This window comes from Pseudophryne corroboree, chromosome 7, assembly GCF_028390025.1.
Source record: "Pseudophryne corroboree isolate aPseCor3 chromosome 7, aPseCor3.hap2, whole genome shotgun sequence".
NCBI classification, from domain to species: Eukaryota; Metazoa; Chordata; class Amphibia; order Anura; family Myobatrachidae; genus Pseudophryne; species Pseudophryne corroboree.
In genome coordinates, this window is record NC_086450.1 from 306,640,938 (window position 1) to 306,767,425 (window position 126,488).

Consider the following 126,488-nt stretch of genomic DNA (forward strand, 5'->3'; position numbering starts at 1 on the left):
AAGCATCCGCCAACTCCTGGACAGTCTGTGGTGCAATGTGGCGTTGGTGGATGGAGCGAGACATGATGTTCCAGATGTGCTCAATTGGATTCAGGTCTGGGGAACGTGCGGGCCAGTCCATAGCATCAATGCCTTCGTCTTGCAGGAACTGCCGACACACTCCAGCCACATGAGGTCTAGCATTGTCTTGCATTAGGAGGAACCCAGGGCCAACCGCACCAGCATATGGTCTCACAAGTGGTCTGAGGATCTCATCTCGGTACCTAATGGTAGTCAGGCTACCTCTGGCGAGCTCATGGAGGGCTGTGCGCCCCCCCCAAAGAAATGCCACCCTACACCATTACTGACCCACTGCCAAACCGGTCATGCTGGAGGATGTTGCAGGCAGCAGAACATTCGCCTTGGCGTCTCCAGACTCTGTCACGTCTGTCACATGTGCTCAGTGAGAACCTGCTTTCATCTGTGAAGAGCACAGGGCGCCAGTGGCGAATTTGCCAATCTAGTGTTCTCTGGCAAATGCCAAACGTCCTGCACGGTGTTGAGCTGTAAGCAAAACCTTACCTGTGAACGTCGGGCCCTCATACCACCCTCATGGAGTCTGTTTCTGATCGTTTGAGTAGACACATGTACATTTGTGGCTTGCTGGAGGTCATTTTGCAGGGCTCTGGCAGTGCTCCTCCTTGCACAAAGGCGGAGGTAGCGGTCCTGCTGCTGGGTTGTTGCCCTCCTATGGCCTTCTCCACGTCTCCTGATGTACTGGCCTGTCTCCTGGTAGCACCTCCATGCTCTGGACACTACGCTGACAGACACAGCAAACCTTCTTGCCACAGCTCGCATTGATGTGCCATCCTGGATGAGCTGCACTACCTGAGCCACTTGTGTGGGTTGTAGACTCCGTCTCATGCTACCACTAGAGTGAAAGCACCGCCAGCTTTCAAAAGTGACCAAAACATCAGCCAGAAAGCATAGGAGCTGAGAAGTGGTCTGTGGTCACCACCTGCAGAACAACTCCTTTATTGGGGGTGTCTTGCAAATTGCCTATAATTTCCACCTGTTGTCTATTCCATTTGCACAACAGCATGTGAAATTGATTGTCAATCAGTGTTGCTTCCTAAGTGGACAGTTTGATTTCACAGATGTGTGATTGACTTGGAGTTACATTGTGTTGTTTAAGTGTTCCCTTTATTTTTTTGAGCAGTGTATATATATACCCATACGCAGTCACATATATGGACACACACACACATTGGAACATAGGCTTAAAAGCCTGATAGTGTCCTTCAAATAACTTATGCCCCCTTACACAGGCTTAATAGCTTGAACTGCTTGCTGCATTAAAATGCAGCTTAGTTATGGGGCCTCCCGCTATGTTCTATGCGGGCATTCCTCCCCCCTTCTCCCTGCGATCTCCCCTGTAGTGTCGGACCGCGGCAGCAGTGAGAGCTGTCCGCGGTCATCTGCCCCCTCTCCCCCTTACCAATACAGACGCTAGTGATTAGGAGGGCTGTGGAGCCGGAGATCGGGGAGCGGATTAAAGGGGCCCTACACACTGGCCGAGCTGCCCGACGGCGGATACGGCCGACGAGCGACCCGGCGGCGGGGGGGCAGTGACGGGGGGAGTGAAGTTTCTTCACTCCCCCCGTCACGCGGCTCCATAGAACTGCAGGCAAATATGGACGAGATCGTCCATATTGGCCTGCATGCACAGCCGACGGGGGACCAGCGATGAACGAGCGCGGGACCGCGCATCGTTCATCGCTGGAGCCTCCACACTGAAAGATATGAACGAGTTCTCGTTCATTTATGAACGAGATCGTTCATATCTTTCAAAAAATCGGCCAGTGTGTAGGGCCATAAAGAGTGGGCCGCGGCAGCAGCGAGAGCTGTCCACGGTCAGCTTGCCCGCTCTCCCCCTTCAGAGTCGCTGGGAGGGAGGCGGATGTGGGGAGAGTCCTTCTGAGAGTCGGGGAGCGGCTCTGCGGCAGTGCCGGGGACTGATCACTGGCTCCATGCGACAAGCGCCCAGCGGCGCCGGAAGGAACATGGTTCTGCACACAGGAGCGGGCGGCTGGAGAGCGGTGTGCTGTACAGTATGCGGCTGGGACAGGGCAACAGGGGGTTACTCCTGGGACGACTTAGTTACAGACATAAATATACAGTCTCCACATAACAGGCGGCAGCGTGAGCTGACCGCCCAACACCCCCCGCAATATAAAGCAAGGGTGCGGCGGCAGTGTGCCTAACCGCTCATTACCTGTTCCAGGGGAGGCTATGACGGGGCTTCTCAGCTAAGCTCTGTCCAGCTCCTTTGTGCAGCCTGAGGCTGCAATCAGCTCTGCTGATTGTGTTCTATGGGGGGGCCCCTCTCATGAGCCCCGACAAGCCATCTGCTGCACTTCTGCAGCACCAACGATCCCGGACCTAAGCTTCTCTTATAAGCTGGGAAGGGATCGAGTAGAAAAAATTAATAATAATCTTGAAATTAAAGAATCTAAGGACCTTCCGTCCACTGTATCTTCCCGACTAAGGAACAGAAAAATACTGGAGTCTCTATGGGAGTATGGCAGGGGTGGAGAGTTACTAATTTAAATATGTGCCTATCCCGGCTAACGCCCCTAGTGGATGAAAAAGAAATGGCACCAGTGAGTGTCCTCCTACATGTAAGGGAGAAACCAAGTTACCTCCTTAATTAAAGGAACACTGAGACTGCTTCCAGTTAAAGGGTTTCTATTTGTGAAAAACAAACGTGTGCTACTATCAAAGGACACCTGTCATTGCACTGCTTGTGGCAGCAAAGCAAGACTTGCATTACATAAACTACAAATTAACTTAAAACAGAAACCTATAGATCTGGGTTGGGTACGTTATGTCAGCACTCACTATGTCAACATGATAATGCCTGCGCATCTTAACAGCCCAATCCTTACAACTTTAAACATGCTAGTAAATACGATTTTAATACCTACCGGTAAATCCTTTTTTCTTAGTCCGTAGAGGATGCTGGGGATGCTTCAAGAACCATGGGGTATAGACCGGATCCGCAGGAGACATGGGCACTTTAAGACTTTAAAAGGGGTGTGAACTGGCTCCTCCCTCTATGCCCCTCCTCCAGACTCCAGTTATAGGAACTGTGCCCAGGGAGATGGACATTTTGAGGAAAGAATTTATTGTTAAACCATGGTGAGCATTTTACCAGCTCACACCTCCAGTATGCCGCAGAACGTGGCATTCAATAGAACACCAGCCGACGGCATGAAGAATATGCAGCAATACGCTGACATAAAACGTAACAAAACCTATGTGTGTAAACACAACCAGTAACAGCATAACGCATGCTCTGGGCTGAATATCGTCAGCAACAGGCTCACTTAAACACAACACACCATGTGTGTAAACACACCCAATGACTGCAGATACAGTACGCACTGAGACTGGCGCCCAGCATCCTCTACGGACTAAGAGAAAAGGATTTACCGATAGGTATTAAAATCCTATTTTCTCATACATCCTAGAGGATGCTGGGGATGCTTCAAGAACCATGGGGTTTATACCAAAGCTCTAGAACGGGCGGGAGAGTGCGGATGACTCTGCAGCACCGATTGACCCAACAAGAGGTCCTCCTCAGCCAGGGTATCAAACTTGTAAACTTCGCAAAGGTGTTTGATCCTGACCAAATAGCAGCTCGGCAAAGCTGTAATTTTGAGACCCCTCGGCAGCCGCCCAGGATAAGCACACTTGTCTGGTAGAATGGGCCTTCCCCGATTTCGGTAATGGCAATCCCGCCGTAGAATGAGCCTGCTGAATCATATTACAGATCCAGCATGCAATAGTCTGCTTGGAAGCAGGAGCCCCAATCTTGTTGGGAGCCCACAGGACAAACAGAGCCTCTGTTTTCCTAACCTGAGCCGTTCTGGCGTTCAAAGCTCTGACCACATCGAGAGATTTCGATTCCGCCAAGGCGTCAGTAGCCACTGACACCACAATAGGCTGGTTTACATGAAACCACTTTTGGCAGAAAATTGCTGACGAGTTCTCAACTCCGCTCTATCTGCATGGAAGATTAAATAGGGCTTTTGTGAGACAAAACCGCCAATGCAAACACCCGCCTTGCGGATGCCAAGGTCAACAGCATGACCACCTTCCAAGTAAGGAATTTCACCTCAAAGGTTCAAACCAATGAGATTGCAGGAACTGCAACACCACATTAAGATCCCCTGGAGCCACTCGGGGCACAAAGGTAGGTTGAATGTGCAGCACGCCCTTCACGAAGGCCTGAACTTCTAGAAGGGAGGCCAATTCTTTCTGAAAGAAAAATAGATAAGGCCGAAATTTGTACATTATTGGAGCCTAACTTTAGGCGCGCATCCACACCTGCTTGCAAAAAATGGAGCAAACGCCCCAGCTGAAATTTTTTCGTAGGAGCCTTCTTGGATTCACACCAAGACACATATTTTCTCCAAATACGGTGGTAAAGCTTCGCCGTTACGTCTTTTCTAGCCTGAAGCAGTGTGGGAATGACTTCACTGGGAATACCCTTTCTGGCTAGGATATGGCGTTCAACCGCCATTTCGTCAAACGCAGCCGCGGTAAGTCTTGATACACGCACTGTCCTTTGTGTAACAGGTCCTCTCGTAGAGGAAGAGGCCAGGGATCTTCTATGAGAAATTCTTGAAGATCTGGATACCAAGCCCTCCTTGGCCCGTTCAGAACAAAGAGGATCGCCTGAACCTTTGTTCTTCTTATGATCTTTATCCCTTCGGAAAGAGTCGAAATGTAGGGAACACAAAGACCGACTGAAACACCCACGGTGTCACAAGGGCGTCCACCGCTATTGCTTGAGGGTCCCTCGACCTGGAACAATATCTCTGAAGTTTCTTGTTGAGGCGAGACGCCATCATGTCTATCTGAGGAATTTCCCAAAGACTTGTCACTTTTGTGAAAACCTCTTGATGAAGACGCCACTCTCCTGGATGGAGATCGTGTCTGCTGAGGAAGTCTGTTTCCCAGTTTTCTACACCCGGAATGAAGACCGCTAATAGAGCGTTTACATGCCTTTCCGCCCAGCGGAAAACTCTTGTGGATTCTGCCATTGCCGATTTGCTCTTCGCTTCGCCCTAGCGGTTTACTTACGCCACTGCTGTTAAGTTGTCCGACTGAATTAAGACGGTCAGATCACGAAGATGATGTTCCACTTGCAGAAGGCCGTTGTAAATAGCCCTTAATTCCAGAATGCTTATTGCAGACAAGCTTCCCGGCTTGACCTTTTTTCCTGGAAACTTCCCCTTGAAAGACTGCTCCCCAGCCTCGGAGACTTGTATCCATGGACACCAGGATCCAATCCTGGATCCCGAACCTTCGTCCCTCTAGGAGGTGAGAACTGTGTAGCCACCACAGGAGAGAAATTCTGGTCCTGGAAAATAGGATTATTTTCCGGTGCATGTGCAGGTGAGACCCGGACCACATGTCCAACTGGTCCCCTGGCATTTAACCTGCTCACCGAATGGCCTCGTAGGCCGCAACCATCTTCTTCATCAATGGAATGTATGGATGGATTTACACTGTTGCAAATCTGATTCGACTCTGGATCCTCAGATCTCATTCCACTGGAAAAAACAAACTCTCAACAGTTCTGTATCTAACCTTATTCCCAACTCCGACATCCGCGTCGTTGGGATCAACAGTGATTCTGGCAAGTTCAGGCGCCAACCACTGTGTTGAAGTACTGTCAGAGAGAAAACAACGATTTGCACCACTTGTTTCTTGACCTCTCCGTAGTCAGGAGAGCGTCCCAGTACAGAATAATAATGGCTTTCACTATTGAAGGAAAACCAACATACTGCCATCACTCCGGTGAATTGGCAATGACAATCCTGAATAGCAAACCCAGGTAAGCCTAATGCGGAAGAAACCGTACTTAGACCCTCTTTCTCCTTTTACAGATTGGAGATCCCTGCCCTGAGAGATTCCATCTTGTAGTTCAACTTCTCAAGTAGAAATTTTTAGGATTGTTCTGACCGAGCCGTCCGGGCTCAGAAGCTCGAAAAAGCATGAACAGCTTTTATTTGTGTGACCGGGACAGCAGGACAATGTCTTGAACCTGACCCAACTCTTGTATGGCGTTGCATACTACCTCCCCATCCAGAGGAGAATCGGTAAGATCTATTTGAAAAATCAGTGAGGGGAATCGTCTGGAAACTCCAGTATGTCCCCCTTGGGACTCTATTCTTAACTCACTGGTCCATGCCATTCCAGGACTGACTGAAGAGTATTAGACGCGGTCCCACCGGTGTGGGCTCCCGCAAGATAGACCCAGCGACATGCGGTGGACGTGGTAGAAACAAAGGATGATTTCTGCTTCTGCGAACTTAAAAAGGCTGCTGACCTCTTACCTTTTCACCTTCCTCTACCTGCAAAGAAGGGGAAAAAAACGTATCCATCCGGTCAAAATGACTGCATCCTACAAAAATGCGTCACCAACCGTTGTGAGGGAACATAGCTCAAGAAGGTAGACTTACCAGTGGTATCTGCCGAGATCAACTTTACAAAGCCATCCCCAAACCAAGTTTCAACTTCATAGGGAAGATACTCCAGTACTTCTCGGAGTCAGCCTTAGTATTCCATTGGTGAATCCACAACGTCTTCCTAGTCGAGACCGCCATGGAAGTGGCCCGCGAACCCAAGAGTTCTACATCCCTTGTAGTCGCACGGCAGTATGCTGCAATGATATAGACATGACTCAACTTCAGGAGTACCCCGCATACAACTACTCCCCCATGTGCATGTAATGCTAGTATAATCAACGTACATGCGGACACATAATTAGAGTATCACATATCTTCCTGTATACGATCCTTTGTGACAGAGCCCCGTGCAGAACAGGGGTGACTCTCACTTTCTTCTATCCATGAGAAGGAATAACTTTACCTCAGCATTCATTATATATATATATATATATATATATATAATTAGTGATGTGCACCGGAAATTTTTCGGGTTTTGTGGTTTGGTTTTGTATTCGGTTCCGCGGCCGTGTTTTGGATTCGGACGCGTTTTGGCAAAACCTCCCTGAAAATTTTTTGTCGGATTCGGGTGTGTTTTGGATTCGGGTGTTTTTTTATAAAAAACCCTCAAAAACAGCTTAAATCATAGAATTTGGTGGTCATTTTGATCCCATAGTATTATTAACCTCAATAACCATAATTTCCACTCATTTCCAGTCTATTCTGAACACCTCACAATATTATTTTTAGTCCTAAAATTTGCAACGAGGTCGCTGGATGACTAAGCTAAGCAACCCAAGTGGCCGACACAAAGACCTGGCCCATCTAGGAGTGGCACTGCAGTGTCAGACAGGATGGCACTTCCAAAAAATAGTCCCCAAACAGCACATGATGCAAAGAAAAAAAGAGGCGCAATGAGGTCGCTGGATGACTAAGCTAAGTGACCCAAGTGGCCGACACAAACACCTGGCCCATCTAGGAGTGGCACTGCAGTGTCAGACAGGATGGCAGATTTAAAAAATAGTCCCCAAACAGCACATGATGCAAAGAAAAAAAAAGAGGTGCACCAAGGTCGCTGGATGGCTAAGCTAAGCGACACAAGTGGCCGACACAAACACCTGGCCCATCTAGGAGTGGCACTGCAGTGTCAGGCAGGATGGCAGATTTAAAAAATAGTCCCCAAACAGCACATGATGCAAAGAAAAAAAGAGGTGCACCAATGTCGCTGGATGGCTAAGCTAAGCGACACAAGTGGCCGACACAAACACCTGGCCCATCTAGGAGTGGCACTGCAGTGTCAGGCAGGATGGCACTTCAAAAAAATAGTCCCCAAACAGCAAATGATGCAAAGAAAAATGAAAGAAAAAAGAGGTGCAAGATGGAATTGTCCTTGGGCCCTCCCACCCACCCTTATGTTGTATAAACAGGACATGCACACTTTAACAAACCCATCATTTCAGCGACAGGGTCTGCCACACGACTGTGACTGAAATGACTGGTTGGTTTGGGCCCCCACCAAAAAAGAAGCAATCAATCTCTCCTTGCACAAACTGGCTCTACAGAGGCAAGATGTCCACCTACTCCTCATCGTCCGATTCCTCACCCCTTTCACTGTGTACATCCCCCTCCTCACAGATTATTAATTCGTCCCCACTGGAATCCACCATCTCAGGTCCCTGTGTACTTTCTGGAGGCAATTGCTGGTGAATGTCTCCACGGAGGAATTGATTATAATTCATTTTGATGAACATCATCTTCTCCACATTTTCTGGAAGTAAACTTGTACGCCGATTGCTGACAAGGTGAGCGGCTGCACTAAACACTCTTTCGGAGTACACACAGGAGGGGGGGGGGGGGCAACTTAGGTAAAATAAAGCCAGTTTCGGCAAGGGCCTCCAAATTGCCTCTTTTTCCTTCCAGTATACGTACGGACTATCTGACGTGCCTACTTGGATGCGGTCACTCATATAATCCTCCACCATTCTTTCAATGGTGACAGAATCATATGCAGTGACAGTAGACGACATGTCAGTAATCGTTGGCAGGTCTTTCAGTCCGGACCAGATGTCAGCACTCGCTCCAGACTGCCCTGCATCACTGCAAGCGGGTGGGCTCGGAATTCTTAGCCTTTTCCTCGCAGCCCCAGTTGCGGGAGAATGTGAAGGAGGAGCTGTTGACGGGTCACGTTCCGCTTGACTTGACAATTTTCTCACCAGCAGGTCTTTGAACCTCTGCAGACTTGTGTCTGCCGGAAAGAGAGATACAACGTAGGTTTTAAATCTAGGATCGAGCACGGTGGCCAAAATGTAGTGCTCTGATTTCAACAGATTGACCACCCGTGAATCCTGGTTAAGCAAATTAAGGGCTCCATCCACAAGTCCCAAATGGCTAGCGGAATCGCTCTGTTTTAGCTCCTCCTTCAATGTCTCCAGCTTTTTCTGCAAAAGCCTGATGAGGGGAATGACCTGACTCAGGCTGGCAGTGTCTGAACTGACTTCATGTGTGGCAAGTTCAAAGGGTTGCAGAACCTTGCACAACGTTGAAATCATTCTCCACTGCGCTTGAGTCAGGTGCATTCCCCCTCCTTTGCCTATATCGTAGGCAGATGTATAGGCTTGAATGGCCTTTTGCTGCTCCTCCATCCTCTGAAGCATATAGAGGGTTGAATTCCACCTCGTTACCACCTCTTACTTCAGATGATGGCAGGGCAGGTTCAGGACTGTTTGCTGGTGCTCCAGTCTTCGGCAAGCGGGGGCTGAATGCCGAAAGTGGCCCGCAATTCTTCGGGCCACCGACAGCATCTCTTGCACGCCCCTGTCATTTTTTAAATAATTCTGCACCACCAAATTCAATGTATGTGCAAAACATGGGACGTGCTGGAATTTGCCCAGATGTAATGCACGCACAATATTGGTGGCGTTGTCCGATGTCACAAATCCCCAGGAGAGTCCAATTGGGATAAGCCATTCTGCGATGATGTTCCTCAGTTGCCGTAAGAGGTTGTCAGTTGTGTGCCTCTTATGGAAAGCAGTGATACAAAGCGTAGCCTGCCTAGGACCGAGTTGGCGTTTGCGAGATGCTGCTACTGGTGCCGCCGCTGCTGTTCTTGCTGCGGGAGGCAATACATCTACCCAGTGGGCTGTCACAGTCATATAGTCCTGAGTCTGCCCTGCTCCACTTGTCCACATGTCCGTGGTTAAGTGGACATTGGGTACAACTGCATTTTTTAGGACACTGGTGACTCTCTGACGTCTGTGTACATTTTCGGTATCGCCTGCCTAGAGAAATGGAACCTAGATGGTATTTGGTACCGGGGACATAGTACCTCAATCAAGTCTCTAGTTGCCTGTGAATTAACAGTGGATACCGGAAACACATTTCTCACCACCCAGGCTGCCAAGGCCTGAGTTATCCGCTTTGCAGCAGGATCACTGCTGTGATATTTCATCTTCCTCGCAAAGGACTGTTGGACAGTCAATTGCTTACTGGAAGTAGTACAAGTGGTCTTCCGACTTCCCCTCTGGGATGACGATCGACTCCCAGCAGCAACAACAGCAGCGCCAGCAGCAGTAGGCGTTACACTCAAGGATGCATCGGAGGAATCCCAGGCAGGAGAGTACTCGTCAGACTTGACAGTGACATGGCCTGCAGGACTATTGGCTTTCCTGTCTAAGGAGGAAATTGACACTGAGGGAGTTGGTGGTGTGGTTTGCAGGAGCTTGGTTACAAGAGGAAGGGATTTAGTGGTCAGTGGACTGCTTCCGCTGTCATCCAAAGTTTTTGAACTTGTCACTGACTTCTGATGAATGCGGTCCAGGTGACGTATAAGGGAGGATGTTCCTAGGTGGTTAACGTCCTTACCCCTACTTATTACAGCTAGACAAAGGCAACACACGGCTTGACACCAGTTGTCCGCATTTCTGTTGAAATAATTCCACACTGAAGAGGTGATTTTTTTTGTATTTTGACCAGGCATGTCAATGGCCATATTCGTCCCACGGACAACAGGTGTCTCCCCGGGTGCCTGACTTAAACAAACCACCTCACCATCAGAATCCTCCTTGTCAATTTCCTCCCCAGCAACACCCATATCCTCATCCTGGTGTACTTCAACAGTGACATCTTCAATTTGACTATCAGGAACTGGACTGCGGGGTGCTCCTTCCAGCACTTGCAGGGGGCGTGCAAATGGTGGAAGGCGCAACCTCTTCCCGTCCAGTGTTGGGAAGGTCAGGCATCGCAACCGACACTATTGGACTCTCCTTGGGGATTTGTGATTTAGAAGAACGCACAGTTCTTTGCTGTGCTTTTGCCATCTTAACTCTTTTAAGTTTTCTAGCAGGAGGATGAGTGCTTCCATCCTCAGGTGAAGCTGAACCACTAGCCTTGAACATAGGCCAGGGCCTCAGCCGTTCCTTGCCACTCCGTGTCGTAAATGGCACATTGGCAAGTTTACGCTTCTCCTCAGACGATTTTGATTTAGATTTTTGGGTCATTTTACTGAGCTTTATTTTTTTGGATTTTACATGCTCTCTACTATGACATTGGGCATCGGCCTTGGCAGACGACGTTGATGGCATTTCATCGTCTCGGCCATGACTAGTGGCAGCAGCTTCAGCACGAGGTGGAAGTGGATCTTGATCTTTCCCTATTTTACCCTCCACATTTTTGTTCTCCATTTTTTAATGTGTGGAATTATATGCCAGTAATATATCAATAGCAATGGCCTACTACTATATATACTGCGCACAACTGAAATGCACCACAGGTATGGATGGATAGTATACTTGACGACACAGAGGTAGGTAGAGCAGTGGCCTACTGTACCGTACTGCTATATAGTATATACTGGTGGTCAGCAAACTGTGCAAAACTGAAATGCACCACAGGTATGGATGGATAGTATACTTGACGACACAGAGGTAGGTAGAGCAGTGGCCTACTGTACCGTACTGCTATATATTATATACTGGTGGACAGCAAACTGTGCAAAACTGAAATGCACCACAGGTATGGATGGATACTAGTATACTTGACGACAAAGAGGTAGGTAGAGCAGTGGCCTACTGTACCGTACTGCTATATAGTATATACTGGTGGTCAGCAAACTGTGCAAAACTGAAATGCACCACAGGTATGGATGGATAGTATACTTGACGACACAGAGGTAGGTAGAGCAGTGGACTACTGTACCGTACTGCTATATATATAGTTATACTGGTGGTCAGCAAAATTCTGCACTGTCCTCTTACTATATACTACAATGCAGCACAGATATGGAGCATTTTTCAGGCAGAGAACATATAATACTGGTGGTCACTGGTCAGCAAAACTCTGCACTGTCCTCCTACTATATAATACTGCTGGTCCCCAGTCCCCACAATAAAGCAATTAGCACAGATATTTGCAGCACACTGAGCACAGTCAGATATGGAGCGTTTTTCAGGCAGAGAACGTAGATATTTGCACTTGCAGCACACTGAGCACAGATATTTGCAGCACAATTTGCAGCCCACTGAACATAGAAACTGAGAGGACGCCAGCCACGTCCTCTCATGATCATCTCCAATGCACGAGTGAAAAATGGCGGTGACGCGCGGCTCCTTATATAGAATACGAATCTCGCGAGAATCCAACCGCTACAATGGCTTGGCAAACGACCATGGTGCTACAAATGTCTGTAGTGCACCACTTGCTGATCCATGGTTACCGGACAGTTTTTCAACCATCCACTGTATGGGACCAAGATTAAGCGGAGACATCATTTGGTCTGCACAATGGATCATGTTATATACTACCTGACGTGCCCTTGTGGCAAGATGTATGTTGGCAAGACGATACGTACCTTTCGCGAAAGGATGAACCAGCATCGGTCTTCGATCCACTTGGCCTACTCAACCGGGAAGACTGACAAACCGGTGGCAGCACATTTCCTGCAATCTAAACACCAACTCTCCACCATGCGGTTCATGATAATTGACTGGGTACCTCCTCTTACTAGGGGTGGGGACAGGAGCAAGTTGCTATTAAAACGCGAGGCCTATTGGATTCACTACTTGGGGACAATGTCACCGAAAGGACTCAACGAACAGAACCCGCTGCACATGTTTTTGTGATAAGTCACTGTTTGATGTGGACGTTAGTTTGATTTTATATTTTATTTTTTGACAGTGCAGGGGTGTTCAGCTTATTGAGTGATCCATCAGTCATGTCCTCTGATCCTTTTTTCTTTTCTTGTTTTGGTGCTTATGTTTTTTCCACTAGGAGTATTTGCACCTTTTTGATACAATATTACCTTGTGGTTTTTTATTGGGTATCGGGATATATGTTTAGCATTATGCTTTTTATTGATTTATGTTTGCAACGTTTTGATCATTATCCTAATGGGTGCCTGTCTGCCATTGGTGCAGCCTGCTTGACCACTGTATTGGCGACTTATGCTGGTTTATCTAGGTAGCACAATTACAATGTTTATTAGTGTTTAGCACTCCTTTGATCTGTGGCTAACTCTGTTTGAATTTTTTAAGCAACTCGATATTTAGCCAGTTACTATAGAGTCATATGTAGCTATGTAACGGTTACGCTTATTGTAGTATCTTGTCCACTGTCTTGATATATTTAATGTGGTACCTTTTTTCTATTGTATATTATAATGTATTTTTAAGGAGTGCACATTGCCTCCATAGGATTGTTCTATTTAGCTTCGTTGCCTGGTAACGAGTGACCGGAAGTGATGCGCTATTTGAAATCTGTGCGGTGGTTTGTCTGTTTAATAACGTATGTCAGTTTAGTACCTGGTGTTGATGAGCAGCGGTTGTGGATACCTCAGTTGGTTCCACATTCCTGTTCATCTCTAAGGGATGTGTTTACATAGATTTCCCCCGTTCTATTCACAGCGCCGTTGCATGGCAACGCTTCACCGGAAGTGACGCGAGGCTTACAGGAAGTGCCGTGCGGTTCACTGTACTGGCGTGCGTTCCACACACAGAGATAGATCTTTTGTGTGTTGGTATTGTGCTGTTTTTATACTAATGTGTTTGCATGTTTATTCAGCGCTGCTAGGGTGTATTAGACTTTATCTTGAAGGTATAGTTTAGTGATGGGGGACTTTGTTTTGTTGCTAATTAGGTGGTCGGGGGGTGTGGCTGCACCGGTGGTATATATGGCTCCATTGGTAAGAACAGTGCTAGGGAGATGGCAACCTGGTAATTTGGTCTTGAGAAAGGCTCTGCTGTGAGCCGAAACGTTGACCTTCTTTTTGTGAGTGTATTATCTGGATTAAAGTCTATCGTTTCTACTTTGGAGAAGTCTGGTGAGTGCATCTTTATTTATGCACATATATTGTGGAACTTTGTTCTGATTGGACCTGTTCCTGGATTTTGCACCCCAGCGGCTGTGACTTTAAACGACATGTGAGTGTGGCTTGTTCTGGATATATATATATATATATATATATATATATATACATACATACACACACACACACACACACACACACACACACAAATATACCTTCAAATGCACCTATACACACCTATATCTATATATATATATCTAATACGTATACATATGTCCTTTTGTCAGGAACAGCAGGGTCCCTAGTGACGTTAGTACATTCCAATGTGTATGAACAGGTACTGAATGCCGATTTTGTGGATCTGATCAGGAAACATTATGGTCGACATAAGAAACATTATTCGAGTCGATCTCAGGGAGTAGTAACTGGGCAAAATACAATTTTTGCTATCCCGAGGGGTCTGAGAGAAATCTATTCTATGAATATGACTCCCTCCATAAATATTATCGCGTCTGTGATCGTGCCACAGACCAATTTAACCTTACTATACATACATATCCATATAGGTATAGCACTTTCTGATATCACATTATCATGTCAATATCCACCCAATCAGATATTGTTTGTGCCAACAGGGTCACCCCCCACGTCTGTGTCTCCCATATAGTTTTCTCTCGGGAAAAATATATCTCTACTGACATGTTGACATTGATTTACAAGTACCACGTACTATTAGGAGTCGACAGCGCCGACATAGTCATTCCCTTTGTGGCAGAGCACTCAGCCTCAGATATGCCGACACACGTGTACCAAACACCCACCGACATTACACTGGCTATAAGGGATAGACCCCAGTACATTCTGTCATGGAAACACATAAGGAGTTTACCAGCTCATTTACACAGCGCTCATGATATAGTGTGCTTTTATTTTTAACTTATATTGCACCAAACAACTGTGCCCCCCCTCGTTTTTCACTCTGATCTATACAGCAGTGTTTTGGAAGGACCAGCGTCTTTGCGAGGAGAAAATGGCGCTGGTTAGAGCTGTGAGGGCTAAGCCACGCCCCCCTTCATGGCGCGCTTCAGCCCCGCTATTTTCTATATTTTTATACTGGCGAGGGTCTTTATTTAGTGCCCAGGCACTTGATATCTCTCTTGCCAGTCTCTATCTGAGGTATACATGCTGCCCAGGGCGCCCCCCCCTGCGCCCTGCACCCTTGTAGTGCCGCTTGTGTGTGGGAGCAATGGCGCGCAGCGCAGCCGCTGCGCGGTACCTCAGACACTAAACTCTTCTGCCGTCACTGAAGTCTTCTGTTCTTCTTTTACTCACCCGGCTTCTTTCTTCTGGCTTTGCAAGGGGCGTGACGGCGCGGCTCCGGGAACGAGCAGCTAGGCGTACCAAGTGATCAGACCCTCTGGAGCCAATGGTGTCCTGTAGCCTAGGAAGCAGAGCCTTTGAACTCACAGAAGTAGGTCTGCTTCTCTCCCCTCAGTCCCACGATGCAGGGAGCCTGTTGCCAGCAGTGCTCCCTGAAAATAATAAACCTAACGTAAAGTCTTTTCCGAGAAACTCAGTAGAGCTCCTCAGTGTGTGACCAGTCTCTCTGGGCACAGAATCTAACTGGAGTCTGGAGGAGGGGCATAGAGGGAGGAGCCAGTTCACACCCTTTTTAAAGTCTTAAAGTGCCCATGTCTCCTGCGGATCCCATCTATACCCCATGGGTCTTGAAGCATCCCCAGCATCCTCTAGGACGTATGAGAAAGCAGCATTGTCATGGCGACATACTGGAGTGTCAACATCCGGACTGCATCCCTATGGATCTTACACAGAAAGGTTAGGTCGATCTTCAGTAAAACAGCATCTCTAAAAGTCGACAGAACTTTCTCATATGACAAAAGTTTTAAATTTTATGTCTTATATAAAAACAACAACTACCGGCACAGCATACAGATAGAGCAAATGTTAACTATTTTGCTTAAACAAATCTTTTGCCTAGCCTTTCTGTCACTGGTTGAGTTGTGTGATAACTTACTTGGAGCACCAGTCTTCCCGGTTTCTCAAGCCAGCAGAGCTTAGTCCACTTTCGATGCTGGATAGCAGAATATAGTTTTGTTCTACCCACTGCTGTTCCCATGCTTGACCAAGAACATACTGCACCATGCTCTGACCCTCTATTACTGATGAGGACCTGGGACATTATACATTTATCATAACAGTCTAGGAATGAATTTCATTCTGATCTCAAAGGCATCAGACGGCTCATTAAACTTAGCATCCTCCTTGGTCTTCTACTGGTTACCAAAATGAACTGGAGACCTCAGTGTACCTCATTTCCCACTAATCAACCAATAACCACAGGAGTCAAGACTCAGCACTTAAGCTATTTATGCTTTAAACTCTTTTGCTATAAGCAACAAAATACAGAATGTGGTAATATGTGGCAGAATAAGGTGCAAAACTGGGAAGCAATGCAAGGGGTAGCATCCCAATCTGGTCTCTTATAACATTTCTGATTGGCCTCAAAAATTCTCTTTTGCAAACCCTTCTAACGGCAATTATCATAGTCATATGATAATAGTTCCTTACTTGCAAACCAGCACAGGGCTAGTTTGCCCCGCATGTCAGGCCGCCCCTCCCCCCCTGCACAAGAGTACTTGAAGAGTAACTCCCGGCCAGCGCAGCTCCTGCGGCTGGCCGGGAGTTACTCATCGCTGCTCTGGGTCGCAGCGGCTGCGTGTGACGTCATGCAGCCGCGAGGGCCCTCCCCCGTACGGTCCGGCCACACCTGCATTGGCCGCACCGTGCCCACAGAACGGGCGGTCAAATGCCGTCGTGCTGCCCCCTCCTGTCCAGTGACCACCTCTGCCTGTCAATCGGGCAGAGGCGATTGCTAGGCGCATGCGCAGTTCTGACCTGATCGCTGCAATAAACTGCAGCGAGCGATCAGGTCAGAATAACCCCCTATATTAGTTTAATATAGATAAAACTACTGACATGGAGCAAATGGTAAAGAAATTAACATGAACCTAAAACTGAATTTGTGTTGACAGCAATATTTTAAAAAAACCCAAGATTTATTTATTTATAGAACATATATTGTTGTTTGTATAAAAGATGCCAGTTTATCTAGCTCATGCCACAGTCTAAAAATAAACTACAAGTTTCAAACAAAGGTGTTAAGAAAACTTTAGCAGCCACTTATTTTAGTTCTCCGAATACTACAGTGAATTTTTCTCTATCCAAAATCTGACCGAGGCGAACTGTGAAGTAGAGTATATCTGAGCTGCTGTATCTCCCAAATTTAAGGAGAACTTCTCGCCTTCCGTCTCCAGTTTCTGATAGCTTTTTAACATCTTCAAGTGGAACAAAAATATTTTTTCTGCGTCCCCAAAATGTTAAATGGGAAACCTTCAAGGTTGAAAGGTCATCGTCCACATAAATCATCCCAATAACTCTCCGAAGGTAGTAACTAAGGCTGTACAGCATGAAGCCAGCAAAAACAGCAGTTCCAGTGACGTAAATAACAGAAAACTGTGAGAGTTGTCCTTGCAAATAGTAATAATAAATAGGTGGAAGAAGCAATACAGTCAAGGTTGTCTGCAGAAGCTTGAGTCTGGAAACTGCCCTACAGTACCGTATTCCAGGAAACTTGTAGATCAAAGTAAAGTTCCTATTGTCTCCAGGCATTGTGTTAGACGGGGCAGATGAACAGAACCTGTGCTTGCTTTGAATCTGTGGGTTCTTGTTTGCAAACAACAGATTCGCAACATCACACGCATTATAGGTGGGTCTGTACACCTCTTGTGACTTCCACATGCATACTGATAACCATGGATATATAGGTCGGAACAACACAGACTTAATAAAAAGTTGTGTCATGATCATAAAGCCTGCAAAAGACAAAAACATGCAAGTCATTCAGTCTGGCCTTCCAAAAAGTGATATTAGTGGTATAATGAATTTTCAAAAAACATTCAAATGTTTGGGAGTTTTTTTTGTAAAAGAAATTGTGATCCAACGTTTTTCATGAAAAAAATAAATCCTTTTATTTGATCTTTTCTGTGAATAATACTGGAAAACTGATCAACTGCATTTTTACTGTGAAACTATAGTAATTAATGTGGCACACTAATGGCATGGATGTGGTAATGAGGAGTCATCAGGTGTAACTAGTGTTCATTCTAGCACCCTGCACCTTTCAAATCCTGTGCAGTTCCTCTTTCCTGCCTTGGGTGTTGCTCTCTGCTCTGGTTCTTTTCAGCACACACAGGTCTGTATCACAGCACTGAGTAACAGATCAGAGTGTGCTGAGAAGCATCACAGCAGAGAGCGACATCCCAGGCAGGAAAGGGGAACTGCACAGATTTTGAAAGGTGCAGGGTGCTAGCAGAGCCGGCCCTAACCAATATGATGCCCTAGGCAAAATTTTGGCTGGTGCCGCTTAGCACCACCGCTAGTTCCACCTCTGACCCTGCACACCTTTCCCAGCACCATCACCCTCCACCCACAGCAGTCCTTTTTTTTGTTTTCCTACCCCCTGTGTGTACATTCGGCGCACAGCCCAAAAAGGTATGTGTTTTTGCTGACATTACACCACACCATATTGCTCTTTATTCTCATTACACCACACCATATTTCTCTTTATTCACATTAGACCACACAATAGTGCCCTTTCTATACGTTACGCCACACAGTAGAGCACCTTATACACATAATGCCACACATTAGTAATGTATTTATACACATAATACCACACAGTAATGCCCCTTACACATGACACACATTATTAATGTCCTTATAAACATAATGCGCCTTACACATTATGCCAACCCTTATTAATGCCCTTAAACACATAATTTCCCTTACACATATGCCCTTATACACATAATGACACACATAATGTCCCTTACACATATGCTGCACATTAGTGCCCTTATACACATAATGACACACATAGTGCCCCTTACACATATGTTACACATTATTAATGGCCTTATACACATAATGACACATATAGTTCCTGGCGTGAGTCAACTGGCAGCTCTGCTAACGTCGGGTGCCTATTTTTTATGAAAATGCATCTTATTTGCATTGCTATGTGGCTAGGATGCACAAGCAGCTTCTGCTGATTAAAATTATATGCAGCATGCCTATATACTGTGTGCGACTGTGGCTGTATCTGCATACGAAATGCTACACAGAATATAGGCATGCCGCATATCATTTTAATCAGCAGAAGCTGCTTGTGCCCCTAGGTATACCAAATGCCCTAGGCAATTGCCTAGTTTGTCTATGCCTAGGGCCGGCTCTGGGTGCTAGAATGAACACTATGTAACTAGCAAGTCTCAGCAGTGACCTCCACCACAAGTTCTGCCACCAATGTCCAATTTAGGAGGGAATTCAGTTAGCCATACATTTTTCAGTTGCAAAAAAAATAAAAAAAAATAAAAAGTGCTTTCTGGCAAGTTTTGCCCACTGTTTTTTTCCGGGTACTGCAGTCAGAGCCGGCACTAGGCATAGGCAAACTAGGTAATTGCCCAGGGCATTTGGTATGCCCAGGGGCATAAGCAGCTTCTGCTGATTAAAATGATATGCAGCATGCCTATATTCTGTGTGCGACTGCGTCTGTATCTGCCTACGAAATGCTAAGTAACAGTGTATTACTGGAAATCACTGTAATGTAGCATTTCGTATGCAGATACAGCCGCACACAGAATATAGGAATGCTGCATATCATTTTAATCAGCAGAAGCTACTTGTGCATCCTAGCCAATAGTAATGCAAATAAGATCAATTGCGTCAAAAAACGCGAACAACGTTAGCAGAGCTGTCAGCTGATTCACGTCAGGCATCTTCTGCTGCATTAAGGCAAGATGTATGAGGACATATCTGTATCCTAGCAGAGGAAGAGGTCACAGTGTTAGCGGCCATGTGAGTGCTGTATGCAGGTGGGTTGGTTGTGCAGTAGTGTTCAGCATATGTGTAAAGGGCATTATGTGTGTCATGTGCATAATGCATTAATAATGTGTGGCATATGTGTAAGGGGCATTATGTGTGTCATTATGTGTATAGGGGCACTAATAATGTGTGGCATATGTGTAAGGGACATTATGTGTATAAGGGCATTAATAAAAGTTGACATAATGTGTAAAGCGCATTATGTTTATAAGGAAATTAATAATGTGTGTCATATGTGTAAGGGGCATTACTGTGTGGTATTATGTGTATAAATGCATTACTAATGTGTGGCATTATGTAGAAAAGGCACTACTGTGTGGTCTAATGTGAATAAAGAGCAATATAGGGCCTAATTCAGACCTGATCCCTAGCAAGCGATTTTTGCACTGCTGTGATCAGATAGTCGCCGCCTACAGGGGGAGTGTATTTTAGCTATGCAAGTGTGTGAATGCATGTGTAGCAGAGCTTACAAACAGACTTACTCAGCTGCTACAATGACACCAGCCTGTTCGGGACCGGAATTGACGTGAGGAACTCTCCCTGCAAACGAATGGACACGCCTGCGTTTTTCCAACTACTCCCTGAATACGGTCAGTTGACACCCACAAACGCCCTCTTCCTGTCAATCTCCTTGCGAACGCCCGTGCGAATGGATTCTTCGCACAAACTCATCGCTGAGTGGCGATCCACTTTGTACCCGTGTGACACGCCTGCGCATTGTGGTGCATACACATGCGCACCTGATCGCCTGCTGTGCTAAAACGCAGCCTAGCGATCAGGTCTCATAGTGTGGTGTAATGTGAATAAGGAGCAATTCAGTGTTATGTAATGTGAGTAAGGGGCACTACTGTGAGGAGTAACATATATAAGGAAAAGTGGTACTACTGTGTGATGTAACATGATTAAGGGACACCGTCGCATGATAAATGTGAATCAAGTTGCACTACTGTGTGTGTCGTAATTTGAATTGGGGGTACTATTGTGTGGCCATGCTCCTTCCCAGGAAGAACACGCCCCGTTTTGGGCTGCGCACTGAATGTATGCACTGTTCCTATTTAAAATATAGGGGGTAGGAGCACTAAAATGAGGACTGCTATAGGTGAGGGGTGATGGTGCTGGGAAAGGGATGCAGGATCAGAGGCGGAGCTAGTGGTGGTGCCAGGGGGCACCAGCCAAAATCTTGCCTAGGGCTGGCTCTGACTGCAGTTAATGCCTGTTTTTTTGTCGGAAAACAAACACACAGGCACTAGGATGATTTCCCAAATCTATGTGCTTTCGCGATCGTGAAAAAACAGCACTTATCAGGAATTTTGTTTCTCCTGCTCCGGGTAGGTGAAACAATACCTATGATAATGCCAGTTTTCGGCGTCAATTAAAATACCCCCCCCCCCCAATGGATCAATTAGCCACGGTAATTTATCGTGGCTAGTTGAATCTGAACTCATCACTAGGGGCTCTTTAGGTATGGCCCAGGATTTCCAGTTGGTGTGTTTTGTTTGTGTTTTTAAGAAACGGACACTTTCCTTTAAGCTTAAATTAGGGCTTTAGTGCTTAATGTAATTGTGTGGACGAAATACACAAGTATATTACAGGCAACAAAATTGGGTTTTTACCAGTCTATTACCCTATATTAGTTTATTAAATTCATTAAATACAACTTTTGATGTCACTTTTCTATGGGTGTCATTTGACATTTTTATGGACAAAGATAAAGAAAACTTTTCAAGAGGCTCCATATCGCTATCACTTTAATCCCTTTTCTAACACTGCACATGAATGGTCTAATTGCTTTTGCACACTTGGGACATAGGGTCAGATGGCTGTCTCCTTTGAGCATAATGAGCACTGCTCATTAAGGTTACTATACTCCCCAATATCCATCAGCATTCTGAACATCAGGAAGACGTTGGGGTCAATTCTATTCTCCGCCATTCAATACAGAGACGAGTGACCCTCAATTGTCGGGAATTCTTCTCTCATCCCCGGGGGATGAGAGAAGAAACCCGACAAAAGTGCTGCCGCGCGGCCGCCGCGAGGCTGATTCTGTCAGAATCAGCCTCGCGCTGGGGAGTTAAGTCGGAGAATGCCCATTCTCCCGACAATTCAACCTGTTTAGTCGGCGAGAACGGGCCATCGCCGACTTAACTGGAGCTGAATTGAATAGCGTCGGGAGCAAACTCCCGGCGCTATTCAACTGTCGGAGAATAGAATTGACCCCATTGTCTGCATTCTGACCACTGGGATTCAGGAACAATCCTGCGAGGATTAGCTTGATAAATAGGCTCCCTTAACACAATTTAACTGTATGATATTCTCTATAAATCTGGTCTAGTGTTATTACATTTTCAAGAATGCTCTTCTTTAAGGATTATCAAACTTGCTGCTCAGTTCACAACAACATACAGGTCTTCATCCTCAACTTCACCTGATATTTTTTCTACCATATGTAATTCTAATATCAAAGAAACGGTTCCGTCATGAACTTCAGGTTCTTAATCTAAACCATTTTACGGAACATTTACCACTATGCATTAATCACTGATTTCTCCTAATATGTGGGTTTATGATTTCAAGCAGAATAGGAATTACCATCAGAAGAGTCTACACTGAATAGCTGCTGTATTCTCAGCACTGTTACATACTCAACAATGGCATATAACCATCAATGGTACACTTCTGCGCAAAGGATAGATGTAGTTTGCATATGTGCATACATTGAGACTCTACATAGGGTGAAACAAACAAAGTGGCACTAATTCAGACCTGATCGCAGCAGCAACTTTGTTAGCTAATGGGCAAACCCATGTGCACTGCAGGGGGGAGGCAGATATAACGTGCAGAGAGATTTAGATTTCAGTCGGGTGTGTTCAAACTGAAATTTAAAAATTGCAGTGTAAAAATAAGATTTTACTCACCGGTAAATCTATTTCTCGTAGTCCGTAGTGGATGCTGGGACTCCGTAAGGACCATGGGGATTAGCGGCTCCGCAGGAGACTGGGCACAACTAAAGAAAGCTTTAGGACTACCTGGTGTGCACTGGCTCCTCCCACTAAGACCCTCCTCCAGACCTCAGTTAGGATACTGTGCCCGGAAGAGCTGACACAATAAGGAAGGATTTTGAATCCCGGGTAAGACTCATACCAGCCACACCAATCACACCGTATAACTCGTGATACTATACCCAGTTAACAGTATGAAATATAACTGAGCCTCTCAACAGATGGCTCAACAATAACCCTTTAGTTAGGCAATAACTATAAACAAGTATTGCAGACAATCCGCACTTGGGATGGGCGCCCAGCATCCACTACGGACTACGAGAAATAGATTTACCGGTGAGTAAAATCTTATTTTCTCTGACGTCCTAAGTGGATGCTGGGACTCCGTAAGGACCATGGGGATTATACCAAAGCTCCCAAAGGGGCGGGAGAGTGCGGATGACTCTGCAGCACCGAATGAGCAAACTCTAGGTCCTCCTCAGCCAGGGTATCAAACTTGTAGACTCTTACAAAAATGTTTTAACCCGACCAAGTTACAGCTCGGCAAAGTTGTAAAGCCGAGACCCCTCGGGCAGCCGCCCAAGAAGAGCCCACTTTCCTCGTGGAATGGGCTTTTACAGATTTAGGGTGCGACAGTCCAGCCGCAGAATGTGCAAGTTGAATCGTGCCACAGATCCAGCGAGCAATCGTCTGTTTAGAAGCAGGAGCACCCAGCTTGTTGGGTGCATACAGGAGAAATAGCGAGTCAGTTTTCCTGACTCCAGCTGTCCTGGAAATATATACTTTTCAGGGCCCCGACTACGTCCAGTAACTTGGAATCCTCCAAGTCCCAAGTAGCCGCAGGCACCACAATAGGTTGGTTCACATCAAAAACTGATACCACCTTAGGAAGGAATTGGGAACGAGTCCTCAATTCCGCCTTATCCATATAAAATACAGATAAGGCTTTTGTAAGACAAAGCCGCCAATTCTGATACACGCCTGGCCGACGCCAAGGCCCACAGAATGACCACTTTCCACGTGAGGAATTATAGCTCCACGGATTTAAATGGCTCAATCCAATGCGACTTCAGGAAATCCAACACCACGTTGAGATCCCACGGTGCCACTGGAGGCACAAACGGGGGCTGACTATGCAGCACTCCCTTAACAAAAGTCTGAACTTCAGGCAGTGAAGCCAGTTCATTTTTGGAAGAAAATCGATAGAGCCGAAATCTGGACCTTAATGGAACCCAATTTTAGGCCCATAGTCACCTCTGACTGTAGTAAGTGCAGAAATCGACCTAGCTGAAATTTCTCCTTTGGGGCCTTCCTGGCCTCACAGTACGCAACATATTTCCGCCATATGCGGTGATAATGGTTTGCGTTCACTTCTTTCCTAGCTTTAAATAGCGTAGGGATAACTTCCTCCGGAATTCCCTTTTCCTTCAGGATCCGGCGTTCAACCGCCATGCCCCATGCCGTCAACGCAGCCGCGGTACGTCTTGGAACAGACAGGCCCCCTGCTGCAGCAGGTCCTGTCTGAGCGGCAGAGGCCATGGGTCCTCTGAGATCATTTCTTGGAGTTCTGGTTACCAAGCTCTTCTTGGCCAACCCGGAACAATGAGTATAGTTCTTACTCCTCTCCTTCTTATTATTCTCATTACCCTGGGTAAGAGAGGCAGAGAAGGGAACACATACACCGACTGGTACACCCATGGTGTTACCAGAGCGTCCACAGCTATCGCCTGAGGGTCCTTGACCTGGCGCAATATCTTTGTAACTTTTAGTTGAGGCGGGACGCCATCATGTCCACCAGTGGCCTTTCCCAACGGTGTACAATCATTTGAAAGACTTCTGGATGAAGTCCCCACTCTCCCGGGTGGAGGTCGTGTCTTCTGAGAAAGTCTGCTTCTCAGTTGTCCACTCCGGGAATGAACACTGCTGACAGTGCTAACCCATGATTTTCCGTCCATCGGAGAATCCTTGTGGCTTCTGCCATCGCCATCCTGCTTCTTGTGCCGCCCTGTCGGTTTACATGAGCGACCGCCGTGATGTTGTCTGACTGGATCAGCACCGGCCGGTGTTGAAGCAGGGGTCTAGCCTGACTTAGGGCATTGTAAATGGCCCTCAGTTCCAGAATATTTATGTGTAGGGAAGTCTCCTGACTTTTCCATAGCCTTGGAAGTTCCTTCCCTGTGTGACTGCCCCCCAGCCTCGAAGGCTGGCATCCGTGGTCACCAGGACCCAGTCCTGTATGCCGAATCTGCGGCCTCCTAGAAGATGAGCACTCTGCAGTCACCACAACAGCGACACCCTGACCCTTGGAGACAGGGTTATCCGCCGATGCATCTGAAGATGCGACCCGGACCACTTGTCCAACAGATCCCACTGGAAAATCCTTGCATGGGACCTGGCGAATGGAATTTCTTCGTACGAAGCTACCATCTTTCCCAGGGCTCGCGTGCATTGATGCACCGACACCTGTATACGTATTAGGAGGCCTCTGTCTAGAGACAACAACTCCTTGGACTTCTCCTCCGGGAGAAACACTTTTTATCCTGTTCTGTGTCCAGAACCATACCCAGGAACAGTAGACGCGTCGTAGGAACCAGCTGCGACTTTGGAATATTCAGAACCCAGCCGTGCTGTTTTAGCACTTCCCGAGATAGTGCTACTCCGACTAACAACTGCTCCCTGGACCTCGCCTTTATAAGGAGATCGTCCAAGTACGGGATAATTATTTCGGCCATTACCTTGGTAAATACCTCGGTGCCGGGGACAGACCAACGGCAACGTCTGGAATTGGTAATGACAATCCTGTACCACAATATTGAGGTACTCCTGGTGAAGAGGGTAAATAGGGACATGCAGGTAATCATCCTTGATGTCCAGTGATACCATGAAATTCTCCAGGCTTGCAATAATCGCCCTGAGCGATTCCATTTTGAACTTGAACCTTCGTATATAAAAGTGTTCAAGGCTTTCAATTTTAGAATGGGTCTCACCGAACCGTCTGGTTTCGGTACCACAACATTTTGGAATAGTAACCCCGGCCTTGTTGAAGGAGGGGTACCTTGATTTCACCTGCTGGAAGTACAGCTTATGAATTGCCGCCAGTACTACCTTTCTCCGAGGGCAGCCGGCAAGGCTGATGTGAGGTAACGGCGAGGGGGAGTCGCCTCGAACTCCAGCCTGTATCCCTGTGATACTATTTGCAGAACCTAGAGATCCACCTGTGGGCAAGCCCACTGGTCCCTGAAGTTCCCGAGACGCGCCCCTACCGCACCTGTCTCCACCTGTGGAGCCCCAGCGTCATGCGGTGGACTCAGAGGAAGCGGGGGAAGATTTTTGATCCTGGGAACTGGCTGCTGGTGCAGCTTTTTTTCCTTCTTCCCTTGTCTCTGTGCAGAAAGGAAGCGCCTTTGACCCGTTTGCTTTTCTGAAGCCGAAAGGACTGCACCTGAAAATACGGTGCTTTCTTAGGCTGTGAGGAAACCTGAGGTAAAAAATTTTCTTCCCAGCTGTTGCTGTGGATACGAGGTCCCAGAGACCATTCCCAAACAATTCCTCACCCTTATAAGGCAGAATCTCCATGTGCCTTTTACAGGCAGCATCACCTGTCCACTGTCGGGTTTCTAATACCCTCCTGGCAGAATGGACATTGCATTAATTCTGGATGCCAGCCGGCAAATATCCCTCTGTGCATCCTTTATATATAAGACAACGTCTTAAATATGCTCAATGTTAGCAAAAATAAGATTTTACTTACCGATAAATCTATTTCTCGGAGTCCGTAGTGGATGCTGGGGTTCCTGAAAGGACCATGGGGAATAGCGGCTCCGCAGGAGACAGGGCACAAAAAGTAAAGCTTTTCCAGATCAGGTGGTGTGCACTGGCTCCTCCCCCTATGACCCTCCTCCAGACTCCAGTTAGGTACTGTGCCCGGACGAGCGTACACAATAAGGGAGGATTTTGAATCCCGGGTAAGACTCATACCAGCCACACCAATCACACCGTACAACTTGTGATCTAAACCCAGTTAACAGTATGATAACAGCGGAGCCTCTGAAAGATGGCTTCCTTCAACAATAACCCGAATTTGTTAACAATAACTATGTACAATTATTGCAGATAATCCGCACTTGGGATGGGCGCCCAGCATCCACTACGGACTCCGAGAAATAGATTTATCGGTAAGTAAAATCTTATTTTCTCTATCGTCCTAGTGGATGCTGGGGTTCCTGAAAGGACCATGGGGATAATACCAAAGCTCCCAAACGGGCGGGAGAGTGCGGATGACTCTGCAGCACCGAATGAGAGAACTCCAGGTCCTCCTTAGCCAGAGTATCAAATTTGTAAAATTTTACAAACGTGTTCTCCCCTGACCACGTAGCTGCTCGGCAAAGTTGTAATGCCGAGACCCCTCGGGCAGCCGCCCAAGATGAGCCCACCTTCCTTGTGGAGTGGGCCTTTACAGATTTAGGCTGTGGCAGGCCTGCCACAGAATGTGCAAGTTGGATTGTGCTACAGATCCAACGAGCAATCGTCTGCTTAGACGCAGGAGCACCCATCTTGTTGGGTGCATACAATATAAACAACGAGTCAGATTTTCTGACTCCAGCTGTCCTTGCAATATATATTTTTAATGCTCTGACAACGTCCAGTAACTTGGAGTCCTCCAAGTCACTTGTAGCCGCAGGCACTACAATAGGCTGGTTCAGATGAAATGCTGACACCACCTTAGGGAGAAAATGCGGACGAGTCCGCAGTTCTGCCCTGTCCGAATGGAAAATCAGATATGGGCTTTTGTAAGATAAAGCTGCCAGTTCTGACACTCTCCTGGCCGAAGCCAGGGCTAGAAGCATGGTCACTTTCCATGTGAGATATTTCAAATCCACCTTTTTTAGTGGTTCAAACCAATGAGATTTTAGAAAGTCCAAAACCACATTGAGATCCCACGGTGCCACTGGAGGCACCACAGGAGGCTGTATATGCAGCACTCCCTTAACAAAGGTCTGGACTTCAGGGACTGAAGCCAATTCTTTTTGAAAGAAAATCGACAGGGCCGAAATTTGAACCTTAATAGATCCCAATTTGAGACCCATAGACAATCCTGATTGCAGGAAATGTAGGAATCGACCCAGTTGAAATTCCTCCGTCGGAGCACTCCGATCTTCGCACCACGCAACATATTTTCGCCAAATTCGGTGATAATGTTGCACGGTTACTTCCTTCCTTGCTTTAATCAAAGTAGGAATGACTTCTTCCGGCATGCCTTTTTCCTTTAGGATCCGGCGTTCAACCGCCATGCCGTCAAACGCAGCCGCGGTAAGTCTTGAAACAGACAGGGACCCTGCTGAAGCAAGTCCCTCCTTAGAGGTAGAGGCCACGGATCTTCCGTGATCATCTCTTGAAGTTCCGGGTACCAAGTCCTTCTTGGCCAATCCGGAACCACTAGTATCGTTCTTACGCCTCTTTGCCGTATAATTCTCAATACTTTTGGTATGAGAGGCAGAGGAGGAAACACATACACCGACTGGTACACCCAAGGCGTTACCAGCGCGTCCACAGCTATTGCCTGCGGATCTCTTGACCTGGCGCAATACCTGTCCAGTTTTTTGTTGAGGCGAGACGCCATCATGTCCACCATTGGTCTTTCCCAACGGGTTACCAGCATGTGGAAGACTTCTGGATGAAGTCCCCACTCTCCCGGGTGAAGATCGTGTCTGCTGAGGAAGTCTGCTTCCCAGTTGTCCACTCCCGGGATGAACACTGCTGACAGTGCTATCACATGATTCTCTGCCCAGCGAAGAATCCTTGCAGCTTCTGCCATTGCACTCCTGCTTCTTGTGCCGCCCTGTCTGTTCACATGGGCGACTGCCGTGATGTTGTCCGACTGGATCAACACCGGTTTTCCCTGAAGCAGAGGTTCTGCCTGGCTTAGAGCATTGTAGATTGCTCTTAGTTCCAGAATGTTTATGTGAAGAGACGTTTCCAGGCTCGTCCATACTCCCTGGAAGTTTCTTCCTTGTGTGACTGCTCCCCAGCCTCTCAGGCTGGCGTCCGTGGTCACCAGGATCCAATCCTGTATGCCGAATCTGCGGCCCTCCAATAGATGAGCACTCTGCAACCACCACAGAAGAGACACCCTTGTCCTTGGAGACAGGGTTATCCGCAGGTGCATCTGAAGATGCGACCCTGACCATTTGTCCAACAGATCCCTTTGGAAAATTCTTGCGTGGAATCTGCCGAATGGAATTGCTTCGTAAGAAGCCACCATTTTTCCCAGGACTCTTGTGCATTGATGTACAGACACCTTTCCTGGTTTTAGGAGGTTCCTGACAAGCTCGGATAACTCCTTGGCTTTTTCCTCCGGGAGAAAAACCTTTTTCTGAACCGTGTCCAGAATCATCCCTAGGAACAGCAGACGAGTTGTCGGCATTAACTGGGATTTTGGAATATTCAGAATCCACCCGTGCTGTTTTAGCACTTCTTGAGACAGTGCTAATCCCATCTCTAGCTGTTCTCTGGACCTTGCTCTTATTAGGAGATCGTCCAAGTATGGGATAATTAATATGCCTTTTCTTCGAAGAAGAATCATCATCTCGGCCATTACCTTTGTAAAGACCCGAGGTGCCGTGGACAATCCGAACGGCAGCGTCTGAAACTGATAGTGACAGTTTTGTACAACGAACCTGAGGTACCCCTGGTGTGAGGGGTAAATTGGAACGTGGAGATACGCATCCTTGATGTCCAAGGATACCATAAAATCCCCCTCTTCCAGGTTCGCTATCACTGCTCTGAGTGACTCCATTTTGAACTTGAACTTCTTTATGTACAGGTTCAAGGACTTCAGATTTAGAATAGGCCTTACCGAGCCATCCGGCTTCGGTACCACAAAAAGAGTGGAATAATACCCCTTCCCTTGTTGTAGAAGAGGTACCTTGACTATCACCTGCTGAGAGTACAGCTTGTGAATGGCTTCCAAAACCGTCTCCCTTTCGGAGGGGGACGTTGGTAAAGCAGACTTCAGGAAACGGCGAGGTGGATCTGTCTCTAATTCCAACCTGTACCCCTGAGATATTATCTGCAGGATCCAGGGATCTACTTGCGAGTGAGCCCACTGCGCGCTGTAATTTTTGAGACGACCGCCCACCGTCCCCGAGTCCGCTTGAGAAGCCCCAGCGTCATGCTGAGGCTTTTGTAGAAGCCGGGGAGGGCTTCTGTTCCTGGGAAGGAGCTGCCTGTTGCTGTCTCTTCCCTCGACCTCTGCCTCGTGGCAGATATGAATAGCCCTTTGCTCTCTTATTTTTAAAGGAACGAAAGGGCTGCGGTTGAAAAGTCGGTGCCTTTTTCTGTTGGGGAGTGACTTGAGGTAGAAAGGTGGATTTCCCGGCTGTAGCCGTGGCCACCAAATCTGATAGACCGACTCCAAATAACTCCTCCCCTTTATACGGCAAAACTTCCATATGCCGTTTTGAATCCGCATCGCCTGTCCACTGTCGCGTCCATAAAGCTCTTCTGGCCGAAATGGACATAGCACTTACCCGTGATGCCAGTGTGCAGATATCCCTCTGTGCATCACGCATATAAAGAAATGCATCCTTTATTTGTTCTAACGACAGTAAAATATTGTCCCTGTCCAGGGTATCAATATTTTCAATCAGGGACTCTGACCAAACTACCCCAGCACTGCACATCCAGGCAGTCGCTATAGCTGGTCGTAGTATAACACCTGCATGTGTGTATATACTTTTTTGGATATTTTCCATCCTCCTATCTGATGGATCTTTAAGTGCGGCCGTCTCAGGAGAGGGTAACGCCACTTGTTTAGATAAGCGTGTTAGCGCCTTGTCCACCCTAGGAGATGTTTCCCAGCGCTCCCTAACCTCTGGCGGGAAAGGGTATAATGCCAATAATTTCTTTGAAATTATCAGCTTTTTATCAGGAGCAACCCACGCTTCATTACACACGTCATTTAATTCTTCTGATTCAGGAAAAACTATAGGTAGTTTTTTCACACCCCACATAATACCCTGTTTAGTGGTACCTGTAGTATCAGCTAAATGTAACGCCTCCTTCATTGCCAAAATCATATAACGTGTGGCCCTACTGGAAAATACGGTTGATTCGTCACCGTCACCACTGGAGTCAGTGCCTGTGTCTGGGTCTGTGTCGACCGACTGAGGCAAAGGGCGTTTTACAGCCCCTGACGGTGTTTGAGTCGCCTGGACAGGCACTAATTGATTGTCCGGCCGTCTCATGTCGTCAAACGACTGCTTTAGCGTGTTGACACTATCCCGTAGTTCCATAAATAAAGGCATCCATTCTGGTGTCGACTCCCTAGGGGGTGACATCCTCATATTTGGCAATTGCTCCGCCTCCACACCAATATCGTCCTCATACATGTCGACACACACGTACCGACACACAGCAGACACACAGGGAATGCTCCTAACGAAGACAGGACCCACTAGCCCTTTGGGGAGACAGAGGGAGAGTTTGCCAGCACACACCAAAAGCGCTATATATAACAGGGATAGCCTTATAATAAGTGCTCCCTTATAGCTGCTTTATATATATAAAAATATATCGCCATAATTTTGCCCCCCCTCTCTGTTTTACCCTGTTTCTGTAGTGCAGTGCAGGGGAGAGACCTGGGAGCCGTCCTGACCAGCGGAGCTGTGAGAGGAAATGGCGCCGTGTGCTGAGGAGATAGGCCCCGCCCCTTTTTTGGCGGGCTCGTCTCCCGCTATTTAGTGAATCCAGGCAGGGGTTAAATATCTCCATATAGCCTCTGGGGGCTATATGTGAGGTATTTTTAGCCTTTATATAGGTTACATTTGCCTCCCAGGGCGCCCCCCCCCAGCGCCCTGCACCCTCAGTGACTGCGTGTGAAGTGTGCTGAGAGGAAAATGGCGCACAGCTGCAGTGCTGTGCGCTACCTTTTGAAGACTGCAGGAGTCTTCAGCCGCCGATTTTGGACCTCTTCTGACTTCAGCATCTGCAAGGGGGCCGGCGGCGCGGCTCCGGTGACCATCCAGGCTGTACCTGTGATCGTCCCTCTGGAGCTGATGTCCAGTAGCCAAGAAGCCAATCCATCCTGCACGCAGGTGAGTTCACTTCTTCTCCCCTCAGTCCCTCGTTGCAGTGATCCTGTTGCCAGCAGGACTCACTGTAAAATAAAAAACCTAAGCTAAACTTTTTCTAAGCAGCTCTTTAGGAGAGCCACCTAGATTGCACCCTTCTCGGCCGGGCACAAAAATCTAACTGGAGTCTGGAGGAGGGTCATAGGGGGAGGAGCCAGTGCACACCACCTGATCTGGAAAAGCTTTACTTTTTGTGCCCTGTCTCCTGCGGAGCCGCTATTCCCCATGGTCCTTTCAGGAACCCCAGCATCCACTAGGACGATAGAGAAATATTATCCCTGTCTTAGCGTATTAATATTATCTGACAGGGTATCAGACCACGCTGCAGCAGCACTATTTATGCTGAGGCAATTGCAGGTCTCAGTATATAACCTGAGTGTGTAAATACAGACTTCAGGATCGCCTCCTGCTTTTTATCAGAAGGTTCCTTGGCCGTATCCTAAGACGGCAGTGCCACCTTTTGACAAACGTGTGAGCGCCTTATCCACCCTAAGGGATATCTCCCAACGTGACCCATCCTCTGGCGGGAAAGGGTACGCCATCAGTAACTTTGTAGAAATTACCAGTTTCTTATCGGGGGAAACCACGCTTCTTTACACACTTCATTCATTCATCTGATGGGGGAACAAAACACTGGCTGCTTTTTCTCCCCAAAAATAAAACCCCTTTTATGTGGTACTTGGGTTCATGTCAGAAAATGCGTAACACATTTTTCATTGCCGAGATCATGTAACGGATGTTCCTAGTGGATTGTGTATATGTCTCAACCTCGTCGACACTGGAGTCAGACTCCGTGTCGACATCTGTGTCTACCATCTGAGGTAACGGGCGTTTTTTTGAGCCCCTGATGGCCTTTGAGACGCCTGGGCAGGCGCGGGCTGAGAAGCCGGCTGTCCCACAGCTGTTACGTCATCCAGCCTTTTATGTAAGGAGTTGACACTGTCGGTTAATACCTTCCACCTATCCATCCACTCTGGTGTCGGCCCCACAGGGGGCGACATCCCATTTGTCGGCCTCTGCTCTGCCTCCACGTAACCTTCCTCATCCAACATGTTGACACAGCCGTACCGACACACCGCACACACACAGGGAATGCTCTGACTGAGGACAGGACCCCACAAAGTCCTTTGGGGAGACAGAGAGAGAGTATGCCAGCACACACCAGAGCGCTATATAATGCAGGGATTAACACTATAACTGAGTGATTTTTCCCCAAATAGCCGCTTGTATACATATATTGCGCCTAAATTTAGTGCCCCCCCTCTCTTTTTAACCCTTTGAGCCTGAAAACTACAGGGGAGAGCCTGGGGAGCTGTCTTCCAGCTGCACTGTGAAGAGAAAATGGCGCCAGTGTGCTGAGGGAGAAGCCCCGCCCCTTTTTCCGCGGACTTTCTCCCACTTTTTCTGGAATACTGGCAGGGGTAATTTTACATCTATATAGCCTCTAGGACTATATATGATGTAGATTTGCCAGCCAAGGTGTCATATATTGCCCTCAGGGCGCCCCCCCCAGCGCCCTGTACCCATCAGTGACCGGAGTGTGAGGTGTACATGAGGAGCAATGGCGCACAGCTGCAGTGCTGTGCGCTACCTTGGTGTCGAAGTCAGAAAAATGTCTCTATGCACGTTGCCATATTTGCACCGCACACTGGTCCGTGCTGCGCATGCGTGCGCTCTCCCGTGGAGGCGCATACCCGCAATAGCGTGCACTCGCAGGCGCGGTATGCGTATTTACGGTAGAGTTTACGTAGTCGTAGCGTGCGACCCATTCGTTACAACTGTTCACAATTAATGTAGTTTATAGATCATGGTCCCTTTGATAGATTCTGAAAGTTTGGTTAAAATAGAATGTCCCTGAGCTGAGGAATCCCTCTTTGCATCGTACGAAGGGTCTAACAGGAATCATACAGCAGTGTTTGGTACCCATCGGAAGAGTATTTAATTAGCAATATTCCGGTGTTGGTTTGGAGCGTATTAATCGCTCGTGCGAATAGTTATGGACATAAGAAGTTATGTCCATTTATTTATTATTATTTGTTCTTACTTAGTCATGCATCTGAACAGTTGGAGACAGGCATCAGTGGGTCTCAAATGTCTCTTTGACCTCAGAGATCCCCCAAACAATAGTTTGCATGTTAAGAGGGCCTCATATCTACACATGCATAAGGTAAACACAGGAATAGTAATTGAAGATCAATTGTACTCCAAATCAGTATCTTTCCCGCAGACGGAGTACAATAGCCTTTAATTACACTGAGTTTTTGAGACTCAATAAGGAGGGCCAACACCTGTGTTTACAAATGGGGCTGGATTTGTATACAGGAGAATGAGGGCTGAGATGCCATTGTCTCAACTGAAAGTGGACATCATGAATATAGAACAGAACCCAGACAGGATTCTGTTTTGTATTCGCCAAACAATCGCTCTCCAGAAGACAGGAATGTGTTAGTCATCACCCATTGTTTTGCATAACCAGGGCCACTGATATGAATCAACTTATGACCTTTTGTTATGATGCAGGGCCGAATTCCTTCGGCCAATGAACAATGGGATTGTAGGGACTATGAGATTGCATTGTGTGTGGGGCATAAATAGGCAGGCCGACCACATCCAGCTCACTCTCTCATCAACGGTTATCTGCTGATAGCCGGGAGCTGGATATCGAGGCGCAGGCGATCAAACCCTTTGTGCGTAAGTTTCTCTCCGTAATCATTGTCTGTGAGCCAATTTCTCTCTCTCTCTCTATCTCTCTCTCTCCTCTTTTCTCTTATATCTCTCATAGTATTATAGTATTGTACTGTATTGCATTTAGGTCAGTGTAGTATTGTCTTTTTGTATTTATTGTTTAGTTCTGTGGTTAGGAAGTCCTTGTTATATTGTAGTGTATCATTTGTACTGTTATCCCCTTTTACAAGTATATTAGATATAATACAGTTAATAGGCTTTGGAACCTAAACCAGTATCTGTGTATTTTCTATAGTGTTAAGTGTTCACTTGAGCGTCGGTGACGCTCAAGCAGCTTTGTAGTTAGTCAGGTTACACAAGGTTGCACTTACACCCTGTACTCACATTAAGGTATTCAGTGTATTTCATTGGTATAAGGTTTTAACATAAAGGTATAGTGTTGTGAGCGTCTGCATCGCTGGTGACCTCCTCGTGGTCTCGAGCGTAAGCTACGCCATAGCGAATCATTACCCTAGACATAACCAATAACGTGTCCTGTGATCGCTGGGCCGCGAGCGAACGTGACGCTTGAGCGTCTCGCCTACGGCCGAGCGATCGTTACGCCAACAGCGTACCATTACGGTACTTCTTAAGTAAACAGCGTACAGTGTTCTTAGCTTCATAAAGGGTTGTTTATACGACAAAGGAATTTAGCATTGTCATTGGTGAAGACCGAAGTCTTCTGCCGCCGATTTTCCGGACTCTTCATGCTTCTGGCTCTGTAAGGGGGACGATGGCGCGGCTCCGGGAACGAACACCAAGGTCGGGTCCTGCGGTCGATCCCTCTGGAGCTAATGGTGTCCAGTAGCCTAAGAAGCCCAAACTACCACCTGTTAGGTAGGTTCGCTTCTTCTCCCCTTAGTCCCTCGCTGCAGTGAGTCTGTTGCCAGCAGATCTCACTGTAAAATAAAAAACCTAAATATACTTTCTTTCTAGGAGCTCAGGAGAGCCCCTAGTGTGCATCCAGCTCAGCCGGGCACAAGAATCTAACTGAGGTCTGGAGGAGGGTCTTAGTGGGAGGAGCCAGTGCACACCAGATAGTCCTAAAGCTTTCTTTAGTTGTGCCCAGTCTCCTGCGGAGCCGCTAATCCCCATGGTCCTTACGGAGTCCCAGCATCCACTTAGGACGTCAGAGAAAATAAAGCAGCCAGTATTTACCCTGTACAGAAACAATATAACCTAGCTACATCTAACGCTCTCTGCGCACCGGATAGTCACTACAGCGCATTGGATAGGGTCACTATGGCGCTGCGCACCGGATAGGGTAACTACGGCGCTGCGCACCAGATAGGGCAACTACGGCGTTGTGCACCGGATAGTCACTACAGCGCATTGGATAGGGTCACTACAGCGCTGCACACCGAATAGGGTAACTATGGCGCTGCGCACCAGATAGGGTCACTACGGTGCTGCGCACCAGATAGGGTCACTACGGTGCTGCGCACCGGCTAGGGTAACTACGGCGCGCATTGGATAGGGTAACTACGGTGCATTGGATAGGGTAACTATGGCGCTGCGTACCGGATAACTACAGTGCTGCGCACCAGATAGGGTAACTACGGTGCTGCGCCCCGGCTAAGGTAACTACAGCGCTGCGCACCGGATAGGGTAACTACGGCGCTGCACACCGAATAGGGTAACTACGGTGCATTGGATAGGGTAACTACGGCGCATTGGATAGGGTAACTACAGCGCTGCGCACCGGATAGGGTAACTACGCGCTGTGCTTTGGATAGGGTAGGTGAATCATGGGTTTTTGCAGAGAGAAGCCTGGTTAGCGGGCTTCTGCTGCATGTCACATACAGAGATTACCCCTCTATGCTCTGCAGTCACTGGTAACTTCCCAGTCACAACTCATTCCACAACTTACCCGCCTGCCAGGAAGCTGCTCACCTCCTCCTCCTCCCTACTACAGTGTCAGTAACTACAGTAACAGAACTGGATGTCCCAGCATACAGCGCGAGTACTAACCTCCCGTACGTTACCCTCCCGTAATGCCCTGACGCACCCTATCTAACGCCGCATCTCCTGTGTGAGCAGCCGGGTAAAAATGCGACGTCTACAGACGTACGGGTCATGTGATCAGGAAGTAGTGATGTGGCCGGCAGCACGGGGCAGGAGCTGGGATAGAGCGCATCAGCCAGGCAGCACCTGTCAGAGGAGGAAGCAGTGACTGCCGAGATGGCTGCTCCAGTAGAGACTCTTTGCTTGTTTGATGTGGACGGCACGCTGACGGCTGCCAGGCAGGTACCTGTACACCCAGCCCATTCACATATAAAGTGGGCAAACTGGTTCTCTCATCTCTTATTTGTACTCAAAACCTGGTAAAATGCTATCAGGGTTTGCTGGTATTTGTAGTTCCACAGCTTCAGAGCCGCTAGCTGAGTGGTGTTTCCTCTCATTCTCCTGCTTCATTCTGTGGGTAGTGTTGATAGGGGTTTAGTATGAAATGCCTACAATCAAAATCCTGACAACAATTGACTTGACGGGCAAAACTCTGACATTTTAAATGTCGACAGGTCAAAAATTCAACACGACTTTCATTGTTTTGTTGTGTATGTCAACATAGGTCAACACAGACACCGTATAAGTGTACCGCACTGCGCTCGGCACACTATTATATTCCCCCTCCAGGACCACTGGAATGGTAAAGTATGAACAAGTCGGTTTCAATGAAAAACTCCTGTTGGCTTTTTGACCTGTTGGTATTTTTAATGTTGGGATTTTGACCGTCGGTAAATTGACCGCATCCCGTTAAAATACCAAGTTTCCTGATGGTATCATATTTGTTTAATATTTTAGTGCACGACCCCTCATCATGTAGTTAAAATATAATTATTACTGAAGTAATAGTGGGATTGACAGTTATGGATGTTTTCTTATTCCTCTACCCATATCATTGTCTTTTATTGTGACATACAGCTGCAAGTATACACAGGATTTCAGTGAGGTTCTTAAAATGGCCATGTACTGCACGCTAGTGCAGAGGAAAAGGAAGAGGGCATTAAGGACGGGATGTACTCTGTCTACCGGCTAATATGTTACCGACAACATAAAGCCCACAACTAAGATACAGACATGGACAAATGACCAACAATTCCCATATCAACTTGAACAATATACCAACAGAACGGCATACTGACAACAAAATAGATACTCTCAAAATACAGACATACGAAGTGAAACCCGAAAAACAAAATACCAACAGTTGATAATACCGATAATTTATATCACCGATACACTTTAAATCGAGACAGATCAGAATACTGTAACACAAAAATACAAACAATCACAATACCAACACCTATACATACCGACAGATCACCTAACATACATCACATAATGCTGACATCTTAGTACCTGACAGTCCCAATCCCAACAGCACACCAAGAGCTGCAATACTGACACCTCACAAAACCGAAATCCGGGATCCCGACAGTCCCTGCCCTATAAGCACAGCGCCTCCATACAGTACACTATGCCTGGTCAACCTGTGGCTCTCCAGTTGCTGTGAAACTACAGGTCCCAGCATGCCCGCCACAGTTTTACTATTAGGGAATGCAAAAATGTTGCAAGGCATGCTGGGATGTATAGTTCCACAACAGCTGGTGAGCCACAGGTTGGCCAGGCCTCCACTACACCATAATTTCTCTGACGTGCTGGGAACTCCGTAAGGACCATGGGGAATAGCGGCTCCGCAGGAGACTGGGCACAAAAGTAAAAGCTTTAGGACTACCTGGTGTGCACTGGCTCCTCCCCCTATGACCCTCCTCCAAGCCTCAGTTAGATTTTTGTGCCCGGCCGAGAAGGGTGCACACTAGGGGCTCTCCTGAGCTTCTTAGTAAAAGTTTAGTTTTAGGTTTTTTATTTTCAGTGAGACCTGCTGGCAACAGGCTCACTGCATCGAGGGACTAAGGGGAGAAGAAGCGAACTCACCTGCGTGCAGAGTGGATTGGGCTTCTTAGGCTACTGGACACCATTAGCTCCAGAGGGACCGAACACAGGCCCAGCCTCGGAGCTCGGTCCCAGAGCCGCGCCGCCGGCCCCCTTACAGAGCCAGAAGCAAGAAAAGGTCCGGAACAATCGGCGGCAGAAGACATCAGTCTTCAACAAGGTAGCGCACAGCACTGCAGCTGTGCGCCATTGTTACTCAGGCACACTTCACACTCCGGTCACTGAGGGTGCAGGGCGCTAGGGGGGGGCGCCCTGAGCAGCAATGTAAAACACCTTGGCTGGCATAAACTCACCAAAAAAGCGGGCGCCATTTTCCATCACAGCTCCGCTGGAAGGACGTCTCCCTGACTCTCCCCTGCAGTCCTGCACTACAGAAAAGGGTAAAAAAGAGAGGGGGGCACTAATTTGGCGCAGTAGTTTATACTAACAGCAGCTATAAAGGGAAAAGCACATTTTATAGTGGTATTCCTGTATATATATAGCGCTCTGGTGTGTGCTGGCATACTCTCCCTCTGTCTCCCCAAAGGGCTAGTGGGGTCCTGTCCTCTATCAGAGCATTCCCTGTGTGTGTGCGGTGTGTCGGTACGATTGTGTCGACATGTTTGAGGAGGAAAATGAGATGGAGGCGGAGCAATTGCCTATTATACAGTTGTCACCCCCTAGGGAGTCGACACCTGAGTGGATGAGCTTATGGAAGGAATTACGTGACAGTGTCAGCTCTTTACGACAGACAGTTGACGACATGAGACAGCCGGCTACTCAGCTTGTGCCTGTCCAGGGGTCTCAAACGCCATCAGGGGCTTTAAAACGCCCGTTACCTCAAATGGCAGACACAGACACGGATACTGACTCCAGTGTCGATGATGAGGAGACAAACGTGACTTCCACTAGGGCCACACGTTACATGATTGAAGCAATGAAAAATGTATTGCATATCTCTGATAATACAAGTACCACTAAAAAGGGTATTATGTTTGGTGAGAAAAAACTGCCGGTAGTTTTTCCTGTGTCCGAGGAATTAAATGAAGTGTGTGATGAGGCGTGGGTTTCCCCCGATAAAAAACTGATAATTCCTAAAAGGTTATTGGCATCGTACCCTTTCCTGCCAGAGGATAGGGCACGTTGGGAAACACCCCCTAGGGTGGATAAAGCGCTCACACGCTTGTCTAAACAGGTAGCACTACCCTCTCCTGATACGGCCGCCCTAAAGGAACCTGCCGATAGAAAGCTGGAGAATATTCTAAAATGTATATACTCTCACACGGGTGTTATACTGCGACCAGCAATCGCCTCAGCCTGGATGTGCAGTGCGGGCCTGGCGTGGTCGGATTCCCTGACTGAAAATATTGATACCCTAGATAGGGACAGTATATTACTGACTATAGAGCATTTGAAGGATGCATTTCTATATATGCGTGATGCACAGAGGGATATTTGCCGACTGGCATCAAGAGTTAGCGCGCTGTCCATTTCTGCAAGAAGAGGTTTATGGACGCGGCAGTGGTCAGGTGATGCGGATTCTAAAAGGCACATGGAAGTATTGCCTTATAAGGGGGAGGAGTTATTTGGGGTAGGTCTATCAGACCTGGTAGCCACGGCAACTGCTGGAAAATCCACATTTTTACCCCAGGTAGCTTCTCAACCTAAGAAGACGCCGTATTATCAGGCGCAGTCCTTTCGGCCCCATAAGGGCAAGCGGGCAAAAGGCACCTCATTTCTGCCCCGTGGCAGAGGGAGAGGAAAAAGGCTGCAACAAACAGCCAGTTCCCAGGAACAAAAGCCCTCTCCCGCCTCCGCAAAGTCCTCAGCATGACGCTGGGGCTTTACAAGCGGACTCAGGCACGGTGGGGGCCCGTCTCAAGAAGTTCAGTGCGCAGTGGGCCCACTTGCAAGTGGACCCCTGGATCCTTCAGGTGGTATCTCAGGGGTACAAATTGGAATTCGAGACGTCTCCCCCTCGCCGTTTTCTAAAGTCTGCTTTACCGACGTCTCCCTCAGACAGGGAGGCAGTATTGGAAGCCATTCACAAGCTGTATTCCCAGCAGGTGATAATCAAGGTACCCCTCCTACAACAGGGAAAAGGGTACTATTCCACACTATTTGTGGTACCGAAGCCGGACGGCTCGGTGAGACCAATTTTAAACCTAAAATCCTTGAACACTTACATACAAAGGTTCAAATTCAAGATGGAGTCACTCAGAGCAGTGATTGCAAACCTGGAAGAAGGGGACTATATGGTGTCTCTGGACATCAAAGATGCTTACCTACATGTCCCAATTTACCCTTCTCACCAAGGGTACCTCAGGTTTTTGTGGTACAGATCTGTCACTATCAGTTTCAGACGCTGCCGTTTGGATTGTCCACGGCACCCCGGGTCTTTACCAAGGTAATGGCCGAAATGATGATACTCCTTTGAAGAAAGGGTGTTTTAGTTATCCCTTACTTGGACGATCTCCTGATAAGGGCAAGATCCAGGGAACAGTTGGAAGTCGGAGTAGCACTATCTCAGATAGTGCTGCGCCAGCACGGTTGGATTCTCAATATTCCAAAATCGCAGCTAATGCCGACGACACGACTTCTATTCCTAGGGATGATCCTGGACACAGTCCAGAAAAAGGTGTTTCTCCCGGAGGAGAAAGCCAGGGAGTTATCCGAACTTGTCAGAAATCTCCTAAAACCAGACCAAGTCTCAGTGCATCAATGCACAAGGGTCCTGGGAAAGATGGTGGCTTCTTACGAAGTAATCCCATTCGGCAGATTCCACGCAAGAACCTTCCAGTGGGATCTGCTAGACAAATGGTCCGGGTCGCATCTTCAGATGCATCAGCGGATAATCTTGTCACCAAGGACAAGGGTGTCTCTCCTGTGGTGGTTGCAGAGTGCTCATCTTCTAGAGGGCCGCAGATTCTGCATTCAGGACTGGGTCCTGGTGACCACGGATGCCAGCCTGAGAGGCTGGGGAGCAGTCACACAGGGAAGAAATTTCCAGGGCTTGTGGTCAAGCCTGGAGACATCACTTCACATAAATATCCTGGAGCTAAGGGCCATCTACAATGCTCTAAGCCTAGCAAGACCTCTGCTTCAAGGTCAGCCGGTGCTGATCCAGTCGGACAACATCACGGCAGTCGCCCACGTAAACAGACAGGGCGGCACAAGAAGCAGGAGGGCAATGACAGAAGTTGCAAGGATTCTTCGCTGGGCGGAAAATCATGTGATAGCACTGTCAGCAGTGTTCATTCCGGGAGTGGACAACTGGGAAGCAGACTTCCTCAGCAGACACGACCTCCACCCGGGGGAGTGGGGACTTCACCCAGAAGTCTTCCACATGATTGTGAACCGTTGGGAAAAACCAAAGGTGGACATGATGGCGTCCCGCCTCAACAAAAAACTAGACAGGTATTGCGCCAGGTCAAGGGACCCTCAGGCAATAGCTGTGGACGCTCTGGTAACACCGTGGGTGTACCAGTCAGTGTATGTGTTCCCTCCTCTGCCTCTCATACCCAAGGTACTGAGAATCATAAGAAGGAGAGGAGTAAGGACTATACTCGTGGCTCCAGATTGGCCAAGAAGGACTTGGTACCCGGAACTTCAAGAGATGCTCACAGAGGACCTGTGGCCTCTACCTCTAAGAAAGGACCTGCTCCAGCAGGGACCCTGTCTGTTCCAAGACTTACCGCGGCTGCGTTTGACGGCATGGCGGTTGAACGCCGGATCCTGAAGGAAAAAGGCATTCCGGATGAAGTCATCCCTACCCTGATCAAAGCCAGGAAGGATGTAACCGTACAACATTATTACCGTATTTGGCGTAAATATGTTGCGTGGTGCGAGGCCAGGAAGGCCCCTACAGAGGAATTTCAACTGGGTCGTTTCCTGCAAACAGGACTGTCTATGGGCCTAAAATTAGGGTCCATTAAGGTTCAAATTTCGTCCCTGTCGATTTTCTTCCAGAAAGAACTGGCTTCAGTTCCTGAAGTTCAGATGTTTGTCAAGGGGGTACTGCATATACAGCCTCCTTTTGTGCCTCCAGTGGCACCTTGGGATCTCAATGTAGTTTTGGGGTTCCTAAAATCACATTGGTTTGAACCACTCTCCACTGTGGACTTAAAATATCTCACATGGAAAGTGGTAATGCTGTTAGCCCTGGCTTCAGCCAGGCGTGTCTCAGAATTGGCGGCTTTATCCTATAAAAGCCCTTACCTAATTTTTCATGCGGACAGGGCAGAATTGAGGACTCGTCCTCAATTTCTCCCTAAGGTGGTTTCAGCGTTTCACTTGAACCAGCCTATTGTGGTACCTGCGGGTACTAGGGACTTGAAGGACTCCAAGTTGCTGGACGTAGTCAGGGCCCTGAAAATATGTTTCCAGGACGGCTGGAGTCAGAAAATCTGACTCGCTGTTTATCCTGTATGCACCCAACAAGCTGGGTGCTCCTGCTTCTAAGCAGACTATTGCTCGTTGGATTTGTAGTACAATTCAGCTTGCACATTCTGTGGCAGGCCTGCCACAGCCAAAATCTGTAAAAGCCCATTCCACAAGGAAGGTGGGCTCATCTTGGGCGGCTGCCCGAGGGGTCTCGGCTTTACAACTTTGCCGAGCAGCTACTTGGTCAGGGGCAAACACGTTTGCTAAATTCTACAAATTTGATACCCTGGCCGAGGAGGACCTGGAGTTCTCTCATTCGGTGCTGCAGAGTCATCCGCACTCTCCCGCCCGTTTGGGAGCTTTGGTATAATCCCCATGGTCCTTACGGAGTTCCCAGCATCCACTAGGACGTCAGAGAAAATAAGAATTTACTTACCGATAATTCTATTTCTCGTAGTCCGTAGTGGATGCTGGGCGCCCATCCCAAGTGCGGATTGTCTGCAATACTTGTACATAGTTATTGTTACAAAAATCGGGTTATTATTGTTGTGAGCCATCTTTTCAGAGGCTCCTCTGTTATCATGCTGTTAACTGGGTTCAGATCACAGGTTGTACGGTGTGATTGGTGTGGCTGGTATGAGTCTTACCCGGGATTCAAAATCCTTCCTTATTGTGTACGCTCGTCCGGGCACAGTATCCTAACTGAGGCTTGGAGGAGGGTCATAGGGGGAGGAGCCAGTGCACACCAGGTAGTCCTAAAGCTTTTACTTTTGTGCCCAGTCTCCTGCGGAGCCGCTATTCCCCATGGTCCTTACGGAGTTCCCAGCATCCACTACGGACTACGAGAAATAGAATTATCGGTAAGTAAATTCTTATTTTCTCAAATTCTTTTCTCAGGACCCCAAATTTCATGTTTTCCAGGTTTCCTAACAGAATTGCTAGTGAAGTAATCAGCTCACCTGTGGATCTTTTAAAATGTGTCTCTGAGTAATGAGTGCACCTGCTGGGTAACCTGGAAAACATGATCTGTCAGAATTTGAGAACCTATGTTCTACACTAGTGGTTCTCAACCTCGGTCCTCAAGTACCCCCAATAGTTCATGTTTAGTCTATCTACATACATTATATTCAGGAGTCATAGGAATAATCTGTAAAAATTGGTTTCTTAAAAGATTTAAAATAAATAAAAAAATGAGCCTAATGCTTACACATTGCCTGCCCCTGGAACCACCACTGACTGGAATGTAATAAGAATGCTTAAAAGCTGGTTTATGCATATTATTACTCAGGCAGGGCTCTAGATAAACGACTCATTTATAAATGGCATAACTATTGACGAGAACACTGGCACCCATACACAGATTGTATAGGGGGCACACTGAACACACACACACAACACGGAGCAGGATCACACAGTGGCCAGGAGCAGGAGTACACACTGACGGACAAACAGATTGTATTTGGGCACACTGGCGTGCACACACACAGATTGTACAGGGACCAGGGGCACGCTGACACACACACACATTATGCCGTATTTAAATGCGTTTTTAAGGAATTTTTGCCCCAAAACAGATTTGTTCATACTTTACCATCTCAGTGGACCTGGAAGGAGAATATAAGAGTGTGACGAGCGCAGCGAGCTACCATGCCTGAAGCATGGCGAGCGGATGCGGTACACTTAAACGGTGTCCATGTCGACATTGACACATAACCCCAGAAAAACTCATGTCGGCATTGTGAACATGTCAGCATAATGAATGTCGGTATTTTGACCGTGTCAGTATTTTGACTGTAGGTCAATGGCTGTCTGTATTATGACCGTCTGTATTGTGTCCACTGGTAAATCATACTAAACCCCACTGTACAGGGACCAGGGGCATTATTACTGACAGACACATACATTGTACAGGGACCAGGGTCACACTGACACACACACACACACACACACACACTCGCATATTTTACAGAGACCAGGGGTGCACCCCCCTCCCCCCAAGATGAAGAGTACCTCTACACTACCCTGCGGGTGTCCCCAGATGAATAGAACCTCTTCCCTGTGGGTGTTCCTGGAGTGCACCTTCATGTGGGAAGGGGGGGAGGGGCAACTGGTTCATGGTCCACAAACGCAGTATTTTAAAGGCTGATTTTGGAAGGAAAATAAATATTGCAAATGTAACCGGCTGAGGGTTCTGAAACCCTCCTCAGCAATGGCCATTGTGCATGTGTGGTCAGTAGACCATGCATGCGCAGGAGTCTCAGCACTGCAGTGTACACATTGTAGGTTTGCTGTCCCTGTGTGTGCTACTTCATAATGTACATAATGCTCCACTGAAGACTTATTATTTTGGATAAAAATGCAGCCTAAATAATTCAGCAGCCCATGAAAATTGGCAAACTTACTATGTTCAAACATCCAGCTATCAATATATATGCAGATGCTGCTGCCATCATCTATTAAAGACCCCCCCGCCATGCACCGCAGCAAATTAACACTGGCAGCTCCTCATACATTGACGATGTTCCCCAGCCCACACACACACACACACACACACACACACACACACACACACACACACACACACACACACACACACACACACACACACACCCCCACCATCCAAGTGCTTACCTACGGCTATCTTACGGAGGATGAGAGTGCATCACACGAACAGCTCTCAAAGCCCTGTGGGAACTGCCTGGGATGAGCTGGAGCCAGCAGTCTCCGTGGATATAAGGAGCGCGGCAGTTCACTGACACAGCTGCCGTTCAGAGCTCATCCATTCCCCCCCGCCAAGCAGCAGCGATGAATCTTCAGGCAAGGGGACGTTTCTAGGTACCCAGAACCCCCCCCCCCCCTTGGTGTGTCCCTATGAGTGAAGCCCGGGAGGCAGCGCTGCGTGTGATTCGCCCAGCGGCGGGAGATGGTGCTCTTGCACGCTTCACGCCGTACATGAATGTATACTTTACCTAATGGGCCAGCCAGCCCTGAATGTTAGAAAACATTAAAACATGGTTGATCGGGATCAGTATGAGATCCCGGCGGCTGGTTGATCAAGGTTTCTAATGCAAACTCTGACAGGTCTACAGACTTATATTGCTTCTCATTTACATTTGCATGCAAATATTTGTGAGAAGCATTAAGATGACCTACCCCTGATAATACAAGAGAATGTAGGTTGTGACAAAACTATAACACTTTTAAGGTATCAAAGTAAAACTTTCTTTCTTCCCTTCAGAAAGTCACCAGTGGCATGGCAGAATTCCTTCAGAATTTGCGAAAGAAGGTAAAAGTTGGAGTTGTCGGAGGGTCAGATTTTGACAAAATCAAAGAACAGCTGGGAGAAGATGGTAGGAATTTACTGCCTGTCTCAGTAGTACATTAACAGAAAACATTCTACATTTCTACACTGCATATATGTTGGCTGTATTAATGCTGCTGACAGATTGTATGCCTGGTTTAAGTAATGCAAACAGCTTTATTGTATCTAGATAATTTGTTTCTGTAATTATTCACAAAACGTTTTATTTCAGTGGTTGAAAAGTTTGACTATGTCTTTGCTGAGAATGGGCTGGTAGCATACAAAGATGGACAGTTTCTGTGCAAACAGGTCAGTGTTGTGCTTTCAGATTCCATTGTACTTTTCTATGCTGTAGAGTTTATGAACCTAAGAATAAGAACATACAGGCAGATTTAACAAGCAATATTCTTGTTATCACTCGTTACGAATATTAAGTGGCGCTCTTGCCAATCAGCTTCTGTCATTTTTCAAACACGTCAGGTAGGAGCTGATTGGCTGAAGCACCATTTAACATTTGTAACGAGTTATAACAAGAATATCACTCATTGTTAAATATGCCCCATAGTGTGTAGAACAAAATACATCCACTGTATTAATGGTTGTATTAAAAAAAATAATTTACAAAGTACACCCAAATATTGTTAAATGCACATTTGTGGCTTTTGTACAATTTCTCCATAACAAAAACAAACAAATTGTACCTTATTTTAAATTTGGTGTGTGTGTGCCCCTGCGGAATATACACCCCGCTCTTTGTTGGGAGTACATTACTTGGATCTCCATGGCTACCTATACAACATGTATAACAATGGAAAGGAGTACTAGATGACTCAAATTGTCTCATGCAAAGTTGGACATACACAAGTACCCCCCCCCCCCCCCAACAAAATCCATCTTTTTCCAACTGCTCATTCCTATGCATCTGCACTCAGTGTGTCTGCGCTGCCTATTGGGCTTGCGATTCCTTGTACTAAGGGAGGAAGAGATGGGTTGAAGTAGGTAAGTGTGGCCAATATGCAAGAAAACACCCTTACTGTAAAGTGCATCCTATGCTGACCATAACAAAGCAGCAGCTCCACACTGATAATGTCAGGTGGCTGCTGCTTTTGATTGACTGTGTCCGAATCCTTCCAACTTATTATCACTGACCTGGTTTGGAAGTGTTGTGGACTCGGGGTTTCTTCCGGTGACCGGGAAGAGGAACCGCTACTGGGTCGCAGTAGAGATGGCCGGATGTAGGTCCTCCTCATACAGGATTAGGACGGTAGGCAGAAGGCACGGGTGGATGCTTGAAGGTTTCCTAAAAAAAAACAAGACTTGTAAAGGTGCTGGTGAATTGGTGGAGAGTACCAAAAGCTTACTGTGAACGATGTTGAGGTGCTGGAGGCACTGAGGTGCTAGAGGCACTGAAATGCTAGAGGTACTGAGGTGTTTAAAGGCGCTGAGGCGCTTAAGGACGTTGAGGTGCTTGGAGGCACGATGGTGCTGGAGGCACGGAGGTGCAGAGTGCTGAGGCACGGAGGTGCTGAGGCAAGGAGGTGCTGAGTGCTGAGGCACGGAGACACGGGACGCTGGAAGCACGGGACGCTGGAAGCACGGAATGCTGGAAGCACAGGAGCTCTGGAGATCACTGGTACGGTAGTAGCGATGATACTCAGGTGCCGGAGCTCTGCCCGGCGTCTGGATTTGTACTTCCCGCCAGCCCCTGATTGGAGAGGCGCTGATGACGTTACCCGTCCCCGGAGACGTCGGACGCGCCCGCGACGTCCACCCTATGGACGCCGGACGGAGCGCCGGGCGACAGAAACCGCCAGCGGGGACGGCCTCCCGGGCAGCCAGCAGCCTCGGAGGGACAAGCCCGGCGGCCGCGGCGGGGATCTGACAGTATCCCCTCCTCTAGGAGTGGCCCCTGGACACTTCCCCGGTTTGGTAGGATGTCTAGAATGGAAAATCCGGACTAGTCGAGGAGCCGAGACCTCAGAAGCCTTTATCCAACTTCTCTCCTCCGGACCGTACCCTTTCCATTCCACCAGATATTGCAGATTCTTGTGAAGGTAACGAGAGTCCAGAATTGTTTTGATCTCGAAGTCTGTTCCTGTTTCAGCTTCCACCGAGGTGGAACTAGAGGATTTTGAATTAAAACGATTAAGGACAAGAGGGCGAAGAAGAGAAACATGGAAGGCATTTGGAATACGCAGGTGAGAAGGTAAACCCAACTTACAGACCACAGGATTAAGGACTTGTAGCACAGGGTAAGGACCGATGAATCTTGGAGCAAACTTCATAGTGGGCACCTTTAAGCGGAGATTACGTGTGGACAGCCATACCCTATCACCAACCTTGTATTGAGGAGCGGCTCGTCGTTTCTTATCGGCGTAGAACTTGTATCGGACAGAGACTTTTTTAAGACTAGCATGTATCCCACGCCAAATTCGTCCGAAGTGTAGTAGAGTGGACGTTACAGCTGGAACCTCTTCTATCGGAAGACTTGGTCATTCCGGAACACGTGGATGGAACCCATAGTTGACGAAGAATGGAGATTCACCAGTGGAAGAATGAAATGAATGGTTATGGGCAAACTCCGCCCAAGGTAACAACTCCACCCAGCTGTCCTGTGAAGGGGAGAGATAAAGACGAAAGAAAGTCTCTAGATCTTGATTGACTCGTTCCGTTTGTCCATTCGTTTGGGGATGATAAGCGGATGAAAACTTAAGTTTAATCTGTAAGGCCGAGCAGAGGGCTTTCCAAAACCTCGCGGTAAACTGTACCCTACGATCAGAGACTATTTCCTGAGGCAACCCGTGCAACCGAAAATGTTCTCGGATGAATAGTAGAGCTAGTTTCGGAGCTGTCGGTAGACCAGTCAATGGAACGAAGTGTGCCATCTTCGAAAAACGGTCGACGATCACCCAGACGGTGTTGCAACCTTTGGAACAGGGCAAGTCAGTGATGAAATCCATGGAAATGTGAGTCCAGGGTCTCACAGGGATAGGTAGAGGACGAAGCAACCCAGCAGGAGGCAGGCGAGGAGATTTATGTTGTGTACACTGTGGACAAGAATTAACGTAATCCTGTACATCTTTCCTCATGGTGTCCCACCAGTAAGACCTTTGCAGAAACTTGTACATCTTCTGGGCACCGGGATGACCGGAAAACTTGGAGTTATGGGCCCACTGTAGAATTCTTGGCTGAAATCTAGCTGGTACGGACATTCTTCCAGGAGGAGGAGCTGGAGTAGTTAAAGCAGCGGAGACAGAAATTGGATTTAGAATTAAACTCCGCTCGAAAGATTCATCCTCGTCTGTGGAAATCTGTGAACGGGACAGCGCATCCGCTTTAGTATTGAGAGTCCCGGCCCGGTACTTGATAACAAAAGAAAATCGAGTAAAGAAAAGTGCCCATCTCGCTTGGCGAGGATTCAAGCATTGTGTGGATTTGATATACAACAAATTTTTGTGATCCGTGTAAATGGTAACCACATGTTTAGCCCCCTCCAAGAGATATCTCCACTCTTCCAAGGCGTATTTAATTGCCAAAAGTTCCTGGTCTCCAATAGTGTAATTTCGTTTGGCCGGAGAGAATTTCCGAGAGTGGAAGCCACACGGATGTAATTTCTTTTTTTTTTTTTTTTAAATATATTTATTGAAAGTTTTTCAGTTATACAGAAATGAACAAAAAGGTCATCAGACCAGAAAAGAAAATGCTGAACCAAAGACGTATGTAAAATCAAATACAGAGTGGAAAAAAACAGCCTATTACAAAGACTCCTTGATGTACAGAAAGACAATGATATATAGCAAGTATTAACATATTCGCAAAAATAAATCCTCATTGTACGATCTTTGCATTACATTGCAATGTGTGAATGGGTTGTAACAGACAAAAAAAAAAATTATAAAAGAAAAAAAAAAAAAAAAAACCTTTCAAGTTTTCATTTTCGAAAAGTGTGACCGACCCACACCCATACCATTATCTTTGTATATTCCGTAGTTCACACTGTATTAGATAATGTAAGACAAATATCTATTAGACATAAGGAGGACAGCAAGATAAAGTAGTATCGGAAATCGAAGAGGGGGAAGTACAAGAGGGGAGGGGGGGTGGGGAGGATGGATGCATGCTAAAGACGAGTAATAGGGACCAGCCCTAGTATTCATTAAATACGATTTTATGTGATCTCATTGCCAGAGAAAACCACCTATGAACTGTATCAATTAAATACTTAATCATATGCATACAGTTCATATGAGGCCAAAGAGCAATCAAGAGTTTTTAATATATATTGTTTGGTTGTAAGAGGTAAAGTGTCTAAGACAGGACTCCATTTGCGGCAAAACTTTCGAGTGCTAAAAGAGGGTGACAATAACACTGTCTTTCTATCATAGTACATCAATTGCAATAGTTTTTGCTGAATTTCCATAATGGATGGTGCTGAACGGTTGACCCATTTAATCAATATGCATTTCCTGCCAATCGTAAGAATTACACTAATGATAGGAAAAAACTTCGGAGCAATCTGCCAGCTTGTAAAATTTAAAGCAAGACATGCCAACTGGTCCGGTAGTATATGTGAGGAGAGTAACCTATTAATATAAGCAATAAGTTTACACCAAAAACGCCTAATTTTCCTGCATTCCCACACACAGTGTATAAATGTTGCCGATGGCCTTCCACATTTGTGGCATTCACCGGTCTCTGTGGGAATCATGTGGGCTCTTTGGGAAGGAGGGATGTAGGCTCTGTGTAAAAATCTCAGGTGAACTTCCTGGAAATATGCTGAGGACAACAATTTTAAGGATCTTTCACAAGAATGTGTGAGATCAGTAATGCTTGTCAGAGCAGGTATGTCAGCTTTCCATTTCGAAAATAAAATATCCCATTGTACGGTGGGCAAGCATGTTAACAAAATAGAGTACATATATTTCACTTTGTATGGCCGTATCTTAAAGGAACGTAATAGTGCATCTATAGCATGTGAGGCTAAATTCAAGCCACTGGGGTCTTCCCCCTGGGGTTGCTCACCATAAGATAGTACAAAGTGACGCACCTGGAAATACATATATATGTGTCTTGGAGAAAGTTCATATTTTTGGCATAGATCCGAGTAGGAGTATAAAGAACCTCCAGGATCAAAAACTTTATAGAAAGCATCAAGACCTTTCTCCTTCCATTGTAAGTATGTGGCATTAAGCAGCGAGGGTGGGAACATTGGATTTCCCCACAATGGGATGTATTGTGAGAAGCGAGGATTTCGATGACATAATTTGTTAATAGTTAACCATGCGGAAAAGGAGTCTCTAAATAATATATGACTTTTTATCGGCGCCGGAATCCGAGTCGGGTGTAGGTGCAAAAGTGCGCTAGGAGCATATGGGGCAAATATCTTTGCTTCCAGGTCGTAATCAATATATTGAGATGAACAATGGAGCCAGTCAGCAATGTATCTAAACTGAACTGCTAAAGAGTATGCCTGTATATCTGGAGCTGCAAAACCACCTTTTGATTTAGGGGATTTCAATTTCTGTCTGGCTATTCTTGGTCTTTTACCTTGCCAAAGGAACTTCGAAAATATTGTCTCAATCTTGAGGATATCAGCACGGGTTAAAGATATAGGGAGCATTTGTATAAAGTAAAATAATTTGGGAAAAATAATGCATTTAATCACTTCCATTCTGCCTAATAAAGACAGAGGTAGGTCCTTCCATGTTTCTAATTTAAGGGCTAGATTTTCTATGACGGGGAAGTAATTAATTCTGTAGAGATTGGATAGATCTGCACAGACATTAATACCTAAATATTTAAAGTGGGAATGTGACAGTTTAAAAGAAGTTACATCTGGATGGGATAATAAGGTTGGTGATGATTTACCTAGTATCATGAGTTCTGACTTATTAACGTTTATTCTATATCCGGCTACTTTCCCAAAGGCGTGTATCACTTTTAATAAGGCGGGAAGTGATTGCTCAGGGTTCGTTAAAAATAAAAGAGTATCATCTGCAAATAATGCAATTTTCAGAGTCTGCGAGCCAATTGAAATTCCATATATATGAGGTGAACTACGTATAGCTTGTGCTAGGGGCTCAATTGAGAGATCGAAAAGAAGAGGGGATAGGGGGCAGCCTTGCCTCGTTCCCCTCTGTAATACAAATGGGGAAGTAAGAAGGCTGTTACAGGAAATGGATGATAAAGGTGATGAGTATAAGGTGCGTATGATTGAAATAAAAGTCTCTGGGAAACCAAAATTATGTAAGGTTCTAAAAAGAAAGGGCCACAATAAAAGGTCAAAAGCCTTTTCTGCATCGATAGATAATATGAGAGCAGGGGAGGAGGTGTCAGAAGAATTTAAGTTAGTATGTTGGATGACTGAGAGGACACGCCTAAGATTCACAACCGAGTGTCGACCAGTTATAAAACCAGTCTGATCTTTGTGAACAAGAAGTGGCATGATTGGTTTAAGCCTCTGGGCTAAAATAGAGGTAAAAATTTTGAAGTCCACATTTAATAATGATATAGGTCTATATGAGCCCGGTAAAGAAAGATTTCGTCCTGTTTTAGGCAATACTTTAATCACTGCGTCTGTAAATCTATCTGGCATAATCCCCTCGGTCAAAATTTTGTTATAGACAGCTTGCAAAGTCGAACCTATTTTAGGGGACATTTGTTTGTAAAATTCATTCGTGTATCCGTCTGGCCCTGGTGCTTTGTCCTGTTTAAGACGTTTTATAGTTGCTAAGACTTCCGAAAGTGTAATCGGAACTGTTAATGAAGAGATCAAGTCAGCAGGTACTTGGGGCAAGTTTAGGGTATCCCAGAATTGGGGCGGATATTCGTCTTGAGACCTAAGGGTATCAGTTGGATCTGGGGAAGCATATAAGGATACATAATATTCACGCAGAATGGCCGCAGTTTGTATGTTGGAATTAGAGAGGGATCCATCCGATTTTTGTAACGGGTGGACCATCATTGGTTTTCTAGTTCCCTGTAACAGAGAGGTAAGAAGCTTACCTGTCTTATTTCCAAAACGATGGAACTTGTAGCTTACATTAAACATATATTTGTCCCCTATCAATTGCAAAAGATTATTAAAAGTAGACTTGGCTAGAAGGTAGGTATTTTTATTGTCAGCAGTGGGATGAATTTTAAAAACTTGGTAAGTTGTGGATAAAGCAGCTTGTGATTCTAAGTATGCCTGATTAAGCGATTTCTTGAGATGCGAATAATAGGAGATCACTTCACCCCTTAATACTGTCTTAGCAGTTTGCCAGAAAAGAGAAGGATTAGCTGACTCATGTGGAGAATTATCCTTTCGGAAATTTTCCCATGTCTCATCACATTTCTGTTGGAAACCATCCGATTTCGCTAGATGGGAGGGAAATTTCCACATTGGAGAAGAAGGTTTTTCCTTTGAGTAAATCATTTCGATCCAGACCATACCATGATCCGATATAGAGATCGGCTCAATGGTGGCCTGGGAAATGTTAGGGAAGAGCAGGGAGGAAATTAAAATATAGTCTATGCGGGACCAAGTGTTGTGAGCCATGGATAAACATGAGTACTCCTTTTCAGTAGGGTTTAATGCTCGCCATGTATCAACTAAGTTAAATCGTTTAGCTAACCATGGAACACCTAGTTTAGGGAGAGGCCTAGCACTTTTGGAAAATTGGGATTTATCTAAGTATAAGGAGGAGACCAGATTAAAGTCACCACATAAAATTAAGGATGTGCTGTCAAAGCCATATAATTTAACCATAAGTGAAGAAAAGAATGATTTCTTATAAATGTTTGGTGCGTAAATATTACCTATATGGTACAATTTATTACCCAATTTAACTTGAATAATGACATACCTGCCATCTGGATCTGTGTCTACTTTCAAAACTTCAATGGGAAGAGAACGTCTCGCCAAAATTGCCACTCCACAGAATTTGGAGTTGAGCGATGCTGCTCCCAGTAAAGACCAGTTCAGCATTTGCAATTTTTTAGTTTCCTGTAAAACCAGGTGCGTCTCCTGTAAACATGCAATGTCAATATTATGTTTGTTCATATAAGATAATATTTTCCGCCTTTTAGCTGGTGTGTTAATACCTCCTACATTAAAAGTACCTATCTTAACAGTTGCCATCCCATAGGAAGTAAGAAAGGTTCATCTGGCAAAGAAAAGACAAGGTAAAACATTGCATCCATAAAGGGACAGTGTACGATTGGACGGGGGGGGAGGAAAGGACAAAACATGAGGTAAGTAAAACATACTGGGGATACATACCTAAGAAAAGTAGAAGAAAGAAAAAGAGACAGCAAATATAATAGTAATGATACATACATTACATGAATTAACTAGTGAAACCAAATGGACTTCGGGTAGAACACCACTAATTGGTGGTAATAACTATATGCTATCAACAGATGGGCAGGTCTGCTCCATTACCGCCAACTACTATGGGAAAACATATTTGGAAGAAAATATAGACCACAGCTCAAACTCTTATAATAAAATTTGTAGCAAAAGGCATATTGGCAATACAGGATAGCTTTGCACAGCCAAACAATCGCAATATACGCGAGCACAAAAAACAACGTGGTGACATCTTGTGAGGTATTATAATAAACCAGAGGGGAGTATGGGGGAAAATATATCACTCTGGGGCATCTGAAATGTCATTATTAAGAGAGTCCTCTTCCTCCTTAAGAAAGGCTTCTGCATCTCCCGGTGTAGTAAAATCAGTGAATGACGTTCCCCTAAAAATTCTAAGCCGAGCCGGATACATCATAGCAAATTTACGTTTGTTTTGTACCAGAAGGGAGCAAACGGGATTGAAGGCCTTACGCAGACGAGAAAGTTCCGCAGAATAATCCTGGAAAATCCGCAAAGTGTTACCTTCCCATCGGAGCTCTGTCTTGCGAGACGCCTTCCATATAGCATTCTTATGGAGAAAGTTCAGGATTTTGAAGATAACCACTCGTGGTCTCTTAGAGCTTGCACTTGCCTGGTCTCCCATCCTGTGTATCCGTTCAATTACCATGTCAGCACATACCTCTTCAATATGGAGCAATTTAGGCAGAGTGTTTCGCACAAAATCATCTAGGCCTGGGCCCTTAATAGATTCGGGTAAGCCTATTAAGCGAAGGTTGCACCTGCGCGTACGGTTTTCAATATTGTCCATTTTATCAAGAAGATGTTTATTGTCTTTTTCCAGCCGCCCTACTGTGGATTTTAATATTTCAATTTCATCCATAGTAACCCCTAGATTGATTTCAGTATTAGATACCCTGGTAGAGAGTTGCTGCAATTGAAGAGTAATGTCCCCCACTGCTTTCTGTAATAGTGGAGCCATTGTATCATGAATGGCCGCCACTATATCTCTATATGTCAGGGAAGTGGTGGATGAGTCAGAATCTTTACGCACCTGTAATTGTGCGTCATCAGAGGCTACTTTAACTGGCTTCTTGGCTACCGGTTTCACTGGGCTGGAATCTGCACTTGTTATAGAGGACTGATCAGCGCGTCTTTTTTCCTGCCTGGGAGGCATTGCTGACGGAATTTTAGACATGTTTGAGGGACCCAGAAATTTTTCCATTCTGTGCAGAGCAGATGTAATTTTGTGTTAGCAGTATTATTGACAAACTCACTGCCGTTTTGGATTATCTATATATTGCTAGTCCTAATGAGCTGACAGTCTAAATCAAATATAATATATAATGGGATCCAGGTTTTGCAACTGACATATGAAAGGCTTTATGTGCCCAATAATACAGCTCCTACCTCTGAGCAATTAGTTATATTATTAGTCACTGATTTGTGCCTGTATATCAGGATTGTCTCAGGCGTCACGGGTGAATTAAGAGAGAACAGCCAGCATCACTGTCTATCCCTATACAGATACAGAGCCCCCACAGTACGGGCAGTTCACTCGGCGTGGCCAGCAAGAGCGACGACAGCACAGACTTCTATGCTGTGTTGAATCCCCAAGCCGCCTCCGTGCAGCGCCTCAGCGCGTGCTGCGTGGGCGGCCGACAGAGCAGGAGAGAATGCCGCGTCTCAGGCCTCTGACGGAGCGCGGCACTCCGGCGTCCGTCTCCCCGCACAGTAGCCGTCACACTTACAGCTGACGATCGCCCGGGCAATGGGGAGTCCGTGGGGCACAGGAACCAAATCACCTCTGTAGATTATGTCCTTTATGAGCTGGGCATCTGGCGGTAACGGAGGAGCACACAGAAGCTGCTGCTTACTCCTCCATGCCGGAACCGGAAGTCTGACACGGATGTAATTTCTTATCAGAGGAGTACTGAGAGAGAACAGCTCCAACCGAAGATGCGTCAACCTCTAGGAAGAATGGTTCATCGAAATTTGGTTGTTGGAGAACTGGAGCGGACATGAAAGCTAACTTCAAGTGGGAAAAGGCCTCAATGGCTTCGGGAGGCCACAAACTCGGATTAGAGCCCTTTCTCGTCAAGGCAGAAATGGGTGCAACAATGGTGGAGAAACCTCTAACGAATTTCCTGTAGTAATTCGCAAATGTCAAGGAAATTACCCAACTGCGCCTGCATGCATATAAAATGAAATAAGTGGGTGATTTGAATAAAGGGGAAATCACAGTACTGTATTGGTAAAATTATTATTGACATTTATTCTTGTGAAAAAGGAAAATATATATATTGAAACGAAGGAAGATGCAAAAACAAAAAAAACAACTTTTATTACAGGTAAAATATATGTCAGAATCTTTATGTGATAACAGGTCAGAGAAATCTTCCTGCACCTGTACACTGTTGGAAAAAACTTTGGAAAAAACGGAGTAAAAAGATTTGAAAAAATATATATAGTAAAGTTCCAAATGTCTGGTGTGAATAGAGTGTGGCGTCCCACCTCTTTTCCACCTTGTTGTGGCTGGTTATGTGGTATACTACAGATAAGGTAGATTATCCGGAAAATAAGGGAATGTTCAATTTCCAAGTATAGCCCAGTGGTGATATTAATTGTGAATCCCAGTGGAGGCAAGTTCTTAATTTATAACTGCTGTGATGCTGCGGGGTACCCCAACGTCGGTATAAGTGGGATAAGGTATTCAGGGATAAAGGTATAAAGAAACCCCGGACTCCCCGCTAGTTCTCCCCGTTATAGCCAGCCGGAGGCGCCTGCACTCACAGGTGTCTGCCGACCGCTATTGACGGGGGGACGCGGTCATGCCACTGGGGGGAAGGTAACACTGACTTCGGGACCCACAAGGGGACTGTCCGTCGTGAACCTTCCCTCCTGCGGGGTCAGATACCTTTTTCTCCTGCGCTTGATCCCGTTCTGTTCTTTCTTCCTCCGGTCTGTTCTCTCGGTGTTCTGCTTGTAGGTCTGTTCCCTCTCAGCCGCGCGGCTCCGTTCTACCTTCACGGGATCACTGATCTGTGCGGTTATGTTCCGTCCGGATATTCTTCTCGGTCTTGTAGTTTTTTGCAGGAGAATAGTCTATTATTAGGGTGATGATGTGATGATATGCTTTTTTCTCCAACGCGTATCGACCCGTCTGGGTCTTCCTCAGGACGGACTCCCTGAGGAAGACCCAGACGGGTCGATACGCGTTGGAGAAAAAAGCATATCATCACATCATCACCCTAATAATAGACTATTCTCCTGCAAAAAACTACAAGACCGAGAAGAATATCCGGACGGAACATAACCGCACAGATCAGTGATCCCGTGAAGGTAGAACGGAGCCGCGCGGCTGAGAGGGAACAGACCTACAAGCAGAACACCGAGAGAACAGACCGGAGGAAGAAAGAACAGAACGGGATCAAGCGCAGGAGAAAAAGGTATCTGACCCCGCAGGAGGGAAGGTTCACGACGGACAGTCCCCTTGTGGGTCCCGAAGTCAGTGTTACCTTCCCCCCAGTGGCATGACCGCGTCCCCCCGTCAATAGCGGTCGGCAGACACCTGTGAGTGCAGGCGCCTCCGGCTGGCTATAACGGGGAGAACTAGCGGGGAGTCCGGGGTTTCTTTATACCTTTATCCCTGAATACCTTATCCCACTTATACCGACGTTGGGGTACCCCGCAGCATCACAGCAGTTATAAATTAAGAACTTGCCTCCACTGGGATTCACAATTAATATCACCACTGGGCTATACTTGGAAATTGAACATTCCCTTATTTTCCGGATAATCTACCTTATCTGTAGTATACCACATAACCAGCCACAACAAGGTGGAAAAGAGGTGGGACGCCACACTCTATTCACACCAGACATTTGGAACTTTACTATATATATTTTTTCAAATCTTTTTACTCCGTTTTTTCCAAAGTTTTTTCCAACAGTGTACAGGTGCAGGAAGATTTCTCTGACCTGTTATCACATAAAGATTCTGACATATATTTTACCTGTAATAAAAGTTGTTTTTTTTGTTTTTGCATCTTCCTTCGTTTCAATATATATATTTTCCTTTTTCACAAGAATAAATGTCAATTAATTTTACCAATACAGTACTGTGATTTCCCCTTTATTCAAATCACCCACTTATTTCATTTTATATGCATGCAGGCGCAGTTGGGTAATTTCCTTGACATATGCTAATCTTTGGAGGCATTTGGGTTTAGCCTCTCACTCGTACTGCTGCCACCCCCGTACTATCCATATAAGTGGAGCGTTGATCACATTTGCGAGAAACAGTAATTCGCAAAGCCCAGGAATCTTTGTATTGCTTTTAAAGAGAGAGGCTGAGTCCAGTCACGAATGGCAGAGAGCTTTTCCGGATCCATGCGAAGCTCCGTCCCCGAGATGATATAACCGAGGAACGGAATTGATGTTACTTCGAAGGTACATTTGGAGAGCTTAGCATAGAGATGATTCTTTCGTAAACGGTGGAGCACTTCTTTGACTTGAGTCCTGTGTTCAAGATTTTTGGAAAAAATCAGTATGTCGTCCAAATATACCACAACACTTTGATATAACATGTCTCGGAAGATTTCGTTGACGAATCCCTGGAAAACAGCAGGAGCATTACTAAGGCCGAACGGCATCACCAGGTATTCGTAATGCCCATCCCGGGTATTGAAGGCGGTCTTCCATTCATCCCCTTCTCAGATGCGTATAAGATTATAAGCTCCCCTCAAGTCGAGTTTGGAGAAAACGCGGGCGCCACAAACCCTATCAAATAACTCTGTGATTAGTGGCAAGGGGTATTTATTCTTGATGGTGATATCGTTTAAGCCGCGGTAGTCGACACATGGTCTCAACCCCCCGTCCTCCTTCACGAAAAAGAAGCCCACTCCATCAGAGGAGCGAATGAATCCCTTGAGCAGATTGGATTTAATATAGTCCGACATAGCTTGAGTCTCGGGAAGTGACAGGGGATATGTGCGACCACGAGGTGGCATCTTCCCTGGGACAAGGTCAATAGGGCAGTCCCAAGGCCTATGAGGTGGTAACAGATCAGCTGCCTGTTCCGAAAACAGGCAGCTGAACCCTTGATACGCCTCCGGAATATGCTCTTCATCCGTCTTAGAAGAGACACGGAGCGGACAAACGGGAGTGAGACGGTTAGTGTGACAAAAGGAACTCCAAGACAGAATTTGAGAAGACTTCCAGTCAATGTGGGGATTATGAATTTTAAGCCAAGGCATTCCAAGGACCAGATCGTGATGCATTTCTGGAATCGCCAAGAGTTCCAGACTTTCTTGATGTAGAGCCCCGACCTGCAGCTTAACTGGCTCCGTGCGCCACATTGAGACCCTTGGAAATCCTAGTACCGTTGATAGCCGTCAACGAAATAGGCCGCTCGATAGGCCGTAACTTTAAATCCATGCTTTGGACACAGGAGGAAGAAACGAAGTTCCCCGCAGCTCCGGAATCCAACAGGGCTTCACAAGACTTGGAGACTGAATTGGTGATTAAAGTTACAGGAAGCAAACAGTCCAAAATTGGAGAAGATTTAGTCGTGACCCCCAGCTTGACTCCTCCGGAACAAGCTAGGCCTGCCCATTTCCCGGACGGGATTTACAAAACTTGAGGAAATGATCTGCGGCTCCACAGTAAAGGCAAAGTTTACCCTCACAACGACGCTGACGTTCTTCCAGGGACAGTCGGGATCGGTTAATTTGCATGGGTTCGTCCAAACTAGGCACAGCCACCGGTCTAGGAGTAGGATTCCGGAACCTGGAACGATCTGAACGGCTACGTTCTCTTCCACGCTCCTGCATCCGAAGATCCACCTTAACGCAAAGGGAAATCAACTCTTCTAATGGATCCGGCAGATCCCTTGTGACCAACTCATCTTTCAGCCAGTCGGAAAGACCGTTCCAGAAGGCAGCCCTCAGAGCGTCATTATTCCAGCGCAATTCAGAGGCAATGGTCTGGAAATGAACCACGTACTGACCCACGGAACGGGAGCCCTGACTAACACGGAGCAAGAAGCAGTGGTCATCCTGCCGGGCTCGTCGAAGATTCTTCGAAAGGACGTGATGAAGTTGGTGTAGTTGGAAACCACGGGATCAGATCGTTCCCATAACGGAGACACCCAATCCAACGCTGACCCTTCAAGCAGGGAAATTATATACACTACCTTAGAGCGATCCGTAGGGAAGTTATGAGAGAGCAGCTCGAAGTGCACCTCGCACTGATTTAGAAAACCACGGCAATTCTTTGGGTTCCCATTATAACGGGAAGGAGTAGGAAGCTGAAGACGTGACCTGGTACCACCCGGAGGATGGACATTACTGGAAACAGCAGCTGGAGCAGTTACGGGAACTGGAGCCGGAATTGCGGAGGCTAAGGATGCTTGAATTTGATCCAATCGGCCGGACAATTCCTGGAGATATTGCATCACCTGACCCTGTGTCGCCTCTTGAGACTGAACTCGGGAAGCCAAACTTTGGATGGCACTTGACTCTGTGTTCCGATCCCCCGGGTCCATGTGGCCTGAGTATACTATCACTGAAATGGTTTGGAAGTGTTGTGGACTCTGGGTTTCTTCCGGTGACCGGGAAGAGGAACCGCTACTGGGTCGCAGTAGAGATGGCCGGATGTAGGTCTTCCTCATACAGGATTAGGACGGTAGGCAGGAGGCACAGGTGGATGCTTGAAGGTTTCCTGAAAAACAAGACTTGTAAAGGTGCTGGTGAATTGGTGGAGAGTACCAAAAGCTTACTGTGAACGATGTTGAGGTGCTGGAGGCACTGAGGTGCTAGAGGCACTGAAATGCTAGAAGTACTGAAGTGTTTGAAGGCGCTGAGGCGCTTAGAGACGTTGAGGTGCTTGGAGGCACGGAGGTGCTGGAGGCACGGAGGTGCTGAGGCATGGAGACACGGGACGCTGGAAGCACGGAATGCTGGAAGCACAGGAGCTCTGGAGATCACTGGTACGGTAGTAGCGATGATACTCAGGCGCAGGAGCTCTGCCCGGCGTCTGGATTTGTACTTCCCGCCAGCCCCTGATTGGAGAGGCGCTGATGACATCACCCGTCACCGGAGACGTCGGACGCGCCCGCGATGTCCACCCTATGGACGCCGGACAGAGCGCCGGGCGACAGAAACCGCCAGCGGGGACGGCCGCCCGGGCAGCCAGCAGCCTCGGAGGGACAAGCCCGGCGGCCGCGGCGGGGATCTGACACTTATGCTATAACTTTACCACAGATGGGGTAGACAGTGAGCAAGGAACAGAGGGTCAGGATAAGAGATGGTTGGGTTTCATGTAGAAGTGGGTCTTGAGAGCCCGTTTGAACTTATGTAGAGATGTGGAGAGTCTGGTAGGGGTAGGGAGAGAATTCCAGAGAGCAGCACGGGCAAAATCTTGGAGATGAGGTCAGAGATGTAAATGGGACAGGAATGTGTGAGGGCTTTGTAAGTCAGTTTGAGAAGCTTGAATTGGGTTCTGAAGGGGAAGAGTGTAGGGCTTGTAGGAGAAGGGAGACAGCCGTAGTATGCTTGGAGAGGAAGATGTGCTGGGCAGCAGCATAGAGGACAGATTGACAAATTAAATGCCTCCAATGTAAATTCCCTTAACAGGCAATAGGAAGAAATGAATATGTTTGCATTGTAAATGTCTTGACCATAGAAATAATGCTGATGATTTCAGTACAAATCCTTTTTGTGATACGATTGCGATGATTGATTGATTTATTTATTTTTATCCAGTATTTTTTCAGATTCAGTCTGTAAGGCAGAGCACAGCGTAGAGCTGGCAAAATGCAACATTACAGAAACAATTAGAATTCAAAAGAGCAACAGGAAACCTTTTTCTATAATTAATCACACATCTGTCACTCCTGCAGAGCATCCATGCGTATTTGGGAGAGGATATATTACAAGACATCATCAACTACTGCCTAGCGTACATTGCCAAACTTAAACTACCAAAGAAAAGGTTTGTAAATATTACAGAAAGTATATAAACACTTTCTCCGTCACTGTAGAATGTCGTTTGTAAAAATATGGCTGTACAAACTTGCTTAGTCAGTTATACTGCATCCGGAAAGTATTCACAGCACTTCACTTTTTCCACATTTTGTTATGTTACAGCCTTATTCCAAAATGGAATAAATTAATTTTCCCCTCAAAATTCTACACACAATACCACATAATGACAACTTGAAAAAAGTTTTTTTGAGATTTTTGCAAATTTATTAAAAATAAAAAACTAAGAAATGTACATAAGTATTCACTGCCTTTGCAATGAAGCTCAAAATTGAGCTTGGGTGCATCCTGTTTCCACTGATCATCCTTGAGATGTTCCTACAGCTTAATTGGAGCCCACCTGTGGTAAATTCAGTTGATTGGACATGATTGGACTACGCTCAAATCCATATACACTGCTTCAGGCGTGGCGCTAAGGCCCACTATTGCTTGTGCATGGATTTCTAAAGCCATAGTGAAGTGGTCAGGCACGTTACTAGAGGAATTGGATACTATGGATAGAAGTGACATTGAAATGTTTTTACGTCACATACAGGAATCTGCAGGTTTCATGATGGAGGCCATGAAGGACCTTGGTCATCTGAATGCACGGACATCTTCCATGGCTGTCTCGGCGCGCAGGGGACTCTGGCTGCGCCAATGGTCTGCAGATGCGGAATCCAAGAAGAGTGTGGAGAACCTACCCTTCACAGGTCAGGCGCTGTTTGGGGAAGCGTTGGATGCGTGGATATCCACGGCATCCACGGGTAAGGCAACCTTTCTTCCCTCAGCCACTCCGCCAATGAGGAAATCTTATCCTACGTCTACTATGCAATCCTTTTAGACCGCAAAGGTTAAGTCCAAGCCCCCTTCCACTTTCTTCAGAGGTGGTCGGGGAAAATCCAGAAAACCTGTGCCATCAGGTTTGCAGGAACAGAAGCCTGGTTCTGTTTTCTCAAAATCCTCAGCACGACAGTGGACCTCCCAGGCTGGAGATCAGGCAGGTGGGAGTACGTCTAAGAAATTTCCGTCAGGTCTGGGCGTTATCAGGCCTGGACCCCTGGGTACAAGATATTGTGTCCTAGGGATACAGACTGGAGTTTCAAGAACTCCCACCTCACAGATTTTTCTAATCAGGCTTACCAGCTTTGCTGACAGAAAGGGCTATCCTACAGGAAGCCATTCAAAAATTGGATGAGGCAAATGTCATTGTCCCAGTTCCACCTCATCTGGAAAACAAGGGTTACTACTCAAACCTCTTTGTAGTACCAAAACCGGACAGTTCGGTCAGACTGCTATTGAATTTGAAGTCTTTAAACCCCCTACTTGAGGGAGTTGAAGTTCAAGATGGAGTCTCTGAGAGCAGTGATCTCGGGTCTGGAGGAGGGGGAATTGTTGGTATCCCTGGATATCAAGGATGCATACCTCCACATTCCGATTTGGCCGCCTCACCAGGCTTATCTCAGATTTGCGCTGTTGGACTGTCACTATCCGTTCCAGGCACTGCCATTTGGCCTATATCACGGCACCGAGGGTGTTCACCAAGGTAATGGCAGAGATGATGCTACTCCTACGCAAGCAGGGAATGAACATAATTCCGTATCGGGACGATCTGCTGATAAAAGCATCTTCCAGGGAGAAGTTGTTGCAGAACATTGCTCTCACAACTCAACTACTCCGGGATCACGGGTGGATCCCGAATCTTCCAAAATCACATTTGGAGCCGACAAGGAGATTGTCTTTCCTAGGGATGAGCCTCGACACGGAAGTGCAGAGGGTGTTTCTACCGGTGGAAAAAGCGTTGGTGATACAATCAATGGTCCGGGATGTGTTGAAGCCTGCCCGGGTATCTGTTCAACAGTGCATTCGCTTTCTGGGGAAGATGGTTGCCTCCTACGAGGCTCTACAGTATGGAAGATTTCATTCACGGTCCTTCCAACTGGATCTCCTAGACAAGTGGTCGGGATCTCACCTACACATGCACCGGCGGATACGTCTGTCGCCGAAAGTCAGGAAAACTTCCAAGGAAAGTGGTCAAGTCTGGAATCCATCCTTCCGATAAACATTCTGGAACTAAGAGCCGTGTACAGTGGACTTCGACAGGCAGCACATCTTCTACAAGATCAGGCCATTCTGGTGCAGTCGGACAATGTGACGACGGTGGCCTACATAAACCGACAAGGCGGACCGAAGAGCAGAGCTGCAATGTCAGAGGTGCAAAGATCCTCCTCTGGGCAGAAAGGCACGCGCTGGCGGCAATCTTCATTTCAGGTGTGGATAACTGGGAAGCGGACTTCCTCAGCAGACACGATCCAGGAGAGTGGGGCCTCCACCCCAAGGTGTTTGCAGAGGTGACTAGTCTTTGGGGTGTACCTCAAATCGACATGATGGCCTCCCGCCTCAACAAAAAGCTTTGCAGGTACTGTTCCAGGTTGAGAGACCCACAGGCAGTGGTGGTGGACGCACTGGTGACTCTGTGGTTCTTCCAGTCGGTGTATGTGTTCCCTCCACTTCCACACATCCCAAGGATTCTCAAACTTATAAAAAGAACAAGAGTTCAGGCGATCCTCATTGCTCCGGACTCGCCAAGAAGGGCTTGGTACGCGGATCTTCTGGAATTACTGCTAGATGATTCGAGACCTCTTCCTCTTTGAGTGGACCTTCTGCAACAGGGGCCGTTTGCTTATCAAGACTTAACACGGTTACGTTTGACGGCATGGAGGTTGAACGCCATATCTTAGCTCGGAAAGGCATTCCGAACAAGGTTATTCCTAGCCTGATCCAGGCTAGGAAGGGAGTAACGTCTAAACATTACCATCGCATTTGGAAAAAGTATGTGTCTTGGTGTAAATTCAAGAAGTTTCCTACGGTGGAGTTTCAACTTGGGCAGTTTCTCCTCTTCCTGCAAGCAGGTGTGGATGTGGGCCTACGTTTGGGCTCCATAAAGGTCCAGATTTCGGCCTTGTCCATTTTCTTCCAGAAACAATTGACTTCCCTCCCTGAGGTTCAGACTTTTTTTGAAAGGGGTCCTGCACATCCAGCCTCCCTTTGTGCCTCCTACGGCACCTTGCGATCTTAACGTGGTGTTGCAGTTCCTGCAATCGGATTGGTTTGAGCCATTATAGGAGGTTGAGGTCAAGTTTCTCACTTGGAAGGCGGTCACACTGTTGGCATTAGCATCTGCTAGACGTGTGTCTCAATTGGAGGCTTTGTCCTGCAAAAGCCCCTACTTGATTTTCCATGAAGATAGAGCTGAGCTCAGGATGCGTCAGCAGTTTCTTCCAAAGGTTGTGTCGGCTTTTCATATCAACCAACCTATAGTGGTACCAGTGGCTACTGACTCCTCAAAGTCCTTGGATGTTGTGAGGGCTTTGAAGATTTATGTGAAGAGAACTTCTCATCACAGAAAGTCGGACTCTCTTTGTCCTGTATGATCCCAACAAGATTGGGTGTCCTGCTTCTAAGCAGACTATTTCTCGCTGGATCAGGTTCACTATCCAGCATGCTTATTGTACGGCAGGATTGCCGTGTCCAAAATCTGTTAAGGCCCACTCTACTGGTAAGATGGGTCCTTCCTGGGCGGCTGCCCGGGGTGTCCCGGCTTTACAATTTTGCCAAGCGGCTACTTGGTCAGGGTCGAACACATTTGCTAAGTTTTACAAGTTTGATACTTTGGCCTCTGAGGACCTAAAGTTTGGTCTATCGGTTCTGCAGGAGTGTCCCCTCTCTCCCTCCAGTACTGGGAGCTTTGGTACATCCCTATGGTACTAATGTGGACCCCAGCATCCTCTAGGACGTAAGAGAAAATAGGATTTTAATTGCCTACCGGTAAATCCTTTTCTCGTAGTCCGTAGAGGATGCTGGGCGCCCGCCCAGCGCTTTGTTCTCCTGCAGTTGTTACTTGGTTCGGTACTACCTTGTTACTTGGTTCGGTACTGCATTGTTACTTGGTTAAGTACTGTTGTTCAGCTGTTGCTGAATTGTTCAAGCTAGTTAGCTTGGTTTGCCTTGTTATGTGTGAGCTGGTGTGAATCTCGCCACTATATCTCTGTATTTCCTTCTCTCGAAGTATGTCTGTCTCCTCTGGCACAGTTTCTAGACGGATTCTGATAGGAGGGTGTAGAGGGAGGAGCCAGCCCACACTATTGAACTCTTAAAGTGCCCATGGCTCCCAAGGGACCCATCTATACCCCATGATACTAATGTGGACTCCAGCATGCTCTACGGACTACGAGAAAAGGATTTACCGGTAGGTAATTAAAATCCTATTATAATCGATTTTTGAATAAGGCTGTAACATAAAATGTGAAAAAAGTGAAGTGCTGTGAATACTATCCGGATGCACCTTGTGTGTGTGTGTGTGTGTGTGTATGTATATATATATATATATATATATATATATATATATATATATATATATATATATATATATATATATATATATATATATATATATATATATATATATATATATAGATAGATATGATTTATTTCTCTAACGTCCTAGTGGATGCTGGGGACTCCGTAAGGACCATGGGGAATAGACGGGCTCCGCAGGAGACATGGGCACTTTAAGAAAGAATTTAGATTCTGGTGTGCTCTGGCTTCTCCCTCTATGTCCCTCCTCCAGACCTCAGTTTGAATCTGTGCCCGGACGAGCTGGGTGCTGTTCAGTGAGCTCTCCTGAGCTTGCTATAAGAAAGTGTTTTGTTAGGTTTTTTATTTTCAGGGAGCTCTGCTGGCAACAGACTCCCTGCATCGTGGGACAGAGGGGAGAGAAGCAGCCCTACTCTCTCTGAAGATAGGTCCTGCTTCTTAGGCTACTGGACACCATTAGCTCCAGAGGGAACACTGCAGCTGTGCGCCATTGCTCCATACACACCTCACATACTCCGGTCACTGTAAGGGTGCAGGGCGCGGGGAGGGGGGGGGGGGGGGGTGCGCGCCCTGGGCAGCATATGGACCTCTGTTGGCAAAAGTAAACATATATACAGTTGGGCACTGTAAATATGTATGGGCCCCCGCCAAAAAGATATGTATTTTAGTGGGACAGAAGCCCACCGTCGAGGGGGCGGAGCTTCTTCCTCAGCACTCACCAGCGCCATTTTTTCTCCACAGCTCCGCTGAGAAGAAGCTCCCCAGGCTCTCCCCTGCAGATCACGGTAGAAAAAGGGTAAAAAGAGAGGGGGGGGGGGGGGGCACATAATTAGGCGCTAAAAACACATATACAGCAGCTACTGGGTTAACATTAAGTTACTGTGTTATTCCTGGGTTATATAGCGCTGGGGTGTGTGCTGGCATACTCTCTCTCTGTCTCACCAAAGGGCCTTGCGGGGGAACTGTCTTCAAAAAGGGCATTCACTGTGTGTGTGTGTGTGTGTGTGTGTGTGTGTGTGTGTGGTGTGTCGGTACGCTTGTGTCGACATGTCTGATGAGGGCTATGTGGAAGCAGAGCGGGAGCAAATGAATGTGGTGTCTCTGCCGACGGCACCGACACTTGATTGGATGGATATGTGGATAGGTTTTAAATGATAATGTTAATTCCTTACATAAAAGGTTGGAAAAAGCTGAAGCCTCAGGACAGTCAGGATCCCAACCCATGCCTGATCCTATGTCGCAGAGACCGACAGGGTCTCAGAAGCGCCCACTATCCCAAATTATTGACACGGATACCGACATGGATTCTAACTCCAGTGTCGATTACGATGATGCAAGGTTACAGCCAAAATTGGCTAAATCCATCCGTTATATGATTATAGCAATTAAGGATGTGTTGCACATCACAGAGGAAACCCCAGTCCCTGACAAGAGGGTTCATATGTATGGGGAAAAGAAGCCGGAGGTAACCTTTCCCCCGCTCACACGAGCTAAATGAGTTATGTGAAAAGGCTTGGGAATCTCCAGATAAAAAACGGCAGATTTCCAAAAGGATTCTTATGGCGTATCCTTTCCCGCCAACGGACAGGTTACGCTGGGAATCCTCCCCTAGGGTGGACAAAGCTCTGACGCGCTTATCCAAGAAGGTAGACCTGCCGTCACAGGATACGGCTACCCTCAAAGATGCTGCTGATAGAAAACAGGAGGGTACCCTGAAGTCCATTTATACACATTCAGGTACCTTACTGAGGCCGGCAGTCGCGTCGGCTTGGGTGTGTAGTGCTGTAGCAGCATGGACGGATACCTTATCTGAGGAACTTGATACCTTAGACAAGGATACTATATTAATGACCCTGGGGCATATTAAAGACGCTGTCCTTTATATGAGAGATGCTCAGAGAGACATTAGCCTACTAGGTTCTAGAATAAATGCTATGTCGATTTCTGCCAGAAGGGTCCTGTGGACTCGGCAATGGACAGGTGATGCCGACTCAAAAAGGCACATGGAGGTTTTACCTTACAAGGGTGAGGAATTGTTTGGGGAGGGTCTCTCGGACCTGGTCTCCACAGCTACGGCTGGAAAGTCACATTTTTTTGCCATATGTTTCCTCACAGCCTAAGAAAGCACCGTATTACCAAATGCAGTCCTTTCGATCACAGAAAAACAAGAAAGTCCGAGGTGTGTCCTTTCTTGCCAGGGGCAGGGGCAGAGGAAAGAAGCTGCACAACACAGCTAGTTCCCAGGAACAGAAGTCCTCCCCGGCTTCCACTAAATCCACCGCATGACGCTGGGGCTCCACAGGCGGAGCTAGGCCCGGTGGGGGCGCGTCTCCGACATTTCAGCCACAAGTGGGTTCACTCCCAGTTGGATCCCTGGGCAATAGATATTGTGTCTCAGGGATACAAGCTGGAATTCGAAGAGATGCCCCCTCACCGATACCTCAAACTGGCCCTGCCAGCTTCCCCCTTAGAGAGGGAAATAGTGTTAACTGCAATTCACAAATTGTATCTTCAACAGGTGGTGGTCAAGGTTCCCCTCCTTCAACAAGGAAAGGGTTATTATTCGACCATGTTTGTAGTACCGAAACCGGACGGTTCGGTCAGACCCATATTGAATTTAAAATCCCTGAACATGTACCTGAAAAGGTTCCGGTTCAAGATGGAATCGCTGAGAGCGGTCATTGCAAGCCTGGAAGGGGGGGATTTTGTGGCGTCTTTGGACATAAAGGATGCATACCTTCATGTCCCCATTAATCCACCTCATCAGGCGTACCTCAGATTTGTGGTACAGGATTGTCATTACCAATTTCAGACGTTGCCGTTTGGTCTCTCCACGGCTCCGAGAATATTTACCAAGGTAATGGCGGAAATGATGGTGCTCCTGCGGAAGCAGGGAGTCACAATTATCCCATACTTGGACGATCTCCTCATAAAAGCGAGGTCAAGAGAGCAGTTGCTGATCAGCGTAGCACGTTCTCTGGAAGTGTTACGGCAACACGGCTGGATTCTAAATATTCCAAAGTCGCAGTTGGTTCCTACGACTCGTCTGCCTTTCCTGGGCATGATTCTGGACACAGACCAGAAAAGGGTTTATCTCCCGATAGAGAGAGCTCAGGAACTCATGACACTGGTCAGGGGCCTATTAAAACCAAAACAGGTGTCGGTGCATCACTGCACTCGAGTCCTGGGAAAGATGGTGGCATCATACGAGGCCATTCCCTTCGGCAGGTTCCATGCGAGGACCTTTCAATGGGACTTACTGGACAAATGGTCCGGATCACATCTTCAGATGCATCGGTTAATCACCCTATCCCCCAGGGCCAGGGTGTCTCTCCTGTGGTGGCTGCGGAGTGCTCACCTTCTCGAGGGACGCAGATTCGGCATTCAGGACTGGGTCCTGGTGACCACGGATGCAAGCCTCCGAGGGTGGGGAGCAGTCACACACGGAAGAAATTTCCAAGGTCTGTGGTCAAGTCAGGAGACTTGCCTTCACATCAACATCCTGGAACTAAGGGCCATATACAACGCCCTACGTCAAGCATAGACCCTGCTTCGCGGTCAACCGGTTCTGATTCAGTCAGACAACATCACCGCTGTGGCTCATGTAAACCGACAAGGCGGCACAAGGAGCAGAGTGGCGATGCTGGAAGCCACCAGAATTCTTCGCTGGGCGGAGAATCACGTCAGTGCACTGTCAGCAGTGTTCAACCCGGGAGTGGACAACTGGGAAGCAGACTTCCTCAGCAGGCACGACCTCCACCCGGGGAAGTGGGGACTTCATCAAGAAGTCTTCGCACAGATTGTAAGTCGGTGGGAACTGCCACAGGTGGACATGATGGCATCCCACCTCAACAAAAAACTACAGAGGTATTGCGCCAGGTCAAGGGACCCTCAGGCGATAGCTGTAGACGCCCTGGTAACACCATGGGTGTTCCAGTCGGTCTATGTATTCCCTCCTCTTCCTCATACCAAAGGTGTTGAGAATTATAAGAAAAAGAGGAGTGAGAACAATACTCATTGTTCCGGATTAGCCAAGAAGGACTTGGTATCCAGATCTGCAAGAAATGCTCACGGAGGACCCGTGGCCTCTTCCTCTAAGACAGGACTTGTTGCAACAAGGGCCTTGTCTGTTCCAAGACTTACCGCGTGGCGTTTGAACGCCGGATCCTAGCGGAAAAAGGCATTCCGGATGAGGTCATTCCTACGCTGATAAAGGCTAGGAAGGACGTGACGGCTCAACATTATCACCGTACTTGGCGAAAATATGTTGCTTGGTGTGAGGCCAGGAATGCCCCTATGGAGGAATTCCAGCCTGGCCGTTTCCTTCACTTCCTACAGTCAGGAGTGACTTTGGGCTTAAAATTGGGTTCCATTAAGGTCCAGGTTTCGGCCCTATCCATTTTCTGGCTTCTCTACCTGAAGTTCAGACGTTTGTGAAGGGAGTGCTGCATATTTAGCCCCCTTTTGTGCCCCCAGTGGCACCTTGGGATCTTAACGTGGTGTTGAGTTTCCTGAAATCCCACTGGTTTGAACCACTCAAAACGGTGGAATTGAAATATCTCACGTGGAAGGTGGTCATGCTACTGGCCTTGGCTTCGGCTAGGTGTGTGTCAGAATTGGCGGCTTTGTCACATAAAAGCCCTTATCTGGTTTTCCATGGGGATAGAGCAGAGTTGCGGACCCGTCCACAATTCCTGCCAAAAGTGGTTTAATCTTTTCATATAAACCAACCTATTGTGGTGCCTGTGGCTACTACTGACTTGGAGGATTCCGAGTTGCTTGATGTGGTCAGGGCTTTGAAGGTTTATGTAGCCAGAACGGCTAGGGTCAGGAAAACAGAATCTTTGTTTATCCTGTATGCTTCCAACAAGCTTGGTGCTCCTGCTTCAAAGCAGACTATGGCTCGCTGGATCTGTAACACGATTCAGCAGGCTCATTCTGCGGCTGGATTGCCGCTGCCAAAATTAGTTAAGGCCCATTCCACTAGGAAGGTGGGCTCTTCTTGGGCGGCTGCCCGAGGGGTCTCTGCATTACAGCTGTGCCGAGCGGCTACTTGGTCAGGTTCAAACACTTTTGAAAAGTTCTACAAGTTTGATACCCTGGCTGAGGAGGACCTTGTGTTTGCTCATTCGGTGCTGCAGAGTCATCTGCACTCTCCCGCCCGTTTGGGAGCTTTGGTATAATCCCCATGGTCCTTACGGAGTCCCCAGCATCCACTAGGACGTTAGAGAAAATAAGATTTTACTTACCGGTAAATCTATTTCTCGTAGTCTGTAGTGGATGCTGGGCGCCCGTCCCAAGTGCGGACTTCTTCTACAATACTTGTATATAGTTATTGTTGCATCAGGGTTGCACTGATGCTCTGTTGTTGTTCATACTTTTGACTGGGTAAGTTTATCACAAGTTATACGGTGTGGCTGGTATGAGTCTTGCCCTGGATTTCCAAAATCCTTTCCTTGTACTGTCAGCTCTTCCGGGCACAGTTTCTCTAACTGAGGTCTGGAGGAGGGACATAGAGGGAGGAGCCAGAGCACACCAGAATCTAAATTCCTTCTTAAAGTGCCCATGTCTCCTGCGGAGCCCGTCTATTCCCCATGGTCCTTACGGAGTCCCCAGCATCCACTACGGACTACGAGAAATAGATTTACCGGTAAGTAAAATCTTATTTTTTGTACACACTTGCTAATATTATATCAAATTAACAAAGAATTGGTTGGTGAAAGGAGTGAGTATTTTTATTTGCAAACAATTTTATGAAAAGTTTGCAAATGGGCAGTACGGATGGTGTGATGGATAGCATTACTGTCTCGCAGCACTGAGGTCATGGGTTCGATTCCCACCATGGCCCTAACTGTGTGGAGTTTGTATATTCTCCCTGTACTTGCGTGGGTTTCCTCCTGGTACTCCGGTTTCCGCCCAGAATACAAAATTATACTGGTAGGTTAATTGGCCTCCAACAAAAATGAACCCTAGTGTGAATGTGTCTGTGTGTACATGTGATAGGGAATATAGGGGGTCATTCCGAGTTGATCGCTCCCTACAGATTTTCACAGCGCAGCGATCATGGCAGAATGGGGCTAATCTGTGTGTATGCAACGCAATGCGCAGGCGAGTCGTACGAGTACACAGTGGTTTGTTACCCAGCGATGGCTTCTACGACGATTCCGTTCGCACAGCCAGTCACAAGGAGATTGACAGAAAGAAGGCGTTTGTGAGTGTCAACTGCCCGTTTTCTGGGAACTAAACCACTGAAGTGATCGCAAGGACTGAGTAAGTCCAGTCCTACTCTGAAACTGCACAAAATGTTTTTGCAGAGCTACTCTGCAAAGACGTTCGCACACTTGCAAAGTGAAAATACACTCCCCCGTGGGCGGCGACTATGCGTTTGCATGGCTGCTAAAAGTAGCTAGCGAGCGATCAACTCTGAATGAGGGCCTATAGATTGTAAGCTCCACTGGGGCAGGGACTGATGTGAATGGCCAAATATTCTCTGTAAAGCGATGCGGAATATGTGTGCGCTATATAAATAACTGGTAAATAAACAAATGTTAACAATTTGTCTTTGTTTTTAACTGCTTGAGCAACACTTCTAAAAAGTATCAAGGCCAATAAACCTCAAAATTATTTTTTTAAAGATTTTTTTTTTTTTTTAAACCTAAATCGTTTACGTTCATAATTAAATCGGTGTATTTCAAAAACAGAATGTACGATAAGGGGCGAACATGATAGGCTACAGGTTTGTGAATGGGACAATTATTATTTTATTACATTTTTGTAGGTAATACAAATTAAAAAAAGTAAAAAGCAAAATATTAAAATGTGACCAGTAATATATTTGTGTTTTTGAAAGTGATGAATAGGTAATGTATACTCACTAGTATCTTTGCTTTGACCTGTTTCTCCCTCAGAATAGTCCAGTTCTGTAAGACCTGTAATCTGAGTAAATTCTACAATGGAAACATTTTGCATATTATTCATCTAGAGAAAAGTATGTAGATCAGGAATTCCTAACATCGGTCCACAAGGCATGCTAACAGTATAGGTTTTAGTGATATCCAGGCTTCAGCACAGATGGTTAAATCAAAATACCTGAGGTACTAATTAAGACGCCTGCATGGATATTACTAAAACCTAGACTGTTATAGTACCGTGAGGACTGAGTTTGGGAAAGCCTAAAGGCCCATACACACTAGAAGATTTTGAGCTCAAAGCAGCTCACTTTTGGCGTTTTGAGCTGCTTTGAGCTCAAAATCTACTGGTGTGTATGGGCGGGCAATGAGCGTTGATGCGCACTCCCCCATCATCGCCAGCGAGGTGAGCAGTCGTGTGTTTTGCATACAATGTTTTGCCCACCTCGCTGCTTGTTTATCCATCATCGCACAGTGTGTATGGCGCGGAGCGATGATGAATGAACTGCCCTGCACTCCGGCGCCGCCCTGCACCAATGATTACAGAATGTATGCCAGTAATATATACATTGCTGGCAGAGTCAAGCAATGTATATGTTCTGGCACCACTTCCCACCAATTTCTCTGACGTCCTAGTGGATGCTGGGTACTCCGTAAGGACCATGGGGTATAGACGGGCTCCGCAGGAGACTGAGCACTCTTAAAAGAAAGATTAGGTACTATATCTGGTGTGCACTGGCTCCTCCCTCTATGCCCCTCCTCCAGACCTCAGTTAGTATCTGTGCCCAGCCAGAGCTGGATGCACCCTAGGGGCTCTCCTGAGCTTCCTAGAAAAGAAAGTATTTGTTAGGTTTTTTATTTTCAGTGAGATCTGCTGGCAACAGACTCACTGCTACGTGGGACTGAGGGGAGAGAAGCGAACCTACCTGCTTGCAGCTAGCTTGGGCTTCTAAGGCTACTGGACACCATTAGCTCCAGAGGGATCGAACACAGGCCCAGTCCTTGGTCGTCCGGTCCCGGAGCCGCGCCGCCATCCCCCTTGCAGAGCCAGAAGAACGAAGAGAAGTTGAAAATCAGCGGCTGAAGACTCCGGTCTTCATTAAGGTATTTATTTATTTATTTATTATTTATTTATTACCAGTTATTTATATAGCGCACACATATTCCGCAGCGCTGTACAGAGAATATTTGCCCATTCACATCAGTCCCTGCCCCAGTGGAGCTTACATTCTATATTCCCTATCACATGTACACGCAGTCACATTCATACTAGTGTTAATTTTGTTGGGAGCCAATTAACCTACCAGTATATTTTTGGATTGTGGGAGGAAACCGGAGTACCGGAGGTAGCGCACAGCACTGCAGCTGTGCGCCATTGCTCCCTTAGCACACCACACACTCCGGTCACTGATGGGTGCAGGGCGCTGGGGGCGCCCTGGGCAGCAATTAGATTACCTTACTTGGCGAAAAGCACATAATACAGTCTGATAAACTGTATATGTGCATTAACCCCCGCCATTAAAGTACATAAAAGGACAGAAGCCCGCCGCTGAGGGGGCCGGGCCTTCTTCCTCAGCACACCGGCGCCATTTTCTCTTCACAGCTCAGCTGGAAGGAAGCTCCCCAGGCTCTCCCCTGCAGTATCCTGGTACACAAAGGGTAAAAAAGAGAGAGGGGGCACATAAATTTAGGCGCAAAACTGTGTATATAAGCTGCTATAGGGGAAAAATCACTCAGTATAGTGTACATCCCTGTATTATATAGAGCTGTGGTGTGTGCTGGCATACTCTCTCTCTGTCTCTCCAAAGGGCCTGGTGGGGGAACTGTCTTCAAATAGAGCATCCCCTGTGTGTGTGGTGTGTCGGTACGCGTGTGTCGACATGTCTGAGTTAAAAGGCTCCTCTAAGGAGGTGATAGAGTTGATTTGTGTGTGGGAGGGTGTCTCCGTCGACAACGCCGACACCTGTTTGGATATGTGTAAGTGCTGAGGTAAAATTATTGCACAAAAGGTTAGGGAACAGAAAGGAAATCTACCCTGGTCTGTCCCTATGTCACAGAGTCCTTCAGAGTCTCTCTATGTTCACTATCCAAAATAACAAAGTATCGACACGGAGTTTAACTCCACTGTCGACTACGATAATGCAAAGTTACAGCCAAGAGGGCTAAAAGATATTCAATATATGATTATTGGAATAAAAGATGATTTTCATATCACTGATGACTCATCTGTCCCTGACACGAGAGTGCACATTTTAAGGGGAAGAATGCTGAGGTAAATTTCCCTCCTCTCATGAGGAAAAAGAGCGGGAATCTCCAGACAAGAGACGGCAGCTTCCCACAAGAGAATTCTTAGGCTGTATCCTTTCCCCACTAGGGCCAGGATGTGTTGAGAATCTTCCCCTTGGGTGTCCTGTTTGCACTAGCTATTCTCAGGGATCCTGCAGATAGTGTGCACATTCTAGTATACTACCCAGACCGGCGATTGTGTCGGCATGGGTTTATAGCGCTGTGGCAGCGTGGACAGGTACCTTATCAGCAGAGATTGAGACCCTAGTATGCATATAAATATTTTAAGATGCTGTCTTAAGTGATAGATATATAATTATAAAGCATGCCCAAAGGGACATGAGTATACTGGGTCCTAGAGACAAAAGCTATGTCGATTTCTGCTTGACGTGTCCTGTAGAATATACATTGGACAGATGATGCCGACTTAAGAGGCATATGGAAGGCTGAGGATTGTGTGGAGACAGGTTCTCGGGCCTGGTCTCCACAGCTATAGCTGGTAATTCTGACATTTTGCCTTATATTCCTACACAGCCTAGGAAAGCACGACATTATTAAATGCAGCTTTTCGAATAAAGAAACAAGGAAGTCTGAGGTGCGTCCTTTCTTGTCAGAGCCGGGGGCAGAGGAAAGAAGCTGTACAACACAGCTAGTCCCCAGGAACAGAAGTCCTCCCCGGCCTCTACAAAAATCCACCGCATGTCGCTGGGGCTCCACAGGCGGAGCTAGGCCCGGTGGGGACACGCCTTCGTAAGTTCAGCCACAAATGGGTTCACTCCCTGTTAGATCCCTGGGCAATAGAAATTGTATCGCAGGGATACAGGCTGGACTGTGAGAAGATGCCCCCTCACCGAGGACCCGGCGGGCTTCCCCCCAAGAGAGGGAGCCAGTGTTAACTGCAATTCGTAAATTGTATCTTCAACAGGTGGTGGTCAAGGGTCCCCTCCTTCAACAAGAGGGTGTTATTATTCGACCATGTTATAATCCCGAAACCAGACGGTTCGGTTAGACCCATATTGTATTAAAATCCCTGAACATATACCTGAAAAGGTTCAGGTTCAAGATGGAATCGCTAAGAGCGGTCATTGCAAGCCTGAAATGAATCGGGACATAAGGGATGCATACCTTCGTGTCCCCATTTATCCACCTCATCAGGCGTACCTCAGAATTGCGGTACGGGATTGTCATTACCAATTTCACCAAGGTAATGGCGGATATGATGGTGCTCCTGCGGAAGCAAGGTGTCACTATTATCACATACTTGGATGATCTCCTCATAAAAGCGAGATCAAGAGAGCAGTTGCTGGACAGCGTATCACCTTCTCTGGAAGTGAAACGGCAACACGACTGGATTCTATATATTCCGAAGTCGCAGTTGGTTCCTACAGCTCATCTGCCTCGCCTAGGCATAATCCTAGACACAGACCAGAAGAGGGTTTATCTCCCGATAGAGAGAGCTCAGGAGCTCATGACACTGGTCAGGAATCCATTGAAAACCAAAACAGGTGTCAGTGCATCACTGCACTCGAGTCCTGGGAAGGATGATGGCATCATACGAGGCCATCCCCTTCGGCTGGTTCCATGCAAGGACAATGGAACTTACTGGACAAGTGGTCCGGATCACATCTTCAGATGCATCGGTTAATCACCCTATCCCCCAGGGCCAGGGTGTCTCTCCTGTGGTGGCTGCGGAGTGCTCACCTTCTCGAGGGCCGCAGATTCGGCATTCAGGACTGGGTCCTGGTGACCACGGATGCAAGCCTCCGAGGGTGGGGGGCAGTTACACAGGGAAGAAAATTCCAAGGTTTGTGGTCAAGCCAACAGACTTGCCTTCACATCAATATCCTGGAACTAAGGGCCATATACAACGCCCTAAGTCAAGCGGAGTTCCTGCTTCGCGACCAACCGGTTCTGATCCAGTCAGACCACAGGGGCTCATGTAAACCGCCAGGGCGGCACAAGGAGCAGGGTGGCGAGGGTAGAAGCCACCAGAATTCTTCGCTGGGCGGAGAATCAAGTAAGCGCACTGTCAGCAGTGTTCATTCCGGGAGTGGACACGACCTCCACCCGGGAAAGTGGTGACTTCATCAGGAAGTCTTCACGCATTTTGCAAATTGATGGAAACTGCCTCAGGTGGACTACATGGCGTACCACCTCAATAAAAAGATAAAAAAAGGTTTTACGCTGGGTCAAGGGACTCTCAGGCGATAGCTGTGGTCGCACTAGTAACACCGTGGGTGTTCCAGTCGGTCTATATATTCCCTCCTCTTCCTCTCAGACCCAAGGGCTGAGAATTGTAATAAACGGAGGAGTGTGAACAATATTCTTTGCTCCGGATTGGCCAAGAAGGACTCGGTACCCGGAACTGCAAGAAATGCTCTGAGGACCCATGGCCTCTGCCTCTCAGTCAGGACATGGTGCAACAGGGACCCTGTCTGATCCAAGACTTACCGCGGCTGCGTTGGACGGCATGGCGGTTGAACGCCGGATCCTAGCGGAAAAGGGCATTCCGGATGCAGTTATTCCTACGCTGATAAAGGCTAGGAAAGACGTGACAGCAAGACTTTTTCACTGTATATGGCGAAAATAGGTTGCTTGGTGTGTGGCCGGGAAGGCCCTACAGAGGAATTCCAGGGGGGTCGATTCCTGCACTTCCTACAGTCAGGAGTGACTATGGGCCTAAAATTAGGATCCATAAAGGCCAAGATTTCGGCCCTATCCCTTTTTCTCTCAAAAAGAACTGACTTCACTGCCTGAAGTTCGGACGTTGTTACAGGGGTGCTGCATATTCAGCCTCTTTTGTGCCTCCAGTGGCACCTTGGGATCTTAACGTGTGTTGGATTCCTAAAATCCCACTGGTTTGAGCCACTTAAGACCGTGGAGCTAAAATATCTCACGTGGAAAGTGGTCATGCTTTTGGCCTTAGCTTGGACTAGGCGTGTGTCAGAATTGGCGGCTTTGTCATGTAAAAGCCCATATCTGATCTTCCATATGGAAAGGGCAGAATGGAGGACTCGTCCCCAATTTCTCCCTAAGGTGGTATCATCGTTTCATTTGAACCAACCTATTGTGGTGCCTGCGGCTACTAGGGACTTGGAGGATTCCAAGTTGCTGGACGTAGTCCGGGCCCTGAAACTTTGTTTCCAGGACGGCTAGAGTCAGAAAAACTGACTCGCTAGTTATCCTGCATGCACCCAACAAGCTGGGTGCTCCTGCTTCAAAGCAGACTATTGCTCGCTGGATCTGTAGCACGATTCAGCTTGCACATTCTGCGGCTGGACTGCCGCATCCTAAATTAGTAAAAGCCCATTTCACGAGGAAGGTGGGCTCTTCTTGGGCGGCTGCCCGAGGGGTCTCGGCTTTACAACTTTGCCGAGCTGCTACTTGGTCGGGTTCAAACACTTTTGCAAAATTCTACAAGTTTGATACCCTGGCTGAGGAGGACCTTGAGTTTGCTCATTCGGTGCTGCAGAGTCATCCGCACTCTCCCGCCCGTTTGGGAGCTTTGGTATAATCCCCATGGTCCTTACGGAGTACCCAGCATCCACTAGGACGTCAGAGAAAATAAGAATTTACTCACCGGTAATTCTATTTTTCGTAGTCCGTAGTGGATGCTGGGAGTCCGTCCCAAGTGCGGACTCTCTGCAATACATGTATATAGTTATTGCTTAACTAAAGGGTTATTGTATGAGCCATCTGTTGAGAGAGGCTCAGTTATTGTTCATACTGTTAACTGGGTATAGTTATCACGAGTTGTACGGTGTGATTGGTGTGGCTGGTATGAGTCTTACCCTGGATTCCAAATCCTTTCCTAGTAATGTCAGCTCTTCCGGGCACAGTTTCCCTAACTGAGGTCTGGAGGAGGGGCATAGAGGGAGGAGCCAGTGCACACCAGATATAGTACCTAATCCTTTCTTTTAAGAGTGCCCAGTCTCCTGCGGAGCCCGTCTATACCCCATGGTCCTTACGTAGTACCCAGCATCCACTACGGACTACGAGAAATAGAATTACCGGTGAGTAAATTCTTATTTTTTATGTATAGTATATACATATTATATAAATTGCAGGCAGAGTCCCCCTTTTTACACATTACGGCAGCAGTCCACCCTTTTTACACATTACGGCAGCAGAGTCGTAAAATGGCCTCTGCTGCCACCCTTTAGGGTAGGGCCACACATAGCGGCCAGCGGGACCCGCTTGGCCGCTATGTGTGGCCCTACCCTTAGCAATGATGGCTGAAAGAATTCAAAAAGAATCCCTTCTCCGAGGAACATTATGGTATGAAACACCGGTTGCATTGGAGGACCTCTTTTGAGTAACCCTGCGTAATTGTTTTTGGCTTTGATAATTGATACATATGGAATATATTGTATAATGTTGAATATATAACGTAAATTATCTTGCCCATGATATTGACACAGACTGTACTGTTCGAACATATTGTATATATGTTTATTGAAGTTTCAATAAAAGAAATTATATAAAAAAAATAAAAAAAAATCCCTTGGAATTCAAACCCAGCCATTATGCAAATAGCCTTTCTAATGAAAGATTTTCAGCAGAGTCTTTCGCCTCCTGAAAATCTCTTGCTCTTTGGGATAATAGCTCAGTGTGTATGCACTACTTTGGGTGAAAGATATATCTTTCAGAGATGTTGTCAAAGTCATTTGAAATTAAAGTCTCCTCGTGTGTATGGGCCTAAAATGTCAAAACATGTATCAAATACAACATAAATACGTATGTGTATTTTACAAGTATCTAGTTTGTAGCCGACAAGTCCCATTTAATGTGATTTCTTTGTGTTTTAAATTACCCAATGGAGGATTTATTTATTTTTCTTTTACTAATTTCAGAGGAACATTTGTTGAATTCCGAAATGGGATGCTGAATGTCTCCCCGATTGGAAGAAACTGCACCCAAGAGGAACGTATTGAGTTCTATGAACTAGATAAGGTAAGTGCAATACTCTTTTTATATACTTGTGTTCATAACATTTATTTTACATCTTGGGGACCATACCTACCATAAATGACACATAAAGTATCAGCAATATGCATGGACTGGTTGTGCTGTGGACAATGTTGTTATTAGACCGATAGAACATCCAACTTGGAGTTTTAAACGGCTCTGGAAGAAGTTGGCTCCTGCACTTCTCAGATCACTAATGCACAGCAGATCACTGTTGAACCTGAATTTGTTTATGGTTTCTCTATGACAGAAAGAACATTTTAGAGACAAGTTTGTTGCAGAGTTACGGAAGACATTTGAAGGAAAAGGTCTCACGTTTTCAATAGGTAAAGTATGGCAGAAATGTGTGTCTGTCATTCTGTTCTTTCTCAGATAGTGCTGATCTCTTGTGCAGTATGCTGGTTTTTATGTTGATTTATTCCATAATGTGTATTCATGGAGATGAGCTAAAAATGAAGGAGCTGATGCACAACTGGAAGTAAAACATGGCATACATTACTCAAAGGTAGCGCACATGGAAATGTTTATGTGTGCAGCATATGAATCTAGTGATGATCCAATCCATATCTAGTTTTCTATAAGTCCTCCTCATCATTATGTACTTGCAACTGCCCGATACAAGTCCTAACAGGAACATATACACGTATGATGAGCATTACCACTTTGTTTCCAACTCTGCATATCCACATTTCTCTATCGTCCTAGTGGATGCTGGGGTTCCTGAAAGGACCATGGGGAATAGCGGCTCTGCAGGAGACAGGGCACAAAAAGTAAAGCTTTAGGATCAGGTGGTGTGCACTGGCTCCTCCCCCTATGACCCTCCTCCAAGCCAGTTAGATTTTTGTGCCCGGCCGAGAAGGGTGCAATCTAGGTGGCTCTCCTAAAGAGCTGCTTAGGAAAGTTTAGCTTAGGTTTTTTATTTTACAGTGAGTCCTGCTGGCAACAGGATCACTGCAACGAGGGACTTAGGGGAGAAGAAGTGAACTCACCTGCGTGCAGGATGGATTGGCTTCTTGGCTACTGGACATCAGCTCCAGAGGGACGATCACAGGTACAGCCTGGATGGTCACCGGAGCCTTGCCGCCGGCCCCCTTGCAGATGCTGAAGTAAGAAGAGGTCCAGAATCGGCGGCAGAAGACTCCTCAGTCTTCTAAAGGTAGCGCACAGCACTGCAGCTGTGCGCCATTTTCCTCTCAGCACACTTCACACGGCAGTCACTGAGGGTGCAGGGCGCTGGGAGGGGGGCGCCCTGGGAGGCAAATGAATACCTATTTTGGCTAAAAATACCTCACATATAGCCTCCGGAGGCTATATGGAGATATTTAACCCCTGCCAGAATCCGTTAAGAGCGGGAGACGAGGCCGCCGAAAAAGGGGCGGGGCCTATCTCCTCAGCACACAGCGCCATTTTCCCTCACAGAAAGGCTGGAGGGAAGGCTCCCAGGCTCTCCCCTGCACTGCACTACAGAAACAGGGTTAAAACAGAGAGGGGGGGCACTAATTTGGCGATATGCTTATATATATATTAAGATGCTATAAGGGAAAACACTTATATAAGGTTGTCCCTATATAATTATAGCGTTTTTGGTGTGTGCTGGCAAACTCTCCCTCTGTCTCTCCAAAGGGCTAGTGGGTCCTGTCCTCTATCAGAGCATTCCCTGTGTGTGTGCTGTGTGTCGGTACGTGTGTGTCGACAGGTAGGAGGACGATGTTGGTGAGGAGGCGGAGCAATTGCCTGTAATGGTGATGTCACTCTCTAGGGAGTCGACACCGGAATGGATGGCTTATTTAGGAAATTACGTGATAATGTCAACACGCTGCAAGGTCGGTTGACGACATGAGACGGCCGACAAACAATTAGTACGGTCCAGACGTCTCAAAAACACCGTCAAGGGTTTTAAAACGCCCGTTTACTTTAGTCGGTCGACACAGACACAGACAGGGACACTGAATCCAGTGTCGACGGTGAATAAACAAACGTATTCCTTATTAGGGCCACACGTTAAAGGCAATGAAGGAGGTGTTACGTATTTCTGATACTACAAGTACCACAAAAGAGGGTATTATGTGGGATGTGAAAAAACTACCATAGTTTTTCCTGAATCAGATAAATTAAATAAAGTGTGTGATGATGCGTGGGTTCCCCCCGATAGAAAATTATGGGCGGTATACCCTTTCCCGCCAGAAGTTAGGGCGCGTTGGGAAACACCCTTTAAGGTGGATAAGGCGCTCACACGCTTATCAAAACAAGTGGCGGTACCGTCTATAGATAGGGCCGTCCTCAAGGACCAGCTGACAAGGCTGGAAAATATAATAAAAAGTATATACACACATACTGGTGTTATACTGCGGCCAGCGATCGCCTCAGCCTGGATGTGCAGAGCTAGGGTGGCTTGGTCGGATTCCCTGACTAAAAATATTGATACCCTTGACAGGGACAGTATTTTATTGACTATAGAGCATTTCTATATATGCGAGATGCACAGAGGGATATTTGCACTCTGGCATCATGAATAAACGCGATGTCCATAACTGCCAGAAGATGTTATGGACACGACAGTGGTCAGGTGATGCAGATTCCAAACGGCACAGTATGGCCGTATACAGGAAGAGGACTTGTTTGGGGTCGGTCCATCGGACCTGGTGGTCACGGCAACTGCTGGAAAATCCACCGTTTTTTACCCTAAGTCACATCTCTGCAGAAAAAGACACCGTCTTTTCAGCCTCAGTCCTCTCGTCCCTATAAGATCATATCTGCCCAGGGATAGAGGAAAGGGAAGAAGACTGCAGCAGGCAGCCCATTCCCAGGAACAGAAGCGTTCCACCGCGTCTGACAAGTTCTCAGCATGGCGCTGAGACCGTACAGGACCCCTGGATCCTACAAGTAGTATCCCGGGGGTACAGATGGGAATGTCGAGACGTTTCCCCTTCGCAGGCTCCTGAAGTCTGCTTTACCAAGTCTCCCTCCGACAAGGAGGTAGTATGGGAAAAAATTCACAAGCTGTATTCCCAGCAGGTGATAATTAAATTACCCCTCCTACTACAGAAAAGGGGTATTATTCCACACTATATTGTGGTACTGAAGCCAGAAGGCTAGGTGAGACTTATTCTAAAAATTTGTTTTTGAACACTTACAAAGGTTCAAATTAAGATGAAGTCACTCAGAGCAGTGATAACGAACCAGGAATAAGGGGACTATATAGTGTCCCGGGACATCAGGGATGCTTACCTCTATGTCCCAAATTTGCCCTTCTCACTAAGGGTACCTCAGGTTCGTGGTGCAGAACTGTCACTATCAGTTTCAGACGCTGCCGTTTGGATTGTCCACGGCACCCTGGGGTCTTTACCAAGGTAATGGCCGAATTGATGATTCTTCTTCGAAGAAAAGGCGTCTTAATTATCCCTTACTTGGACGATCTCCTGATAGGGGCATAGTCCAGGGAACAGTTGGAGGTCGGAGTAGCACTATCTCGGATACTGCTACAATCAGCACGGGTGGATTCTAAATATTCCAAAATCGCAGCTGATCCCGACGACACGTCTGCTGTGCCTAGGGATGATTCTGGACACAGTCCAGAAAAAGGTGTTTCTCCCGGAAGAGAAAGCCAGGGAGTTATCCGAGCAAGTCAGGAACCTCCTAAAAACAGTGCATCATTGCACAAGGGTCCTGGTAAAAATGGTGGCTTCCTACGAAGCAATTCCATTCGGCAGATTTCACGTAAGAACTTTTCAGTGGGATCTGCTGGACAAATGGTCCGGATCGCATCTTCAGATGCATCAGCGGATAACCCAATATCCAAGGACAAGGGTGTCTCTCCTGTGGTGGTTATAGAGTGCTCATCTTCTAGAGGGCAGCAGATTCGGCATTCAGGATTGGATGCTGGTAACCACGGAGCCCAGCCTGAGAGGCTGGGGAGCAGTCACACAAGGAAAAAATGTCCAGGGAGTGTGATCAAGTATGGAGACTTTTCTCCACATAAATATACTGGAGCTAAGGGTAAATTTATAATGCTCTAAGCTTAGCAAGACCTCTGCTTCAAGGTCAGCCGGTATTGATCCAGTGGGAAAAACATCACGGCAGTCGCCCACGTAAACAGACAGGGCGACACAAGAAGCAGGAGGGCAATGGCAGAAACTGCAAGGACTTTTCGCTGGGCGGAAAATCATGTGATAACACTGTCAGCAGTTTTTCATCCCGGGAATGGAAACTGGGAAGCAGACTTCCTCAGCACGACCTCCACCCGGGAGAGTGGAAACTTCATTGAGAAGTTTTTTCCACATGATTGTAAACCGTTGGGAAATACCAAAGGTGGACATGATGGCGTCCCGTCTGAACAAAAAACGGGACAGGTATTGCGCCAGGTCAAGAGACCCTCAGGCAATAGATGTGGACGTTCTGGTAACACCGTGGGTGTACCAGTCGGTGTATGTGTTCCCTCCTCTGCTTCTCATACCTAAGGTGCTGAGAATTATAAGACGTAGAGGAGTAAGAACTATACTCATGGCTCCGGATTGGCCAAGAAGGACTTGGTACCCGGAACTTCAAGAGATGCTTACAGAGGTCTTATGGCCTCTGCCGCTAAGAAGGGACTTGCTTCAGCAAGTACCATGTCTGTTCCAAGACTTACCGCAGCTGCGTTTGTCGGCATGGCGATGGAAAGCCGGATCCTAAGGGAAAAAAGGCATTCCGGAAGAGGTCATTCCTACCCTGGTCAAAGCCAGAAAGGAGGTGACCGCACAACATTATCACCACGTGTGGCGAAAATATGTTGCGTGGTGTGAGGCCAGGAAGGCCCCACAAAGAAATTTCAACTCGGTCGTTTCCTGCATTTCCTGCAAACAGGAGTGTCTATGGGCCTCAAATTGGGGTCCATTAAGGTTCAAATTCGGCCCTGTAAATTTTCTTCCAGAAAGAATTGGCTTCAGTTCCTGAAGTCCAGAAGTTTGTCAAGGGAGTATTGCATATACAAACCCCTTTTTTGTGCCTCCAGTGGCACTGTGGGATCTCAACGTAGTTCTGGGATTCCTCAAATCACATTGGTTTAAAACCAGTCAAATATGTGGATTTGAAGCATCTCACATAAAAAGTGACCATGCTCTTGGCCCTGGCCTGGACCAGGCGAGTGTCAAATTGGTGGTTTTTTCTCAAAAAAGCCCATATCTGTTTGTCCATTCGGACAGGGCAGAGCTGCGGACTCGTCCCCAGTTCTCTCCCTAAGGTGGTGTCAGTGTTTCACCTGAACCAGCTTATTGTGGTGCCTTGCACCTACTAGGGACTTGGAGGACTCCAAGTTGCTAGGAGTTGTCGGGGCCCTGAAAATATGTTCCAGGACAGCTGGAGTCAGAAAATCTGACTCGCTGTTTATACTGTATGCACCCAACAAGTTGGGTGCGCCTGCTTCTAAGCAGGCGATTGCTCGTTGGATTTGTAACACAATTCAACTTGCACATTCTGAGGCAGGCCTGCCACAGTCTAAATCGGTTAAGGCCCATTCCACAAGGAAGGTGGGCTCATCTTGGGCGGCTGCCCGAGAGGTCTCGGCATTACAACTCTGCCGAGCAGCTACGTGGTCAGGGGAGAACACGTTTGTAAAATTCTACAAATTTGATATCCTGGCAAAAGAGGACCTGGAGTTCTCTCATTCGGTGCTGCAGAGTCATCCGCACTCTCCCGCCCGTTTGGGAGCTTTGGTATAATCCCCATGGTCCTTTCAGGAACCCCAGCATCCACTAGGACGATAGAGAAAATAAGAATTTACTTACCGATAATTCTATTTCTCGGAGTCCGTAGTGGATGCTGGGCGCCCATCCCAAGTGCGGATTATCTGCAATACTTGTACATAGTTACAAAAATCGGGTTATTATTGTTGTGAGCCATCTTTTCAGAGGCTCCGCTGTTATCATACTGTTAACTGGGTTTAGATCACAAGTTGTACGGTGTGATTGGTGTGGCTGGTATGAGTCTTACCCGGGATTCATAATTCCTCCCTTATTGTGTACGCTCGTCCGGGCACAGTACCTAACTGGCTTGGAGGAGGGTCATAGGGGGAGGAGCCAGTGCACACCACCTGATCCTAAAGCTTTACTTTTTGTGCCCTGTCTCCTGCAGAGCCGCTATTCCCCATGGTCCTTTCAGGAACCCCAGCATCCACTACGGACTCCGAGAAATAGAATTATCGGTAAGTAAATTCTTATTTTACATGCACTAACTGGTATTAGTTCAACTCTGCATCAGTTCCTAAATACAAAGGCCCTACCCTATAGGTATTCAATAATACAAATCCCAATTGCCATCACTGATCAATGACAAGTACAAGTTACACTGCAATTGTACATTCTCTAAATCAGTGGTCCCAAACTTGGTACTCAAGACACCCTAGCAGTCCAGGTTGTTGTTGTTTTTTTAAGGATATCCATGCTTAAGCACAGGTGACTTAGGGGCAGATGAACTAAACCTTGGATAGTGATAAAGTGGAGAGAGGTAAAGTACCAACCAATCCGCTCCTTACTGCCGTGTTACAGGATGTGTTTAACAGAATCACAGTTTGGAGCTGATTGGTTGGTACGTTATCACTCTCCAAGGCTTAGTACATCTGCCTCATCCAGTAGTAGCTTAGCCAGTTTGGTTATACCTTCTGTGCACAAGCATGGATATCTGTGTTTTTTTTTTTTAAACCTGGTTTGTTAGGGTGCTTTGAAGACCAAGATTGGGAATCCCTGCTCTAAACAATTAAAATACAGTGTTAAGAGCTATTGTGAGTAACCTTTTTGTTGCCAGGGTTCATGCCAAATTTATTAGCGTGTGTGTGCTTTTGGTCGTTTTGGTACCATAGTTGAGTGAATCTCTAGGCCAGTGGTTCCCAAAATAGGTGCCTTGGAGTACTTGCAGGGGTGCCTTGGGTCCACCAGTCCAGGACCAACTCTATTTATTTATGGTCAGTGTAATAGACAAAACCAGTGCTTGTGACTTCCAATCATGAAATATATCAACAAACAAAAGCGAATCATCACACAATTGAACCTAAGGATGACATAAAACACAATTTACTTAATTTATTTTTCTCTTACGTCCTAGAGGATGCTGGGGTCCACATTAGTACCATGGGGTATAGACTGGTCCACCAGGGGCCATTGGTACTTTAAGAGTTTGAGAGTGTGGCCTGGCTCCTCCCTCTATGCCCCTACTACCAGACTCAGTTTAGAAAATGTGCCCGGAGGAGCCGGTCACAGCTAGGGGAGCTCTACAGAGCTTTTCTAGTAAAGTTTATCTTAGAGTTTTATATTTTACAGTGAGGCTGCTGGCAACAGCCTCCCTGCAGCGAGGGACTAAGGGGGGGAGCAGTGTCCGCCCTGCGGGGTCTGAGCCACTGTCTCCGCTGACTGGACACTGAGCTCCAGAGGGGTCTGATCGTTCTCCGCCACAGGGGACCGCTCGCCCCAGCAGCATGCCGCCAACTCCTTACAGAGCTGAAGAAGTGGTGAGTGAGACCCCCCCCCCGCCCCCTAGCAAGCGGGAGGCCGGTGTGAAGATGGTGGCAGCGTGGAGGGAAAGCAGTATTAACTGCGCTCCTGGGAAGGCTCAGCGGTACATGGTGCTGCGCTGTAAGGGGCGCCCTGGGCCAGTGCTTACCCCCTACACTGGTCCAGAAGCCTGTCTGGGTACTCTGATCTCAGCCAGCGCTAAATCCTCAGGCCAGTATAATCCATGAAGAGCGGGAAGAAGGCGCCATTACGGGGGCGGAGCTTCTCAGAGCGGACCCAAAAGCGTTTCAGCGCCATTTTCCTGCCTGCACAGCGCTGAGAGGAAGAACAGGTCCATCCACAGCAACTCCAGCTATCTGTACACGGTACTAGGGGGTTGTAGAAGGGAGGGGAGGCTGTAATAAGACAGTGTGTCCTATTAAGGTGCACAGTCTGCGCTGACAAGGGGTCTCCCTTTGCTAAAAGCGCTGTGTGTGGGTTGGCTCTAATCTCTGTGTCTCTCTTGCCATTCTTGGGGGGGAAACTCTGTCTGCCCTCACCTGTGTGTGTGGAGTGTTTGGTGGTCTACTTTAGCTATGTCCAGGGACACTGTGTCATATGCTGCAGAGTATTTATCCTCCCAGGATGATCCCATTCCATGTAATCAGGATAGCACTGGTTTAGCACAGATACCAGCAAGGGAGCCTGAGTGGTTTTCCTTTATCAAATCTTAGATTTCTCAGATTTCTGACAGGGTTGCAAGTAATGAATCTGCAACCCGGGTATCATAGAGCTCTATGGCAGTATGGCCGGTTTCTGGTACCTCAGGACCCCCCGCTATATACCCCCACAAACGTGCGCTTGTGCATGTCACACAAGACGACACAGATACCGATTCTGACACCACAGACGGTGATGGGGATGTGTTGTGTTGGGGGGGGGGGGGGGGGGGTCCGCATCTCTTGCAAAGGGGGTGCAATTGTTGATAGCCTCTATCAGGGATGTGTTGAATGTTAATGATACCACACCTGAGCAGGTTGAGGAGGCTTTTTTCACTGAAAATAAAAAAAGCCTCGGCGTCAAAGGAATTGAATGCTATATTTGAAAAAGCATGGGTAAACCCTGAGAAGGTCCCTAAATGGGTCCAGGTGACGTTTTCTTTCCCTGAGGAGGATAGGAAAAAATGGGAAAACCCGCCGATTGTTGACACATTTGTGTCCAGACTCTCAAGGAGGTTTGGCCTGTTCCAGGATCTATCACCTTAAAGGAGCCGGCTGATAGAAAAATTGATAATACGCTTAAATCAATGTACACTGCTTCAGGGGCCATATTACGTCCCACTATTGCTACCGCATGGATTGGAAAGGCAATAATAAAGTGGTCGGCTACCTTACTTGAGGATTTGGATACAATGGATAGGGATGATGTTGCATTGTATTTACGCAATATACATGATTCAGCAGGTTTTATGGTAGAATCCATGAAAGACCTGGGTTCCATGGCTGTGGGAATATCTTCCATGTCTGTTTCAGCTCGTCGGGGACTGTGGCTGCGCCAGTGGCCGGCCGACGCGGAATCCAGGAAAAGGTGTGGAGTCCCTACCCTATACAGGTCAGGCTCTCTTTGGGGAAGCTCTAGATGCGTGGATATCCACGGCTACAGCGGGTAATTCTCAGTTTCTTCCCTCAGCAGCACCTGCTCTGAAGAAATCCTTCTCTTCATCTGCAACGCAGTCCTTTCAGCCTAACAAGCCTAGAAGGGCCAGAACGTCCAATACCACCTTTAGGGGAGGTCAAGTTAAGTCCAAGAAAGCTTCAGGTTCCCAGGAACAAAAGCCTGCTTCAAATACACCAAAGTCCTCCGCATGATGGTGGACCGTGGGGCCAGTGGGAGTGAGACTCAGACACTTCATTCAGGTCTGGGTATCGTCCAGCCTGGATCCCTGGGTGATAGATATTGTATCCCAGGGATACACGCTGGAATTTCAAAGTCTCCCTCCTCATCGCTTTTTCAAATCAGGCTTACCAACTCTGTTGGCAGACAGCACTGTACTACAAGACGCTGTCCAAAAACTGGTGGAGGCACAGGTCATTGTGCCAGTACCACCTCACATGCAGAACAAAGGTTACTATTCGAACCTTTTCGTGGTACCGAAACCGGATGGTTCTGTCAGGCCCATTCTGAACCTAAAATCATTGAACCCCTTTCTAAGGGAGTTCAAGTTCAAGATGGAGTCTCTCTGGGCAGTGATAGGTGTGGAAGAGGGGGAATTCCTGGTATCGCTGGATATCAAGGATGCGTACCTCCACATTCCGATCTGGCTGCCGCATCAGACTTATCTCCGTTTCGCATTGCTGGACTGTCATTTCCAGTTCCAGGCCCTGCCATTCGGCCTCTCCACAGCACCAAGGGTGTTTACCAAGGTGATGGCAGAAATGATGGTTCTCCTCCGCAAACAGGGTGTGAACGTCATTCCATATCTGGACGATCTGCTGAAAAAGGCATCGTCCACGGAGAAGTTGCTGCAGTCCATTGTTCTCACAACACGCCTCAGGAGTCATGGTTGGATTCTAGACCTTCCAAAGTCACATTTGGAACCAACCCAGAGGTTGTCCTTTCTGGGAATGATCCTGGATACGGAAGTGCAAAAGGTGTTTCTTCCGCAGAAAAAGGCGTTGGTGATACAAGCTATGGTCCGGGATGTCCTGAAGCAAGCCCGGGTGTCTGTTCATCAATGCATTTGCCTATTGGGAAAGATGGTGGCCTCTTACGAGGCTCTCCTGAATGGGAGGTTCCACGCTCGGACCTTCCAACTGGATCTCCTGAACAAGTGGTCAGGATCTCATCTCCACATGCACCAGAGAATTAGTCTCGCCAAAGGCCAGGGTTTCACTCCTCTGGTGGCTCCAATTGCCTCACCTTTTGGTGGGCCACAGGTTTGGGATTCAGAACTGGATCCTTCTAACCACGGATGTGAGCCTTTGGTGCTGGGGAGCGGTTACTCAAGGAGTAACCTTCCAAAGACGGTGGTCAAGCCTGGAAGCCGGCCTGCCCATCAACACCCTGCAACGAAGAGCCGTCTACAACGGTCTTCTTCAGGCGGCCCCTCTTCTAAGAAATCGGGGCATTCAAGTGCAGTCGGACAATGTAACAACAGTAGCTTACATAAACCGACAAGGAACGCAGAGCAGCAATGTCAGAGGTGACAAGAATACTCCTCTGGACACACAAACGCGCGTTGGCACTGTCAGCCATCTTCATTCCGGGAGTGGACAACTGGGAAGCAGACTTCTTCAGCAGACACTATCTCCATCCAGGGGAGTGGGGTCTCTATCCGGAGGTGTACAAGGAAACAACAGCCCTTTGGGGATTACCCCAAATAGACATGATGGCCTCTCTCGCCTCAACAAGAAGCTTCGGCATTATTGTTCCAGACTGAGAGACCCACAGGCAGTGGCAGTGGACGCCCTGGTGTCTCCGTGGGTGTTCCAGTCAGTGTACGTGTTTCCACCACTCCCACTCATCCCAAGAATCCTAAACCTCATAAGGAGAACAAGGGTTCACGCGATCCTCATTGCCCCAGACTGGCCAAGAAGGGCTTGGTACGCGGACCTTCTAAAGCTACTGCAAGAAAATCCGAGGCCTCTTCCTCTTCGGAAGGACCTGCAGCAACGGGCTGTTCGCCTATCAAGACTTACCACGGCTACGTTTGACGGCATGGAAGTTGAGCGCCTGATACTTGCTCGGAAGGGCATTCCGAAGAGGTCATTCCTACCCTAATACAGGCTAGGAAAGGGGTAACGTCTAAACATTACCATCGTATTTGGAAGAAATGTCTCTTGGTGTGAATCCAAGAAGTTTCCTACGGTGGAGTTTCAACTGGGACGTTTTCTCCTCTTCCTGCAAGCAGGTGTGGATATGGGCCTGAGGTTAGGATCTGTGAAGGTTCAGATTTCGGCCCTGTCCATTTTCTTTCAGAAACAATTGGCTGCCCTCTACAGGAGGTTGAGGTCAAATTTCTTACATTGAAGGCGGTCACGTTGTTGGCCTTAGCTTCTGCGAGACGCATGTCCGAGCTGGGGGCTTTATCCTATAAAAGCCCTTACTTGATTTTCCACGAAGATAGAGCTGAGCTCCAGACACGTCAGCAGTTTCTTCCGAAGGTTGTGTCGGCATTTCAAATCAACCAACCTATTATGGTGCCAGTGGCTACTGACTCCTCAATTACATCAAAGTCCTTGGTTGTTGTAAGGGCTCTAAAGATATATGTGAAGAGAATTTCTCATCACAGAAAGTCGGACTGTGTCCTATATGAACCCAAGAAAATTGAGTGTCCGGCTTCTAAGCAGACTATTTCTTGCTGGATTGGGTTCACTATCTAGCACGCTTATTCTACGGCAGGACTGCTGTGCCCAAAATCTGTTAAGGCCCACTCTACTCGTAAGGTGGGGTCTTCCTGGGCGGCTGCCCGGGGTGTCTCGGCAGTGCAACTTTGCCGAGCTGCAACTTGGTCTGGGTTGAACACGTTTGCAAAGTTTTGCAAGTTCGATACTTTGGCCTCTGATGATCTGAAGTTCAGTCAATCAGTTCTGCAGGAGCCTCCGCGCTCTCCCTCATGTTCTGGGAGCTTTGGTACATCCCCATGGTACTAATGTGGACCCCAGCATCCTCTAGGACGTAAGAGAAAATAGGATTTTGGTTACTTACCGGTAAATCCTCTTCTCGTAGTCCGTAGAGGATGCTGGGCGCCCGCCCAGCGCTTCGTTTTCCTGCAAACGTTATTTGGTTCAGTACAACTTCGTTTTAGTTGAGTACTGCATTGTTACTTGGTAAGTAATGTTTCAGCAGTTGCTGAGTGTTCAAGTTTCGTTGGCTTGACGTGCCTTGTATGTGTGAGCTGGTATGAATCTCACCACTGTCTGTATATAATACTTCTCTCGAAGATGTCCGTCTCCTCGGGCACAGTTTCTAGACTGGTAGGAGGGGCATAGAGGGAGGAACCAGCCCACACTCTTAAACTCTTAAAGTGCCAATGGCTCCTGGTGGACCAGTCTATACCCCATGGTACCAATGTGGACTCCAGCATCCTCTACGGACTACGAGAAAATGATTTACCGATAAGTAACCAAAATCCTATTTTTTTTTTTATTTCTTTTTTATTTCCCCCCCCTGAATTTCTCAATAAGAAACTCTTGGCCTACGGGTGCTGTGAAGAAAATTCTGATCCTCTAGTGTGCGTGACTCAAGAGCCCGGGAACCATTGCTCTAGGCCACAGGTTCTCAAACTCGGTCCTCAGGACCCCACACAGTGCATGTTTTGCAGGTAACCCAGCAGGTGCACAGGTATTAATTACTCACTGACGCCTTTTAAAAGGTCCACAGGTGGAGCTAATTATTTCACTTGTGATTCTGTGAGGAGACCTGCAAAACATGCACTGTGTGGGGTCCTGAGGACCGAGTTTGAGAACCTGTGCTCTAGGCTTTTGTATGAGAACAATTATGGGAATTTAAACACTTATTGGGGGTATCCAATTAAACGCGGTTAATTACTGCAGGTAATTGTATCGCTGGGGACTATCCAGTTTGCCTCGATAAGCTGGTGATTATTTCCCGATACCAGCACTTATCGTGGATTAACAGGCTGAGTTAACATAAACTGAGATAACATAAACATTAACATAAACTGAGATAAGTGGCGCGAAAATACACAGGTTTGCGGCTTTTCGTAGGACCTATGTATTTTCGCACAGAAAACAGTTTTTTGCTCAAGGTGCTTGGATCGGATTAAAAAACAAAAACGTGGCAATATCACTGGTACTTGGATACTGGCCATTGTGAAATATAACATTTACAAGGATACCAAGCATGTACTTTGTCAAAGGTGTGGTCTGTTTTGGGCCATAATATAAAACGGTCATATCAGGGTGCAAATTGACTAGTGGCTCAGAACATTATTAGGGTGGTGACTGCACTGACTGAGTTGGTAATGTTGGACATGGGATGCAGAGATGTTTTATTGCATCCCATCCCTTATGTGCAGTGAAAACACCATACAAGTTTATTTTTTGATTTATTTATTTTTTACCACAGAGCAGGACACAGATATCCCTTCTCTTTCAGATCACCATAGGTACTCCTATGCTGAATTACAGTGCTATTATCTCCCTGAGTACACAGCGCCACCTGCCTATACCACCAGGCATTAACAGGTGCTAGATATACTGTAGCTGCAATAATTCACACAAAACACCTCTTAAATGATTATTTCACAGTGTACAGATAGGGTCATTCAATAAAGATAATAATGATAAAAAATATAAACCGCTTTAATACCCTTACATAGAACGTGCATTTACCCTTGTGCCACTGAGGCTTTTCAGAGCCTATTTTGGCTCTTTTCGGGCTGGCAAATGGAGCCATCAGGAAACAGAGGACTTCTGGTAGTATAGTACAGGTTGAGTATCCCTTATCCAGAATTCAAAATCCCACATTTTTGGTTCCTCTACTGAGATAATGACACGCATACATATACATTATATAAAATATAATATATATATATATATATATATATACTAGTAATGGACTCCGGCACTCCTAGACTGGCTGCATATAGCTTACTCTGGTGCCTTCCTCCCAGGGAGAATATCCCAGCATGAACAGGAACAAAATGAGGCGGCACTCGGAGATTGGTGAACAAAAACCTTGTATTGGCAAACGGTTAAAAAAAAAACCGTTTGCCAATACAAGGTTTTTGTTCACCAATCTCCGAGTGCCGCCTCATTTTGTTCCTATATATATATATATATATATATATATATATATATATATAATTTATTTATAGTGTGTGTATATATAGAGATATATTATATAGATGTAATTATCTCAGTAGGGGACCCAAAAGTGTGGGATTTTGGATAAGGGATACTCGACCTGTAATTACAATGTATATCGGTGGGAAGTTTCCTTAATGTGAGGTTTGCTGATCCCTATACCCTCCTGTACAGGGAACCTCGTTCTGCAAGGCTGCAGCAAGCACAGAAGGAAATATAATGCACTGCTTGAATTGATAGTTTATTAGGTGACTGCTGCTTATGTATTATTCTGTGGGTTTGGTGGATTATGTAAGTGTTTTTAACATTTTGCTAATGTCAAGAAAACTACCCTCTTCCTATCAATAGGTGGCCAGATCAGCTTTGATGTGTTCCCCAATGGCTGGGACAAGACCTTCTGCCTGGGAATTCTTGAAAAGGATAGATTCTCCAAAATCTACTTCTTTGGGGATAAAACCATGCCAGTGAGTATTCAGGATACATTTGTAATGGTCTAAAACGCTAAACTGAGTTATTCCATCTAGTTTTAGAAGAATCTTAATTTTTCCACACGTGTCTCATTACCCTTTATCTTTTTCATTTGTATCCTTCTGAAGCTAAAGCAGCAGCACTAATAGTGCAGGTGATTTATGCTCCACATTGTTTAGTGGAAGTTTAATATGCATATGACTGTAAAGATTAGTTAAACTCTTCATATCTGTGTTTACTATTTTTTTGTAAAATAGGTTCAGGAACTCTGTGTCTATTTGGCGGCGGAGCTATTAAAAAAACAAACAAAAAAGCTAGTGGGGTATCCAATTAGCCACGGTTAATTTTCTCGCCCTGATAAACCGGGGCGAGTCACGACTTATTGGGGATTTTGTTTCACTTGCCCCAGGCAGGCAAAACCGCATCCCTGGAAACAGCCTCATTTTCATCTGAAAATGGGTCTGTTTCTACCCAAAACATATAGGTTTCACTTAACCTGTGTGTTTTCACTTAACCTGTATGTTCTTGTTTTTTTTTGTTTTTGTAATTTTTTTTACAGGTGACCGAATTGGATATTATTTACAAGGATACATACAAAGGGGACATAGGTTCTGGTATCAGATCCTATGGTAAAGGTGTGCCCTAAAAGTACACCTGACATAACCCAACATAAATGGGGGACCTTTAACCACTTGCCTGGCATGGTCGCATCAGATGCGACCGTGCCTGCAAGTGCTCTATCTGACCTGGTCGCACAGGATGCGACCAGTCAGAGAGTGTTAGCAGCGGCAGGGAAGAGAAACTTCCTTCCGCTGCTGCTGTCAGAGGGTCCCTCTGCCCCCCCCGCACTCTCCCCTACTGATTGCCGTGCTGCAGATCACTGCTGAACGGTCAGCACGGCAGGATACCCCCCCTCCAGCGGCTGCAGACAATGGAAGCCGCTGGGGAGAGTAAATGAACCTTCCCAAGCCACCCCCAGACTCCCCCCTGTATACCTGGAGGCTGTTTCAACATGAAAGCCGCGATGTTCCCAATGTTTTTTAACTAAAATCATTTGGGGTAGGGTTAAATTCATGTTCTTCACTCATAAAAAAACCCAACAATCTGGGAGCGTTTTTTTAGCGAAATAAATCGTCAGTTAAGTGGTTAAACAATGGTATACGAATAAGGATATTATACAGCAAAAGGGTAGTCTGCATGACAAACCTGATGTTTTTTTAAACTTTTTCCCATATTCCTTCATTGAACTTTTTAATGATAATTGTGAACTTAATTGTTCTGACCAATTGATTTTTCCTATTTTGACTTCTTTTGAGCATTGTGACTCAATAAACACTCACAAAATTTTAACCAATGACTCATTATAATCTGTATAACACATAGACATACAAGATACTACACTAGATATCAAGACACTTACCAACACATATGCAAACTCACTCATCCCTTTCCTAGGCTGACCCTTCCCCCCACCCCCAAGTTCACCCTACCCTGAGTTGCGCTTACCACCCCAGAATCTACATTTATACAGGGGGTTGGACACCTCCGGGTACAGCTGATTCTTTCCAAATTAGACTAGTAAGCACAGTCCTCCACCAGAAATCAGACCAAATTGGATAGCCTGTAAAAAAAAAAAAAAAGTAAAATAAAATACGGTTGACACATCAGGAAAAAATCACAAAAACTTAAATTTTCGCTCCCGATGTTTGTTCTCTGCTAATTGAATCCCCCTTATAGACAGATTTGTATTTAGAAAACAAGGCACTCATAAGAAACTTTCAAATAAAACTTATTTTGTGTAAAGTACATTTAGACCCAGGACAGGTTAAGGAACCATGATTGTCATATTTTATGAGAGGTTCAGGAGCTGAGTTCCTGTTTGATCCTGCTGAAAAATAGCACCGTCCCTTTCGCACTGCCGGGTCGCACACAGGATTTTGTACACTTATCGTACCTGGGTGCGCGCCGGCTGAGACCCTCTTCAGACTGGCGGCCTGGCTTATTGCCGGGTCTGTGATGTCGCTGGCTGTTCCATTGCTGTGAATGGGTCCCGGGTCGAACTGTTAATTGGTTACCCATTCACACTGCACCGTGACTTGGGTTGAACTCGTGTTCAGTCCTTGTCAATACCCAGGTTGACATGCCGGGTTGCTGGACCCGGGTTATTTGAACTGGCTGCTTTAACACTGCACAATATTCCAGGTTGCTGCACATTGACGTGAAATAACCCGGGATATTGCTGGCAGTGTGAAAGGGGCATTACTCTGTTATTGGGGCACCCACCACTTTTTCCCTTTGCTCTGCTGCTCTTTTTGCACTATAATATCTAATGCAAATGTTTTTAATGTTTTATAAATTTTGATCCCACCGTTATTAGTGTATTGTGCTGTTAATGTTAAAATCACCTGATTCTCTAGCGCCTCGTTTGCTGTTCTCTGAATTTACTGTTAAATAAGTAGGGGCTGAGTGTCCCCTTAATCAAGGCGGCAGGAGAGACAGGTGTCTGTTAAACAATAAATTATATCAGCGCCAGATATTATTTTTATTTGGTGAAAGAACAATCTGTTCACAAAACCAAAACCTGGGTGTTACTACTTCATTCATCTGTGGGATCTTACTGTATAACAAACAGACACACACACACACACACACACACACTTCTATATGCTTCGACCTACAGTGTTGGCCCCTAACCAACAGTCTAATTAACACTGGTCTTCATGTATGTAGATTCAATTTTGTGGAAAAGTTACCAACATAAAATGTGACGGTAGATAAAACCACTCGGCCCATCAAGTCTGCCCCTTTTGTAAGATTATGGTAACCTCAAACCCAATTGAACCCTTATTTCTTTGTAAGGATATCCCTATATCTATCCCCAAGCATGTTTACATTTCTCTGCTGTTTAATCCTCTACCATATCTGCTGGGAGGCTATTTCACTTGTCCACTTCCCTTTCTGTGAAGTAATTTTTCCTCAGATTTCCCCTGAACCGGGAGGCATTCAATGTGCTGGCTGTCGGGATCCCAGCTGTCAGGATACAGATGCCTGAATCCCGACACCCGGTGAAATACCGGCGGTCGGAATCCTGACACCTGGTGAAATCCACACCACCACCCGAGGGGGAATATAACCTTCAGTCGCCCCAGGCCCGAAGTGTGGTGAGCCCACGCGGGGACATGGTATGCCCTCTGTAGCCCGGCGTCTGTCTCCTGACCGCCCGAGTCCCGACAGCCGGGATATCATAATAATCCCCCTGAACCTACTTCCCTCCAGCCTCAGCGTATGTCCTCGTGTTCTAATACTTTTCTTCATTTGAAGAATGTTTCCCTCCTGTGACTTGTTAAAACCCTTGTTATATTTGAACGTCTCTATCATGTCCCCCCTTTCCCTTCTCTTTTCCAAATTATACATATCTATTAGTCTTACCGGGTAATATTTATGATGTAGACCACGCACAATTTTAATTGTCCTTCTTTGTACAGTCTCTAATGTGTTTGTATCCTTCCAGTTTGTACAATTCCTACATCTATTTCTTTTTATTAATAATCTGTGAAAGACAGCAGGCGGCTCTGGTTCTGGCAGTTTGGGGTTGGGCAATTATAATCTGTTGCATAGCCCCATGATTCCAATTTTCCAGAATATGGACATTCAAACATTATTTCTAAACGAGTTACTACTCTGACATATTGTGCCGCTGTCCTTTTGGCTATGGGATAGATGTATGAAGCAGTGATAAGAGTGGAGATGTTGTTGCCATAGGCAAGCAGCATTGAAGTAACATTTATAATTTGCATACTATAAAATTATACAGAGCAGCTGATTGGTTGCCATGGGCAACTTCTCCACTGGCTCACTTCTCCACTCTTATCACTGCGTCATAAATTTACCCCTAAAATGGGGACCTATTACATTGAGAGGAGGTTGCATGTGCAAAAATGGAGAACTAAAGTATTGCATTTGGGGGGGGGGGGGGGGGGGGAGCATTTGCAAAAATTGAGTCCTATTGCATGGGGTTGGGGTCTGTTGCCAGTGGTGATGGGAGATAACTTTAAAATGGAGGCCTATGGACATGGGGTGGCATGGGATACACGCCCTAGGCATATTTTGTTTTCAAGAAAATATTTTAATTCATTTTTAAAAATAGTTTTTGTGGGAGCAGATTTGGGAGCACACCAACGATTATCATATTGTTGTTATACTGTCCCAAGAAGACTACATGCTACTTTCTGATGTCTGGGATTTGCTGATTTCTTTTTCCAGAAATGGTGGCTGTGTCGTAACGCCAGTAATTTTAGAAACGCACAAAAGATCACATCTATTACTGTCCTTGGAATGAATGTTAAGCTGCCCCAAAGTCTTGTCCTCATCCCACCAGAGTTCAAACTAATCTGGCATATGATATCTGTAGCTACCTGCTAGATTGCTGCTGGTCGCAGATGATGGTTTGGTATACTCGCCACTCTATGTCCTGCTTATAATGTAAAAAAAAAAAAAAAAAAAGATCGAAGGGCTTCAATACATATGGCGACATTGTTATTAACGTCTATGAGTTAAATGTAATCGCCTCGGAGATGCAGGACCTAACCAGGTTGGTTTTGCCTTGTAAATGATTGTTGCCTGAAAAAATGGGCAGACTCTCAGAAAGTCCTGCACCCCCGGTAACTCGGAGGCTATTACATTTAGCCCAGTAGGTCAATATTCGTACCAGGAGGGTAAGGGGGTGTGGGAGCTGGGGGACAACAAAGAAATAATATCAGAGCTAAAAACAGAAAACAGCAGTCAGTAATACGCCTAGCACTCAACACCATCTACCTCTGGCTTTGTTCACAGGGGGGAAATGACTATGAAATCTACACGGACCCAAGAACAGTCGGTCACTCTGTGACATCTCCGCAGGACACACAGACAATCTGTACAGAGCTTTTTTTCCAGTAAACACTTTCTAATTGAACAGAATGTTCTGTCATTATATAATAGCCTGTGGGATTTCACTTGTTAATTATCTGGCATGGACATTTGTCTTTACAGGTTTTCTGAATGTGTAATGGATAATATTCAATCTGCATTCAATACTAAATATTAAGTTTAACAGAGATGGCCTCCTCTTAGTAGAGACCTGGGAATGGTTCACTACAGCATCAGCAAAAGCTGGTGCTGCTGATCAATTAAACCTTAAGCGGGAATGAAGCTTTTATATGAAAGGTGACGTACTGCAACACTGAAAACATCAGCAATTTAGTGACCTCCTAAGCCAGAAGTTCCCAAACTCTGCCATTACAGTCCATGTTTTAAGGATATCAATGCTTGAGTCCAGATGGTTAAATCAAATTGACTGAGGCACTAATTAAGTCATGTGTGCTCAAATGGATATCCTTACATAGACTGTAATGGCGGAGTTTGTGAGACTCTGCTATAAGTAAACGTTTGTCAGTGTCATAAGAAAGCGGTCAATAAATAAATTAGTGCCGTTTTCTTTATACACATAGGATTTTAATCAGAGATGGACGCCATTTTTTTAATCTGAGTGGCTGAGTGTGATGTCACGCAGCAGCCCCGAAAACGCTCCCGTCCTGCCGCCATTTGGCCCACCACGCCACCCCAACGCTGTGTCACCACCATGCCAACGCCCGCTGCTGTTAATCACACGTTGGCCGCATCCTTCCGGGATTCGGTCGCGATGTGTAAGGATGCGCACATCGGCCAGTGCACGTGCGCAGACCACCCGAATGCAGCCACTGTATACAGACGCGAGGCTGCGTTCGGGTCTGAATGACCCCCATAGACCTGATAATTTATGACAGGCAGCAGAATTCCTATGTCTGTCAGTGTTTCCAACTCCAGTGCTCAGCAACGGGTGTAGTACGGGTGACCGGCGGTCTCCTGACCGCCGGTCATCTTACCGACGCCGGGATCCCGGCGGGGAAGGGCGAGTGCAGCAAGCCCCTTGCGGGCTCGCTGCGCTCGCCACGCTGTGGGCTCGGTGGCGACCTGCGGTCGCCACGGGTTCTATTCCCACTCTATGGGTGTCGTGGACACCCACGAGTGGAAATAGTCCCTGTTGGTCGGCATGCCGACCATCGGGATAGTGAGCCGTCGGGCTCACGGAGGAGGTCATGTGACTGTCGGTCAGCCGACCGGCGGTCACATGACTACCACCCCTCAGCAACCCCTAGCCTTGCATGCTTGATACCCATTTCACACATCCAGCTAAATCCTGGGTTTTTGAATGTGAACGCCCATCAAGCTGGGATTTCTGCATGTGTGAAAGGATACCACCCTGGACTAAGTCCTGGGTCCACAACCCTACTCCTAACCACAATCACAGAGCTGAGACCTGGGGGTAAATTTACTAAGATGGGAGTTCTATTTAAGATGAGAGGTTGCCCATAGCAACCAATCAGATTCTACTTCTCATTTATCTAGCACCTTCTAGAAGATACCTTAAATCTGATTGGTTGCTATGGGGAACATCCCATCTTAAATAGAACTCCCTAATCTATCTGTCTGTGTTGTTGTTAGTCATTGTGTAAGTTGTTAAAGCATAAAATTTAAAAATCCAATAAAAATTTCTTGAATTTAAAAAAAAAAAAAATAGAACTCCTGTCTTAGTAAATTTACCCCCTGGGAATTTGCCCGCTTGCTAGACCCGGCAAATTCCTGGGTCACAAGTCTACAAAGACTTGGTATCTGCACACTCAATATAATATTCAAATATTGTGGGTGTATGTGATTCGTCACCATATACCCACTACTAGAAGCCCCTTTCTCAAAATATTGGGCAATGCTCAGTATATTTAGGGGGTGCTGTCAACTACAGTGTACGTAGACTGAATTTTGTAGGGAGAAGCAAGAAGAAATCTGTATTGTTGACGCACTAAACAGGAATAATTGTATCATAAAATATAACCTTTATTAGATATGCATTAAAATAGGATATATGCTATTATTATTATTATCCCGGGTCACAAGTCTGAAAGTGGCAAATACAGATTCTAGTACGTATAACAGTGAAATAATTAGCTCCACCTGTGGATTTTTTTCAATTGTCAGCCAGTGATGACTGCACCTGTGCACCAACCGGGTAAAATATGCACTGTTAGGAGTCACCGAGGTCTGTTGGGAGACACCGATGTATGTAATCACACAAAGCCACAGTTACATATGGGATCTGTATCAAAAGAGATGGGTATGTGTAACACACAAAGGTGAGACAAGATTCCCCACAGCCCTCCCATCAGAGTTTACTACCCTACCTCATATAAACTTGACATACTGCAGTCACTTGAGAGATTTATTGGATGTCTTATAATAAAGATGTATTTTCTTAAATGACAGGCTTTATGGCCATATTGAGTTACTTTTTGAGAGGCTAGTTTTGAATTACTAGAATTGCACAAGTTTTCTAGTTCTTTATCTACTTTTAATTAGTACATTATTTAGGGAAGGGTTTCTGGGTAATATAATAAAAATAATAATTGTATTTATCGCTTTCCTCACATAGGACTCAGTCACTTTACAAACCTCAAAATTAGTTTATCCTACAGTATGTTGGCTTTCTGAGAGTGATATACAAGCCTCAGTAAGCAGCAAGTGACTTGACCGATAGATATCTCGTTACTTTTACATAAAGTACAGAACGTGGATTGTGACAGATGTTTAAAGTTGCATTTATTTATTCAATATAGGTCAATAGTCTGCATAAAATGTTTTTTTTCCAATAATAATTGGTCTTGTAATTTAACAAGTACAGGTTGAGTATCCCTTATCCAAAATGCTTGGGACCAGAGGTATTTTGGATATTGGATTTTTCCGTAGTTTGGAATAATTGCATACCATAATGAGATATCATGGCGATAGGACCCTAGTCTAAGCACAGAATGCATTTATGTTACATATACACCTTATACACACAGCCTGAAGGTCATTTTAGCCATTATTTTTTATAAGTTTGTGCATTAAACAAAGTGTGTCTACATTCACACAATTCATTTATGTTCCATATACACCTTATCCACACAGCCTGAAGGTCATTTAATACAATCTTTTTAATAACTTTGTGTATTAAACAAAGTTTGTGTACATTGAGCCATCAAAAAACAAAGTTTTCACTATCTCACTCTCACTTAAAAAAGTCCGTATTTCGGAATATTTGGATATGGGATACTCAACCTGTATAATGTATTTGTTTTCAGCCAGGCCTGTCAGATCAACTATTTGTGGGACTACACGTGCTGCATTGCTTTGTTATCACATATTACATACAACATTGCATGTATGCTTATATGTGCTGGATGCCTTACCCAGGGATCAGGGAAATGCTGCTGCATCCCAAATGCAGCGGCTGTGAAACGCACAGCACTGTTGATCCTGGAGCTAAGGCAGCTCGTACATATATTACATACAACCCCGCCCCCACCTCCAGTGCAAAGCGTGGTGTGCACTGCAGCTGCCACTGCTCCGAAGTATGAAAATCATGAAGATTCAGAGTTACAGCCTCTGTGATCCGCTGTTGTATCCAAAGATGCAGCATCGGATTATCTTCATGAGCACTGGACTTCGGAGTAACCCTCAGGTTACTCAGAATATCCGGTGAAATCACGCTGCTGGAGCCAGTGTAGCTGTGTCCTAGGACTCGGCCACTGGTATCAGCACGCCCCCAAAAAAACAGGGCAGACGCCCCATTGTTCTGATACGCTGTCCCCAAATGCCAGCAGATCAAAAAACATTGCAGATTTATGTAAACATTGGGATTATACACATCTCTGAATCAGGCTCAATATTCACATATGTACAATTATCTGATAAAAAAAGAAAGTTATTGGTGATTTGAACAGAGTAGGACATTATTTGCCCATACACATTACACTTCCCTGTCAGTAAGTTATGTGTTTAAGGGTTTACTGTCTCAACAATAAAAGATGTGTACAACAAATCCATCATATGTTAATGTACAATATCTGACGCATCTTTTACAATAATGGTGACTAGTGCACACCTCATGGACTTCCAAACCACCTCTGACATCAAAAAGAGGAGTGACCATAGGGGAAATGTATCACACCTAGAGTGAAGAAATGGACAAGCACCAAATCCACTTCTTTCTAGCGTTTAGCGAGTACATTCTATAAACGATAGGTAGAAGCTGGCTGGTCGCTGTGGCCAACTTCGCTGTGTAGGTTTCATACATCTCCACTCATATACTGTATGTGTAGTATGTGCTCTAGCTACTTTCTTGCACCACACTAAGGCCCCAATTTACAAAGCCTTGGAGAGTGATAAATTGCACGGTGATAAAGTACCACCCAATCAGCTCCTGTCATTTTTCAAACACAGCCTGTAACATGGCAGTTAGAAGTTGATTAGTTGGAACTATATCGCCGTGCAATTTATCACTCTCCAAGGCTTGAAAAATCTGGGCCTTAAACTTCAAAAGAGTGGAGAATTGGACGAGTAGAGAAGTTGCCCATAGCAGCCAATAGACTTCTAGCTAGTTTTTATCAAATACATTCTGTAGAAGGTTTAATACTGTACTTGTCCCCCTAAGTGATTATAGTAGCTAGTGTAATAAATGTTTTCAAATTATACCTTTGTCTGCTTTCACTGTGTAAAGTTAGCACTATTGTAATTATGATTTCAAATAAAATAATTTGTGTTAACGAAACAGTACTTCATTTGTGTCTATTTAGTAATATACTTTGTATAAATAGCACTGAATATTTGACATACTGTATTAGATTGTTCTTCTATTAGATATCCTATTTAGGGATACTGGCACATGTGTACGTTTTTAATTGCAAAACTTTATTTCTCTGACGTCCTAGTGGATGCTGGGAACTCCGTAAGGACCATGGGGAATAGCGGGCTCCGAAGGAGGCTGGGCACTCTAGAAAGATCTTAGACTACCTGGTGTGCACTGGCTCCTCCCACTATGACCCTCCTCCAAGCCTCAGTTAGATTTCGTGCCCGGCCGAGGTTGGATGCACACTAGGGGCTCTCCTGAGCTCTTAGAAAGTTATAGTCTTAGAATTTGTTATTTTCAGTGAGACCTGCTGGCAACAGGCTCACTGCAGCGAGGGACTAAGGGGAGAAGAAGCGAACTCGCCTGCTTGCAGCCGGATTGGGCTTCTTAGGCTACTGGACACCATTAGCTCCAGAGGGATCGACCGCAGGCCCAGCCTTGATGTTCGGTCCCGGAGCCGCGCCGCCGTCCCCCTTACAGAGCCAGAAGCAAGAAGATGGTCCGGAAAATCGGCGGCATGAAGACATCCTGTCTTCACCAAGGTAGCGCACAGCACTGCAGCTGTGCGCCATTGCTCCTCATACACACTTCACACTCCGGTCACTGAGGGTGCAGGGCGCTGGGGGGGGGCGCCCTGAGGCAGCAATAAAAACACCTTGGCTGGCTAAAATACCTCAATATATAGCCCCTGGGGCTATATATGAGGTAAATACCCCTGCCAGAATCCCATAAAAAGCGGGAGAATACGCTGCGAAAAAGGGGCGGAGCCTATCTCCTCAGCACACTGGCGCCATTTTTCCCTCACAGCTCGGCTGGAAGGAAGCTCCCTGGCTCTTCCCTGCAATTCTACAGTACAGTAAGAGGGAAAAGAGAGGGGGGGCATTAAAATTGGCACTGTATACAGTATTATATTGAAAAGCAGCTATTAGGGACATAACTCAGTTAGTCCCTGTATATATATAGCGCTCTGGTGTGTGCTGGCATACTCTTACTCTGTCCCCCCAAAGGGCTTTTGTGGGTCCTGTCCTCTGTTGGAGCATTCCCTGTGTGTGTGGAGTGTCGGTACGGCTGTGTCGACATGTTTGAGGAGGATAATGATGTGGAGGAGGAGCAGATGCCTTTAGCAGGGATGTCACCCCCTTGGGGTCAGACACCTGAGTGGATGGTATTATGGCAGGAAATGAGTGCACGTATAGACTCCTTACATAAAAAATTTGACGACATGCCGACTGTGGGACAGCCGAGTCTTCCGCTCGTGCCTGTCCAGGTGTCTCAAAAGTCATCGGGCTCTGAAACGCCCGCTATCTCAGGTGGCACAAGTAGATGTCGACACGGATACTGACACCAGTGTCGACGACGATGAGTCAAATTTAATGCCCGTTAAGGCCATTCACTGCATGATTGAGGCAATGAAAGAGGTGTTAAATATTTCTGATTTACATCCAGGTACCACAAAAAAGGGTATTATGTTTGGGGAGAAAAAACTACCTGTAGTTTTTCCCCTGTCAGATGAATTAAATGAAGTGTGTGAAGAAGCGTGGGCTTCCCCTGATAAGAAATTGGTAATTCCTAAGAAGCTACTAATGGCGTTCCCTTTCCCGCCAGAGGATAGGTTACGTTGGGAAACACCCCCGAAGGTGGATAAAGCGCTCACACGTTTGTCTAAAAAGGTGGCACTACCGTCCCAGGATACGGCCGCCCTTAAGGAACCTGTTGATAGAAAGCAGGAGGCGATCCTGAAGTCTGTATATACACACAGGCATTATACTCAGACCAGCTATTGCGTCAGCATGGATGTGCAGTGCTGCCGCTGCGTGGTCAGATAAACTGTCAGAAGATATTGACACGTTAGACAGAGACACGATCCTGCTAACAATTGACCATATCAAAGACTCAGTCTTATACATGAGAGATGCACAGAGGGAAATCTGCCGGCTGGCATCTAAAGTAAGTGCATTATCCATCTCTGCTAGGAGATGCTTATGGACTCGTCAGTGGACTGGAGATGCAGATTCCAAAAGGCACATGGAAGTTTTGCCTTATAAGGGGGAGGAATTATTTGGGGATGGTCTCTCCGAACTAGTTTCCACAGCAACGTCTGGGAAGTCAGCATTTTTACCCCATGTCCCCTCACAGCCTAAGAAGGCGCCATTTTATCAGGTTCAGTCCTTTCGGTCCCAGAAAAACAAGCGGGGAAAAGGAGGGTCTTTTCTGTCAAGAGGCAGAGGCAGGGGAAAAAGGCTGCAGCAAACAGCAGGTTCCCAGGAACAAAAGTCCTCCCCCGCTTCCTCTTCCAAGTCCGCCGCATGACGGTGGGGCTTCACAGGCGGAGCCAGGTACGGTGGGGGCCCGCCTCAGGAATTTCAGCGATCAGTGGGCTCGCTCACAGGTGGATCCCTGGATCCTTCAAATAGTATCTCAGGGATACAGGCTGGAATTCGAGGCGACTCCACCCCGCCGTTTCCTAAAATCCGCCTTGCCGATTGCTCCCTCAGACAGGGAGGCGGTGCTAGCAGCGATTCACAAGCTGTATTCCCAGCAGGTGATAATCAAGGTACCCCTACTTCAACAAGGCCGGGGTTACTATTCCACACTATTTGTGGTGCCGAAACCGGACGGTTCGGTGAGACCCATTTTAAATTTGAAATCCTTGAACACATACATAAAAAATTCAAGTTCAAGATGGAATCGCTCAGGGCGGTTATTGCAAGCCTGGACGAGGGGGATTACATGGTATCCCTGGACATCAAGGATGCTTACCTGCATGTCCCCATTTACAATTCTCACCAGGAGTACCTCAGATTTGTGGTACAGGATTGCCATTACCAATTCCAGACGCTGCCGTTTGGACTCTCCACGGCACCGAGGGTATTTACCAAGGTTATGGCGGAAATGATGATACTCCTTCGAAAAAAGGGAGTTTTAATTATCCCATACTTGGACGATCTCCTAATAAAGGCACGATCCAAGGAACAGTTGTTAGTGGGAGTAGCACTATCTCAGGAAGTGCTGAGCCAGCACGGTTGGATTCTGAATATCCCAAAGTCACAGCTGGTCCCCACGACATGTCTAATGTTCCTGGGAATGATTCTGGACACGGCCCAGAAAAAAGTGTTTCTCCCGGAGGAGAAAGCCAGGGAGTTGTCTTCTCTAGTCAGAGACCTCCTAAAACCAAAACAGGTATCGGTGCATCACTGCACGCGGGTCCTGGGAAAGATGGTAGCTTCTTACGAAGCAATTCCATTCGGCAGGTTCCATGCCAGAATTTTTCAGTGGGACCTGTTGGACAAGTGGTCCGGATCGCATCTTCAGATGCATCGTTTAATAACCCTGTCTCCACGAACCAGGGTGTCTCTTCTGTGGTGGCTGCACAGTGCTCATCTTCTGGAGGGCCGCAGATTCGGCATACAGGACTGGGTCCTGGTGACCACGGATGCCAGCCTACGAGGCTGGGGGGCAGTCACAAAGGGAAGAAATTTCCAAGGACTATGGTCAAGTCAGGAGACTGCCCTTCACATAAATATTCTGGAACTAAGGGCCATTTACAATGCCCTAAGTCAAGCAAAATCCCTGCTCCTACACCAGCCGGTGCTGATCCAGTCAGACAACATCACGGCAGTTGCCCATGTGAATCGACAGGGCGGCACAAGAAGCAGGACAGCGATGGCAGAAGCCACAAAAATTCTTTCGATGGGCGGAGAATCATGTACTAGCACTGTCAGCAGTGTTCATCCCGGGAGTGGACAACTGGGAAGCAGACTTTCTCAGCAGGCACGACCTCCACCCGGGAGAGTGGGGACTTCATCCAGAAGTCTTCCAAATGATTGTAAATCAATGGGGTCGTCCACAGGTGGACATGATGGCGTCCCGCCTAAACAAAAAACTAGAGAAGTATTGCGCCAGGTCAAGAGACCCTCAGGCGATAGCTGTGGACGCTCTAGTGACACCGTGGGTGTACCGGTCAGTTTATGTGTTCCCTCCTCTACCTCTCATACCAAAGGTATTGAGAATAATAACAAAGCGAGGAGTAAACACAATTCTCGTGGTTCCGGATTGGCCGAGAAGAGCGTGGTACCCGGAACTTCAAGAGATGATCTCAGAGGACCCGTGGTCTCTGCCGCTCAGACAGGACCTGCTGCAGCAGGGCCCCTGTCTGTTCCAAGACTTACCGCGGCTGCGTTTGACGGCATGGCGGTTGAACGCCGGATCCTGAAGGAAAAGGGCATTCCGGAGGAAGTCATTCCTACGCTTATTAAAGCCAGGAAAGAGGTCACAGCAACTCATTATCACCGCATATGGCGGAGGTATGTTGCATGGTGTGAGGCCGAAAAGGCCCCAACGGAGGAATTTCAACTAGGTCGATTTCTGCATTTCCTGCAAGCAGGAGTGAATATGGGCCTAAAACTGGGCTCCATTAAGGTACAGATCTCGGCTCTGTCAATTTTCTTTCAAAAAGAACTAGCTTCAGTACCTGAAGTTCAGACATTTGTGAAAGGAGTGCTGCATATTCAGCCCCCATTTGTGCCTCCTGTGGCACCTTGGGATCTCAACGTGATGTTGAGTTTCTTAAAATCACATTGGTTTGAGCCACTAAAAACCGTGGATCTGAAATCTCACGTGGAAAGTGGTCATGTTATTGGCCTTGGCTTCAGCCAGGCGAGTGTCAGAGTTGGCGGCTTTATCATGTAAAAGCCCTTATCTGATTTTCCATATGGATAGGGCAGAATTGAGGACTCGTCCCCAGTTTCTCCCTAAGGTGGTGTCAGCGTTTCACCTGAACCAGCCTATTGTGGTGCCTGCGGCTACTAAGGATTTGGAGGACTCCAAGTTGCTAGACGTTGTCAGGGCCCTGAAAATATATGTTTCCAGGACGGCTGGAGTCAGAAAATCTGACTCGCTGTTTATCCTGTATGCACCCAACAAGCTGGGTGCTCCTGCTTCTAAGCAGACTATTGCTCGTTGGATTTGTAGTACAATTCAGCTTGCACATACTGTGGCAGGCCTGCCACAGCCAAAATCTGTCAATGCCCATTCCACAAGGAAGGTGGGCTCATCTTGGGCGGCTGCCCGAGGGGTCTCGGCTTTACAACTTTGCCGAGCTGCTACTTGGTCAGGGGCAAACACGTTTGCAAAATTCTATAAATTTGATACCCTGGCTGAGGAGGACCTGGAGTTCTCTCATTCGGTGCTGCAGAGTCATCCGCACTCTCCCGCCCGTTTGGGAGCTTTGGTATAATCCCCATGGTCCTTACGGAGTTCCCAGCATCCACTAGGACGTCAGAGAAAATAAGAATTTACTCACCGGTAATTTTATTTCTCGTAGTCCGTAGTGGATGCTGGGCGCCCATCCCAAGTGCGGTTTATCTGCAATACTTGTACATAGTTATTGTTAACTAAATCGGGTTATTGTTGAGCCATCTGTTGAGAGGCTCTATTGTTTCATACTGTTAACTGTGTTTCATATCACGAGTTGTACGGTGTGATTGGTGTGGCTGGTATGAGTCTTACCCGGGATTCAAAATCCTTCCTTATTGTGTACGCTCGTCCGGGCACAGTACCTAACTGAGGCTTGGAGGAGGGTCATAGTGGGAGGAGCCAGTGCACACCAGGTAGTCTAAGATCTTTCTAGAGTGCCCAGCCTCCTTCGGAGCCCGCTATTCCCCATGGTCCTTACGGAGTTCCCAGCATCCACTACGGACTACGAGAAATAGAATTACCGGTGAGTAAATTCTTATTTTAACTAAATTTCTCTATCTAAAAAAAATTCTTAACTTGAAATGTATATTTTCATAATTTAAAAAAAATAAATCTTTAAATGATCTATACATACAATAAAACTGTAAGGGTTGTGTCTACATGGCTTTTTTTTTTTTTTTTTTTTAGACCTATACTTTGTCGAAGTCAAAAATATTACATACACACCACATACAAACTCCAAACAGAGAGGTCTCTGTTCGTTCGAATACACGCAGCGTGCACAGGATATACGGTAGCATACGCATTCACACAGACAAGCCACAAAGATATATTCAACACATTTCATACAACACATAAATTACACAGACAAAACATGTCAAGCACCAGACATTATAATGTATTTATATAATAGAGTGTAACATCAGATATATATGTATTATTGGAATGGAACAAGTTAATTATATCATGCTTAGTGTCAAAATGATCAGGAGAATGTGTGGAGTAATTTGATAGCTATGGGTAGATTGTAGCACATTGCAACGATTAGTTATGACCAAATGTATGAATACAAAGGACTTCCTGAAGACTTGAAACATTTGGGTAGTTTCTGTTGTCATTATGATTTAAAAAGCGTAAACACAGTTGTTTGACAATAAATGGCTTCACCCAACCACTAACGAGTGAAAGAAAAGTTTGAGTTATCATTCATATTCTCTGACAAATGGCCAGAAAATCACAAATTCTGCTAGGGTATGTAAACTTATGAGCACAACTGTGTGTGTGTGTATATGTGTGTGTGTGTATGTGTATATATATATATATATATATATCAGTGTATGTTCTGCATGATAGCTATCCAATCTGAATCATAGCATTTAAATAATAGTCAATAGCCATATTATATTGAGGTGTTTTACAATTGATTGTTAGTGTTATTGTTAACGAAATTTCGCAAAATATTTTCATTTCATAAGTGAAGCTCCGTTCCTGCCTAAAAGTTTAGGTGGCACGTAGCGGAAGCTTTCCGGCAGGGGACTTCCGGTGCTCAAAGGGAACGTGGAAGCATTTATCTAACTGCTACAATACAAATCCAGTGGTTTTTTTGTATTACCAGAGTTGGGTAACAGTGTAGCAAGCTGCGTGCAAAGGTACGCAGCGATACACACTTGCGTACGCAAGTATACACATGCATAGTACAATAGTACGTGGACGCATATATAGTGACGCACGAGTACACACGTGGACGCACAGGTGGGAAACGTGAGTGCATATTTACGCAAGCAGAAGTTAGCCGCATAATAGAAATTGATTGTTAAGGTGGGATAAAACACATTTTAACAGGTAACTATCCGATTTTAAAGCAGATTACTATAATACTTTGTTTAAAGTGTAATACCTCTAAGGGGATGTTAGCAATCACTGGTAAATGACTTCTTTTTCTGTACAGAAAATCTAAAAGTGTGGGTTGTTGAAAGTAAGTGTGAGTGCATTGAACCCCAGGACAAAGCGGGATCTTGTCGATGAGGCACTGAGTAAGCAGAGGCTTAATGGCATGGAGGTTAGCGACCTCACGTATTAATTGGTATTGAGGCACGTAGTGTGTGTGTGTGTGTGTGTGTGTGTGTGTTTTTAAAGGTAAAAAAATGTGCGGAGGAGCGTGATATTTGGTGTTATGCTCCGGCTGTGGAGCGCAGCTTGTGAATTCGACTCCCGTGATCGTAGGGTGTATAGATAACAAGTATCTATAAGCTGTGCGATTGGACTGCACGTATGTGTGTGTGGTATGTGGCGCAACGTGATACCATTTACATAATTTTGCGCAATTGCGTCATCATATGCGCTGTGTTAGCATACGCAGACGTGATTTCTGTAGAGAAAAGGAATTTTTCGCTGACTCTCAGGAAATATTCCTGGTGGAACTCCATAGGGAGGCATGGTGACGTTTCCCAGGCGGAATTCCTGTGGAAAGTTTCCAAAAGGATCAGGCTTTTCACCTCCACTGAAAAAGGTGGGGTATTGATTTATTGCTGTTAATACTTCATACTTCCAGTGCTGAGGGGTCTGGTAGGGTCCTCACTGGGTACGCGGGAAATCACTACAGGAATGGGCCATGGTACTGTCCAGTGGAGCAAGAGTGGGTGAAAGGCGCTCGGAGGAACTTTTCACCGTCTTCTCGCGTGGGCCATTTGGTGTTTTTGTTTAAAAAGTCCACAATGGGAGCCAAGTGGACACGCAAGAGGCGTTCAGGCTGAGGAGCAGAGGCCGAAAGGGTCCGCTCGGTATATTAGGTGTAAGAAGTATGGTCCTTACACGCAGAGGCATTTTGTAATGAATGAGTACGTATGAATGGTGAAAATAAGATTTTAAACCTACCGGTAAATCTTTTTCTCCTAGTCCGTAGAGGATGCTGGGGACTCCGTAAGGACCATGGGGTATAGACGGGCTCCACAGGAGACATGGGCACTATAAAGAAACATTAGTATGGGTGTGCACTGGCTCCTCCCTCTATGCCCCTCCTCCAGACCTCGGTTAGAGAACTGTGCCCAGAGGAGACGGACAGTACGAGGAAAGGATTTTTGTGAACCCAAGGGCAAGATTCATACCAGCCCACACCGTATAACCTGGAATATACGCAACCAGTTAACAGTATGAACAAACAGTATCAGGCAACGACTGATTTCAACTGTAACATAACCCTTATGTAAACAATAAATATATACATGCCTTGCAGAAAAGAGTCCGCACAGGGACGGGCGCCCAGCATCCTCTACGGACTAGGAGAAAAAGATTTACCGGTAGGTTTAAAATCTTATTTTCTCTTACATCCTAGAGGATGCTATGGACTCCGTCAGGACCATGGGGTTTATACCAAAGCTCCAGACCGGGCGGGAGAGTGCGGACGACTCTGCAGCACCGACTGAGCAAACGCAAGGTCCTCATCAGCCAGGGTATCAAACTTATAGAACTTTGCAAAAGTGTTTGAACCCGACCAGGTAGCTGCTCGGCAAAGCTGTAAAGCCGAGACGCCTCGGGCAGCTGCCCAAGAAGAGCCCACCTTCCTAGTGGAATGGGCCTTTACCGAATTTGGCAACTGCAATCCAGCCGTAGAATGTGCCTGCTGAATCATGTTACAGATCCAGCGAGCAATAGTCTACTTTGAAGCGGGAGCGCCAAGTTTGTTGGCTGCATACAGGACAAACAGTGCCTCTGTTTTCCTAACCCGAGCCGTCATGGCTACATAGATTTTTAAGGCCCTGACTACATCCAGGGACTTGGAGTCCTCCAAGTCTCCCGTAGCCACAGGCACCACAATAGGCTGGTTCATATGAAATGAAGAAACCACCTTGGGCAAAAATTGAGGACGAGTCCTCAACTCCGTTCTATCCATATGGAAAATCAGATAGGGGCTCTTGTGAGACAAAGCCACCAATTCGGACACCCGCCTCGCAGATGCCAAGGCCAACAACCTTCCAAGTGAGAAATTTCAACTCAACCGTCTGAAGCGGTTAAAACCAGTGAAAATTTAGGAACTGTAACACCACGTTAAGGTCCCATGGTGCCACCGGGGGCACAAAAGGAGGCTGGATGTGCAGCACTCCCTTTACAAGTTTGGACTTCTGGAAGAGAAGCCAATTCCTTCTGAAAGAAAATAGATAGGGCCGAAATCTGTACTTTAATGGAACCTAACTTCAGGCCCATATCCACTCCTGTCTGTAAAGTGGAGAAAACGGCCCAGATGGAAATCTTCCATAGGAGCACTCTTGGCTTCACACAAAGATACATACTTCCTCCAGATACGGTGATAATGCTTCGCCGTCACCTCCTTCCTAGCCTTTATCAGCGTAGGGATGACTTCTTCCGGAATACCTTTCCCAGCTAGGATTCAGTGTTCAACCGCCATGCCGTCAAACGTAACCGCGGTAAGTCTTGAAACACGCAGGGCCCCTGCTGCAACAGGTCCTCCCTGAGAGGAAGGGGCCACGGATCTTCTGTGAGCATTTCCTGAAGATCTGAATACCAGGCCCTTCGAGGCCAATCTGGAACAATGAGTATTGTCTGCACTCTTTTTCGTCTTATGATTATCAATATTTTTGAGATGAGAGGAAGAGGAGGGAACACATAGACCGATTGAAACACCCATGGTGTCACCAGGGTGTCCACCGCTACTGCCTAAGGGTCCCTTGACCTGGCACAATACCTCCGAAGCTTCTTGTTGAGGCGTGACGCCATCATGTCTACTTGAGGAAGTCCCCAATGACTTATCTCTGCAAAAACTTCTTGATGAAGTCCCCACTCTCCTGGATGGAGATCGTTTCTGCTGAGGAAGTCTGCTTCCCAGTTGTCCACACCCAGAATGAAGACTGCTGACAGAGCTCTTACGTGATTTTCCGCCCAGCGAAGAATCCTGGTGGCTTCCGCCATTGCCACTCTGCTCCTTGTCCCGCCTTGGCAGTTTACATGAGCCACGGCTGTGACGTTGTCTGATTGAATCAGAACCGGTAGGTCGTGAAGAAGATTCTCCGCTTGTCGTAGGCCGTTGTATATGGCCCTCAATTCCAGTACGTTGATGTGTAGACAAGCCTCCTGACTTGACCCATAGTCCCTGAAAATTCCTTCCTTGTCTGACTGCTCCCCATCCTCAGAGGCTCGCGTCCGTGGTTATCAGAACCCAGTCTTGAATGCCGAATCTGCGACCCTCTAGAAGGTGAGCACTCTGCAGCCACCACAGGAGAGACACCCTGGCCCTGGGGGACAGGCTTATCTTCTGATGTATTTGTAGATGGGACCCGGACCACTTGTCTAGAAGGTCCCACTGAAAAGTCCTCGCATGGAACCTGCCGAAGGGGATGGCCTCGTAGGCTGCGACCATTTTTCCCAGAACTCGAGTGCATTGATGAATCGACACTCTTTTTGGTTTTAGCAGGTCTCTGACCATGTTCTGGAGGTCCTGGGCTTTTTCCATTGGGAGAAAAACACTCTTCTGTTCCGTGTCTAGAATCATGCCTAGGAATTATAGACGAGTCGTTGGAATCAATTGAGACTTTGACAGATTTAGAATCCAACCGTGCCGTTGTAGCACTCTCAGGGAGAGTGACACGCTTTTCAGCAATTGATCTCTTGATCTCGCTTTTATCAGGAGATCGTCCAAGTACGGGATGATTGTGACTACTTGTCTGCGCAGGAGCACTATCATCTTCGTCGAACCAAAGAGGAGGCCTACAGCAGCGGTGACAGAGCACTATACAACCGTACTAGGAACTCTCTGACTAAAGGAATCAGGCTAGCAAAAAAGCGGTTCTCGGACAAGCTGACAAACGATCTCTCCACCAATGACCCCGTATCTGTATGGAAAGGAATGCAATCCATAACCAACTATAGGAAAACATCAAAGTCCACCGCCATGCACCAAGACCTTGCAGATGAACTGAACCACTTTTATTGCAGGTTCGCAAAAGAAGTCCCCTGCAACCCAAACAATCACCTCTACGATGCCCCGAACACCGACGGCCAACCCCAGGCACTGCAAGTCACCCAAGAAGAGGTGGAGGCATTGTTCAAAAGGACCAAAACCAGGAAAGCTCCGGGTCCTGACGGAGTGTCACCATCTGCCCTAAGAGCATGTGCGGGTCAGCTCGCCCCCATATTCACCAAGATCTTCTATAAATCGCTGGAGCTACAGAAAGTCCCTTCCTACCTCAAAAGGTCTACTATAGTCCCGTTCCCCAAGAAACCCACTATCACTAACCTGAACGACTACAGGCCGATAGCACTGACGTCTGTGGTCATGAAAACGTTCGAGCGTCTGGTTTTGAATCACCTGAAAACTGTGACTGGCCCCCAACTGGATCCCCTGCAGTTCGCCTATCGCTCGAATCGGTGTGTCGAGGATGCAGTCAACCTGGGCCTGCACTACATTCTACAGCACCTAGACATTCCCGGTACCTACGCGAGGGTCCTGTTTGTTGATTTCAGCTCGGCCTTCAATACAATCATCCCCAGCATCCTCCACCCCAAATTACTTCGCCTAGGGGTCCCAGAAGCTACCTGTTCCTGGATAATAGACTTCCTGACAGAGAGGACACAGGTGGTGAAAGCGGGGGAATTTACCTCTCAAGCGCGGTCCATTAGTACAGGGGCCCCTCAGGGCTGTGTCCTCTCACCTCTGCTCTTCTCCCTGTACACAAATGACTGTACCTCAGAGGCGCAATCAGTAAGGATCATCAAATTCGCCGATGACACCACTGTCATCGGCCTCATCAAGGATGGGGACGAATCGGCCTATAGACGGGAAGTAGACCGGCTGGCCCAGTGGTGCATCCACAACAACCTTGACCTCAACCCCCTCAAAACTGTTGAGATGATAGTGGACTTCAGGAAGAAGTCATCTAGTGCACCTCCGCTAACGATTGCTGACAGTGTGGTATCGCTAGTGGACTCCTTCAAGTTTCTAGGGACCACAATCTCCAGGGACCTTAAATGAGGGTCCAACGCTGACGCCACTGTTGGGAAAGCGCAGCAGAGGTTGTTCTTCCTCAGGCAACTAAGGAAGTTCAACATCCCACAGAAGCTCCTGCTCCTCTTCTACTTCGCGATTGTGGAGTCAGTACTGTGCTCCTCGATACTCGTATGGTACAGCTCCGCCAGCGCGAGGGACAGATGCAGGCTCCAAAAGGTGGTCAGAACCGCAGAGAAGATCATCGGGGCCGACCTTCCCTCAGTCCAGGACCTGTACTTGTCCAGAGCTAAAAAGCGGGCAATGAAGATAGTAAAAGACCAGCTACACCCCAGCCACAGCATGTTTAACTTGCTTCCTTCAGGCAGGCGTTACAGGGCTGTCCCCGCCAGATCCACCAGAAGCCTCAAAAGTTTCTTTCCCTAAGCTGTCCGCCTGCTGAACTCCTGAACATTGACTGACTAGACGTACATGTAACTAACTTGTGTCCCTACGGTATACCTATCTGTATAACTTCACACACACACACACACACACACACACACACACACACACACACACACACACCTACTTACCTGTTACCTACTTGGCTGTTGTATAGCAAACCGAAGACAAATTCCTAGTATATGTAAGTATAGGCCAATAAAGCTGATTCTGATCTCTGCCATCACCTTGGTGAAAATTCTCGGGGCCGTGGAAAGCCCAAACGGCAACGTCTGAAACTGATAATGAGTCCTGTACAGCGAATCTCAGGTACTCCTGATGAGAATATATGGGGACATGAAGGTATGCATCCTTTATGTCTAGTGACACCATAAGATCCCCCCCCCCCCCCCTTCCAGGCTGGAGATCACTGCCCGGAGCGATTCCATCTTGAATTTGAACTTTTTCAAGTACAGGTTTAGGGATTTTAGATTTAAAATGGGTCTGACCGAGCCATACGGTTTCGGGACCATGAACAGGGTTGAATAGTACCCTTTCCCCTGTTGGACTGGGGGAACCTTGATAATCACTTGCTGTTGACACAGCTTTTGAATTGCAGCTAACACTATTTCCCTCTCTGGGGGAGCAGCTGGCAAGGCCGACTTGAAAAATCGGCGAGGAGGCACCTCTTCGAATTCCAGTTTGTAGCCTTGGGACACAATTTCCAGCGCCCAAGCATCCACGTCTGACAGAACCCAGACCTGGCTGAAGAGTCGAAGCCGTGCCCCCACCGGTGCGGACTCCCTCAGTGGAGCCCCAGCGTCATGCGGTGGATTTAGTGGAAGCCGAGGAGGACTTCTGCTCCTGGGAACTAGCCGTAGCAGGCATTCTTTTCCCTCTACCCTTACCTCTGGCGAGGAAGGATGAGCCCCGACCTCTTCTGGACTTATGCGACCGAAAGGACTGCATCTGATATTGTGGAGTTTTCTTTTGCTGTGGGGGAACAAAAGGCAAAAAGGTAGATTTACCCGCGGTAGCTGTGGAAACCAGGTCCGCGAGACCTTCCCCCAAATAAAACCTCACCCTTGTAAGGTAAAACCTCCATATGCCTCTTTGAGTCGGCATCACCTGTCCATTGGCGGGTCCACGGGGCTCGCCTAGCCGAAATCGCCATGGCGTTGGCTCTCGAACCTAGCAGCCCAACGTCTCTCTGAGCGTCTCTCATATATAAGACTGCGTCTTTAATGTGACCTAAGATCAATAAAATGGTATCCCTGTCTAGGGTATCCATGTCAGCTGACAAGGTATCTGTCCAAGCTGCAACTGCGCTACATACCCATGCCGATGCTATTGCCGGCCTGAGTAAAGCACCCGTATGTGTATAAATAGATTTTAAGGTAGTTTCCTGTCTGCGATCAGCAGGATCCTTGAGGGCTGCCGTGTCAGGAGACGGTAGCGCCACCTTCTTGGACAAACGCGTTAAAGCCTTGTCCACCCTGGGCGAGGACTCCCATCGTACCCTGTCACGTGCAGGAAAAGGATACGCCATAAGAATCCTCTTTGGAATCTGCAGTTTTTTATCTGGAGTTTCCCAAGCTTTTTCGAATAACTCAATCTAAAAGGGCTACAGAAGGACTGCCGCGCCCCAGAGAGCAGCAGTGGTGATATCTACAGGGGGTCACTCAACCCCCTAAAACATGAAGTAACGGAAGTACAGGAGAAAATCCGGAGAACGAATATTAAAGATACCTCTATAGGAGAAACACACCACGGTCCTACGCGACCGAGGACACGAATCTATTCAAGATTCAACTCGGAGAATTAGAAATAAAGACACATAAAGAAAGGTTCAACACGTATCAACGACATCACGTGACACATTAAGTCAACCCACTTTGAGAACTATCTATTTATTACATACTGTGCACTGTTAACTCCATCTCTCTAAGTATTGTAATCCTAGACAAGCGCAGACGTGATCTCTCATTTTTTGTGTATTCATGTTTTTCGAATAACTCGTTCAGCTCATGAGATGGGGGAAAGGTTACCTCAGGTTTCTTTTCCTTAAACGTGCACCCTCGTGTCAGGGACAGAGGGGTCATCTGTGATATGCAAAACATCTTTTATCGCAATAATCATATAATGAATACTTTTGGCCACCCTTGGGTGTAACCTTGCATCATCGTAATCGACACTGGAGTCAGAATCCGTGTCGGTATCAGTGTCTGCTATTTGGGATAGAGGACGTTTTTGGGACCCAGAAGGGCCCTGTGACACAGCTAAAGCCATGGATTGACTCCCTGCTTTTTCCCTGGACTCTGCTTTGTCCATCCTTTTATGTAATAAAGTCACATTTGCATTTAACACATTCCACATGTCCAACCACTCAGGTGTCGGCGTTGCCGACGGAGACACCACAATCATCTGCTCCACCTCCTCCTTAGATGAGCCTTCCGCTTCAGAGATGCCGACACACTCGTACCGACACCCCCACACACACAGGGATATATTTATATGGAGACAGTTCCCAAATAAGGCCCTTTGGAGAGACAGAGAGAGTATGCCAGCACACACCCAGCGCCAACTCACACTGGAAAATAAAATTCCCAGATAAATAGCGCTTTTGTATATAATTATCTGTATGTAATACACTCACTGCGCCTTACAAATGCCGCCCCCCCCCCCCCCCCCCCCCCTCTTTTCTGCCCTGTGTCACAGTGTTCAGCAGGGGAGAGTCCGGGGAGCCAGCTTCTCTGAAGTTCTCTGTGGAGAAAATGGCGCTGGTTAGTGCTGTGGGGTCAAGCTCCGCCCCCCCGGTGGCGGGCTCCGGTCCCGCTCAATTTTGTAATACTGACGGGGGATTTTAATATATACTGCCTCCGCAGCCTATATATGTACTAGCCAGTCCTAGAGGTATAATATTGCTGCCCAAGGCGCCCCCCCTGCGCCCTGCACCCATCCGTGCCTGCCGTGTGTATTGTGTGTGGGAGCAAAGGCACGCAGCGTTACCTCAGAGAAGATCTGAAGTCTTCTGCCGCCTTAGAAGTCTTCTTTCTTCTTATACTCACCGGCTCTGTGAGGAGGACGGCGGCGCGGCTCTGGGACGAACGGCGAGGGGAGACCTGTGTTCCGACTCCCTCTGGAGCTAATGGTGTCCAGTAGCCTAAGAAGCAGAGCCTATCACTTAAGTAGGTCTGCTTCTGTCTCCTCAGTCCCACGATGCAGGGAGCCTGTTGCCAGCAGTGCTCCCTGAAAATAAAAAACCTAACAAAATTATTTTTTCAGAGAACTCAGGAGAGCTCCCCTGTAATGGACCCATTCTCCTCTGGGCACAGGAACCAACTGAGGTCTGGAGGAGGGGCATAGAGGGAGGAGCCAGTGCACACACATACTAAAGTTTCTTTATAGTGCCCATGTCTCCTGCGGAGCCCGTCTATACCCCATGGTCCTTACAGAGTCCCCAGTATCCTGTTGAATTTGTAGATGCGAGCCTGACCACTGTGCGAGAACATTCAGTTGAAAAGGACGTGAGTGAAAAACTTCCGAACTAGAGTGCTTCGAAAGACACCACCATCTTTCCTAACAGTCGAATGCACAAATGCACCGAGACTGTCCGTGGTTTGAGCACTAACTGTACCAGATGACGAATACTTTGTGCTTTCTGTTCTGGCAGGTAAATTTTGATCCACCGTATTGAGAATCATTTCTAGGAATTGAAGTCTTTGAGATGGAATCAGGCTTGATTTCTTGAAGTTGACAATCCAGCTGTGCTGAACTAGTACATTGTACGTTAGTAAGGCATGGTGAAGGAGTATCTGTTGAGACAGAGCTTTGATGAGCAAATCGTCTAAGTACAAAACTATTATTGCTCCCAGGGATCTGAGATGAGCTATCACAGACATCACGTCTGTGAATACCCGAGGCACTGACGAGAGGCTAAACGGCAGTGCCTGAAATTGATAATGGTTTTGTTGTACTGCAAACCTTAAGTACCCTTGATGTGGTGGCCAAATTGGAATGTGTAAGTACGCCTCTTTGAAATCCAGCAAAATCATGAATTCCTGTGGCTCTAAACCAGTGGCGTGCAGTGAGGTCAGTGGCTGGTGAGGCACTGCAGCCATAATGTCCGCCGAGTCCCACCGACAACCCCTACCGCCATTGAGCCACTGTCCGCTACCTCCCCTGAGCCGATGCCCACTAAAATGGCTAAAACCCAGTTGGAGAAAGAATCTCTGATGTCACCAGGGCTGAACAGGGAACCCAAAATGTACCCTTTTGGGCTCACTTAATTCGCCGTGCTACTAAAGGGAGTAGTTGGTGGCGTGCAGAGTGAAAGAAGTATCCCGCCGGCCTAGCTCCTCCCCCTGACATCAGAGGTCCTTTAGCCCACTTGGTTCTAGCATCTACCATGCCCACTACCGCCACTGTACCTGCGTGTGCCAAAGGCACACGTGCTCTCGGAAAACTGGGTGTGGTCATGCAATAAGGATGTGACCACACAACAAGTCCTCAATGGGAATGCTGTATCCGTATGACGAAGGAGAGGGTGATGCCTTGGAAAGGCAGAGGGTAACAGGAGAGAGATGTGATGGGGAGACAGTGATGCAGGGGAGATGCAGTGGGTGACAGTGAGAGGGTGACGGAGAAAGGCAGTGGGTGACGGGGAGAGGGTGACAGGTAAAGGGTGATGGAGAGAGGCAGTGGGTGAAAGGGAGAGGGTGTCACCAGGGAGAGGATGACAGCAGTGGGTGACAGGGAGAGGGTGATAGCAGTGGGTGACAACGGAATTTGCTGCGCTATATAAGAAACTGTTAAATACTACGGAGAGCACATTACTATCCCACTCAGTTGGCAGTATAGCATAGAATATAAGCAGTACAGCCCGGACCCCGGTGAGCTTAGTCCATGTCAAACTAAAGTACCCGCCACTCTCCCGCACAAATCCTGGCCAGCCCCCGCTGCAGCCGGTAACAGAGAGAGGAAACAACAAGCCTGCTCCCTGTGGTGGGGCTGCTCTTCCTCCAGAACTTCCTAGCTCCACCTGTACAGGGCCGTGGCTGGGAGCAAGGCCGGTGCATGGTGGTACTGCGCCCTAGGAGAAATTTTTGCCTACCACTCATCCTCCCTCAAAAACCCGCTGACTATGATTATTGGGAAAAGCTGGTGAGTGGACTCTAGGACAGCACCAGAGTCTACTCATACCCCTTTCAGACCACCACCTATGAACACAGGTTATTGGTACATGAGTGCGCATAACCCGTGTTCAGGTGCGGTCTGAAAGGTGCCAGGGTTGAAATACTGGGTCGAGCGACCTGGTATTTTAACCTTGGTTTGCTAGCAGGATTGAACTCGTGTTCAACCTGGCTCACTATGCGGTGTGAACGGGAGCCGGGTCAATGCGATCCGTTTCCCGTTCACTGTGTGTGTACGGGCTGTGCTTGGAGATCATGTGATCTCCAAGTGCTGCCCCCGCAGCGTCACCACTGATGTCACCAACCCAGCAATATACCGGGTTGCAGACAGCGGTGGCGATGGGCCTGAGGCGGGTCAGGCACTGGGAGCTCCCGTCACAGGCTCCCGTGTGCGACCCGCCTCAGGCGGTCTGAAAGGGGTTACTTGTACCGCTGGCTAGAGAAGGGGGCCCGGCATAATATTGTAAATATTAATTAAACCAAATTCCTAGATGATGACGCTCATCTGTCAGAGTCCACCACTGCCATTGGTCAATTGCATCTGCCTGTGATGGGGGCGTGCTTTCATATGAGCTGAAAGCACGCCCCATTCTAAAGCGGCACTTCTGTAAGGTGCCGCTTCTGCTGTGTTTTTTAACGGGCTTTCACTGCCCAGTGCTTGGCCCCGCCCCCCTCTTCCTGCTCTCTCGCACTGACAGCTGGAGGCACCGACAGCGGTGCCTCTGAAACACAAATAAAACAGTTTTTTTTACAAGGAAAAAATGATTAACATAATATCAATGCTAAAGCAGATACTTGTGACACAGAATATGTGTCATAAGTATCTGTTTGTATTATTTTAATCATTAATGACAGGGGAGGCACTGCCTCCCCTGACTGCACGTCCCTGCTCTAAACCTGCAATCACTGACCGCAGGGATTCCATCTTGATGTAGTAAGTCACTAACTGATTGAGCCCCTTTAGGTTCAATATCGGTCTGACAGAGCCATCCGGCTTTGGTACTACAGAAAGACTGGAATAACCCTGACCCTGTTGGTGAACTGGAACCGGATTCAAACTGCTGAATCTGCGAGAGACTGAATCGCGGTCTGCAGAACTGCCTTTTTGTTTCCTGACACAGGCAGACCTGTCTTGAAAAATCGCATTGGTGGAAGACAATCAAACTCTATTTTGTAACCTTTGAACACCAAATTGCGGATCCACCCATCTGTCATCTATCTGAATCCATGCTAAGTGAAACGTCTGAAGGCGTGCTCCCACAACTGAAGATCCGAGATGGGCTGGAAGCCCGTCATGCCACTGGCTTGTCGGTGGTCTTAGCGTCCTGACGACGGTTAGTGGTTTGTTATAAACCACGTCCTCTATCACGCCTAGTTGTGGCACGACGTACACTTTGGCTGCGTTCCTGGCAGGCGGCTGGGCCCACAAGAAGAACACGTTATACTTCTAGCTGATCACCTCTGTGAATGGATTGTCTGCTAGTGGCCTAAGAATGAATATGTCCAATTAAGGACCAGGTAACATAACTCCAGTATAAGGCAATGCCTGAATTCTTTGTTTGGACTAGGCCTCAGATTAGAGATGCCATACTCAAAACTCCGAATTCCCAAAGGCGATTGGCTAGCAGTATATCTGAGGAAAGACCGTAATGTAGGTCTTTATGGACTATGCAATTACCGCCGTGGTAACTCAAGTGCATCTAAAGCAGGTGTAAGCAACATCCTGCTGCTGTATAAATGTATTTTAACCAGTTCTTCAGCTTACGCTCCTACGCTTTAAGCGTTGTTGCAGCTGGGACTGGAATAGTTTAATTTTGTTTTAAAATGTTGACACTGAAAAATCCATTTTCTATTGATGTCATAACCTGTGGGAAAAGGTAGGTAGACAGAAATTGCCTTGGCACAGTAAAGCATTTATATGTTTCGTGAATAAAGAAAACAGTCATCCTTAGCCATTAAACTTCAGTCTGTGACAGATTCTTTCGTTCAGGAAATATCGGGTCTGCCATTGAATCTGCAGATGTGGCTGCTCAGACTGTCTGAAGTCAGACCTAGCTGGTCCACGGTCTGTCCGTGAAACGGACAACTGACAGCAAAGCAGCCATTACATATGCCCTCATCGGCCAAGGAGGATGCGGCAGGGGTCCTTATTGGACACATATTGACTCAGATTTGCAACCCCCACTGTCACGTAAACATTATTACAGTTAACGCAGACAAGCTTGAAACACAAGCCCTTCAAAATAAATAAATAAATCAGTAAAGTGTGTATAAGCTAGAAATACACCTCACACTGGTACAAAGTACATGTGCTGCACTGAACGTCCTAGTAACACCCCTGCCCCCTCCAGAGGCCATGTGTAGTAGGACCAACACCAAATGACTGAAGAACCAGGATTTCATTGTTAAAATGGCGTTTCCCCATGTGTTTTTTTTTTAAATATATATGCACATACTGTGATATAGGCTTAATAGCCTGTCTCCTCTATGTAGACAGGAACTACCATGAGCACTCCGTGGCTGTTCCCTTACTAAATGAAATCGCTGGTGGTGTCCCCATCCACCGCTCATTGCACTTACATGAGCTGCATGTTGTCCCGCTGCGTAGGAACCCCCATCCCGGCTAACGTCTGTTTGAGGTGCGGGCCGGAGTCTTGGGCCCGTACACACTGGTCGATATATCGGCCGTTCTTTTGAACGGCCGATATATCGCGGGACCGTCGGCCAGTGTGTACGGCCGATACGTCTGTGAACTCCGTCGTTCACAGACGTATCGCTTCGGCCGCGTAGCACAGCCGACGGCCAATATATCTACCGATATATTGGCGCTTCGCTGTGTGTGTACGGGGCGGTCGGCCGATCGCCCGTACACATGCTGCGGCGGCCGGCGGTGATTGACAGCTGAACTGGGCGGGCGTGTGTACACGCCCGCCCAGTTCATGACGTCAGTCCCCGATGGATCGAGCAGTGTGTATGCTGAACACACTGCTCGATCCGTCCATAGATATATCTGCAGATCAATTGATCAATATATCTATTAGTGTGTACCCACCTTAAGCGTGGCAGCTGTAGCTGATCGTG

General features: G+C 46.8%; 2 protein-coding genes across 5 annotated transcripts; one reads left to right on the forward strand and one right to left on the reverse strand.

Moving 5' to 3' along the window:
- Nucleotides 1-16,508: 16,508 nt before the first annotated feature.
- TMEM186 (transmembrane protein 186) lies at nt 16,509-36,644 on the reverse strand. 3 transcript variants are annotated; one of them, XM_063934272.1, is made up of 2 exons: nt 36,621-36,644; nt 16,509-17,690 (listed from the first exon to the last, which is right to left on the reverse strand). In XM_063934272.1, the coding sequence occupies exon 2, from the start codon at nt 17,683-17,685 to the stop codon at nt 16,999-17,001; it is 687 nt and encodes a 228-aa protein (XP_063790342.1). In that variant the 5' UTR covers nt 17,686-17,690; nt 36,621-36,644; the 3' UTR covers nt 16,509-16,998. The 3 variants fall into 3 exon arrangements, with proteins under 3 accessions (XP_063790342.1, XP_063790341.1, XP_063790340.1); XM_063934271.1 differs by having other exon boundaries at nt 36,584-36,629; XM_063934270.1 differs by lacking the exon at nt 36,621-36,644 and adding an exon at nt 36,483-36,614.
- Nucleotides 36,638-105,563, forward strand: PMM2 (phosphomannomutase 2). Of its 2 annotated transcripts, none has more exons than XM_063934269.1 (8): nt 36,638-36,859; nt 46,171-46,278; nt 46,462-46,538; nt 62,482-62,573; nt 81,027-81,126; nt 81,392-81,467; nt 95,780-95,895; nt 100,733-105,563. In XM_063934269.1, exons 2-8 carry the CDS (start codon nt 46,182-46,184, stop codon nt 100,835-100,837), a joined length of 663 nt encoding a protein of 220 aa, XP_063790339.1. In that variant the 5' UTR covers nt 36,638-36,859; nt 46,171-46,181; the 3' UTR covers nt 100,838-105,563. The 2 variants fall into 2 exon arrangements, with proteins under 2 accessions (XP_063790339.1, XP_063790338.1); XM_063934268.1 differs by having other exon boundaries at nt 36,639-36,859; nt 46,167-46,278.
- The last annotated feature ends 20,925 nt before the right edge of the window (nt 105,564-126,488 follow it).

Bases quoted from the DNA above. Each gene is read 5' to 3' on its own strand.
- TMEM186 (XM_063934272.1), bottom strand. From the start codon at position 17,685: ATGATCATGACACAACTTTTTATTAAGTCTGTGTTGTTCCGACCTATA.
- PMM2 (XM_063934268.1), top strand. From the start codon at position 36,794: ATGGCTGCTCCAGTAGAGACTCTTTGCTTGTTTGATGTGGACGGCACG. The intron at 36,860-46,166 runs GTACCTGTACAC...TCTTCCCTTCAG, and splicing joins CGCTGACGGCTGCCAGGCAG to AAAGTCACCAGTGGCATGGC. The intron at 95,896-100,732 runs GTGAGTATTCAG...CTTTGTTCACAG, and splicing joins TTGGGGATAAAACCATGCCA to GGGGGAAATGACTATGAAAT.